At 45.9% G+C, this 132,528-nt stretch overlaps 1 long non-coding RNA gene across 2 annotated transcripts; it reads left to right on the forward strand.

Annotated features, from left to right (window-relative positions):
* Positions 1-25,721: 25,721 nt before the first annotated feature.
* Positions 25,722-116,544, forward strand: LOC142567927 (uncharacterized). 2 transcript variants are annotated; one of them, XR_012825308.1, is made up of 5 exons: positions 25,722-25,969; positions 41,583-41,722; positions 52,602-52,991; positions 64,977-65,096; positions 116,396-116,544. It is a non-coding gene; the product is annotated as an uncharacterized LOC142567927 (long non-coding RNA). The 2 variants fall into 2 exon arrangements; XR_012825309.1 differs by lacking the exon at positions 116,396-116,544 and adding an exon at positions 97,500-97,626.
* The last annotated feature ends 15,984 nt before the right edge of the window (positions 116,545-132,528 follow it).

Consider the following 132,528-nt stretch of genomic DNA (forward strand, 5'->3'; position numbering starts at 1 on the left):
CGAAAATTTTTAATCAGAGTACTGTCATACGAGCAGATATTCGCTTTCAAATATTTTTGCTGCACTAAGGAAATTTTTTTTTTTCTATTTCGAAATTGTTTCTCGGTGATCTCTACCAACCAGCGATTCTGGCGCAAAACGCAAACCAGCTATTATGTCATGTGAAATGGCGTTGCTTGTTTGAACGCGGCGGTTCCATCCGAGTTTTTTTTTTTTTTCCATTTCCTTGCGTGTTTAAAGTGGCGTGGGCTTCACCAATGCCTTGCTTCACCTCAAATTTTGCGTAAATTGGCGCACGGCATTCATTGGCGAAAGGTGCCGTCGGTGCCAGAGCACTCCTCGGTCGCTGATTGGCCACTTCGCCGTACGGCTGCCGCACAAATGGGTCCCGGGCCCATCCTCTCTACGGCAAGGAAATCTCGCCGTTCGCGAGCAAAGCCGCCATCGCATGGTGGCACGCGAACGGCTTGCGGCGAGTTGCCGTGCTGGTACTTTTATCGTGCAATCACGCTGCGGTTGCAACGAGCCGCCATTTCCTTGACGTGGGGGCTTCTATGAAGGCTTCGCTACCAGTTTGTGTCCTTTCTCTTAAATGGACACTAAAGGCTGATGCTAAGTCGACGTGGACTGTCGAAATACCATTCCAGAAACCTCGCAACGCTTGTTTCGTGCCAGAAAAAGACTTAGTAATGATTACGAGAAAATTGCATCTGAAGGGCCCGAATACCTTTTTCGAAATTCAAAACACGTTTTCAAGTCACCAAACACGAAATTCAAGTCACCACTCCCCCTCAAACGGGGGAGTGGTGACGTTGCATACGCCATCACCACACTTTGCTGCCGCCAGTACGGTTACAGTGAACTAGAAAGCCTTCTAGTTCACTATAGTAGGGTTATGGTCCCTAGAATGTTAGCTAGTCTGCCGTCCGCCCGGTGTGGAGCGGGCGGGACGCTTTTTTAATGAAAGCGCAGAGGGCGCAGCGAGCAGTCTCCTTCTCCTACTAATCTCCTACTAGGGTGCCTCGATGTAGCGTTCCGGTGCGCTACATCGAGGCGCACCCTATCTCGTACTGCTACGCTCTTCGTTGTCGTTTGCTTGGTTGCCTGCATCATGGCCTGTATGCACCACGGTGGGTTGGCGCGGGTGGGTTTACAACCTCTTCTGCGCCTCCGGTCTTTCACGAAGTCCTCTCAATAATGAAAGGACAGCAAAGAAAGAAAAGCTAGAACATTTGAAGATGAGAAGCTGAAAATAATTGCATTTCGCCAATTGCGTCACATCGGAGACGCACGCCCAGCGTCGTTGTATTTTGTTTTCACTATAACTTCTCTTATACGCAAACCTCTTGCCGTTTCATCGGATGCTGTGTGCTGTAATATGTTCACACTGTTTTCTAAAGTTTCCTCGTTCTTCCCTTTATAATTTGTTTTGACTGTGTGCTTGATACATATGTGCCTAATTACTTGCGCGGGATTATCGCGGAGTGGAACGTGCTTCCACAGTTTTATCTAAAGTCGAAACACATTCGGATGCTTTCCTGTCGCGTCGTTTTGTTGCATCACATCAGCGGCGCGTGCTTCGCAAATTATGGTATTTTTTGTTTTGTTTACTTTTGCTGTTTGCAATTTGATCTATTATTATGTGTTGATATTTGTTCTCACTGTTCTTGCTCACCCGTACCTAACTGGAAGTCCTTTTTAAAATCTTTTATAGGTTTTGAACGAGCTTGGGTTTTATTTTTACCCTCTACTATGGCACATCGCACACCCGTACCTCATGTTGGTAAATAATGCGGAAGCATTACAGTAAACTCGCAGTTGTGCGAACTTCGGTTTAATGAATATTTAATACTATCGAAATTGTAGAATTTCCCCGGTGGTTTTCCTGCGTATTCTGTGCGAAAATCTTTCACTTAAACGAATTTCTGAATAGCGAATATTTCAGTTGAACGAACCTGATCAGTGGACCCGGGCTCACTTTTGAAATCATACAATAGTAGGGCACCGTTGGTGAGTAAAACGGCTCCCGACAGACGGCGCTACCGAGGCAAGACAGATAATGCCATTAAGTGAAATAAAGGTAAAGCCATCTCCTCTCTCCTCCCCGCGGCAATCGACCAGAGTATTGCCTGATGACAGAAGGAATTCATAAGTTGAGAGAAATGGTCATTGACGAGGATGGGTATATCAGCATAGGGAGTGACCATAAGCGCATCATTTCGAAAATGGGATATGTAGTTGCAAAAGAGCGCAACGAGCACAAAATGGCCAGTCCAAATTTGAGCGCTGAGCAAATAACAAATACAGAGTCGAGAAAGAACTTGGCTAATGGCCAAGCAAAGAGAGGAAATATAGTGAGCTTCTAAGTTTAATAACGACAGAAATATGGAAAGAGAAGCAACATGCTCGATGGAAAGTAAAAAAGAAACCGAAAACCTAGTGGAACAGGGAGATACGAGAAGTGATCGCCCAACGACAGGCCTCCCAAGAGCACAGGCAGGCAAAAAAAAAAAAAAAAGAAAAAAAAACCCGCGCAGTTGTCGCAGGATGAAGTAGCCAGAAAACGGCAAATATACCTGGAAAAAAAATGTATGGTTCAAATACTGTTTCAAGCAAAGACAAACGATAAGAGTGAACGCTGGTTGTCATAAATTGTGAGAAAAAGAAGGCCGCACCTAGAATATTTTGGAACCACATAAACTCATTAGGCAGGAAATCTGGAACAATACAACAACATATCTAGAGGAATATGTAAACAAATTGTAAGCGGACGCGGCATTAAATTACATCCCAAAAATAACAGCCGAATTTTTCCAAGGCAATCACGAGGTTTTACTTGAGGAAAAAAAGAGCATGAAACAGAACCAGATGTAAAATGAGCTGCTGCTTACAAATTTCAACGGAAGAAAGCCCGAACAGAAAATTCCTAAGCGCACAGTCGCAGGGCTAGACGAGGTTCTCGTTAGGTTGATTAATGAACTAGGACTAAAAAGTAACGAAGCTCTGGTGAAAGCAGTGGAAAAAACTTTTAACAGATAGACGAATACCAGGCAGTGGGCGACAAAGCAGAATGAATTTAATTTATAAAAGTAAGGGGGAGAAATATGGAATTCACTCATATAGACAGTTGACCATTACATCGGTAATTTACAGGTTAACAATGCAGGCAATTAAAGCTGCAAGCATGAGCAAACAATAATGACGTTTTCGGAGAACTTCAGAATGCCTTCTGAATAGGTAGGCATCCGGATAACTTATTTGTCCTTACTCAGTGTATTGAAATATCAAGAGTAGAAAGCAGACCGTTATATGTGGCATTCTTAGACATTACAGGAGCGTATGACAACATAGACCGCAGCATTTTGTGGGATATTCTGGAAGGGGAAGGCTTAGGTGACGATTGTCTGCAGCTTTTCAGAGAGATTTGTCTAGAAAATACCTCTTGCGTTGAATGGGAAGGGATGAGGAGCGAGTTGATATCGACAAGGGACTGAGGCAAGGGTGCCCTTTATCCCCACTGCTCTTTATGATGTACGTGGTGAGGATGGAGAGGGCGCTAGAAGGAAGTAATATCTGCTTTCGTCTCTCATACAAACAGGCGGGTACAGTAATAGAGCAACAACTCCCAGGTTTATTTTATGCGGACGACATCGTGTTGCTAACTAACAAGCAAAGTGATTTGCAACGTCTGGCTGACATATGTGGACAGGAAGTCGATAATTTAGGTTTAAAATTTAGCGTTAAAAAATCAGGTGTTATGATATTAAATCAAAACAGTGAACAGACAGTGGCAATACAGGGCCAGGAAATACCTCGGGTAAAAGAATATAAATATCTTGGTATATGGATAAACGAAAGCAATAAATATACGGAAACACAGGAAAAAACAACAATAAAAGGGAAGAGAAACGCAGCCATAATGAAACACAGGGCGCTATGGGGATATAATAGGTACGAGGTGCTCCGTGGTATATGTAAAGGTGTAATGGTTCCAAAACTCACATATGTAAATGCGGTTGTTTGCTTGAAATCAGTGCTACAATCGGGACTCGATGGCAACCAAATGTCAGTGGGACGCCTGGCATTGGGCGCTCACGGGAGGACTACAAATGAAGCTGTGCGGGGTGATATGAGCTGGACAAGTTTTGAAGTGAGGGAAGCTCACAGTAAAATTGATTATGAGGAACGACTGAGGAATATGGAAGAAAGTAAATGGGCTGGGAGAGTGTTCAGGTTCAGGAAAAACATTGATTCACAGTGGAGGAAAAGAACTAGGAAGCTTACCAGCAAGTATGTGGCCTGTAGGGTGAGCAACATGACAACAAAGAACGTCAAGCGGAAAGTCAGAGAGCCTGAGATAATCTCATGGGTGGCGGCAAGGGTAAAAAAACTTGCCATGAGTAACTACTTAAGAGGAAAAACCGAAATCAGGAAAGAAACAATTTATGATAACTCAAAGGGAAGCTCATTGCTTTTCGAAGCGAGATCAGGATGCCTTAGAACACGCACCTATAAAGCGAGATATAAGAAGGAAGTATGTGCTTGCGGCGGTAAAGTTAGGGAAACGATGGAGCATGTTTTATTAGAATGTGAAGATATCTGCCCAGTGGTCGATTTAGGCACCAATGGACTCCTTGAAGCCCTTGAATTCAGCGAGAGCAGGGTGAAAGTGAACATGTGAACAGATTAGTAAGACGCGATTGGAAGATTGGTGGAAGGAAAGTATTAAAATGACAAAAAAAAAAAACGGAGACATACAAAAACAAAGTTCAGAATAGGGGTCAAAAATTTGGTTGTGGGAATTCGTCGTTTTTTTTTCTTTTTTTAAACCTAGGTAGGACATTCATTAGGCAGTAATAATAGCAAGAGCTTGGTGGCGCAACCCACCTTCCCGTTCCAAAGGGGACGCTCATAACATCCATCCATCCAACCGTTGCCTGACTTCTGGGCTTGCGTGCTGCATAATCACCTAAGTCACCTGGTGGATTCGTCTTCATGCCGGGACTTTTACACCTGAATGCGAAGTTGGCATAATTAGTGACAAATTTGATGAAAAAAATAAGAAAAAAACGGTCGTCGACCTATTTTTTGGGTTTCTCACAAAAATGTCTGTACAATCGCGCGGGCTCTCCGAAAAACGTCAACTTTAGCAGTAAAATTAATTTCATTGCTTTTTACAACGCAAGTGGTATGAAAAAAATTACTTAATTTTTAGTAAAGCAATGAAGGGTGCTAGTTGGTGGACGTTCATGATTATAGACAGTTTTAGTATAGCGTAAAATGCTTGCGTTAGCGTTAGCGTGCGACGCAACGCTAACGCAAAGAAAGACTGCACTGCACGGCACAAGGTAGTGCTTTAGAATAGCGGAACGGAGAAAAGCGTTAACGTTAACGCAAATACAGCGCCATCTAGATGTAAAAACACAAAGTACTGGAAAGCCAAATCCACACGAAATGCCGAGCTTATCCAATGCCGAATCCGCAAGTGTGTCCCTAAGTCAAGCTTATCGAAAGCCACAGTCGATGCGTTAATTACGCATGTAGGTGTTTGGTTTGAGTGTTGTTTTGTCGAGAGTCGCAAAACGCACCGATTACTCTTAGCATGCCGCGATCGAGTGTTCTGTGGTACCCATATTACGTGTCCTTTTTAAGTTGGGATGACATCGACGCCCTCATGCTTCGGGAACGAGAGCGACCGCGCAGGTTCTACGTGTCGTCAAGATCCACTCAACATCGAATCTATTCCGGAGGGGACGTTTCGCCGGCAATTTCGCTTCCAGAAATCCGATTTCCCACTTCTTTCCACTTTTTTGCAACGGACGCCATCTTGACGTCCGTCCGAATGAGTTCAAGGCGAAAACCTCCTTCAGGAGGTTCATATCGTCCTCGTCGGTAAAACGCACACGCATTGTGACTACAGCACCGACCACACTAATGTGTTTTGCCGCGGAAAACGTGACAGGCATCGGCTTGACATGCGGCTTTACACCAAGCGAACGAGCGAAATACACTTGGGCGCCATCTCGAGGCGGATACGGCAAACATGAGCAAACATTAGCAACCCCTCTCGTTAAGCCTACTGCGCCGCTAATCGAGAACGCATGTCGTAAACAACGCCCATTTGTCACCTGTGCGTCACTGTCGAAGCATCATCACACAAATCTAAAGCAAACACGAGCATTAGTGGGGAACGAATGAGCCGTACAGTGCAGGCCGACGACTCGATAGATCCGAAGCGGGCTGCTCTCACTTCGACTGGCGCCGCCATCTTGCCGTACGTAAGGCTCCCCTTGCGTGCGTTAGCGTTCAACGCTAAATCCTGAAAATAGCGTACGTACGTAAGAGCTCCAGCAGCGTTTACGTACAGCGCATGCGCAGTGTCGTGCACGCAACGCTAACGCAAACGCTAACTCTTTGCGTTTGCTGCTTTACGCTATACTAAAGCTCTCTATTGCGCTCAGTGTTACACTGACGATTTTAAGTGAAGGACAGGACGTGGACGTACGTAGCGCAACTTAATTTAGCGCAACTTTAAATACTTAATTTTGCCCCTTGCTGTGCGTCACTGATACAGACTGTTCCTTCGGGCGAGGAGGAAAGGGCGCGCGGAGAGCTTTTCCTCCTCTCTGGCGCTGCTTGAAAGTATTGCTGTCGCGTGCTGCGGGACGATTTCTTGATGTTTTAGATCGTACTCTGTGAAATTTACGCAATGTCCGTTCATATAAGATCGTCAGGGAAGCCTTTCTATGCATGTTACCGATGCATAGTACGCGGAAGTATCTCTTTGGGGCGCAAACATGTGACATGGATTTTTGTGAACCACACCGGCCCTATTAGTTTGTTGCCGACGCAACCACTTTTTCCTAGATTTGATGTTTTACCTGCAAATAAAGTCTATTTATGGATACTGGCACAGTGAATTTTTAAACAGAAACTCCACAGTATTTACACACCTGTCTTGGCGCAATATGATATCCGTAACCCCAAACGCAGAAATAAAAAAGTCAGAACAAATTATGGAAAACGAAGGTCTGGAATATCAGGTAATAGACATGTTAAATAACTGTGCTTCTATTTTGGATTTCTGCCTACCAAGAAAAACGTTCAAACGTGAACTGCGGTCAATTTTGTTTTCCGTTGAAATTGTTATGTTACAATGACAAATGTAAACTTCCGTTTCAGTTGTTGACTTCCTTTTAAGTATTTTTGTGATATGAGCGAATCTTCAATGTGATATTTAAAAAAATAAACTGGTCCATAGTGCTTAAGAACATCCACATTGTATAGGATGTATGATGTATGTATGGTGTAGGCTATATGCGTGTACTACTTGTGACGCCGCTCTTTTGTTACCCGCTCTCTGCTGTACTGCTGTAGACTGCTCCTTTTGTTACGGGGCCAGTGACCTCGTCAGGCAATCATGCCTTTAGTCTCTGCCACCCGCAGGATGATGTGTTTTTCCTGCAAATAAAAACTGACTGACTGACTGACTGACATGCATTATCAGCATTATCAGCCAGGCTGTGTGTACGTGTTGTGAACCTTTTTGCCCATATCGGTTATAATTCAACGAAGAAAACCGATGTGTCTGTATTACCAACATGAAATGGTAAATCTGCTCACGATCTGAATTGCTTGGCGTAGGGACTAAAAACATGAAATATAAGAGCGCATGCTCGTGTACGGTCAACCTAAGGCAACTACGAAACATCTAAGCGGCAGGCGCTATCAAATATGTGTTGTACACCGGCATCGTTCTCGCGCATTTCAAATCGAGTAAGCCTGAAATCACTATATGTCTACGCTAGCCTTTCTACATGAGGCCGATGGCGCTGCTCAACACAGCGATCACTGCGGTTGGTGAACCAGCATGATACATATATAAGCTATGTGATTCGGCATTGCCTGTAAAGCCATAACATCGGAGAGGGATCGCATAAAAAGAATGCGACGGCTATTTTGAGGACGAACTTTCCGTAATACGTGTTAGTGCCTAGTAGAGGACGGAACGAACACAACCGAAAAAATAAATTCGGTTATCATCCTCTTTCTCGAAAAAGGAGAAAACGGGCTAACGCCCAATAGGAGCTCGCATAGGCACGCCGCCCAACTTTTATAGATCTATAAACGTTGATGCCGCATGCTTGGACCATGCGCCATATAGAACAAAGATATCTGTAATCCAGAACCTACCACTGCTTAGGACGCTCGCGCAGTTCGTAACCGGTCGATTTCCTACAAGTACAGTTCATACTGTGGGGTACGCCGTTTTTACTAGCCAAAACTATTTTATTCATGGGTGGAAACTTCATCCACCGAACCAAGTAGTAACGCACTGTTATCTGCAGCTAACATTTTGAACGCTTGTCAAAGTATAACAGCACAGCTCCTATGGTAGCAGAACGGTACCCAAGCTGTTACGATCGTCGCGTATGTTTCATTGCTCCTAAACCGCAGCTTATATCTGGAGGATAATACTGCAATAAGGTCACATTAGTAAATGGAACATTGAGAAATGCAGAATTGATCTCCGAGGCTGATTGTAGGCTCAAACATTCGCGCACACATCGCGGTGCGTGCTCCGTCCGCCTCAACGCCAGCAGAAACTTCGTCCATACCGACGTAAACCACTTGAGCACGTCTCACAGAACTGTTTACCGTAAAGGCGCATGTCATACTAAATGAACCGCACGAGCCCGAGAAGAAACGCCAGAAACTACCGCCGAGCGTATACCTGCCACGCAAGACCTGCCATGTTCGCCCAAGCCAGCATGCCGACGGCCCATAGATGGCGCCACTGCGTAGCAATATGGTGGCGCCTATGAAAAAACGGTGTGTATATAGCACATATACCGGGTGTCCCAGCTAACTTGAACCAAGGGTTTAAAAATGAAATATTGGGGTCAGGAGAGTGAAACTACCTGCATATTGGTGACAGGCATTTGGCGCACCACAGGAAATTTTTTGTATTGCAATTACTTAACTAGTAATTAAAATAATTTTTTTAAAATTTTTAATATTGACTTTAGACACTAAGTGTGATTCGCAAAGTTGGAGAGCACTTTCAGAAACCCCCATTCCATTATTCGCCATAAAGAAAACCTTACGTGTACCTCTTTTTTCGAGCTCGAAAGAAAGCCCGCGAAATACAAAAAAAACCACGTGACGAGCGCATTCGCGCGCCGCGATCGTGCTGCTCTCAACCGTGCTTTCAGTGAACGAAATCAGCTCCGGTATTCATTCGGCGGCCCCGTTTCAGAGGCAGGCCGATATCTTGGTGGTGGTTTCTTCGGCCGTGTCAGCCAGTTCGCGCGTGACGGTGTAAATTGCAGCGAGTGCGCTGCGCTTTGCAGTCGCGATAAAGACTGCCAAGCTCGAAGTTTTCAAATGAGAGGAGTTTTATTTGCCAGTTGCAAAGAAAATAAAAGTGGCGGTTTATGGCTTGGCTGTGCGGCGATGACAGCCGTGGCATGCGGTTGTCCTGACTCCATTTCATTTCGGTTTCTTACCAATTATAAAAAGTGCTCGAATAGGTCACCTTGTGCGACGATACAGCTATGGCATCTTGTAACCAAATCAGCCGTTGCATTTCGTATGACAGCCTCAGGCATGTTTAAACAGACTTCCGTTATTTTGTCTTTAAGGTCTTGCGGTGTGGAAGTTGGTGTGCTGTACACCTTGTCCTTGATATGACCCCACAAAAAGTAGTCCAGAGGTGTCATATCAGGAGACCTGGCTGGCCAGTTCACGGGACCTAGTCGTCCTATCCATTTCTGCGGGAACGCTGCGTCGAGCCAGGTCCGAGCCTTGGCGCTGCTGTGCGCGGGGGCGCCATCGTGTTGAAACCACACATTTGTGGCCCTGGCGAGCGGTAGATCCGAAAGGAAGTCGTCAACGGGTCCTCTGAGGATATCATTGGTGTAGCGATCTGCTGTCAGCGTCTGGTCGAAAAACACAGGCCCGATCAAACTACCGTCGAAAAGTCCACACCAAACACTAAATGACCACTGGTACTGGTGCTGCGTCTGTAAAACCCAGTAGGGATTTGAATCGCTCCAGTAATGAGCATTGTGCAGGTTCACCTGTGAATTGCGCGAAAAACTAGCTTCGTCACTCCATATCACTTTGTTCAAAAAATCCGGGTCGTCCTGCATCTTTATCAGAATCCAATTAGCAAAATCGGTCCTGTTTTGGAAGTCCCGTGGCAACAGATTTTGATGAAGCTGTACGTGGTACGGATGCAGGCGGTGTTTGCGCAGTATTCGCCAAACTGATGACCTGGAGACTCCGGTATCCTCGCTCACGCTGCGCACGCTTGCTTGGGGTTCCAGAGCGAACAGCGATAAAATATGCGTCTCGAAGTCCTCGTCAAAAACAGGTGCTCTGTGTCGTGTGGACGTAAAACTGCCCATCCGTCGCAGCGTCTCGAAGGCACGCAGGATCGTTACTGAACTTGGCCGCCTGCCTGGGTGCCATTGTTGCATAAGGTCTGCAGCGCGCCTTCTGTTCCCATGACATGCACCTAGAGCCAGAACCATGTCTGCTTTCTCTTCATTTGTAAACGGCATGTCTGCAGTGCTAGTAATCACTACACCAAAGATTCAGTCTCGCATGAGAGTGGCATAAGAAGAGCACACGACAAACTGTGCTTCACCGCTGCTTCCAGCTTTCAAAATCCTCATTAGGAAACTGCAACACACAGCCGCCAACACCTCGCGGCGAAACATTATTCCCTGTATTTCTCTTTTGCTTCTGAGTGACAAAGCAGACTCGCCATCTCAGTATCTTATCAGATTGGGACTAAGTCGTCGTCGCCGGGTGCCAACTAGCTGACGCGGACGAAAAACCCCCGCCAAGATATCGGCCTGCCGCTGCAACGGGGCCGTCGAATAAATGCCGGAGCTGATTTCGTTCACTGAAAGCACGGTTGAGAGCAGCACGATCGCGACGCGCAAATGTGCTCGTCACGTGATTTTTTTTGTATTTCGCGGGCTTTCTTTCGAGCTCGGAAAAAGAGGTACACGTAAGGTTTTCTTTATGGCGAATAATGGAATGCGGGTTTCTGAAAGTGCTCTCCAACTTTGCGAATCACATTTAGTGTCTAAAGTCAATATTAAAAAATTTAAAAAAATTATCTTAATTACTAGTTAAGTAATTGCGATACAAAAAATTTCCCGTGGTGCGCCAAATGCCTATCACCAATATGCAGTTAGTTTCACTCTCCTGACTCCAATATTTCATTTTTAAACCCTTGGTTCAAGTTAGCTGGGACACCCGGTATACTTGGAAAACCGCGATGGTCGACACCGGGGGGCTGTTCGCTTTCGCTCTTCGCGCAGCTCGGCGTGCGTCGCGCGCGCCGTCGGGAAGTGCAGATATGCGCGTGCAAACTGTACAACGCTATCAGATCTTAGACTGGTTCGTGAATTCAGTTCGGAACTTTCTGCCTGCGCGCGACCTTTGGCGATTCGGTGCACCCAGCAAGCACGAAAGCAAACTTCGCAAAAGCGCTCGCCGAGTTGCCGGCATGTTGGCGACTCGCCACTAAATGCTCACCTTCTCACCGAGAACCAGCCCATCCAGCTTCAAGTTTGAAGCGAAAGTGGGCCTCCTAGTTATCAAATCGTCTTGATGCCGCCGTGCACAAGCCCGAAAATGAAAAAAAAAAAAATGTGGACAGTTTGCACTAGTGGTGCTAGGCTGGGTCGCAGCGGAGCTAGTTCCGGCTTTTGCAAAGGGTTGCTATAGGTTTTCCCAAGTTTTGCGAGGTTATACATGGCTCGGGTAGTTTCATACTAAGTGTTGCTAAATTTTGCGATGTTATGCATGGCTTGGCTAGGCTCATACCAAGCGATGCTAGGTTTTGCTTAGTCTTACGAGGTTATGCATGGCTTAACTATGCTCATACTAGGTGTCGCCAGGATTTGCTAAGTTTCGCCAAGTTTTTGCGATGTCATACACGGCCAGGCCGGTAAGCCACACAAGCCCCAGCAAGTCACACGCGTACAAGCCACAGTACGTGCATCACAATTCATTATGTACAGTGCTTCAGTACCAGTCGTCATCATCGTCGATCCGGTCTTCGTCATCGACGTCCGACCGTCGTCGTGGTCGGTGGCGTCGGGGAAGGCTTCGCGAAGCACTTGCTAGTCAGAGCTGTTCTGTTCAAATTTCCGCACATTGCTCACCGTGGAGAGATTCACGTCGAACTAGAGCCGGTCGCAGACGCGGCAGCTGTGCCCGAACTCTGTGCCGGGGAATTCGCGCTGGAAGCTGCCTCCCACGGATTTGCGGGTTGGGTGTTGGAAGTTCTCGGTGACGCGCAGGCCCGGAACCGATTCCCGGCGGCGCAGAGCATTCAGTCGGCACCGTTCATTGTCTCTGGCCCGAAACTCGGTATCTTCGGCTCGGCGACGGCCTCGGCGCGATGGGCAGGATCGGCTCTCCTTCTTCGATCGTAGTCCCGCTAAGCCGCGCGTCGATATTCCTTGTAGGCGACAGACGCGACAGCTGTGCCCCAATTCGATGCCCTGAAATTCTCGCTGGAATAGGCCGTTCGCCCCCCCCCCCCCCCCCCCCCCGTTTCTCGACGGGCTTGACGCTGGAAGTTTTCGAGCAGTCGCAGGCCGGGATTGCTTTCTCGGCGACGTCGAGCGTTCAGGCGCCCACCCTCGCGTTCCCTGTACTGAAACTCGGGATCCTCGAATCGGCGTCGCCTCTTCTCAGCCGCAGCTTCGGCGCGGTGTTCCGGATCAGCTCGGCGGCGACGCATCGAGTTTCGCTTGGCAGTACGGCGCTCCTCCGAGTAAGCCGCTTCTTCTTCGGGCGTCCGGACTTTCTTCGGTCTTCCCATGGCAGCAGCTTGTACGCACGGAGTTAAGTATAAACCCCATGCAAGCGATCTTGCACGCGACAGTGACAAGCGGCGCGATGGAGATGGCTGTCGCGTTCGCTCGTCGTCTGCAAGTCGTACCCCATGCGTACAGTGTTCTGGAATCTTCTAGTACTGTGTACCCATACGAGCGATGACTTCGAGCGACGTCTCCCCAGTGTTGCCGGTATGAGAACAGCAATATAAGCGCCGAAACTAGCGTGACGCATGCTTAATTAACCTAAGTTGATGCATTTTACTGCAAAAAGCAGCATAAAATATTTCTGAAAGTCTTGCAGTAGGTTCTTATCCTTGCACGTATAAAAATTCAATCGTTTGCTCGTTCCGTGCGACACTCGGAAATACTTGAGTTATGTACATCCAGTTCCGGCTTCGCGCTATTGGCTAGTCGCTCATAGCACTTCCGGGCGACGAGCGACGAATTCTAGATTTGCAGAACCGAGCGATCGCGCTACAAGACCGAGTGATCTGTTCACGCGAAGGCCCGATACATCGCTCGAAGCCGTCACTCGTCGCTGTCGCGCACAAAATCGCGCTCATGGGGTTTAGCCTTAAGGAGGCGAGAAGTATGCCGCCGCGCCGGCCCGAGCTTTTACTCGCCTGTGACGTCATGACTCCACCCTACGCGCGTGTGGTGCGAGCAGGTTACGTGGCTCGGTGCTCTCGCAGGTGGTTGCTAGGTGACGCGAGGCGGCGCGCAGCTGGGCTGAGTTTTCTGGTAACGCTCCACGGCGGAACGAAAGCTTCGCTGGTAAAAATACAGATGTCGAAAGACTTGGCGTGTACCGTTATCCGTGTCGTCGCGGTGGAAAGACGCAAATGTATGATTTCATCTTTTCACGAAAGCAGCACACGACATGCATCGGAGAGCAGCTTGGATAAGAAACTTCGCATTGGGAAAAGGTGGTGACTGAAAAGGTGACTACCGGTTTGTTCGAAACACTTCACTGAAAACTTTTCATCCCGGCGACGAGACCATTGCGTTCAATATCGTGCTGGCGTTTTAAATCGCGGGGTGTTCTTTGTTTAGGCAGGCCCTTGATAAATTATAGGGATGTACATTTAAGCTTCATTTGGTTTTGTTCGTTCATAGCTTTCTGCCCTAGCATTACTGTCCAGCAGCCGGAATATTCTTGCTAATGTACTTTTGTCTGTAGGCACGGTAGCAAGAAGAACGGCCTCGGAATGTCTGAAGTTGATCATGACGCATGTTATGCCGCGAGTTAACATATCGTTTTCATGGCATGGTTCAGTTTAGCGGTGGCTGCAGAAGATGCTGTTTTCTCATTGCGTTGTCAGTTTAGGTGGTCGCAAGAAATTTAGAAGCAACACTGCAGCAAACAGTGCTCGTTCCAGCTTTAGAGCTTTCAACCTGCGCACAGCGCCGCTAGTTTGCTTTCCGACACTGGTTCAGTTAGTTTCCAAGTCATGGATTTACAGTAAGTTACTTCGCCCAAAAGAACACATTCGCTAAATTTTTGAAACACGTTGGAAGAAACTCAACTTGATCCGAATGGTTAAGACCAGGCCACACGTACGCTTGTGGACGCGCGCAAGCTCGCTTCTACGTGTCTTGCGCCTGCCGCGCCACTCTGGTGGTTTGCATCCACAAAGACGCGCAACAGCTCGCGCTCACTCCCCTCACTCATAGACGGCTTGGAGGACGCCACTTCGTACTTTTGTTGACAGTGTTTCAAGATGGAACGACAGAAAGCTGAGCTAGTTGGTAAGGATTCATTATGCAGAAAAGGTGAGGCGTGCAGACAGGACACAAGTGGACCAATATGAACGCCGACTATCAACTGAAGGGAGCACTGAGGCGAAAGAAAGAAGACAAAACTCATCTGCGCAAGTTTTGTGTCTTCTTTCTTTCTTTCGCCTCAGTGCTCCCTTCAGTTGATAGTCGGCGTTCATATTGGTCCACTTCTCTTGTGTCCTGTCTGCGCGCATCACCTTTTTTGCATAATGTTTCAAGATGCTTCGATATCTATAAACGTAATTGTTTTATCTTTATAGCCGTTAGATCAGCCCAAAAATGAAAGAAAAAGCACTTGCGTGATATTAAATCTGTTTCACTGAGAGTTGAATCTAACGCGCCGTAGCTGCGTAGCCAGGCGCGCCGATGCGAGGCAACCCAACAGCACGATTACGTTGATGGTAGAGTGTAGTATACTCGCGCACAACATTTCTTGGCTATGAAGCGAAGGCTACGGAAACTACAGTGTACTAAGCCTTCTTGTACAGTGTACTAAGCCTTCTAGTACATGTAGTGTGCGTAGTGTAAGCCTTCTAGTACACTGTACGGAAACTAAGCGAGCGCCTCTTTCAATGCTGCTGGAAGTAGTCCCGCAGTTTTGTGCACGTTTTCTTGCTTGGAAAGTGGAAAACAATATTTTTTTTTTCATTTTTACAGCACCTAATTTACGTAACACGCACCAGTCACGTATTGGTATTTTTTTTTTTTTGCTCGCGAGTTTTTGCACATCCGAGACCGTCGCACGCTTTGCACATTCACAAACGCACAATGGCGCCCGTGTCTTCTGGTGAGTGTCCGTCGCTCGCTGACCCGTCAATCAACTCCCCTGAGAGGCTGTTCACCGACTTCGGCAACAAGAGACTGTTGAACGCAAAAAAAAAAAAAAAGTCTGCAGCGTCTGCGCGGAAACCAAGCGAACCCATCTGTAGATCGCAACCTTCGGCATGTATAAACGAGTGAGCGAGCTGACTGCGAGGCTCGCTGTTCAGAACTTCGTCTATATCAGATGTGAATAAACATCGATTCATGCCGAGTTGATCGCATCTGCCTTCGCTGAAGTAAAGACGTTGTGCGAGGTTGGCGAAACCGGTGCCGAGTGTGCCCGGACTACATTGCATACGAATGTAGTCGTGCTACTCGCTTCTGCTGAACAACTTCCTGGCTGTCATTCAATATAAAGGCCCCGTTTTGGGGCAGCCTGTAAATCTGCTAACTCGATTCTGGCAGCGAAAACATTTTTTTTAAATTTCACCATGTCTGTCTGCAACGCATTAAAACTGAGTGCCCAATGTGGTACCACACTGAAACTAAACACTGCAGATCTACAAGTATCTCTTAAGTGTATGTGTGGCATGCCGTTCCTTTAACTGCTTCAATAGAGAGGTTTAGCCTATCCGGTATTCGGGTAAACGCAGGGGGACGGGGCGGGGCTTTGGCGCGGAGGCGTAATTAAGCCTGAGCAGTCTGCATGGTGCAGATACCTGGGGGCGCAGAGCTCAAAGAGACAAAAACAGCTAATGTTGCAGTAACCAAGCGTATTTTACTTCGCTGCTGGTGAAAATTTTCGGCACTGGCGTAATCGTGTTGCTGCCAAAAATTTACACACGCAGCAAAGTAAAATACGCTTGGTTACTGCAACATTGGCTGTTTTTGTCTGCTCGAGCTCTATACCTGAAAGCGGCCGTTTATATGTATACAAGCTGCTCACTTGAGCTGACGTGCAGTTGGGAACGGCATTATTACATTTAGGTAGGAAATATAACATAAGCGTAACATGTTTTTCTCAGAAATCAGACTCGAGAGTAATTTCTTTCGTTTCATCATCATCATCAGCCTACTTTATATCCGCTGCAGGACGAAGGCCTCTCCCTGCGATCTCAATTACCCCTGTCCTGCGCCAACCGATTCCAACTAGCACCCGCAAATTTCCTAATTTCGTCACACCACCTAGTCTTCTGCCGTCCTCTACTGCGCTTCCCTTCTCTTGGTACCCATTCTGTCACCCTAATGGTTCAACGGTTATCTAATCTGTGCATTGCATGACCTGCCCAGCGCCATTTCTTTCTCTTAAAGGGCCCCTGAAACGGTTCGGACAAATTTTGTAGACGCGTAGGGTACAGCTTAAGTAGAACATTCGCACCACAATTTAAGTGAAGCGTTACGTATTAATGGAGCTACAAGCGATTAGAAGTTACCCTCCTCCCTAGCCATGCTCTTCCTCCTCAACTCGTTCGCCGAGCGAGCGGGGCTAAGCTCCGCCTTCACTGGTTCAGTGTCACGATGCGACGTCACATCGTCCACTTCCGGTTGTTTTGGAGCCCGCCCCCGCCCGCGCGAGACCGCTCCGCTAGCCGCTTGGCCGTCGACCCCAAGCGAAAGCTATCGAAGCAGCGTGCGTTGCGAGCATTCTGTCGTAGCGCTGAACGTGTCTTGTATTCCGGTAACCACAGGCAAGCTGGTCATTTCGGAAAATGACTGTAGGCATAAACTCAAGCTGGTGAAGGAACTTTAGCGTAGACGTACGTGAGCGGCCTGATCGGTCTGCACGGTCCGTACACTTGTTGGTGCGAGCTTAGCCAGCCAAACAAAGCGCCAATATTCCTCTAAACAAGTGTAAACATTTTAAACATTTATAAAAACAACGTGTTCATGATTACACTCCTGCGAAAAATACCCACCAGCAGCAAAGAATACACTTCGTTGCTGCTACTGCGTATGGTTGAGCTCTGTGCCACCAGATGGCTGCACCGTGCAGACCATTCGCATTTGCCCTTCTGCTCATCTCATGGCTCATCCCGTTACGGCAAAGTCAAGCGGCCAGACTGTCCCCTTGCGCTTGCGTTTTCCCTAATACCGGACTCGGGAAACGCGATTGCGTTAGTAATCTCCCGGTGTAAAGTGACGGCCACAAACGCGCAAATCCTGGCGCCGATCGGATAGCGGCATACCGATGCGCAGCAGCCAGTTCGCTCGTACGCTGCCTTGCAGAGGGACACGATGTCGCAGCTTGACACATTGCCACTCGCTACATTTGCAGTCCACGAGGCAACAAAGTCGAATCATAGTGCTCGCGAAAAGACTGAGACCGACTCTGACCGCGGAGCTCTCTTCAAAATGGAGTACGTTGTAACACAAGCAGACGACACGCTGTGTGCCGGAAGTGCTTAAGTGTACTGAAAAATTATTCTTGTGCATTCTCTTTATGTTACTTTCTTTTCATAAAAACAAATTAACTAACATTGCAACTATTACGAAGATCATTTGTTTACCATAAAATTGGAAAAATTATCGATCACGCGCCCTTGTCAGCCAATCGGATAGCTCGCCCCACTGACGTCGTATGGGTGATTTCGGTCATATGGGTAGGGGCGGCTTAAAATTCCGCCGAGCAGTGTGCTGCGATCGGCAGCGATGTGCATATTTAAAACCTTATAATAAATTACACGCTTTACGCGGAGCACTTAGATGTGTCAATTAATGATCAGAAGGGACTACTCTAACGACTCAATACGTTTGTAGAAAATCGTCAAAAGCGTTTCAGGGTCCCTTTAATGTCAATAGAATATCGTCTATATGCCCAGCGCCATTTCTTTCTCTTAATGTCAATAGAATATCGTCTATACCCGTTTGCTCTCTGGTCAAAACCACTCTTTCTGTCTCTTAAAGTTATGCCAAGCATTCTTCGTTCGATAGCTCTTTGCGCGGTCCTTAACTTGTTCTCAAGCTTCTTTGTCTCTCTCTCCCTCGAACCTTCGCCTTTCCCTCACTTTCCAACTTTCCTGTCTCCTACTCATTTCCTATTTCTTCCGATCTTCCAGGCAGCAAGGGATAACTAATACGCTTATGATCACTTCCGAGGCTGTACTTCCCCTCTTCGTCTATTTCCATTACTGCGAGCTTGCTATACAACCCCTGCGACATTAAACAGTAGTCAATGGTCGTTTGTCTGTTACGGGATTCCCACGAGATTTGTCCATCACACTTAGTTTTCTCTATTTACCATAACTAGGTTGTGTCGCTCACAGAATTCTAGCATCAACTTTCCATTACAATCTGTGTATCCATTTAGATCCTCGATGTGGCCATTCATGTCACCCAGCAGACAAATATCGGCACCTTCTCCAAACTGCTTTATATCGTTATCGAGACACTTCACTAGATCTTTGTTCTCTTGCCTGCATTTGTCCCCTGTCCCTAAATAAGCTACTCCTAGCCATGCCTTTTTACCGGCAATTGTACCCGACACCCAGACATGTTCTTTGCAAGTTAACTTTATTCTTTGTCAATTTGTTCCTTGGTGTATGAGCGTACCTACTCCTCTTCCCTTCCTCTCCGTTGTTCTATTGCTCCCTTCCCAGACGTAGCCTTCAATAAACGGTGGGTCTTCTAGATCCCTGATATGTGTTTCGCATAGCGCGTATACACCTACCACCTCGCTCTCTTTCTACCGCCTTGCATGTTTATGTACCTGATCCTGGTGTTAAATTTCTTTGTAGTTTTCTTCCTGGACCTCCTAGTGGCCATTTTATTGGCGTCAGCCTTTATTGTTGCACTTTCTACACTGTTTCTACCTACCCCTACGCCCTGAGGCGCAGTGGACCCTCTAAAAAAGCTACTGCCCGACCTGCCAGGCGCCAGCCGATCTCGGCTCCTAGCCTTCCATTAAAGTGGATGCCATCTTGTGTAAAGCCTCCGCCAAAGCCTGCCCTATGCACTTCTCTGTTTATGTCTACCACTTCAAATCCTTTCTCCTGGCTTAGCTTTCTTATCTCACGATTAACAGCCACAACGTCCTTGGCAATTGCTCCGTTCCTTCCTTGCACCTCCGGCACTGTGCATACCACGATCTGGACTTGCTGTGCTATCGCCCTTAAATCGTCAACTCCCTCCGCTAATCTTCCCACTACTTTTGCGGCTTCACCATTCAAGACATCATTTAGCCCCGCCGCTACCACTACCAAATTGCGCTCTGCAACATTTTCAGAAAGCTCGCTTTTTGTTTCTCTCAGTACTGCGTCCATTGTCCTGCCTGGGAACGTCCCGACTGCTACCCGCTTATCACCCTTTGCACGCTCCATTATATCTCTTTTGCACCTCCTCATATTTGTATCACCACCGATAAGTACTAGGGCATTCTTTCCCTCCCTCCTAACTTCGAGGTTATGCTTATCATTGGCTATGAGCTCATTCCTTGGGGTTAGCTTGTTCCCCTCCTCTCCTCGCGCTCGCTGGCGCCCCTGTGGCTGCAGCGTCGCCTCACTCGGGACGTGTTGCGCTGCTTCACTATAACTATGCCGATTCACCGGCGGCGAGACGACTCCCGCTTGCTCTGGCTCCCTGCCTCCCACTTCGCCTGTAGGGTCTACCCTACTTTCTGTGCTTTTGCCACCGGCTTGGTGTCCCGACCCATCATTCTCCGCTTCCCGCGTCTCAAGCGCATCGAGCCGCCAATGCAGTTCTGCTCTCCTTTCCCTCTCTTCTCCAAGCTCGGCCACGGTTCTTACTAATTGCGCGACCTGGACCGCTTCCACCTTGACCAACTCGTCGACTTTCGCCTGCAAAGCTACCCGCTTCTCCCGCTCCTCCCTCAGATCTGCTTTCAGCTCTTTGAACTTGGCTGTCCAATTTCCTTCCAGTTTTTGGACTGCTTCCCTGACCCCTTCACACAGCCTGCACGTAAAGCTAGACCCCTCCGCCTCTGCTAAGCTCTGGAAACTGGTCTCGTCGAGGGAGCACCAGCGCAGGCACTCGTCGCACTGCACTTGCTCCGCGTCCCCCGCGGCCTTCCCTTTCTTTGGTTTCATCGCTAGGCCTACGTCCTTAGGCTCAACGAGCGAGTCCGCCAAATCACTTCGAAGAGCTAGCTGAGATAGTTAAATAAGCCTATCAAATAGGTCCCGCCTAGCACCTAGGCCTAACGAGGAAAACCGCCAGACCTAGACAAAGCCGGTTCGTTTACCACGCTTACCACGACTTCAAAATTTGCGCGCCTGCTCCATGCAAAAGAAAACACTTCAAAAACATAGGCTAATAAAAAGAAAAAAAGAGTACTTAGCTACGAACGAAGTCGCTGAAGCCTCGACACAGGAGCGTCCGCGGCATCCACCCAACACTTCCGGATGGATGGATGGATGTTATGAGCGTCCCCTTTGGAACGGGGCGGTGGCTTGCCACCAAGCTCTTGCTACTATGCTGCCTAATATCCTACCTAGATTAACCAATGAAAAAAAAAACACTATGAACTACCACGTCCAAATTTTCTGATACCCTATTGCGAACTGTGCTTTTGTACGTCTCCGTCTTTTGTCGTTCCCTACTTTTCTTCCACCAATCCTCCAATCGCCTCTTACTGATGTCTATTGCGGACCTGTTTGCTTTACCACTGCTCCCGCTGAACCCAAGGGCTTCAAGGAGGCCAGTGGTGCCTAAATCGACCGCTGGATAGACGTCTTCACATTCTAATAAAACATGCTCCATCGTTTCCCTAGCTTTACCGCAGCAAGCACATGCTTCTTCTTCCTTCTTATATCTCGCTTTATAGGTGCGTGTTCTAAGGCATCCCGATCTCGCTTCGAAAAGTAATGAGCTTCCCTTTGAGTTATCATAAATGGTTTATTTCCTAATTTCGTTTTTTCCCCTTAAGTAGTTACTCATGGCAGGTTTCTTTTCCATTGCCGCCACCCATGAGATTAATTCAGCCTCTCTGACTTTCCGCTTGACCTTCTTTGTTGCTGTGTTGCCCACCCCACAGGCCGCATACTTGCTGGTAATATAGAGGCTAGAAGGTTATCCTAGTGTCATGAAGGCGCGTGCCGACGTGAAATACTTTGCTATGCTCCGGCAGATGGCGCCAGCGCTCGCTGGCGGGTTGCTCTTGCGGGCTCCCGCGCGCTTTGCAGCGGGCGCTCGCAAGTGACCGGCGCCTTCCGCCGATTTGCAAGTTCAGAAAACAGGCACGCAATAATCTATGAGGGCTAGTCAACCTTACTATATTGGCCAGTACGCTTATCGTGACGAGCGGTGAAATAAAACTTCGTTTTGGGCTAGTTCGCCCATAGCTGGTTATGATGGCAGCGTAAGAGATGAAGACACACAGAAACTAGACGGTGCACTCGTCATGTGTTTCTATGTGCCTTGTCTACGTCCCTGTTGTGCTGCCATTTTAACCAGAGTGACGAAAGCTACGCAAGCGGCCGTAATAAAATGGGGTTGGTATATTTTTTTTTCTACGGGATAAGCGACACTAATCAGCCCACAAGCGTGGAGAGAAAATGGAATGCATTCCGTTTTTCTCGTGCATATAGTTTATTGCAGCTTTACAAGATTGCACACTATGGTCCGCAAAAACGCTGTATGGGGAGCGCTCTCAAAACCTATGTTACAAGTTCTTTTTTTTTTATTGCACAACGAAGGTATGTACAAAAGCAGGGAGCATTTTCGCGACTGTCATTCTACTGGCATCGCCTCATTTTCAGGAGCTTCTGTTTTTCTCTTTGAGTGCTCCGTTCCATGCTCTTTGCTTTTGCAAAGAAGTGCAGCCTCGTCAGTGCATAGAACTTTATTATGTTTGTTGTCAAACACCGCCCATGCTCACTGCAACCCACTTCTTTAAGCTTCGCTCCCTGAAGGAAATGCAAAAAGCAGACCATGCTTTCAGCATGAAGCTTATTCCTGCTGAAATACACAGTAAATGTGTCCTCAACTTTACAAACAAGCTCCTCAACAGCTTTGGAAGGGAAGATCAAGCCCCCATGATCAAACTGCCTGGTTAGTATAGAATTTACATCAGAATCTGCTTGTAGGGGCAAAATACAAAGGCAAGAGGCACACTCTGGGCATGGAAATTTTTTAAAGACTTTCTGACAACATAGCCGGCTATATAATATACTAACCTACTGTCACTGTGCTTTTCGACACAGTTGTCATGATCAAACTGCTTGCCTTGTGTTTTCAACACAGATTCTGCACACTCCAAATTGCCATCAGCTCATCAATAATTTCTGTTAGGTGGTCAGCCTTTCGTTTTCCAACATCACTCTTTCGTTTTCCAACGTCTCTCTTGATGTTCCTTGCCCATGCCTTCAAGCGAACAGGGTCGGATGGAGCGCGGAACAACGACACCTTTTCTATAGACGACTTGTAACCGCCCTTACAAAGGGGAACAAAACATGTCCTCTCTTTTTTTGAGGGCATTATCACAGAAGTTCAACGTCGCATCGCACCGAGCCGTGGCACTACGTACGGTCTCAACGAAAATAAAGGCTGCAACAAAGTGAACTACGTCGGTACACGTGCTACCCAAAACTGACGACGACTTGTGTCTGCATTCCTTCGGCTGGCGTCGGTAACCCGCCACAGGAGCGCAGCGCCCTCTTCGAACTACCCCACCAAGCATCCAAACTGGTTTCTCCGGCGCTTCGGGAAAGGGCGCCCGCTCCCGACACTAGGATAACCTTCTAGCCTCTATACTGGTAAGCTTCCTAGTTCTTTTCCTCCACTGTGAATCAATGTTTTGCCTGTACAGATACCTGAACACTCTCCCAGACACTCTCCGTTTCCTGTTGTACAGCGCCATCTGTGGTCGCATACTTTAGTTCACGACGCCACCGCTACGCTTAATTCCGTTGCACTGTGGAAGGTACAGTTTCCCTTCTCTAATTTTGTATAGGTGTTCTGTGGTCGCACGACCAATCGCACCCAAAATCGCACCATGTGTCTCGGGCACTCATGTTGGGCCGCCGCCAGCGCGCGGTAAGAGGGCCGTAAAGTCCCTTGATAATTTGAAAGTACCGCCACTCTTTGAGCTCTGCCGCCGCCGCGCGACCTCCTCGCCTCCTCCTTTCCCCTTGCGCCCCCCCCCCGCGGCAGCCAGTTTTGCCCCCGTTTCTGTGCACGTCGATGGGTCTCCCTGCCGTTGCCCGTGGAAACGCGCGGATTTCGCGTTTTCCTTGTGCTTTTCTTTTTCGTTCGCGCCACTTTTCTCAGCTCGGCTGACTCGGCGTTTGAGGTCGGCGTAGCGAACGTTGTACGCTGTGTTTACTGCTCTAGGTGCTAGTGCTATGCCGTGCTGTTGCGCATATCACCGCGGTAATAAACCTGAAGGTGGTTATGCCTTTTTTTTATGATATCAAAAGAAAAGCGTGACGACTTGCGCCGGAAGCCGTCACGCTTTCATGAACGGCATAACCATATTCAGGCTTCTTGCTGCAGCTATATGCGCAACAGCACGGCATAGCGCTAGCGCATAGAGCAGGAAACGCGCAGCGTACAACGTTCGCTACGCCGGCCTAAAGCGCCGAGCCAGCCGAGCTGAGGAGAAAAATGGCGCAGATGAAAAAGAAAAACGCAAGGTCCACACGTTTCCAAGGGCAACGACAGGGAGACCAATCGTCGTACAGAAAAACGGGCGCAAGACCGCTTCCCACGGGGGGGGGGACGCGTAAGGGGCGAGGAGGAGGTGAGGAGGTTGCGCGGCAGCGGCAGAGTTCAAAGAGTGGCGGTACTTTCAAATTATCAAGGAACTTTAGGGGGGCGGAGGGGGCTGCAGAGTGCTGGCGCGCCGGTGTCCGGACATTGCCTGGCCACCGCGCTGAGATAGTGCTTGGCAGCCTCTGTCTTTTAGAGTGAATTTTTTAGAGCGACAAACCGTAAGCCACTGTTTATGTTACGAAATCTTAAAATGTGAGTTATAATTGCTGCGGCGCTTTTCTATCTTTTCTAAACAAAAGTGTACAGTATTTCTCTCAGTGTGGCAGTCACCGTTCGTCTTTTGCTGAATCCACTACTAACCTAATTTACTTTCGTCACTTCTGCTTCAACAAACCGTCGCTACTATTTGTCACGTACAATACAGTTCCCGGTCTCCTTTCATACGAAGCAAGGTTCTGAGGAGTGAAGCATAGGATTAGTAAATGACTAAACAGAAGCGCCTTCACCTAATAAAGTACATTAACATTCATATATTTCACTGTTTATACTCAAAGAAACATGATGCATAGTGTGCTTCACATACAGATTCTATGCAGAAGGTCCAAATTCTAGAAGCCACGAATTGAGAGGCAGGTAATTCCTTAAAAACTACGCTGCCTTACAAGCTATCCGTGGTACATCCGTGGTATCCACGTGCATGCTCTTGAATGAATTATTCTAAACGCTGAAAAGATAAATTCAGAGTTTTCGCTCGGCAACACCACACTCGGGTGAAGATGTACGCCGTAGCGGGTGACTCCGGTATTATTTATGCCAGCCTGGACTTTTTGGACGTGCATCTTAGCTTAGCCATATTTCTCAAATTTGCTCTTCTGGACGTGCTGACGGTTACAAACTTATTGTGCACTGCTTCATTACGGGGTAAACAGCACAAGAAGAGAGAAGTGAGTCCAGAACGACAAACAAGAAAGCACCTGTCCTGCCCTCTTTTTTTGCCTTATTTTTTTTCGTGCTGTTTTGAAGCCTTACCAACAAGCTCAAGTTCAGATCGCAGACCCTTTTTAAATTTTATTCTGTGCTGCTGTCCACGAACTTGTGACATACGCCGGGTCGAAGTGCTTTTCACACCCGTACACTCTTGGTGTCCATGTTCGAGAGCATCCTACAAACCATGCAATCGACTCTTTTCACTGAACATGGTAACTCTGTCTTTGCACATGCAAAACCTGCTGTTGCAGTTTGGTGAGAAGCACTTCTCGCCTACAATCCGTCACAGCTCGAGATGCAGACCTCCCTTCCGTTCTTGCAATCAGACTGTTTGTCTGAATTTTTAAGTGCTTACCAAGAACTAAGATGATAGATTTCTCAATTGTGAAGCAAACCTTGCTAAACTAATAGTTTATCGTCTGCCCACGGCGCTTGTCGGTGACCGCTTCGAAGGATCGACAAACGCCATCTGCTAGAGCACGCGGTGTGTCTGAACTGTTGGAGTCATTGTCATCTGTTGCGGCACCTGCGGGATTTTAATTATTATAGTGAAAGGCAGGAACACTGAAAAAAAAATTGTTTTATTTCTTTCAACGCACTTCGGGTACAGTTACAAGTGCTTACATGTTCAAATTTTCTGCTTTGCTTTTTCAGCCTCCTAACGTGTGCTGCCGTGCAGTGGTGTAGACGTGAAACACCACCAATAGTGAGACGCGTTGCGCTCCAGCGTCCCCCGCGTTGTCGGAGCACCTGTTCTTCTTCCACCGTGGCCGCGACCACTCCTGTCTGAGTGGCCACGTCGCTTTGCCGCAGGGAGATCATCTGTACAGTTCGACAGGCAGATATTGGCATTTGCCAGCAAGACCGCTGTCAGCCGGTGGTCCACGAGCTGCAAACGGGGTGCGGTGAGTTGCGCGTTGCTAATGGGGACGGGCCTACAAAAAAAAAAAGAAATGTCATGTGAATTTCTTTTCGGGAACAGGATGTGGCAGGCCAGTGTTGCCTGCATGTGGTGCGTGGAGGAGAAGGAGAGGGGGAGGACGGTTTCCCGAAACAACGCGGAAATTTGCAGTTAGCAGTGAAGTTGTGTGGGGTGGGGGGGCTCTTGCACGGGTGGGGCTGCTTGTTCGGAATTTTACAGTAGTCTAGTTTAAGGACATCCCAGTGTCAATAACCTCGCACCGCACAATGAACACCACCCGTGGTGTTGTTTCCGGTGATGACCAGATGGAACAAAATTTAATCAATGTTAAGAGAATTTGCGAAGGCCCGACAGAAAAGAAATGAAAACAAAGCATCTAGTACTTACCTTTGGTTCAAGTGTGCTTGCTGAGAATATTGAGGCTGGGTATGCGGAGTTCTGGGTCAGACCAAATGTCCCAAACCCTCTGCGATGTCTCAAATGCCAGTGATTTGGCCGCAGTTTACACAACAGCCGAGGCTGCCAAAGTTGTGCTAAATGCAGTGCTCATGAGCTTCCATGAGCATAATAGCCGTGTCTTACCAGTACTCGCCTACGGGACAGAAACCTGGAGGCTTACGAAAAGGGTTCTACTTAAATTGAGGACGACGCAACGAGCTATGGAAAGAAGAATGATGGGTGTAATGTTAAGGGATAAGAAAAGAGCAGATTGGGTGAGGGAACAGATGCGAGTTAATGACATCTTAGTTGAAATCAAGAAAAAGAAATGGGGGGGGGCATGGGCAGGATATGTAATGAGGAGGGAAGATATCCGATGGTCATTAAGGGTTACGGACTGGATTCCAAGGGAAGCGTAGCAGAGGGCGGCAGAAAGTTGGGTGGGCGGATGAGATTAAGAAGTTTGCAGGGACGACATGGCCACAATTAGTACGTGACCGGGGTTGTTTGAGAAGTATGGGAGAGGCCTTTGCCCTGCAGTGGGCGTAACCAGGCTGATGATTATGATGATGATGAGCATCCATCTGAATCCTGTGAAAATACTCCACACTGTGTCAACTGCAATGGGGAGCATGCCGCCTACTTGTGGTCCTGCCCATCGTTGAAGATAAATGAGGAAATAGTGACACTTAAAGTCAAACAAAACATTTCGTTTAAAGAGGCACGCAGGTGGGTGTCATACCTGCCCAATAACAGCTTTGCCGATGGGGCACGCCAGGGGGCAGTGACACAATGGCTTCTGGACTGTCTGGCCCACACGCAGTGAGCCGCCAGTGACGCCATCCGCCCCCCTGAGCCCTGCAGCTAGCGCTGCTCCAGTAGAAAGGGCCATCGACCTTTGGGCTGGTGGCCTCAAAGGTCTCGTCGCCCGAGACAAGACCTTCACGTCAAACGCAGTGAGTGCATGTCCATTGCCTCACAAAAAAGAAAAATTCCGCATAGCAGGGCCCCGAAGGGGCTGTGTAAGATACTCTTACACAAGACACACAGCCCAAAATTGTCTGCAACATGAATACACAGATACTACAGTGTAACTTCAGAGGACTTCGTGACCTCAATGACTTCACAGAACTTGTACATAAATTTAATCCAAAGGTACTCTGTGTCCAAGAAAATTGCTTAAAGACAACACAGTCGAACTTTCTCAAGCAATATGAGAGTTTCCGTAAAAACCGTGACGACGCTTCTATCTTGTCTGAAGGTGCAGCTATAGCTGTGAATAAGTCTTTTGCTTGCCAACAGTTTGCCCTTCAGATACCCCTCAAGGCTGTATTTGTGCAATTAATATTGTTTAATAAGCTTGTAACCATTTGCTCCATTTACATACCACCAAACTATCACCTCAGTAAAACGGAATTTCACAGCCTCATCGACCAGCTTCCAGAACCATACCTGAGGTACCCCAAACTGCGGTACTTTGGTGTACCCCAAACTGAGATACCCAAACTGGGGTTAGGAAAGGGAGAAGAGGCAGTTCCCGTACAAGAGAGGGGTAGGTGATGCAAGAAGGCAAGGAAACCCCATTACTATATGACAGCGGTTGCGGGGAAACAGGATAAGCTTAAGTTCAAGGTACAGTACAGCATGTTGCTGCTATTTCTGAAAAATAAATGCCATGCAAATATGTCAAGCGGGCAACTTGCGCAGGGCGTGCAGAAGCAGAGCCGCATTAATTAAAGTGCACCACAGGGTCCAGGTGACACTACGGAAGCGGTCAACCGTCAAATCAACACTTCTATGCACGCTGCATTAGCTTTGCGGCTATGGCATTGCTAGAGGTCGTGGATTTGATCCAAATTGCAGCAGCTGCATTTCAACGGGGGCAAAATAGAAAACCCACGTGCACTTAGATTTGGGACCTGTTAAAGAACATCACGGTGTCAAAATTAATCTGGAATCCACCACTACGGCTTGCCTCATAATCCGAGTGTGGTTTTGGCATGTGCAGCCCCATAATCCAATTCAAGTTTATTACTTCTGCCACAATGCGATATGCCATGTGAGGAAATGACAATGCTCAAACCTCTTAGAGGTTATAAAATATACAAACAAATAGGTTTCAAATCCAGGAACCTTGCAGTGTGTGAGAGACAAGTACAACAGAGCTTGAATAAAGTATCTAAGTGGGCAGGTGAAAACGGGTTTAAAGTTAAGCCCCATGAATGTTCACATACTTTTTGCAAGAAAGAGAGGTCTAGTTTTTGATATAGACAGCAAATACCTGTGGACAAAGAACACGGAAGTTTTTGGGCACCATACTTGACTCTAAGCTCACTTTCATTTCACACATAAAATATCTGAAAGCAATATGCCTAAAACCAATGAACCTAATGAAAATTCTATCTCGCACAACATGGGGCAGCGACAGGATGCGTTTAGTGAACCTTTTCAAGAGCTTCGTACAGTAATGTCTGGATTATGGTTCCGCGGTGTATCACTCTGCTGCTCCAAGTGCATTGAAGATTTTAGATCCTGTTCACCATTTAGGTATTTGCCTGGCCACAGGCACCACAGAGTGTACATAGAGTGTACATAGAATCTAATGAGTGGTCACACCACCTGCAAAGAGCTTCTCATCTCGTAAGCTTCTCATATTTCCTGAAAGTGCACTCTAATTCTGAACACCTGTGCTATAAAACTCTTAACGATTTGTCTTGTACCAAACTATTTGAAAACTGCCTTTCAATGAAAATTCCTTTCTCACTACATGTGGGGAAGCTGAGCAAATAAATGAATGTCCCACTACATGTGCATCCAGTTATGGCTCCAACAAGGCTGCTGCCACCATGGCTGTGGCAATTGATAGAATGCAACATGTCATTTGTCAAAGTTACAAAGCATGATCAAGGGGAACACATCCGAATGTACTTCTTAGAATTTCAGTTAAAGTACTCATGCCTGGAATTTTGTACTCGCGCATCAAAGGCCCATGCAAGCGTGTCTTATTCAGTAGTTGGTCCATCTTTATCAGAATCTGATGCTTTGCCCTCGAAAACGGGCATCTTTTCCATGGAGGCATATGCAGTAATGTCTGCTGTTAAACATGCCAGGAAAATCACCCTCTTAAAGGCCATCATATTCACTGACTCTTTGAGTGTAGTAAGGTTTTTAATGTCATTCCGCAAACAAAAATCCCATAGTCAATGAACTTAATTCACTTCTATATACTGTGTATATATATCCAACCAGCTTGTAATCTGCTGGGTGTCTGGCCACAGTGGCATTGAGGGGACATGCTACCAGACCAGATGGCTACATCTATTATGGCGAAGGCGAGCAACACTTTCATATCTGTCCTATGGCAGATTTGAAACCTTTTCTGCACAGGAAAATTAGAACATACTGGCAGTGAATGTGGGACACTTGAGACATCAAATAAGTTAAGCCTCGATTGGGTAATTGGCAACCATAAAAAAAAATTAGGTGAACTGAAGTAATTCAGTGTCGACTTAGAATAGGCTGCACCTAAACCCACACATGCTGTCTAGTGGTGAACTTCCCATCAGCGTTTAATGTGGAGAAATGCTGACCATCCTACAGGTCCTGGTGGAGTGCCACGAATCAGAAGCAGAAAGAAAAAAAGCACTTTTCTCTAGCTTACTTACAAAATATACCTCATCATCCGGCACTGTTCCTTCCTGTGGACTCATTGCGATAGCAATTATATGGAGACTTCAGGCACATTTCTTCCGTATAAAGTCTTAGAGTGATAAAAATCATGGCTGTGCATCGGAGGAAAGCAAGCAGGAAGTGGCGAGGCTTCAGGGGGTAGGGAGGGAGGGATTTTCCACTCTGGGCAGCCCATGCAGCCCCGCGTGCCCCGCCAGGCCGCTGTAGCTTACAAGCCATCTGTAATGGGTACAGAGTCCGTGCTGCGTTTTCGCGCTTTAGTTCATGTCGATGGGAGCGGCAGCAGAAAGGTCAATTTGCTCGCTGCTCCTGCCGTGTTTCCTCACTGCAGCATTTCGACAGTGAGTTTCCACAATCGCCTAGTGAGATGTGTTCATGTTTGCTTGTGTGCGTGTTACACTATGCTTGTTAACCCATGGTGACGCATGGTAAAACGGCCAGTGCAATTTTAAGGCGAAACCCTTAATTGGCTCATGCCCTGATGGTCTGGAAAACACTTCATGTGGCACAGAAAGTCATGTGAGCTTGCTTTGCACAGATACGCGCTCGTGCCACTGCTCGCGTGTTTGTCGTCTTTCTCCACAGCTGGCTCCGATGCCGCTCATCAAGCCAAAAAAAAAGGCAAAGTTAATTAGGATAGAGCTGATTCAGGTACCCAAACCCATGACTTTCGGTAGGAGTTAAACCCTTGAGCTTATGTGTAAGTCGAACCCACATTTGGTGTTAAAAGGACCCCTCACCAGGCCACATCGAAAATTTCAGTTATACGCTGGAAGTTGTGGTATCACAACTCTGCTAAATGAACTACATCAGTCGTGCTACATGCTACATCAGTCAGTGCTACGGGAACAATGAGGCAGGCAAGAAACAGGTGGATCGCAGAGCATGATCGCGTGCGGAAATGCTGTAGAAAATGACATGCTTTCATTGTCTGCGTGCCCGACTGAACGACGTGGGAACAAGCAGATAAACGGAAGTTCATCTTTGGTATGAAGTAGAACAAAAATGTGCAGACATTAGGTTTGTGTGTTTCATTATTTCTCTAAACTTTAATTCATCTATTGAAGCAACAGATTATATAAATAAAAGATGCTGCCTTGAATAATTCATGAAGTCACATTTCGCTATGTGTGACGTCGCAGCGTATACATCTACAGGCGCCGACAAAAGTGGTATACTCCACGCAGATTGCTACTTCAGTGGCGTCGCTCGGCATTTTGGCGAGCTGAAGCACGAAACATTGACACGAGTCAAGCGACATGCTTGCAGATAATAAAGGGCACCCATTGGCTATCTCGATCCCAGATGCTGCCTGTAGATGGCGTTGCGATGCAGTTTGCCGTTGCTTCGACTCCCGCTACGTGGAGTATACCACTTTTTTCGGCGCCTGTACGTAGGTACACTTGCGCATATACGTCCCCTCTCCGGCTGGGAGCGTGGCTCCCACAAGGAGAAAGGCGTGGAAATTATGGCAGGTCAAAAAAAGAGCTGACTGTTTCGTTTGAGGTGAACAAAACAACTAAACTTTATTTCGATAGTGATGCCTATTGCCGAGCGAGTTCAGAGGAGCACAGGGTTGCCCATCGACGAAAAGAATGAGGCTAAAGTTGGCAGTTTCTTCATACTCCCCCGGAATGAGCTTCAGGTCATTCGTCCATGTATTCCGTGGGGTACAACAGTTCAATCGGTCTTTTCAATGTGGTTCCATTACGCATGTGCACCATGCAAGCGCTTGATTCTTCCATCTCATCCGAGAAGAACTTCTGCCACTTGTCCAGTTTTCCAGAGTTGCCTCGGTAGATAGTGTTCATGGACTAAAATGAGCGTTTCTTTCTTCAGTGTGCTTGACGAATTTGGCAGAGCAAAATGTGCTGATTAGAGACTCGTCAAGTACTCCTTTTTCCAGCGACGCCAAAATTGGTTGACCATCCTTTGTTGGTAGCGCCAGCGACGAGCGAGTTGACTGGGGGGCTGAGCTACCTCTGTAGCGGAATCACTGTCGGGAAGAGTGGTCAGTCGCGCTTTACCACTAGAAAGTGCCATGGGGCTAGAGGTTTGGGTTCGTTTGCCTCTGTGTAGACGTTGGTCAAGGGTCTAGAGTTGATGACAACTTCAGTTTCACATAGGATTGTCGTGAGCTGCTCGAAGTTGCAATAGCTGTTTCCCAAGACTTTCTTAAATTATGTTTTCACAGACCGAACCATTATTTCCCAAAATCTTCCCCACTTTCTCAACTATAAATTTCCAGCGCATCTGGTGGCTTGTGACGATGTGAATTTCTTCTCCTCTTATTGTTGTCCATAGTTGCATTAGATCCTTAGAAACAGGCTGGAATGCCCTGGCATTGTCACAACAGATGACTGGAGAAACTCCTCTTAAGATAAATCTTCGGAACGTCATTAGGAAGTTTGATGTGGACATGTCGGTCACCAGTTCAAGGTATATTGCACAAGTCACTGCACATGTGAAAATAATGATGTCATCAAGACTTACAGTTGTTTCCTTGATCCTTTGTGTTCCGTGGTCCGGCAAAGTCCACACCCGTAACCCTCTCATGAAGTGGAGGAGTGACTGGCTCAGTAGCAGCTCAGCTGTTTAAACGGTTGCAAGTTGCACATTTCTTGAGCACCTTTTTCACCATATGCCTTCTCTGCATGATCCAGTACACTTCCCTCAGTTCAGTAAGAGTCTCCAGTGCGCTGGCATGCAGGAGACAGTGGTGGGGTGGTGCTGATCGTTAGCTCTGTGAAGGAATGTCTCGACGGTAGGATAAAGGATGCTTCACATTGTAGGACAACTTGGCTGCAGTGAGCCTTCATCCCACTCTGAGCACCCCATCATCATCGTAGGTGACGCTAGATGAGCAGCGAAGACACTAGAATTCCTCTTCGAAGGCCTCGAATTGTACTTGAAGAATCAAACAAGTATGTGCCTTTTAAACTTCCTCTGTCGTAATAGGTCCCTCGTATTTCTGGCCCGGGTGCCTGGCATTGTGGAAAAATTGTAAAACCCAGGCTGTCACTTGAACCAATCAAGAGAGGGAGCTATATGTTTGCAGAGGCAAGACAGATTCCTTTACAGTCACGTTGTGAACTCTTAAAGGAGTACTGACACAAAAATTTGAAGTCGACATAACTTGTGAGATCGATTTAGTTGGTCACACACACATCGTCTATAAAATATCAGCGGCGAATATCGCTTAGAACATATTTAAAATCAATTTTAAAGTACGTGCGCGCAGCCAACCGCAAAACAGAGCACCTCGCGACATTGACATCACCCGGGATTGTAAATAGCCAAGAAAACGCTACGTCATGTGGCTACGTCACGAATTTTCGTTGGCTGCCATGCGGCTTACGCGTGCTCTTCTCCTCTGTTGTTGCTTGTTCTAGCTGTTGTAGTGGGACGCTCTCCGTGTCGCTGCAACTGCAGTTTTTGTCGTGTCCGTCGGGATATTTCCCACACTATCAGCTTGACTGCGCTGCACTGACCACGCACGAATTGCGAGTGCAGCACCATGCCGCGTACATACTGCTGCGTTGACTTCTGCGGAACATATTCAGGGTTGGGTATAACTATGCATTGTTTTCCCCACGACACCCTTCACTGGCAGAAGTGGACCGAGTTCGCGACTCCCACATGCAGGAAATCGTCGCCGCTGGACGATGAAAACGAGGTGCAGGCGTAGCAGACGACTAGCAAAAGGAAGCTCGCGTGCCGGCGCGCCGCACGCTGGCTGCGCGTCAGAGCATACGTCATGGCTTTTTGCGAACACGTGACCACTTTGTTTACACTCACGTTTGGCCGTCTCGTTGCTCTCTGAAACCGAAACTTGGACTGGTCGCTACAAAAAAGACTGCAAATAATTACCCGTCGCACTCTGAAGTAAATGAGGTCTCGTGCCGTGATTACTGGGTCATTAACTACTTATTAAAGCAGAAAAAACCACGTGGATTTTTTTTGTGTCAGTACTCCTTTAAGTGTTCTTTCCTCCTCTGCGATGGTCATGTCAGCGATGCCTTCATGCCTTAGCCAGCAAGTAGATGCCTGCGAAAGCCAAGCAGGTCCATTCCACTGAAGTGAGCTTGACCTGAGTGCCTGAGGTGTGACTCCTCTTGTCAAAAGGTCAGCGGGATTTTCGACCCCAAAACAGTGATTCCAGATGTCTGGATCTATTTGCTGCTGAATTGACAACTCTGTTGGCGACAAAGGGTTTCCATTGTTGTGCAGGACCTCGCACCCAATGCAGTGCAATAGATGAATCTCTCCACAGATATCATTTGGCTACTGCAAGGCTCAAGGACCACTCCAAATATTACCTCACTCGAGCACCTATCACCATGCCCATCAATTCCAGTTTTGGAAGAGAAATTCTCCTAATTGGTGCTACTCGAGACTAAGAGGACCAGAGTAACCTTTGCTCCCTTGACCCCGGAGATGCGCAAATATACAACTGCGCTGTAAGCTTTGGGGCTGGCATCTGTGAAGATGTGTACTTCCTTCCAGCTATTGTTAGGTAAGCTACCATATCATCTTGGCTCTTTTAATTCCGTTAAATGGTGTAGCTGGGTGTGCCACTGCGTCCAAGCTGCTTTGACTTCTTTAGGCCTAGGGGTGTCCCACACAATACCCAATTCTCGCAGTGTTCGGAACATCAACTTAGTTGTCACTGTGACCGGAGAAAGGGAACCAAGTGGATCATATATACAAGCCGACGCCTGAAGGATGAATCATTTTGTGTTGCTGTTTTGGTCTAGGAAATCTAAAATGGCCTCCATGGAAAATGCCAGATGATCTCTGTTCTTACTCATCCCATACAAGTCCGAGAACCCGTGAGACACTCGTTGGACATTCTACGTAGCAAAAAGCACATCCATTTTTTTCGTTGAACAGCTGTTGCAGCTTCTTGCAATTCCCCTCGGTAGAAATCTGTAGCCTCCTCCACTGTGTCCGCTCCTGTTACGAGGTTGTCCACGTGAAGGCTCTCGCTCATGGTTTTTCTTATTTCTGGATAATATCCTGTCATGGGGGGGGGGGGGACAGATAGTGGCGCATGGTGGCTGCGGGGAGGAATGGACTACTTGTCATGCCAGAAGGGAAACGTGTCATTCTCTAGACCTTAATAGGAGGCTCTAGGTCTTCATTCATTGGAAGATGTCCATACCAGAGAAATCGGGGGGCATCGCGATCCGCCGGTTGTACCGAAATTTCAGAAATGCTTTTTCAGTGTCTGCACTTAATACAATACGATGAATTCTGAAGTTCAGCAACAGCTTAAGCAATTCAGGATTCAAGTTTGGTCCTGGTCTTAGGGCTTCGTTCAGAGATGTACAACCTGCATCATGAGAAGATCTTGGTTGAAAGGCTGTCGACTCTAAAAACTGCACCATGAGGCATATAGTATAATCTGCTTACATTGTTGTTTATTTCTTGTGATGGAAGTCGTTCTGCGAACCCTTGTTGCAGCTACTGATGGATAGCCTCATTATACTTTATCAGTATCGTCTCATCTTTCATTAACTTCTTCGTGACGTTAGTCAAGCGCTTCTTTGCAACAGCTTTGTTGTCGCCGAGTTGCATGTTCAGGGGTTTCCAGGGCAGTGCTACCTCGTAGCGCTTGTCCATTTTCTCTACCGATGCCGAAAATGTGCTCATGACTTCTTTGCTTTCTTTGTTCGTTTGGGCATATGCGTCGATAGTTCTAATGCTTTCAAGTTTCCAAAATGATTTAAGCTCCTTGGACAAGCTGGTTGTGTCGGCGAACATTCCGACATGAAGCACTGCCATGGTTGAGCAGCAGGCAGCTGAGCTACTGTCGGGAATCACTCCTGGCAGAGTCCAGCCAGATTTGATCTTTACCACAATTAGTGCACCTTACAGCTTCTTGACTTACCACACACCGAAGTCCAGTGATAGTCAGCACCAATAAGAATGTCGATCCCGCTTCCCATCAAATGGGCTGGTGCAACAGTCCCATCTGCCAGTTCATCTATGCCCGCTTGCACCTTTTTTTAGGATGTCCTCAGGAATATGAAGCTGATCAGAGCAGATTTCCGGTATTTCCAGAGCTTCGATAGAGTGCTCTTTACGGTTGTATTGACTTCATAGCCTAAATCTTGCTCTTCTGCGCTTCTCTTGTATAATGTTTCCTGCTTCTCTGAATGGGTAGATTGTGATGTCCTCTTCACCTATGACCTCTAGTTGCATTTCACATGAAAGGTTTTTAGCGACAAAGCTTTGTTGGCTACCTTTGACAAGTGAGCACTCTTCTTCGTCCCACTGCCCATACTTAAGTGGTTTGGAGCAGCATATTTGGTACGTTTTCAGATTTCTGTCTATGAGTGCATCTCTGTGGCTTTGTTCTCAGCTGGCTTCCCTGTCAGGTCACACATCTTAGTCGGATGTTTTCTGCCACATTCCTTGAATTTTATTCTTTTGTTGTGGCATTCCCTTGAAGTGGGCCCTTTTATGCAGCATCGGAAGCACCAGCCAGCTGCAGTGAGCTTTTTCTTCTTTTTCATCCGATGAGGTCTGCGCCTGACAATCGTTAGTCTGTGCCATGTGTGCGATGACATGGTCGTTGTATTCTATGGTCCATACATAATTTTGCTCTGAGTCTTGGTCTTGCACTAAAGGCTCAATGGTGGCGTCCACCTCCTTTAGCTGTATTTTGAGGGCGCTAAGCCTCGCAGACAAGACATTAAGAGCTCCTTCGTCTGCATGGCTCTCCAAAAATAAGTCAGCTTCAGAAATCAGTTTAGTCACTTGACTTCTCGAAGTGCTTCTTTTCAGTTTGAGCCGTTCCATCGCAGCATCAGTGTTGAACAGTTCACTTACCGCGATGGGGCTTGAGTCGTGGTGTCGGTTTCCATTGGGTGTGGCATCCCTAGGCCTTGCTCTTAAGGCGCGCCTCATCGGCCATTTGCTGCCCGACGATCGTTGCTGGTTTTTCCTGAGCTCGTTGTGCTGTCAACATCTGTTGACCTCATTGCCTCAATGGCAAGTTCGATCGTTTCTTCCCGGTTTCGGCACTAAACATTGAGGGAATTATGGCAGGTCAAAAAAGAACTGACTGCTTTGTTTGAGGTGAATAAAACAACTAAACTTTATTTCGATAGTGATGCCCGTTGTCGAGCGAATTCCAAGGAGCGCAGGGTTGCCCGTTGACGAAAAGAATGAGGCTAAAGTTGGCAGTTTCTTCAAAGGGCAAACGGCATTTGGTTTGAAATTTCAGCATTTTCCACAGCGCATAGCAATGTAATACATAGCAGACATGATCGTTAATGCGCATTGTTTGCACTGGACTTGTCCGCTCAGTATGGCCAGACTTGAGTGAGGAGCCCTTTAAGGCAAGGTTAGTTAAGGCACAGTTATTTATTATAGAGTCAATTAAGGCACTCGAACCCATGACCTTTGGTGAGATAAAACAAGTAATAAACAATACCGCATTCCACTGAGAATGTCAAGTAATTTATGAATGTCTCTTGACGTGCAGGCTTTTGCCGTCGCCCTTTTTGCTGTAGGCTAAAAAGTGACTGTCAATTTTCTTCAAAGTTCGTGAATAATGAAAGAATTACAGAAATATCACATCTTCAAAAAATTGTCGAGAAATATTGATTGGTTCTCCAGCTACAATGGGGTACTACATCTAGTACACTGGGCACACTGGTTGATGCGGACCTACCTGCTTGTATCAAATTTGTATGAAAACCAGGCACATGATGCTCAGGTGTGACAAAATTGGCATCACAGTTGTTTTCAGATTTTTTTTTTCGGGGTAGTCACCATGACCATCTATCATGAGCGTCCAAACACACACATAGTAACATGCAGCAAACACAGCAATGCCAGCGCCGACATCACCAGCGCAGCTAAGGTGTCCTCAATATTGCTATTTCAGTGAAACCATTTTGGCGGAATATTGTTGCAGGCTTTGCTATCCTACACTAAGCACGGACGTCGTTAACTGTGAAAGTATCGGTGTTGTCATCGCTTCCTCCTCATCCATATCATCAGCTGGTTTTGGCGGCACAATCACAATATCAATGTTCTTTTCTGTATTTGCTGCATTCTCAACTGTGGAACACAACTGCGGGAACACAACTAAAAAAAAGCGCCGATTTGTAACTGCTAATGCCCACTGTACTGTATCAAGTACACCAAACTTTGAATGCGTTCCATTATTTGAAATGAAGCTTTTGAATTGTTGAATATATGAAATGAAATGAAGCCCTTGCACATTAAATGCCACATATCATCATCGACATCTTAATAGATACTGATCAAGTAGTTGGTGAGCCATGATATTGAAGCAGTGCACTTAAATCTGACACATTCACGCACACATGAAAAAGGACGTACACACAGTGCCTGTGTATGTCCTTTTTCATGTGTGTGAATGTGTCAGATTTAAGTGTCTTGCTTAATATCATGATCGTCTAATTAGAGATGCGTCATTGGGTTATGGGGACTAAAGTTACGATTTCATACCGAATCAACGCAGATCTATTCACAGCAGGTGCACGACGCTTAGAAAGCTGACAAACTGCCTCACTAACGAAAGCAGGTGCACAGGATAAACTTTGTTCATGGCTCCCATCTTTGCAAAATATCGTACGGTGACCCTTCATTCCGAACGCCGCTTGTAGGTACAGAACAGTATCTTTTCATAGCTTCAAACAACCCATTGCAAGACTAGCTTTGGATTTACATGGCAGGCTCGAAAATTTTTTGTGACAGTGCACTGACCCCTGCCTGCAAACACATTCACACAGATAGCAGATGGCTGCGTACGAAAAAAAAAAAAGGAAACGGTGATGTCACATGATTTTGCCGTGGGTCTCCTGATTTCAGAACTCTTTAGCTTAGGTGCCGACCACGATCGATCCGTGTGGTGCCGATGAACATGTGGGGAAGTGCCAAGTGGCGTAATGCACATAGCCTGTTGTCTGTCGTGCAAATTGGCCTTAATGAGCTTGCAATAACCCACAGAAATCACCTACCGTAAAGTTGGAAAAACCATCCTGTTTTCTGGAACAAAACTGCAAAGCAAAACTTTCTAAGCGATAGAAGCACAGTGGCCTACTATTAAGCCAAAAACCACATTGGTATTTAGGGCAACTTCGCCATTTCTTCTGCTTCAGAGGAAAATAAGCACTTGATTCTGTTTGACAGATATTCCTCCACCTGGCCCTTGCGCCATTAAATATCATTCATTCATTCAGATATTCCTCCAGCAAAAAATATTTTCCAGACCTGCATATACGAACTGAGTTATCAGTGCTCGCTTACTAATTTTGTGTTCCCTTTCATAAGAGTAGAGCATAATATACATCTGGATTCGTAGGTACCCAAGTTACTGATAGCTAGCAAAATTCTTGTTAAGTAATGTGATCAGCCTCCTGAGCATACGCAACACAGTGTTTTTGCACATAATTTGGAAGCATAAACATTTGTGTTCAATTTTCCGATATCTCATTTGATAGTTGCCTTTTTTTTCTTTATTCGTTATTCAACTTGAAATGCATCATTTATTTGCACACCCCTGTGGTCTTTCGTACATAACATGCCCATTTCACACCACAGTGGTCAGTACTCAAACATGAAAAAAGTGCTTTATAGTGTGGAACGAGGTGCACACACAACTGCGCACTGTGGCTGCTGAGAAATGAGACGATTTGTTGTTGCACTTTGGTTACAAACAAGGATGGAGGCGGCACTGGCATATGCCGGGGATGCATATGACGATGCCACTGGCCACATCTCCCTTTCTTCAGTGAAAGAAAATGACTGTTTCAGAACTAAGGCTTCAGTCACACTCCACGTAGTGTCGTGACTTTTTGCGCTGTCTTGAGCTTCACATTAGTGCCTGGGGTTGGGGTCCTGTAGGCTGTGGCGTCACTGCTGTTGATGTGGGGCCGGTTTTTGGCCTCTCATGCCAAAAATGAAGTTGAGGTATGTGAGGTTATCGACAGGCTTGCAGTGTTCTTCAGATTTGTCAAACAGCTTATCTACGTCATTGCGATCTGCTTCCATTTCAAAGTTAAATGTGTGGTAGATCCTCCATCTCTCTTCGCCGATTACGACCCACAAACATTGCCGCTTGAACTTCTAGGTTTACCTGTGATCCCGGTCGCAGTCTCGTACAGCTTGTACTCGCTCACCCAAAGTTTCCATGCTACCTAAAAATCTTGTGTCGTATCCAGGGGCTTCAAGGCTGGCAGCAGGGATGTCACATTTCTCGCTGTTGCTGTGGTTGCTGTAACCCTTTGCAGCGCCAAGGTTGCACGGGTGCATGGCTGTCCAGCGAAGGCTGATCATTAGGCCTTTACTAGTTAGCCTGCTTCGTCGGGGTCTACATCTTCTGACACCATGTGGACCTAGGTGCCCACACCACTGCACACAGTGGCTGCTGAGAAACAAAGACAATTTGTTGGTACGCTTTGGTTACAACCAAGGAGGGAGGCGGCGTTAGCTATGTCAGTGATGCATATGATGATGCCGCTAGCCACATACAGATGCTGCAGGAAAGTGTTCTAGACTAGGTTAAATGTAGGTCATGCTTGTTTATCGGCTTGAGTGGTTTAAATGACTTGTTCACATCCTAATATATTGTACGTTACAATAAGCTGAAATATTGAGACAAGGACAGGGTCCAGCTTAATTCTACGTACGTGTGTGTGTGTGTAAATGGTGATTCTTTTGTTTGGTCCATGTCCATGAAAAAGCGAGTCTATATCCCTGGCTCATCAAGCCTAGGTTGCCTGAAACAACGGCATAGGTCTTCAGTTGATTAACCATACTTTGTACTGTATAAACCCCAAAGTCCTCTGGGCGTTATGTTTATTTATGAGTGACACTTTAAAACATTCTTCTCTGCAAGTGACAAGATTTCTTGTAGGCCTTTGTTGTACCCCCTTTGCAGCCTGTGTGTGACATTCAGAATAAACTTTTCTGATTGACATAAAAAAATAATGAATAAGCTCTGATAATGTTGACATCATTGTCATTTGACAGAAGAGTGAAACTATTGTTTGAATATGTTAGGAGTTTCAACAGGTGCAACAAAAGGTGTTTTCGGTGGGATGGGTATCGGGATGCAGCTTTACAAACAGTTTCTTTGCCCCCCTGCAGGGGGTAGTGCTTTGCGTGCAGCAAGCAACAGTGCAAGTCAAGCAGTAAGTGAGTGCGAACTTGATTTAGGTCCTGAGGAGAAAGACTTAAATCAATTCGGCGGCTCCACCCAGGTCGGGGCCGCCCAGGCCCTCTGGACAGCCTTGAGCTGAGCGATGAGCTCTGTGCTTCTGAGCACCGAGTCCCAGGAGGACTGGTCAGGAAAATCCGTGCCTGCGTTGGCAGGGCACAGTCAGAGCATGTGTTCGAAGTTGTATTCATTTCATGGCCACAGTGTGGGCAAGCAACAATGTGTCTGTGTCACTATAAATTACTGTTGTCATGGTGCCATGCAGGCTTGTCCTGGGCTTCATGACGCCATCTGTCTCATGCCCAGCACCTCTCTTTGGACGTTTGACATCACCAGGTCTTCCTGTAAAAGATGGTGGACTGGGCATCATCACGCGGCTTTAACAAGTTTCTCTGCTTCATGCAGGTTGGTGGTTACTATATTCTATTAAATGTGGCATCTATTGCCTCTTGGTCCTGCTGTACCTACAGCAGTGCATTTCTATAGTGCAGCAAGTTTTATTTATGTGCATGCTTCTATAAAATTTGTACATTTTATAAAAGGTTCAACTTCTATAAAAGTTAAAACCAATTCAGGCCCCACTTCAAGGTAGGGTGGAAGATATGCTCAAATAAGTTGTGTTAGGGCTTAACACTTTAAGAGCTGAAGTAACTGGACTCGGAGCACAACAAATTAGCTTGGAAAAGATTGTATATGATTTGTATGTACAGTTGGTGGAATTCAGAAATGAGCTGCTTCAACTGAAAATCTAGAACAAACCATTCATTTGCTCCAGCTGAAGGATAATAATTGAGAAACCTGCAGTTGGCAGTACATTGCTGCTGTTGGTGCACCAGATGAGTCAGTCTTGACTAAAGGAAAAGCTTCTTCAGGACCTTTTCTCTGGTAAACCTAACATGAAATGCACTTCGGTTGGACAAACTCACCCTTTCAGAAAGGTGCCAATGAAGGACCATTGATTTTTTTTCCAACATTACAATGAAAAGCAAGTTCTAAAAAACTACCATAAGCTGTAAGCACGAAGCTTTCAGTATAGAACAGTTATTTTTATTGAACTATCAGGAAGAGTAAGCTGTTGTGGGAAACTGCTATAGCCGATTAGCAAAAAATGGAAAAAATATCGCTTTTAAAAACTCTAAAACATGGTTGGCAGTCAGCTACTCATTTGGAATCATGAAAAGCACAAAAGTCAAGCAGCCAGCTTTTGTTCAAAATAACATCAAACTGGACTGACCGAGTACATCTCGCAATAAAAATCTAAGACGATGACCAAAACGAGAACAAGGTGAAAGCGGGAGCCAGCGTTTCGACAAGTGGACTTGTATTTTTTCAAGGCAAGCCCACTTGTCAGAATGTTTGCTCCCGCTTTCGCCTTGTACTCGTTTTGCTAATCGTCTTAAATTTCCATCTCCCACCTTCCCCCTGTTTTCCCATAAAGATTTAAGGCATTTGAACATCAGTGCATGAAACATAGCGAATAAAACTACTGAACTCGGAAACATTTGTTGAGCTACAATGCACATGTCGTCGCTGTTACGGAAACATGGCTGCGTGAGGAAAACGAGGGTGCTGATGTTTTTCCTAGTGCTTGTCCTGTAGTTCACTGTTGTCAATTGTCCAGAGGGGGGCCACAGCTGTCAGAAATATATATATATATATATATATATATATATATATATATATATATATATATGTACACACACACACGCACATTGTACTGGAGTGCGCCGTGCAGAGCTCTGCAGCCGGATCACCAGCGCTACACAAGGGGGCTTGGGCCAGATGTTCCTGGTTTGACTGGCTAAGCCTATGCTGTTGCGTCTTCAAGTCGGCACCATTCGTGTGTCCACAGCTGTGTCGGATTTCTTTGTCCTAATTAGTGGTTTGCTGGGTCTCCTGTAATCCTGGAATTGCACAGCCAGACTCTCACTTCCAGCATGACTACATAAACAAAACCACCACAAGCTCACCACCACCTGCTCCCCAGTCCTGCGTATGCCCTGGCACACCCCGTCAGCGGGACCCTCCCATTTTCAGTGGCACTGACGACCACAATGTTGATGACTGGCTCTCACCTTATGAACGCGTCAGTCTGAACAACAAATTGGATGACGTCATGAAATTAACCACCGTCCCTTTTTACCTCACTGGAATTGCCCACTTGTGGTTTCGATACCATGAAAGCAAAATCCCAAGCTGGATTGTGTTCAAGACAAAATTCAGCGAGCCGTCCTGCTGTTAGAAAGCTTCGTACCGAACAGCATCGGCAGTCATGCTCTCGGCAACCTGATGAGACTTGTTGTCGACCTATATAAACAGGTTGATGTGTCCGTGACTGAGGGCGATAAAATCAAGCATATCTTGTAGGGTATCGAGAAGGACACGTTTCAGATGCTGATTTCGAAGAGCGCCCTATGGTAGCTCAAGCTATTGATTTGTGCCAAAGCTATGATGTGCTCCACTGACAACGCCTTGTCACCTGCCGCCCTGTTCCACATCGGGAATTGTCCGGCTTAACCCCACCTTTTCAAGGTCCCACCCTCCTCTCACAGATCAAGGCTTTCGTGCGGGAAGAAGTTGCTCGTCAGATCTTCATCTCCAATCCGCTGGAGTCAAGTTCGACCCTTAGCCTGACCCTACGACACGTTATACAAGAACAAGTGTCCGAGGTCCTTCCACGGGAGCGGGCGCCTCAGGTTACTGCCGCATTGACTTACGCCGACACCGTTGCATAACCACCGACGTTCCAGGCCTCGCCTCTGATGTCTAGCCCTGTTTTTACCTCCACGCCGCCATGACCTCCAGTCCATCAAGTAATTAATCCTTGGCGCATAGCAGACACTCGGTACATCACATATTTCTGTGGTCTTTCTGGACACATTGCATGCCTGTGTCACCGCTGTCAACTTCATCCATGTGACGATCCACACGCAGCTGCGTACGACCATTCATTGTCTTGCGCTCCAGACCACGAATTAGCTTCCCTGCCCAAGCCTTCGACCAGTTACCTACCACCACTCTCTTTCTCGTCGTCATCTCGCTCTCTCCGATGCGTCGACATCCCTCTACCGCTGACACAGAAAACTAACCAGCGCAGTTCCTGAGGCAAGAACTGCGTCATTGTCGCCAAGCTCAAGCCCCCTTCTTTCGCCGCCAAACATTATTGATGTTGCTGTTAAAGCTGTCTGTGTGCTTGCCCTTATGGACACAGCTGCCACCATATCTGTAATTGCCGAAAAACTATGCCGCTCACTACTAAAAGTCGCAACACCTTCCTTCGGTCCATTACTCCGCATGACCACAGTACAGCACGTCCAGCCAGTGGCTGCGTGTACTGCTAGACTTAAAGTTCAAGGAGTGCTCTACGTAGCCGAGTTGTCATTCTTCCCCACTGCTTCCAGGATATTACTTTAAGTTGGGATTTTCTGTCTTGTCACCAAGCTGTCATTGATTACTCCCGTGCAGGAATTGCCTTTTCTTCGCTTGGCAATGCCATATCTGACGACGTTTCGTTTTCCTGCGCCAAGTTGCCCCTCACTGACGACATCCAGATACCTCCATGTACATTTGTTCTAGCACCTGTATCCTGTTCTGTTGCCTTCGACTCTACCATACTCTTCACACCTTCCACTGCTTTTGTTCATTGCCATCTCTTACCACTCCCAACTGCGCTGCTTGGCCTTCAAGCTGGTGCGGCACACCTTCCTGTATACAACCATTTCCGATTCTCGATTACGTTGCTTCATGGCAAATCTCGGCACTGTGGAGCCTTACAACACCCTTACCACGTTGGAAACTTATGTTGGATCGTCAGAGGTCAACAACCTCTACTGTAGTCCCATAACGGCCACATCGCCTGAAGACGTTTTCAGCCACGTTGTCAACAACACCTTAAACCCCAAACAATGCCATGACTTTCTCCGTCTCCTCGACAAATTTTGCCCTGCTTTTGACAGCCATAGCACTTTTCTGGGCCGAACTATGACTGTATGTTACCGGATTGACACGGGTGCTACGACAATGACCATACCGTGTATCGTCAACAGAACACTGCATCATTGACGAACGAGTAGGTGAAATGCTAAAGCATAGCGTCATTGAACCATCCGACAGTCCATGGGCACTGTCAGTTGTTTTAGTTAAAAAGAGGGATGGCTCGATCCGCTTTTGCCTGGATTACCCTTGCCTAAACAAAAGAACCCGAAGAGATGTTTATTCATTGCTGCGGATCGATGACACCCTAGACTGCTTACAAGGTGCAGAGTTCTTTTCCTCCCTCGATCTATGCTCTGGTTTTTGACAAGTCTATGGCTGCAGATGTTAAGCCAAAAACTGCTTTCATCAGACCAGATGGCTTATATGAATTTCGTGTGATGCCATTCAGCCTTCCCAATGCACCCGCGACATTTGAGCACATGATGGATACCATTCTTGGAGGCCTCAAAATGGAACATGCGCTTGTGTTATTTGGATGATGTATTAGTGTTTGCACCAGACTTTCCTACTCACCTTCATTGCTTGGAGCAGGTTTTAAGCTGTCTCAGTGATGCTGGCCTCCAACTAAACTTTGGGGCTTGCTAGCTGACCATTCTCGGACATGTCCTGTTGAAGGAAGGCATTCTCCCTGATGCCACTAAGCTAGGTGCTGTTAAAAAATTTCCAAGGCCCATGTCTCTCAAAGACTTGCGCAGTTTCATTGGCCTCTGTTCGTACTTCTGCCACTTCATTTGAAATTTTGCTTTGATTATGGCACCGCTGACAGAGTTTCCTCGGGGAGATGCCAATCTTTCCGCGTGGTCCCCGGCTTGTGATGATGCCTTTGCGACATTACATCGCCTGCTCACAACACCACTGATACTGTGCCATATCGATCCAACTGCTCCCATGGAAATGTTGGCCTTGGCGCTGTGCTTGCCCAGCGAAAGGCCGGCTACCAAGAATATGTTGTTGCTTATGTGAGCCACACACTCACAAAAGCTGAAGCGAAATATTTAGTCACGGAAAAAGAATGTCCAGCGATCATCTGGGCCATAAAATTTTGTTCATACCTGTACGGCTGATCCTTTGATGTTGTTACTGATCTCCACACACTTTGCTGGTTGTCATCCCTCGAAAATCCCTGTGGCTGCCTGGCCTGGTGGGCACCGAGGCTCCAAGAGTATGACACCTGGGTTGTCTACCGCTCGGGCAAGAAGCACGCCGGTGCCGATTCTCTTCCGCGCTCGCATATCACGGCGTCATTGCCAGCGTCTCCATCCTAGACGACCCACTTCCTCCATTAGCTTCTGTCAACATGGCTTTAAAGCAGCGCAAGGACTCCTGGATTTCATTTTTGATAGATTACTGCTCTGATACACCCGCACGCCCACCATCCTGAGCACTACGCAGAGAAGCTTCGTATTTCGCCATCCATGATGGATCGTCTATTGCCATAACTACCATTCCGACAGCTGCAAATGGCTGCTAGTAATACCCCAGCATCTCCGTGCTGATGTATGCGCCACTTTCCATGCCGATCCTCAGTGCACACACGCTGGTATCTTCAAGACCTGCACCAGACTACGCCATAAGTTTTATTCACATGGTAGTACACCTTTGTGCAAAAGTACATTCGCTCTTGCACAGAATGTCAACCCCGCAAGCCTGATCCTTGCCGCTCTTTTGGACCATTGCAACTTTTACCATGCCCTTCATGACCCGTTGACCGGGTTGGGATAGACCAGGTGTCATTCCTTCATCTCTACCATACACGGCTGCTGGCGATCGCTGGGTCATTGTGGCTATAGACCACTTCACGAGTTATGCAGAAACGGCTGCTCTGCCAGCCTCGACGACTCGTGACGTTGCCTCCTTCCTGCTTCAATGCTTCGTTCTACGTCACGGCGCGCTCCTCGTGAACTTCTGAGCAACCGAGGCCGTGCCTTTCGCTCCAATGTCATTCAAGAACTTCTCAGTGAATACCACATTATTCATCACTGTACCACCGCACATCGCCCGCAAACAAACGGCTTGACAGAGTGCTTTAACCAAACTCTTGGCAATATGCTCTCGATATGCGTCTCCTCCAACCACACCAACTGGGACTTTGTCCTTCTCTATGTCACGTATGCCTACAATACGGCACCCCAGGCAACGACAGGCTTTTCTCGCTCCTTTCTACTATGTGGTCGAGAATCGTCATCTCCCATTGACACTATTCTTCCTTACCTGTCCTGACTTATCAGAGGGTAAATCAGTTTACAAAGCCGCCCGGTATGCAGAAGAATGTCGACAACTCGTACACTCACTTACAATGCAAGAACAAGTGCTACAGAAATTTCATCGTGACAATAGGCGCCCCCACCACCAGTTTTCGCCTGACGCTCTCGTTTGGTTGTGGGTGCCTCCTACTTCGACACCAGATGTCTCCTCCAAGTTCGTCTCCAGATACCATGGACCCTACCGGGTCATACAGCAAACTTCTCCAGTAAACTAGGTCATCGAACCTCTGATGCCCCCTACGGACCTGCGTCGCCGAGGCCACAAAACTGTGCATGTAGATTGCCTCAAGCCATATCATGAGCCCTTTGTCCTCACAACACCTTAGACTACCTGTGTGGCTCCCTCTTCATCGAGGGGGGAAGATTTAATGAAGAAGTGCGCTGTGCAGAGCTCCGCAGCTGGATCACCAGCACAATGCAAGTGGGGCTCAGGCTGAACGGTCCTGGTGTGACTGCCTAAGCCTACCCGTTGCATCTGAATCCACAGCCATCTTGGACTTGTGATAATAATGTGTGTGTGTGTGTGTGTGTGTGTGTGTGTGCGTGTGTGTGTTATGTTCTACAGCCATGGTTGGCTGCCAACGATTTACTAACTCAAGGAAACGGGTACATAGTAGTTCACGCATAGGAGCCAGCACTGGCGCGACGTTCATTCCGTGATGTGTGCTTGTGCCAAAACCGCCAGTGCCTTCGCACACACACTTCACCGTTGACGTCTTCTGTTGACATATCAGTTCTTCCTCAGACGAAATCGGCATAGCGGTCTGGAGGCTGCCTAACCTCTGGTGGCTGCACTTGCTGCATTGTTCCTGCTCGTGACATCGAGGTCAATGGTTGAGAGGAAGTGTTGTCTTTCGTATCGAGTGAGTCCGGTACCAGAGGAGCAGCAGAACTTGTTTCTTTTGGCATTGCATTCGATAATTTGTCTGCTATGCTCCAATCCGTCAACGTTTGGGTTGCTTGCCTAGTCTGACTCTTCTTTTTGTTGTGGTTGAGGTGATGCCGAACCTTTCCGAGGATGCTTTCTATAAGCCAAGATCGGGGTCCGATGCGATGCAGTATTTCACCTTCAATCTAGTATGGCTTTTTTAAAAACTGACGGATAAGCACTTTTTCCCCTACTGAGAAGTGACGTTATTGCTTCAGTGTCTCCTGGCGCTCGTGGATCTGTGTTTTCGTCTCTGGCTTGAGTAGGTTGAGGGACACAAAAGTTCTCATCCAAACATCGCTTTTGCAGGTGTCATTCCTGTAACTGTGTGAACTGTCATGTGTTGCCGATACAGGAACCTCGCAAATTGACACTGTAAGGACCACTTTGTATCCATCAGGAGCGCTCTCTTCGGTTCTGCCACATAGCATTCTGCCTGGCTGTTTGTCGCAGGGTGATACGCTGATGATGTGCTGACCTGTATGCCATTTGATGCATAGAACTGCTTTATCTCGCTAGAAATAAAAACTCTTCCGTTGGTGGAGACGACTTTTCGGGGAATGCCAAAAGTAGCAGACTTCGGAGTACTTGATGACAAATGCAGATGTTGAAATTACAATCAGCTGCTAGTTTCTTGAGCGCTGGCGCGTAATCACTCACTGTCACGTCGTTGGAAGCATGTCCTGCTGAAGACTGCAGAAGGTTGTGGATCAAAAGGCGCCATGAGAATCTTGACTATGTCCTCGTAATTCACTTGGCTGGGCTGCTTGGGTTGTACGAGAGTGCACACGTGTCGCAAGTCTGTTGCCCACACAATGTTAGCAGATGAGCACATTTCTTGGAAGCACCCGTAATGTTGTTAGCTTTGAAAAAGAATTGAAGCCTCCCATCCCAGGATCTCCAGAAGCCGGAGCTGCCCCTGAACTCTGGTAGCCGACCAAAGTCGGCCATCGCCATGTTGATCCTTGACGTCGGTGAAGTGCTGGCGAGTTCAGAGTCTACCTCATCGCCAATTGTTTGGTTTCTACAGCCGTGGTTGGCTGCTGATGGTTTACTAACTCGAGGAAATGGGTAAATGGTAGTTGAGGTGTAGGAGCCAGCAATGGTGAGGCGTTCATTCTGTGAGGCACACTTGTGCCAAAACCGCCAGTGCTTTCGCACACGTGCTTCATTGTTATCATCTCCTGGCGACATAATATATATATGAAACTTTATCTGCATTTCATTTATCCCAAATCAGTAATCTTGAAAGCATTGCTTCTAAAGTTGTGTTTTTTAGGGTTATTCTTTCTTGCTCATTGCTGTGTACAGGCCACTAAATTTTCTCTCCGCTTCTCCCATCTTGAATTTTTTGTGCTATTTCTGGGATCACACTAGTACCTTAAAATGCAAAAAATGATAACAGGTGATGCTGGCCAAGTTACCAATGTCAATTTGCCGATGATACCTAGCATAATTTCATTTTGAAATACACATGCTTGGCACCTCTTTAAGATTGTGTTATGCCATGACCTATTGCAGTGTCGAAAAGCCAGCATTTTGTCTCATTTCGTCCAGCTTCCATTCTAGATCTAGGTTTCAAAAATTGTTTATTTCATATAACTATGTCCTAACAATTGAACATCTCTCCGATTAGGGTAGGGTTTTTCTCTCCTGTCCCATTCTGACTATGCACTGTACCTCATCTTCTAAATGTATTATTGTAAAAGATTTCTTGTACGCCAGGGATGAGGTTGTAATAGACTATCGTGATCCTTGCCATAGCCGCTTTGACCCATGGAAATGATGATAAGCTGGAAGAGATTTGTAGTAGTAGTAGAAGTATTTCATGTGCAATACACAGAACATGAGGAGTGAGAAAAAGCTGCTTTTAGGCTGCTTGACGAAGCTCTCTCCCCCTGTATCTTGGACATTGATCAGCATTGGATCACAGACCTATTGAATGAGTCATCACATGGTTAACTACATACAATTGATTGAAATGGACAAATGTGCGAGCTGTAGTCACATTCAAGAGAAGCACAAAAACAGTTGCACTAAATATCTGGAATAAATGATTCATTTCATGGTAAACAAATAAAAAAAAATGACATCTCAGCATGAACTAAACACACAAACAGCAAAAAAAAGAATACAATATAATATCAGCGCTACATGTAATACTGCCCGAGTTGGTCGAGTGTGAAATGCTCTGCATTTAAATTTTGCTCATAAAAATCATTTATTATTTTAGGGATGATACAGCGTAACCTGCTTTCATCATAATTAGTTCTGTTGGGATGCATTTCCCAATATTAAAAATGTCTAGTGTTATATGTATGTGTGGTACGTTTAGGTTACCCACAGAGCATAAATAACATTTTCCTTCATTTCATTTCGTAGAGCATAGTATAGCCTAAAATTATAGGAATGTTCCAAAGTAATTAAGCCACACTTCTTGAGTAATGGCCGAGCCTGATGATTGGGAGTGGTGTTAGCAATTACCTTTATTATTTTGTTGCAAAGCCTTCCGACTTTCAAAATGTTTGTAGAAGTGGTGGTTCTGCACACGAGGAAACAGTATTCAATGCAAGACACAAATAAAGAGTGATAAACCAGAAGCCTAGTCGTCGTTGGTAATAAGTCATGGTGACTGTAGATAAGTCCTAATGCACGAGCTGCCTTGTTAGCTACATAATCAGTATGCAGGTCCCATGACATATGTTCAGTAAATACAACACCAAAAGTTTTGAAGTTATTAACAACTTCGATAGAGCTTACGTCCAGTAGGGGTAGGCTACGTGGCAAAAAGTGCTTGCTTTTTGCCTGAAATACAACCGCACGCGTTTTGTAAACATTAATCACTAACCCATTACACGATGCCCATTCGGTCAGCTTAAGCAGAACCTGGTTTATGTGCTGGGATAACCTGTCACACTCGTCGTCGGCTATGAATAGGCTCGTGTCGTTGGCATAGATAATATATTTAACATTTGGGTCCATATTAACTATACAATTTATGCATATATTGAAAAGGTATGGTCCTAGGATACCACTCCAGACGAAGTGTATTTAATTTAAAATGTGGTGTTATCAATAGAAACATATTGCTGGTGGTGGCTACGATTCAAATGGAGAATTTCACGAGCTGCATCACAAATGCCATAGAATTCTAATTTCTGAATGAGCAGAGTCCTGTTAAGAGAATCAAATGCCTTCATGAAGTCTGTAGAGATACCTAATATATGCACTCTGTCTTCAGTCTTCTGCAGTATAAATTCTTTTTGATTAAGGAATGCCAGTTCCATGGAATCATTTTTACGAAAGCCAGATTGAGATTCTATGATTATGTCTATTATGTCATGCTTATCGGTAAAAGAGACCAGTCGAGAATGAAGAGCTTTTTTAAAAAAATTTGGGAAATATACGCAGAATTGAAATTGGTCGATAATTTACTCACTCATTTCTGTTCCCCTTTTTAAACAAGAATGCTGTTCCTGATCTCGATTGGCATAATAGCAGCTGTAAATCAGAGTACCAAGAATAAGACATATCCCATATACTAGACTATCTAGACTAGACTGGGGTTATACTAGACTATATTGATCTTTCCCATAGCCGCTTCAACCCATCAAAATGATGATGAGCGAAGAGATCTGTAGTCATTACCTGAAAAACATTATTCCTAACCAAACTAAAATAGTTTCTAAGCAAAATCCCTAAATTGTGCAAGGCATCTTACAATTAAAAAGGATAATTAAGCACCTAAAACAGGCATGTGTCTGTCAAAGCATTGTCTGTGGCACACAAAGCTTCCTTAGGGATGTAGTGAAATGCACTTTGCAGAGGTACAACTTTGTTTACCTTCATGTGGAATTCGCCAGAAAAAGTATCGGAGCTTTCTTAAAAAGAAAAAGCCAGTAAGCCAGATAATGCATGAAGGGGCGGTCCCTATTACAAGCAGTGTGTGTTGATAAGGATAGTATGGCCACAAAAAGATAGTGGTGCATTGCATGGCCACGACAGAGCTTCGTGCCATGAGAGAGAGAGCGAGCATCTGGGCTTTCAAAGCGAATTTTCTCACCAGCAGTCGTCTAATTCATGGCATCGACTACAGGGCGTCCTGTCTGCTGTGTGGACCTGGTGGCCAATGTACCAGTGGCCTGCTGGCTTATCTGCCTGGTACAGCTCTTTGACCACAGACCTGATCGCCTGCTGTTCAGATGTGGTCGTCCGATGTCCTGCCAACCTGCTATACTTGACACACGCATGGCTGGCTAACCACTTGCCAGTCGACAGCTGCATCCTGGTGTTCTGCTGGCCTGCTGTCCGCCTGTTGCTGTCTCACCTCGGTTGAGTACTGGGGCAGTGCTATCAGCCACAAGAGAGTAGATCAATGCACAAGCCCACTTCAAGAGAGGGACTTGAAACCTTTAGAAAACAACCAGCTGCACATCCACAATGGCGACCTCGACGACGACCCTCCAGCCGAGTAGCACAGTTACAGGTACTTCAGCATGCCTGGATTTTTTGTTTTGTACTTGGAACTGTATACGGGTATAGTATCCTTTTCTAGTGTGCCAGCTCGACGAATAGTGTAGGTGTACAAGCCCTTGACAGCTGTGTCATTTGGTAAAGCGATCCTGGGCCGAACATTCCATCACGCAGAGCATTGCTGCCCATTTCAATACCTATATTCATGGCATTTTCTCAAGTGAAGATCATAGCGTGCCACTGTGTTCACTGCATTTCCTTGAATCGAACAGTTTCCTTGTCAGGAGTTTTTTTTTTAGTGCTGCTGAATCTCAAGACAAATGTGTCTTTGGCCCACTTAATATTCTCGAGATTTTTCTGCATCGCCATGCAGGGCTGCTTTCAAAATTCTTTGTCATTTTCTACGTACTGCTTAAATGTGCTACCATTTCCTTGGACTGGTTAACAGTGCGCAATTTACCACTACCAAGAGGGGTTATCCAATACTTATTTCTAACTACCATCTCATATTATTTCCTGTCATGTTGGAAACTTTGAGAGCATATAATAGCTTGATTACTAATTTTTTTTTACAAGAATAGCATGCCCACTACCTTCCAACATGCTTCAGGAATGTCTGTTCTACCATTATGCAATTAATCTCAGTTCATAGTTTTGATAACATTCTAGACAAGCAAGATTAGATTGATGTTATTTTCTTAGATGTTATCAAAGCGTTCTATCTCATTTCATGTGCTAAGCTTTTCCTCAAGCTCCAGTGTATTGGTCTACCGACTTTCATAATTGAATGGAATTCTGCTTACCACACTAATTGAAGCTAACTTGTATCTCCCAAAAATTTTTCTTCAAATTTGCTGCCTGTTATTTTTACTATTCCCCAGGGTGGGTGCTGTAGGACCACTACTATATCCTATGTCTATATAAATGAGTTTGTTAACCCAAATAACCATTTATGTCCCATAGATGTTCAAAGAACATGTTTTAGACATTGCACACAACTTATCCCAGCAAACTACAAATATTCATTGGATGTGCCACAAAAGACCAAATATCCAAGACATTTACCGATGTAAAGTTCACATCTATAATATGTTCCACTAGTTAAGGCAGTCAAGGGTCATCCAAAGGATGTCGAATGCCTGTGATTTGGACATCTCTTCCACATCCAAAGCTTCCCCGCATTAATCATACATTGTGCAATGTGACTAGATGAACACACCATGCCGCAGAAATACAAGCAAATTGTCTCTGCCTAACAATGAGATTTTGGGAAAGGAAAAATCACGCTATTGTCTGTTCCACCTTTGTGGCTGGGCATTTACCGTATCTACTCGCATAATGATCGCACTCGCGTAATGATCGCACCCTTGAATTTTGTCAAAATCCAATTTTTTTTATTTCCCGTGTAATGATCACACCCCAAACTTACCGAAGTGATATGTCGTGTGCCAAGTCTAGCTAATAATGATCGCGCTTACCATCTGTCGAATACTACGCGAACGACTCTGCAAGAAAAACCAAGCGGTCTGCACACCCCAAATATTCTTAAGCAGATGCCCCATTTCATTCCTTTCATCACTTTCGGCACTTCCATGACAAAAAAAAAAGATACAACCAAACTTGCCTTAATTATGTGTAGGCTTTATAATGGTTGTGGTCAACAGCAATCAGCGGTCAACAGCAACAGCAACGCAATCAACAGCCTGTTGATTGCGTTCAGCTTTTGCCGTTTTGCAGCGGGTCCACGCTCCTCGCATATATTTCTCTCTTTCCTTTTTATCGGAGCTTTCTTCGTGCAATCTTAGGTGCCTCAGGGAACACAGTGGGCATGGCGTCTTCTTTCAGACGCGGATGATCGCGCGGCAATTCCACTACCTCACCGTTGATTGTGTGCCGGTCGGTCCTTTCAACGAATCTTTCATCGAAGTGCCGTTCACAAACCACACTGTCGTTGGTAAGCTCTTTGTCAGCCCGTTTAATATTTCGGGCCCATTGCTCCCTTTGCAAGACATAAGTTGGGGCTTTAAACACATACAGAAAGCTTTTGCGAGCAAGATCGATACCCGCCTTTGCATCCAGGTACAAACACGTACTTCAGCGGCTTGACGGCATGGTTCATTACATCCAAGAGTCTGAATCTGAAAAGGCCATTCCTCGTGTGGCAACGCGACGACCCAACACGGCAGACAAATTTCACAGACAACGGCAGAGGCGACAGCGAAGCGCCAACGCAGCCAGTGAAGCCTAGTCGATGCCCGGCCGTCGCAAGCGTGGCACCTTTGAACACAGCAGTGCCCCTAGCGGTGGCTAAATTTTCACTGCGTTCCGCGCGCTCCTCCTCCATGGCGCGGATAAGGCGTCTGGCACACTACCCCCCTCTAGTCACCATAGCGTGTGTTAGCCGCGCGCCTTTGTGCGGGAAGCTCGTAGGCTAGGTTGTTCCACGAGTGATTCGGAATTGACTGTACATAGTCGCGCAGTTTATAGCCATGGCAAACGGTGGCTCTTATCGCACGCTTGACCTAGCAACGAAAGTCGAGGTTTTGAAGGAAGTTGAGAAGGGAGGTGCCGCCAAACAAGACATAGCGCGGAAGTACGGGATCAAGCCGAACACGCTGTCTAACTACATCAAGAACAAGCGCACAATAATGGATGCATTTGAGAACGACAAGTTCAAGACTTCTCAGAAGCGAATGCGCACCGGCGCTTAACCAGAGCTGGAGAAGGCTCTGCTGGTTTGGATTAGGGAGGCCAGGAGCAACAAACTTCCTCTCAGCGGAGACATCGTTACGATGAAAGCCCGAACACTTGCAGCAATGTTGGGGATCAATGACTTAGTTTCGTCAGATGGATGGCTGACGCGCTTTAAAGATCGCCATGACCTGGTTTTCAAGAGCGTGTGTGGTGAAAAGGCGTCCGTTAACCAGGAAACGTGCGCCACGTGGAAGGACGGAAAGCTGTGTGAATATCTCGCCGAATACAGACCGGAAGACATCTTCAATGCAGATGAGACTGCACTCTTCTATCGGCTTCTACCAGAGAAGACTCTGACATTCAAGGACGACGACTGCGCTGGGGGCAAACGCAGCAAGGAGAGAGTGTCGGTGCTGATCGCGGCAAACATGACTGGCATGGAACGATGTCGGTTGTGATCGGGAAAGCCGCGAAGCCGAGATGTTTTAAAGGCGTGAAGACGCTGCCTGTGGACTATGAGGCGAACAAAAAAGCGTGGATGACGGCCGAGATCTTCAAGAGCTGGATAAGCAAATTGGACTGCAAGTTTGCTGCTTCGAACCGCAAGGTGTTGTTCCTTGTCGATGACTGCAGTGCTCACGTGGATGTGCCAGCCTTGAGTGCAATACGCCTCGCATTTTTGCCTGCAAACACAATGGCTGTTTTGCAGATAATGGACCAAGGCATCATCAAGAATGTTAAAGTCCTGTACAGGCAGCACCTCCTCGCGCGCATGATTTTGTGTATGGATAGCTCCACAAAGTACGAGGTGAGCCTGCTTAGTGCCATCCACATGTTGGCGCGAGCATGGGATCGTGTGAAGCAAGAAACAATCGCAAACTGCTTCAAGGCTTGCGGTTTTGTGGCAGCTTCTTCGGAGGATGCCTCTGAAATTTCAGCGGAGGAAGCGTCAACAAGCGAGCTTGACGGCACTGATTTTGGTGATGCTCTCGGGGACGTCAATTTTGAAGATTAGGTCGCCGTAGACAAGGCGGTCAAAACGTGCGGTGCGCTGACGGATAGCGAAATTGTAGAGATTATTTGGCCCCAGGAAGCGACCCAGGAAAGCGACGTTGAAGGCGAACCGCAACCTAAGGCTGCCGATGTAGCTGCGGGCCTTGCTGTTGCGGAGCGCTTCTTTGCTGCTGAAGGTAATGCGGAAGAAGCGTTCCGCCACATCTACAGCCTGCAGAACTTGCTTTCAGCAGCGCGATTCGGCAAGGAGAAGCAAAGCAAGATGACCGACTATTTTTCTTAGAGAAAATACTCGATTTCGCCATAAATAAAGTGCTGTTTTTTGTGTTTTGTGCTTAATTGGAAGTTCGTTTAATTCGAAGCTTTTTGCGGTCCCCGTGAACTTCGTATTAACGGGAGTCGACTGTATTCATTATTGATATGGAGGAAGCTTTCAATGCACATAATGTACTCGCGAGAAGAAAAAAGAAATCGCGTTCGGCGCGTTCTGCTTGCTCCGTTGGCCACCATTTTTGTTTTGGTGTCCCGCACTATATACAGCAGCAGCCGCCTATTTTTTTGCGTTGTCATCCTGCAGCAAATGCAGAATGAAAAAAAAAATTTTTTAGTGGGAAATTCAACCAGTGTAATGATCGCACTCCTGAATTTGCGTCAATTTTTTTGACAAAAAAGTGCAATCATTATGCGAGTAAATACAGTATGGTCCTCGAGGCTACTAATGAACTTGAAAAGTTCCACTGAGGGATAGAGCAAGCCACCGAAGTCGCAGGCTCTTGTGAACACTACTGCATTGAACTTCTTCCTTTTCGAGGCAAGTAGTAATAGCTCATTTGGGCAGTCTTTTAAAACGCACTTTCTTGCCACGTAACCAGCTGCGTAATATGTCCTTGTTCAGGCATATCGTTGGCTGCATCTTTCACTGCTACAAGGTCTACATTGCTCAGCAGCATATCAATCAACTGCTGTTTATGTGAACCGGCCGGTTGGTCATTTTCAGTCACAAGTGAAATTTTGACGTCACTACCTACATTTGCACCAGGAATGCTCTTGGCCAGATTGTAATAGCTCAAGCAGTTGAATGGGGTCAAGCATTGCTGTGGGGTGGGATGCGCATTACAACCTGAGGATTAGAGTGTTTTAGTTGAGCGTCTTTATGCTCCGCTAAGCAGCTAAGTGGAGTGGAAGCGCGAATGCGCATGCACCGTCTGTTTAGGCGTATGCGGGCTAGCGGAGCGAGGAACACGGTCTGCTTAGAAGCTGCCCGAGCAGAGCGTGCTGCGCAGAGGTTTGGCTGGCGTTGGCATCAGAAAGGATTGGATTCGATGCTGAAAGCAAGCGCGCTGGCTATCACGTGGCGTTCCCCAAGACTGCGCTTTATTTTCCATTGGATAAAATGGACCGGTAACGCATTACAAATGCACGTCTAGATACTTCATGGAGAAATAAGTTTATATATATATATATGTTACTGTATAAGGGTGATCAATAGGTGTTTTTATTTTCTTTCATTACCCTGAATTTGGCCAGGGGCAACTGCAACTACGGAAGGTACGCTCCGCTACGCTAAACATATAACTAAAACGTGAAAATCGCCCGCCACTCTGCTGAGGCTTAGCGGGGCAGGTCGGAGCAGAGCGGACCTTAAAGACGCTCAACTAAAACACTCTATTATCTTGCAATACCAAACAAGTTTTCAATTTTGTCTTGACTAAGACGTGATGTTATGACATACGAGTACCCCACTTCAGGAGTAACATAGTTCAATAGCTCTAAAGTGCTGGTCATAGAGACTCTGAGGCCTTCTGCTGTTTAGTCACTTTAAAAATGTGTTTCATCAGCATGCTTTCCCACTGCATCATAAAGTCCAAGAAATCTTAAAGCTATTGTACTTTTGGTGAATTTGGCTTCAAAGCTTCGGCAGGAAAGCGCAATGTCATAATTTCAACCGGAGACTGCAGTTTCCTGCACAAAAAAAAAACCAACAGGAAAGTGATCCAAATAAAAATAGGAATTTACTGAGTTTCTAATGAAAGCACCAATATATGCCCGAGTTAAAAGTTTAAGAAGTCGAGTAAATTTAAGTCAGAAGTACACTTTCAAAGTTGTAATTAAAGAGATGTTTGATATAAACTTAAAGTACAAACCTGAAAAATTTCTGGGTTACATCAATTTTTCCACATTGCAATTCAACTTGTGCCTTGAAGAGCTGAAGGCCTCTCAACGACTCTGAGCTGAACAACTGGAAAGCGTAGGGAACTCTCATCTTTTCAAAGTTTAGATCGAGACGTGTCCTTGTTAGCCGAGGCATATCCTTCATGGTGAAATTATTTTTTTTTACTAAATTAGTCCTGCTTCTGCTAGCCTGAGAGCCTCAAGAATAATTTTTGACAATAGATATCCTTTCCCATTAGTGTTTGTTGCAAATGTGCCCAAGATCTGAGTCCAGCGTTTTGTCAGAGGTACATACTTCACCACAAAACCATGGTTGGAGAAGACGTGTTTTTTCTTTTGGTGTGTATGGCATCATGTCAACAAATTCAGCAACTTTACCAGCTGTGTCGGAAGTTAAGGGGTCCATCACAGATGCCTTTTCTTTCAACATTTTGAATATCTTTTCGTTGAAGCCAAAGCTACCCATGTAGTTCGACATGGGCTTCCGTAAAGTCTCCTTTCCTGGAAGTACTCAGATCCTTTGCCACTGAATGTATTGGCAAAGCATGGGACTACCCATTTTTAGCAAGATGCATTCAAGCATCCATTCCTTGTTATAGTTCATCCCTCGTGGGCTCTCGTTTTGCAGCTTGAAATCTTGCAGCTAGTTGCTGCTTCGTAGACAAGTGTTCTAATCTGTCTTGCAAGATCTTGGTTGTGGCTGCAGTGGCTTTCTTTTATCCTTCAAATGCTTTCACTCAAGGTCTCTACTTTTGATGCCAGCCTCTTATAAGTTTGCGATTTGCAGCTCGGAGTCGGTGGGATGTTTGAGCTTGGCTTCGGAAGTTTTTTTTGCAAGTGACGTTTTCTTGTTTGAAGAGGTTATGATGTATTATTATGTGCAAATCAAATTATTCTAGATTTAAATGCTACATTTCAAGAGTTTAATGAAACACTGCATTTTGGATCACAAACACAAATTTTTTCTAAAGCAGAATAAAATACTTGCTGATTCTTTAAAACTATTCCAGAGAAGACAAATTATTACAAGTACCTTGCACTAAGTGCAAAGTGGCTTTAAACTTTCAGTAAATCTGTTCAAGTCATGCTAAAACTAAACTTAGCAGAACAGCTGTGTGGAGATTTGACTCGCCTTCTTTTGATGGTTCCCAAATGCAGTTTGTGCTGAAGAAAGTGCCTCCATTTATTTCTGATTGTTTTAGAAGACCTCTCGTCAGTTCAACAGCACCAAGGCCACTTCTACCCCACAAGATATTGGAATGGTAGCTGCTCTTCATAGCACATTTTCAGCTTGTTGAATCGACACAATATGTGTTTCTTCTAGTAGCTTGCCCAATAGATGTACCTTGCACTCCACAATGCCTTCGATTCTAGTGTTGAAAAAAATTGTTCTCGCCACTCTGATTTCACTCGTGACCGCATTCAGTGCGCATCACACGTAGCATACGCCAGTAAAATCCAGGAACTCGTGCAGTGCCTACGATTTCGTAGGAAGTGAGAGTCCACAGGTCAGCGATGCTAACATCAATGTCTGGTTCGGCAACATCTGCACACTGTTCGCTGCCCACTGTAGCCTCCACAGCATGATCACCCTTTTGATGACACTGGACTGTGTGGCGGGCTTTACTGCTGGTATCGCCTGGCATCTCTAGCTGCCATCTTTTGCTCTGAGGCTTTGGAATCGGAGTGGACTTGCTCAAGTAGGCGGGCAAGTTGGATAGAAGGGTTGGAACTGTGTCAGGAGTAAGTGTTGGGGTTCCCCTCGGAATCCCAACTTCAGTTACATTTATCATGTGTACATACTGCCTCAAAATGCAGCTTGAAGTGCAGTTCACAAACAGCACAATCGGGGTCCAGTGGCTTGTCAAGCCTCTGGAAATTTCGCTGCCAAACAAGCCTTTATTGTTCATCTTTCGAAGCCTTAAAAAAAGTGATAACTTACGCTCCTGGCCTGTTCTTGTGTAGCCAGTTGCACAGCCTGGCATGTAACAGTGGTTTAACTGGCGCTTGGGTGGCATCATAAACACTGGCGCCTGAAAAGGCACGAAAAAAGCAGTGTTCCGTGACAACTGCAAACCATGTGCAGAAGCCAGGGTGTCTACCAACCAGGAAAACCTGCAATTCTCAGGGATTTTCAATAGTATGGAAATACTCAGGGAAAACTCGGGGAATTTGTGCTTCTATCAGGGAAAATTAGCTGTCATTTTATTGAAAAGGGACGAAAGTCACCCTAGTGCTGGCTCGAGTAAAAGAGAGGAATCGTAACGAATTGTCTTTGAAGCCCTGTCGCCGGTTGGAGGAGTTGCCAGTGCACAGTCAACGACTGGTTTTTGGGACATGCCCAATAATGTAGATGACTTCGCACCACCACCACATACCCCATAGAGTCAATGTACAAGGACGTCTGAAATTTCGGACAGAAGAGCCCTTTGCCTTTGATTTTCTGGATTTTTTGCCACGACCGCAGGTCTGAAATGGCAACAATCAGTCAACACCTCGTTTTTATTATCTTGCCGCCTCGAACCGGCACGCTCGCACGTATATCCGCTGGTAGCCGTAGCCACCACCACGGTCTAGCTGCTTCGACGTTCCGTATTAAGGTTCTTGCTGTTAGGTACCGTGTTTTTCATTGAAAGTATTCGTCACTGTCAGCAATGGCACCGCACCGACTCTGCCTTTGTAATCCTCGCGATTTGCTTCGAAGCTTGGAAAGCACGGTGCGCTGCATAATGCCGGTTCCCGAAAGGCGGCTTTGCCTCAATACTGGAACGTTACACTGTGAAGCATATGCAAAAGTATTGTGGTGGAGCATAACAAGCATGGGAAGAGGGCAATTTTCACGGGACACAGTACGTATTCTATAATTACACAAGCGTACACCCGCTGTCTTCTGTCACAGTACAATCACCTATATGCCTATTAAGTGTACTGGCAGGCCTTCAGAGCTTTTTCGGGCATGCCTGTGACGATTTGAGCCCTTAAAGGCAGTAAAAGGCAGGCATTCATTTTTCAGACTGCACAATTTTTCGGAAGCTTTAGCGGCCCCTAGGCAGTCCAAAAGATCGGACGTTGACTGTAAAACTAAGATGATGTTTTAAACAGTCTATGGGGCGAACGCACAGCAGAACGAAGATGAGAACAGGAACGACCGTCGCATTGAGAAATGATCAGAAAATGAACTGTGCCGCCTCTTTTTTGAAGGAACTTGAGCTCAGAAAGGAAAGTGTTGGCTGACACCAAGATGCAGGTGACCCTCATCCAAACCAAAAGGAACCGTTTAAAGCAGTGAAACGCAAAACATGCATTGTGTGTGGGCTGAGAGTATATGTCAGAACAGTTGAGATTAATCACGACTTTTCCAACTGCTGAGAGAATATCGCTTGCGAAAAAGTTCGGGCCTTTTATCAATTAGCTTGCTTTCAGTTGATAGAAATATCTCATTTTCGAAAATAATTGTATTTGTATACATCTCTTTTTAGCGAAAAAGTTCGGGCCTTGTATCAATTAGCTTGCTTTCAGTTGATAGAAATATCTCATTTTCGAAAATAATTGCTTTTGTGTACATCTCTTTTTATTCGTATTTGAAAATGTTTGACTCGATTTGCAATGGGCTTTAAATTTTTTTTAAATATACTTTATTCACTGCATTTTACTAACCCCTCCGTTCAGTTTTCTATTTTGAGTAAAATAAACATTACTTCGTAGTGTTGAAACTGGATTAACTCATTTCTTTATTCTTTAAAAACATGCTTACTAGAGAGTGACAGCATCGGGCAACATGGTGTCAGCGTGTCTTAACATAAAATAAAGTTTTGTGTCACTTGGGGAATTTTGCAAAGGCACTCAGGGAAAACTTGAAAAACTCAGGGAATTTGAAAATGTCAATTTGTTAGACACCCTGAAAAGCAGAAGTGGCGCACACTCGCTTCAGGTGCAGACGACAGCACCACCGCTACTGTCTTCCAAAGCAGGTACACAAAGGCCAATATGACGCGCCTCTGCTTGAGCCACTGTAAAACATTCTAATTCTAGTACAGTGTCATCATCATCATCATCAGCCTGGTTACGCCCACTGCAGGGCAAAGGCCTCTCCCATACTTCTCCAACAACCCCGGTCATGTACTAATTGTGGCCATGTCGTCCTTGAAAACTTCTTAATCTCATCCGCCCACCTAACTTTCTGCCGCCCCCTGCTATGCTTCCCTTCCCTTAGAATCCAGTCCGTAACCCTTAATGACCATCGTTTATCTTCCCTCCTCATTACATGTCCTGCCCATGCCCATTTCTTTTTCTTGATTTCAACTAAGATGTTCTTAACTCGCGTTTGTTCCCTCACCCAATCTGCTCTTTTCTTATCCGTTAACGTTACACCCATCATTCTTCTTTCCATAGCTTGTTGCATCTTCCTCAATTTAAGTAGAACCCTTTTCGTAAGCCTCCAGGTTTCTGCCCCGTAGGTGAGTACTGGTAAGAGGCAGCTATTGTACACTTTTCTCTTGAGGGATAATGGCAACCTGCTGTTCATGATCTGAGAATGCCTGCCAAATGCACCCCAGATCATTCTTATTCTTCTGATTATTTCCGTCTCATGATCCGGATCCTCCGTCACTACCTGCCCTAAGTAGATGTATTCCCTTACCACTTCCACTGCCTCGCTACCTATTGTAAATTGCTGTTCTCTTCCGAGTCTGTTAAACATTAGTTTTCTGCAGATTAATTTTTAGACCTACTCTTCTGTTTTGCCTCTCCAGGAGAGGTCAGTGAGCATGCATTGCAATTGGTCCCCTGAGTTACTAAGCAAGGCAATATTATCAGCGAATCGCAAGTTACTAAAGTATTCTCCATTAACTTTTATCCCCAATTCTTCCCAATCCAGGTCTCTGTGAATACCTCCTGTAAACACGCTGTGAATAGCATGGGAGAGATCATATCTCCCTGCCTGTTGCCTTTCTTTAGTACACTGTGGTAGTGTCTTATGACAGACCCTTTAAGGCCATAAAGCACTGCCCAAAGCACTTTGTCCTCCTACTCAACTGACGCAAGGACAGCGTCGCCACTGACAGCATCAAGCCGGCCTTCCTCGATACTGATACCATCCTCGCAGACAACCAGATTTTGATATGTTACAGAAAAAAAGTAACTGATTACAATTCATTCAAAAATGTAATTAATTACAGTTGGTAGTTACTGACCCACAAAATTAATTGAGGAATTGCATAATAGGAATTGATTGCTTATTACCTTCTTGCAAACATTTATTAACACTGCATAGATACAGTAAACAGAACAAGCTGGCCTGGCACTTTCAGCACATCCTCTGCAGCTCTTCATACATAGCCTATCCGCTTCTAAAAAATTTCGGCAGTTGTCGACCCTTCTTTTCATTATAGTGACATTAGCAGCAGTACTGAAAACTTGCTCGAGGAGGAGAAAGAGGAAAAAACAGGGAGCTTAGCCAGTTCACTTAATATGTGTGCTCTGGGGGTAAGACGGTGTTGTAACATGTACGGATCTTGCACACAAGATTGGGGTTGCCCAGTATCTGGGTCCTCTATAATGAGTTGTGCTTCAATGTTGCTGGGCCTTGGAGAAGACATGATTGTGTGTCCACAAATGTATGTGTGTGTAACATTTTAGTTCTAATGTGTTGGTGTTCTTCGTGTCAATTTTGTTAAGTAGCCTGAAAATGGTACCATTGCCTCGTGTATCTGCCATTTCCTGGTTTGTTTTCTACATCATTATATATCGCCAGTCTGATCGGGCAATTGAAACACTTGTGTATGCATTAAGACTTTGTTCTTTGAAATAGACTGTGGGGAAATGTGAAATAGACTGTGTGATACATAAGGAATTTACAGCATTTAGCATCGCTGAGTGAAGCTCTATTAAATCGCCAGATTAGAGGGTCGTCCTAATTAAATTTCACACACAAAGTGAGAAGGCTGATATAGAAAATTCAGCCTTCTGAATTTTCTGAAATAGAATTGTGAAATAGAAAATAGTAACATTTACAAATTTGCCTGCTAATATTTCCCTTGCCTATGCTGCTGGAAAAATATCTAAGTCAATATCTCTTCTTTCTGTTTTATAAAAATAGATTATTTTTTTTAAATTTCAGGACGCTCCATGCACCATACATATGGCATTTTAGCTTGGATGCTTCAAGAGGAATTCCAGGCCCCTAAAGCAAAACTTCAAAGTTTGAAGAGGATGTGAAAGAAGAACGGCTATATTGCAGGTGAGAGCCTTTCAACATGCTTCAACAAAACTATATTTACTCCCTAAGCATGCAAATTGTGAAAGGTGTTACAAGCACAGACAATTTGTAGGGCTTTTTTATTGAAGCATATACATATTTTTATGCATGGACTTGAACGTTGTCAAACTGGAAATGCGGGAGACAAAACAGTACAACCAGAGCCACAGTGTACACAGGGAAGACTTCCTTTATTGTGCATGCCATGGGTATTTACATCGATGAGCGATCGCAGATGGTTGTTTATAAGGTAGGTATACAAGGGTTAGTTGCAATCACATCACCTCCTCCTTGAAAAAAAAAAATGCGCAACTGAAAAAAAAAACCATGTAAACAATGAAAACGCTGCATGCAAAAAGAAAGTCTTAAAACAAACACATAGTGCCTTGACCAGACCGGTTGTCATTTTGCGTGCACTGGCCTCTGTGCTAGCGGTTTTTGTTCATCACCATTGACAGAAAAATCTAGATTTTCAAGGCTATTCATAGTTTGCACTCCTGGCCCAGAAGTTGTGTCCCCTTGGAATATCCACCTGAGACGCTACTTCATCTGGATGGTTTCCTGGTTCAGCCGTGGTTGGACAACCCTATGTCTGTTGGTTACACATGTTCTTACCACCTGCCATGATGTTGCTTGTGGGGCAGTTGGATCAGTGTTGCTCCTTGTGGCTTGCGAGGTTGTAGAGGATCCAGATGTTTGCTGCTTTCTCTTCATGTTAGGGTTGCCATGCAGGTTGAGTAAGGGTGTACACATCCCCCCCCCGCAGGGGCGCCTGCGTGAGCAGGTGTTGGGTGTGTTGTGACGCCATTTACCCATGCAATTGAGGGTTAGGCCCTCCTGCGTGTAGCCCTGTGTGGCCTAGCCCTGTCCGAGGAAAAGCGAATCCTGGGGGTTCAGCTGATACCAGGTGTTTAAACCTTTATGGCCCCTCAGCAGAAGCAACACACATCTTTGTTCTCTGCTTCATGTAGACTGCACCCCCGGACTGAGCCATCCGGGGGAAATTGGTAGTAGCCTTTTCCTAATCTCCTCTACAATCACGTCATTTCATTTTCACGTCTCTCACTTTCAATCTTTCCTGTCTTCTTAATTCTGATTTTCTGATCCTCCAGGCAGTAAGGGTAAACCTTGTGTAAGATAACCAACCGTGGTTATATGATATTTAGTTATAGTGGCTATGTACAGCTAGCGTTGGCAGGTCCTGTTTTTATGCAAATCCTGTTGCGTCCCCTTGTTGGGCTTTCGCGGTGGGCGGCGGGCACTGCTGCTGAGATCAGTCCAATTCGTATGGCTTGCTCACTCCCCAAACTCCCCGATGGCCCTCTCACAAAAAAGAGGGGGCATCAATGATTCTTTTAAAGGGCCCCTCACCAGGTCTGGGCATTCTGAGCTGACAAGTGCAGTGCATACAATCTGTACTCATGGTCGTGTCATCTAAGAATTACATCGCTACATGCCGTGGAAAGAGCTGAAATTTCAAACTAAATGCCGTTTGCCATTCTCCTCGTGGATGCCGCACTCCAAGACAAGGGGATGACATACATCAGCAAGTGCGCCTATGTACATGTAGGTATATGCTGCAACGTCACTCATGGTGACCCGTGACACTTAGAGAATTATTCAAGGCAATATCCGTTATTTGTGTAATCTGTTGCTTCAATAGACTTTTCAATAGACAAAACGCTTGTGTGTTTTTCGTGTAGCACTGACTTATACTGCTAGTCAGGTGTTCTAGTGCACAGCGTGCAAAATCATGCACTCTGCGAAACAAGACAAACGCAACAGTTCATGTGTGCAACCGTTAGCGAAAGTGTTGCAGCAAAGAAGCGAGAGAGAAAGAAATGGGGCCCATGACATATGCTTCATGCGATCCTCCAGGTTTGGTATAGAGAAACGCAGGGAAGGAATTTTGCTTGTGGAGGTTTGACGGGGGTAAATGGAGAGAGTGTCTTTGTTGGCGGTGCACGTTCGCCTCCTGAAATCATGGTTTCGCAGCTCTGAAATATTTCTCTCGGCTATTAATGAATCAATTTGAAAAATTCTTATGTTGGAACACTTCCAAGAAGGCATGTAACAACTTCCAATGTATAACCAAAATTTGCTACGTGGCCTGGTGACGGGCCCTTTAACTTTTTCACAGAGTCCGCTGACATTTTCTCATGTTTCCACCTGATTCACAGTGAATCCTCCGAAACGACCGTAACAGTATCCCCCTTTGTTGTTGCAAAGTGTCTGACTGATACTCTGAGCCTTGGATACAAAGTCACACAAATGGCCAGTGGTGACATTCTCCTCAATGTCCGTGATAAAGCTCAGCATGAAAATCTGTCAAAACTCGTCTTGTTTGCCAACACCCAAATTCCGAAAAGTACAGGCCTGCTAAACAAAGGTCCATGGCTTGAAATGGTAGCTATAGCTTTGTGCCTATAAACAGATAGATAGATAAATAGAAGAAAGGGAAGGAAAGTGCTACTGACTGCAGTAACTGTCTAGTGCAGTCTGCTGACACCTGAACAGCGGTGAGCAGTGGAGAGGGGTGGTGGTAAAAGAGTAGGGGTAAAGACTAGTGTAAAGTAAAAAGGGAAAAATACAGTTAGTTAATGGAGTGACTTCATCGAGAAAGTTTGTTACCAGCACTGTTAGGGTCGCATAGAACAGTGGGGGTGGCAAGGCCCTACTGCTCGAAGTTGCAGTGCTTTCGTAAGTTACCCTGGACCACATGCATGTCCATAGAAATTAGAGTTGTGTCCACCGCTGACACCAGTTGCGTTTCGACCGCATGTGCCACGTGACCTGATGGCTACTTCCCTACTTTCAGAGGCCCCCCCCAGCAAGCTTGTTTCCATCACTTTGGTGCTAACAATACCCAGAGCCCCTTTTGCGTACCTTACAGTGCACCAACAAAGGGTGCCTTTTATATACATGCACGATAGGAAGGCTTTGCATGTAGCCAACTAAAGCACTATTATCCTCATGCATCCCAAAACAGATATTTGCCTAAGGAGTGCCGCTTTTTTTCATGCTTTTTTGCAAATTGCATGAACATGAATGGGGATGGTGGTGAGCAGATGTTCGTAGGCCAGCAGCCAAGGTTTGGTACAAGTGCGGTGGCTACTGCAATCGCCAAACCTAAGCAGCATTGATCTGAGCTAGTACATGAGAGGGAGACAACTTCCAGGAACGCCGACTGATGATAGCTCCACCTGCCGTGGAATAGTTCATATGATTGCCTTGTGCTATAGTTATGGTAATGGAGGCGAGGGATGCCTCCTTCTCCCACACTAACAATTCTTATTCACCAAAAATGTATCAAAAGCTGAAGGAAGATGAGCTGACGCTATCCACACAAATGTCGGGGTAAGCGCATGCAGCCGGAAATTGCCTCTACTTTCTGCTGATGGCGTGGGGGGTATTCTGTAAGAGTCCACCTAGCGGACTGTTCATTTCGGCCGCTGTTGATTGGATGCAGCTGTACGATCGAAGAGTATACGAGCGGCCCTAGCCAATCAGGAAGAGCCGAAATGGACAGTCCACTAGGTTTACTCATACAGAATGCTTCCCCTGCTTCCCCTCATGTGCGCGGGGCTTTGCCTTGTACCCCTTTCAAAAGTTTACTATTGTTCCATGAGCCGGTGGATTGGTTTTGTTACTCATCAGCGTGTCGAAGCATCTGGAGCCTTTGCAATGCTTGTCATCAGTATTGGCAGTGCTCGGGCGCAAGAATACAAGTGTCATAAATAGCAGAGATTTTTTATCTGTATGGCCCACGGACAAAGCGCACACAGTAGTACTCCCGGGGCATGAAGTTGCATGATAAAAACTGGGATTGCCCCATACCTGATTACCTTATGCAGCAATGGTTTTGCAGCAATTTCTTTGTCCATGTGCATGTAGGCATTTAGCTCACTATTGGTGTGGGATGGTGGGCTGTGAGAGAAACTTGAGAAGGCTACTATCTACATCATCCACAGGGTGTCTACCAACTGGGAAAACCGGGAATTCTCAGGGATTTTGACTAGTCTGGAAAAACTTAGGAAAAACTCAGGGAATTTGTGCCTCTATCAGGGAAAATTAGCTGTAATATTATTGAAAGGGTTGAAAGCCGTGTTAATGCTGGCTTTAGTAACAGACAGGAATCGTAATAAACCGTCTTTGACTCCCTGTCGCTGGAGGAGTTGCCAGTGTACAGTGAACGACCGACTTTCCAGATGCCCGATAATTTGGACAGTTTCGCGCCACCACCGTGTACCCCATAGAGTTAACGTATTGGAACGTCTGAAATTTTGGACGCAAGAACCCTTTGCCGTCCGATTTTCTGGACTTTTTGCTGTGACCGCAGGTCCAAAACGGCATTAATCAAAACAACCACTGCTGCCGTTTTGATTACCTCGCCGCCTCGAACCGGCGCTCTCGCCCGCATATCTGCTGGCAGCCGTAGCCACCACTGCGGCAACGCTACACCTTGCTCCTTTGACGTTCGCTATTAAGCTTCTTGCCGTTGGGTGCCATGTTTTTCAGTGAAATAATTCGCTGCTGTCAGCAATGGCACCGACTCCGCCTTTGTGGTCCTCGCGATTGGCTTAGAAGCTTGGAAAGCACGGTGCGTTGCTATGCCAGTTTCTGAAAGTCAGCTTCGCCTCATTACAGAAATATTACTTGGTGAAGCATACGAAAAAGTATTGCAGTGTAGCATAACAAGTGTGGGAACGGGCTATTGCCATGGGACACAGTATGTATTCCTTAATTATGCACACGTGCACCCGTTATCTCCTGTCACAGAATGAGCACCAATATGCCTAATACATGTGCCGACAGGCCTTCAGTGTGTTTTCGAATGCGCCTGTGGTGGTTTGAGCCTTTAAGGGCAGTAGATAACATGCATTTATTTTTTCCAACTGGGCGATATTTCTGACGTTTTCGCAGCCCTTAGGGAGTTCGAAAAATCAGATGCGGACTGTGCAACTGACGACAAAGATGCTTCAAATGGTCCGTGGGGCGAACGAGTGGCGGAAGGAGGACAAGAACAGAAAGGACCTACGCATTGAGGAATGAACGGGAAAGGAAGCGTGCTGCTGCCATATTGAAGGAGCTTTAGCTCAAGAAACAAAGTGTTGGCTGACGCCGAGATGCAGGTGGCCCTTATCCAAACCAAAATCGACTCTTCAAAGCAGTGAGGCGTCATGTGCGGGCTGAGAGTATTCAGGACAGTTGAGGTTGACTTACGAGCTGTTGAGAGAATCTCAATTGTGACAGAGTTCGGGCCTCATACCACTGAGCTTGCAATCAGTTGAGAAAAATAGCTCATATTCGAAAATAATTGCTTCTTTATGCATCTCCCTTATATTTGTATTTGAGAATGACCGACTCGATTTGCAATTTTATTTGGAGATATTTTATCTGCTGTGCATTTTACTAACCCCTCCCTTCTATTCTCTTCTTGAATAACATAAACACAACTCTGTAGTATTAAAACTGGATTAAGTAGTTTTCTTTAACTTTTTCATATGCTTACTGGAGAGTGACAGCATCGGGCGACATGGTTTCAGCCCGTCTTGACATAAAACATAGTTCTGCGTCACTCAGGGAATTTTGCAAAGGTACTCGGGGAATACCTGGAAAACTCGGGGAATTTGGTAATGTCAACTTGGTAGACACCCTGCATCCAGTACAGATAAAAGACGCAACTCGTAGTTGCATTCTTTCATGCGAGTCTTCACATCGATGCCCATATGATGCACCTGCTTGTGTACCACTTAGCACAAATATGCATCCCACAATTACACAGACATATATCGGCGTTTCGTGTGCACCCACTGCCTAAGTAACTTGCCATATTTATTCGAATCTAGGCTGGCCCCAATTCTAAGCAGACCCCTGAACATCCGAAGCGAGAAAAACTTCTTTAAAAAACTTGCCTCAAATGTAAGCCAAACAAAAAAGTGAGGACAGGGTTCACAAAATGAAAACAGTATTTATTTAATATGAACATGCCGAGCTCACTACATAATCATCGCTGCTAGCCTCGTACGCTCGCAGATGCACACTAGCTCGCATCCGTGCACCCATGCATGCACAGACAGTGTGGCACGGCTCGTATGAGTCGAATGTATGAGTCGATTGTAAATGTACACAGAACGAGACATGTAACCATCCTTTCAATATTTCTCAGGGCCTCTTGGAAGTGCGTGAAAGCTCTGCATAGGGGGCTGGCCGAATAATGTACAGGCGCGGCCACTGAAAGCGGTAACACGAGAGCCTGGGGCAGCGCTCTGCAGAGCGCCACCACCGGCGCCTCGTGAAGTCTTGGCAGATGACTCCCCAGGCTTTTTGCCAATCACTTTGATTGAGCCTGCGACGCAAGACTTCATTAGACGCCGGTGGTGGGGCTCTCTGCAGAGCGTTCCATGGGCTTCGTGTTCCTACTAGCAGTGGCCGTGACTGTACGTGATCAAGAATCTCCGCACAAACACACATATGACATTGTTCGCACTCTTCAATACAATATGGGCTGCCAAGTGCCTCGTGACTGTGGAAACAGGAAATTATCCCAGTTTTAAAGCAGGGTCAAGACCCATCGTCAGTGACGCGTTACTGCCCAATAGCGCTGACAAGCTGTCTATGTAAGTTGTTTGAGAAAATGATAAATTGTCTGTTATATTTTCTTGAATCAAAAAAGTTGCTGGGTCCTTTCCAATGTGGTTTTAAAAAGGCTGCTCAACCACTGACCATCTCATGCGCATTGAGGCTAATATACAGGGTCCATTATGAAAGTAATGCGCATTTTCTGGGAAAAATAGATTAATTGACCGGACCTGTAGAAATGGTTAAAATTCTTCAAAATACTCTCCCCCTGCATCGATACACTTGCGGAGACGTGTCTGCCATGCCTGGAAGGCACCCTGAAAGTCCTCGACTGGAATGTCTCAGGAACGCTGTAACATGCTTTTGGATGTTTTCCGCGGTCTCCCAGTGCTTTCCTTTCAGTGATCTCTTCAGTCGGGGAAACAAAAAAAAAAAAAAAGTTGCACGGAGCCAAGTTGGGACTGTAAGGGGGTGTTGCTCCACAGGGGTGTTGCTCCGTGTCCGGAAGTTCGTAACGATGAAGGACGTGTGGTTGGGGGGCTTGATCATGTCTTCAATGTCAGCCCTTATGCACGCGACCTGGCGTTTCAATCTCTTGAGCACCTCCAGGTAAAAGGCTGACTTGACAGTTTTTCCCTGCGGTACAAACTCAACATGGACGATTCCTCGGGCGTCAAAGAAGACAATGAGCAATGTTTTGATGCGAGACTTGCTCATTCTCACTTTCTTGGGGCAGGGGGATGATCTTGTGTGCCACTCGCTACTCTGCCTTTTCGATTCTGGGTCGTACTTGAACATCCAGGATTCGTCTCCAGTTACGACAGAGTTAGGAAAGTCCGGCTCATTCTGCATCAAATCCAACAATCCTTGAAAGTGCTCTTTCTGATGTTCCGTCAACACTTTCGGCACAAGCTTCGTGCAGACCTTGCGCGTTTGCAGATCCTCGGTCACTATCCCATGTACTGCAAATGTACCGACCGCCTGCGTTGGCAGGGCAGAACCCTTGCCACATTTCCCGACCGGTTTTACCACGCTGCCATGGATAGTCGCGTCATAATAAAATCATGCTCATTACTTTCATAATGGGCCCTGTATGTGAGGCATTTACACATAAACAGTACTTTTTGTCTGCTTTACTTAAAATGAAAGGGGCATATGATACCATGTGGCATTATGAGATCTTGTGAGAGCTGTTGGGACCAGGTATCTGGGGCAACATGTAAAAAAATGATTGAAAGCTACATGTCTAGTACTTTTTGCAGCAAAATTGGCAACACACTATCACATTCGTTTATGCAGGAAACTGGCATTCCTCAAGGAAGTGTGCTTAGCTGTGCAATATTAATAGTAAAAATTAACTAGCTTTGTGCATCACTATCATAATCAGTTTTCTAGTCTGTCTATGCAGCTGATGTACTTATAGGTTTCAAATCCTGTAACCTTGCAGTTTGCGAGCGACAGATTCAGCTTGGCCTAAATAAAATGTAAATGGGCAGACGAAAATGGCTTTAAGCTCAATCGCCAGAAAAGCTCCTCTGTTCTTTTTACCACAAGGAGAGGGCTTGTTCCAAATATCACTATTGAATTGCATGGGCAGTACTTACTGCTGAGAACCGAAGTTTTTTTGGGTGTCATGCTTGTTTCAAAACTAACCGTTATGCCACATATAAAGTATCTCAAGGCCAAATGCTTAAAGACACTGAACCTAATGAAAATACTGTCCCACACGACATGGACAGTGGCAGTAAGTGAACAATGAATGTGTACAAGACCCTCGCTTGGTCACATTTGGATTACGGTGCCATGGTGTATCACTGCGCTGCACCAAGCACATTAAAGATGCTGGACCCTGTTCATCACTTAAACATCCGGCTAGCCACAGGAGCTTTCCAAACAACCCCTGTACAAAGTTTGTACGTCGAATCGAATGAGTGGTCACTTCATTTGCAAAGGTCATGGTGTTTTACATGTTTTCTGAAAGAGCACTCGAACCCTGTACATCCTTGTGACTCAACTGTAAACAATGCAGCGTGTGCCACAGTTTCACAATTGTCCCATTGTAAGACAGCTTTTTTCACGGCATGTAAGAAAACTTAGAGGAAATGCATGCCTCACTCCTTGAACATAGTCTGATGACCCCAGCGATGCCATTGGTGCCGTGGCAGTGGCAACTAAAAAATGATACATAATTTGTAGAGAAAACACCCTCCAGACGCATATATTAAATGCATTTCCTAGAACTCCAGGCCAAGTACTCGTTCACAGAGTGTTACACTGACGCTTCAAAGTCGCATGCCGGGGTATCTTATGCAGTAGTTGGTCCATCCTTCTCAGAATCTAATCTACTGCAACGAGAAACAAGTATCTTTACGGCTGAGGCCTATGCACTTGTGTCGGCTGTGAAGCAATAACAAAATGAAAACTTCAACGTTGATATTTACAAACACCCTAAGCGTCATAAAAGCCATATCATTGTAAAACAGCAGGTGGGACCCTACTACAGTGAAATTATATTACAAATCACGCGGGACTGCCGAAAATTATTCATTATTCTGAGAGATAAAGATAGTGAAAGCCACAAAATTAACCATTCCACCCATTAATCCATTAGTTCATAAATTGTCGCCATTTGAGCTATCCACAAGAACGTCGCTGTTAGCTCTTGTCTCGTGCTGTTGCTATTTTCCGTAGATTCTGCAGCCATGCACCACTGTATAAGAGCGACATGCACAAAGCGTATGCTGACACTGAGGAAATGACAGATGGGAAGCTTTGTGTCGCCTCCAAAGTGCAGTGTTTCTTGTTGTTCTTCACATTCCTTGCCGTGAACACCACAACTGTCTCCCTCAAGGCAGATACCTGAACTATTCCAAAGTGCAGAGTGCAACCATGTGGCATCCCCGAGAATTTGGAGGTTACATTTCTCTGTGTGTGTAGCTAGTACAGATGCAGAATAAAGTGTGCACAGAAAGGGGCGAAATAAGGAAGAGATTGACCTCTGTTGCTAGGCGACACTTGCCTCGGCGGAACATGCGCTCGCAAAACCCGATGCGTCATCGCCTCTGCGATGGATAAAAAAACTTCTCTCTCGCGTTTTTCTTTGAGCGCCATCTCGGGTTTCCAGAACCTGTGCCGTGGCGTCCACTCTCTGCACCTTGTCGTCTGCTGGCCTATTGTTTCGCCTGCCATAAAGGATACGCGGAAGCCTAAGAATCCCCAGATTTCGTAATATTAGTTTATAGTACTGAGGCGTTGTTAACATGACAGAAACTGAATAATGTTCATTCTGAAAAGTTTGGTATTCTGAAGTTTGTAGTGCTGAAATATTTTTACATTGAGGATATAAGAAGTCAGCAGGGGATTTCTGAAAGGTTTGTTCATCTGAAAAGTGGGTAATGTACATGGTTAATGTACAAATAATAAGGTTCACGTGATTAAGCCGCAGTTAAGTTCCTGGCCCTCCACAACGAAAACGCAATAAACTGATGTATTCTGCTGACTTGGGATAGGACACACCTATGTTACCCACAATTTTCTGCTGACTGGAAATGAACCTCTGACCTGTCGTAGATGTGGTGAGAGGCTGACCGTCCTTCACGTCCTCCTGGAGTGCCAGAAAGCCGAAGCTGAGAGAAACATTTTCATCTTGCATAACGATATTATATCCCTCTCCATCGTTATGTTTCTTAGTGCATCGCATGCGTAATGCAATCACATGGGATCATTCCCCAGCTGCGGCAAGTTTTTTCATCCACTTTCATTGCCATTCATTCATCATTTTCTTTAATTCAATTACAGTCACCGACCGTTTATTCGGACTTCACAGGGACTGCGGAAATGTCTGAATAAACAGGTGTCCGAAAAAGGAGATTAAGAGATAAAAATGAAATCCATTATTTCCACGCACTCATTCGGGCTCGGCAGTAGGCTTGAAGAAATCGTCAATGCGTCGATGCACGCTGTTCTGTTTACGTGCAATCAGATAAGCCTGAATCTCGGAGAGGGTCATACGGTCACTATAGGCGGCTGAAAGCACAGTCGCTGCTTGTACACGCTCCGCATGTGACGGCAGCGTAGCACATGGTGCTTCATATTCCGACTCGGAGTCATCGTCCGGCGGTGCAGCAGAAACCTGACGAATGATCTCGCCGTCGTCGAATTCTGCGCATGTCAGTACAGCAGTGTACCTGTGAAACTCAAATGAGACGGTGTCCGGAATTGCAATGCAACCACTGCGCAGGTCTCGGCAGAACGTTTTCGGGGTCAGTAGGGAGCACATCGGAAGGCGACAAATCTTGGGCCTCCCAGCACCCACTTGCCGGCATTCCCCAGCGCATTCTGTGTGGGCACTATCGGCGCCATTAGACACCTGACACCATGTTTCCGTATGCTGCGTTGCATCGCCGGAACCTCGACACAGCACACAAAGCAAACACCATCATGCCAACACCAGTCGCACAAACGAAAAACGTGGCCTACTCGCAGCGTTGTGCACGAAGAAACAAATCGGCTGCTGGATTATCTTGACATGGCTTACTAAGCTGAAACCGGAACTACTGTAGAGCCACTCTATCGAACTAGGCGGAAACGATGATGATGAGCGAGGATTTGCAGTAGCGCCACTTCATGGGGCAGCAAGGAGGCTCCGTTCAAAAGTAAAATTTAATAAAGGGAAAAATCAGACATCCACCCGTTCGTAGCATTTGGTACAAAGGAAACCCATATGGGTTCCTCGAAAGAAAAGCCTCATAGTTGAAGAAAAATTCGTCCTGGTCCGGGACTCGAACCCAGGGCCACCGCCTTCCGGGGCAGCCGCTCTACCTTCTGAGCTAACCAGGCGGCTAGCAGTTGGCAGGGCGAAGTCGAATTTGTCGACAACACGAAGCAAAGGCAAGTGTTTGCCGTAGTAGTCTGCGGAGACTGACTACAAAGGAAACCCATCAGTTTCCTTTGTAGCAAATGCTACGAACGGGTGGATGTCCGATTTTTCCCTTTATTCAAAACTTCTCTCCACCTTGTTGGTTTCCGCACAACTACTATGTCAAAAGTAAAATTGCCTTCAGCAAGTCGAACCATGCACCGGTCAGAGTCGGTGCACGGTGCTCTCGATCGAGTTGGCTCAAGGAGTGTCATTCATATTTAAAACAGCGCAAATAACACGGACAAGGGAGGACACAGGACGAGCGCTGTCCTGTGTCCTCCCTTGTCCGTGTTATTTGCACTGTTTTAAATATGAATGATCCATACCAACTAGCTCACACCCAAACCCTTCAGCGCTCGTCCTGTGTCCTCCCTTGTCCGTGTTATTTGCGCTGTTTTAAATGTGAATGATCCGTACCAACTAGCTCGCACCCAAACCCTTCTGAGTCATCAAGGAGTGTTCGAAAAATCAGACGAGATGTTGCAAGGTGTCCTAACTTTCGGCAGTTGTTATACATTATGGCCTATGGGGAAAAGGGCGCTGCCGCTAAGCAGACCGAATAATCGAGCATGTCCGAATTTTTGGAGTCCGAAAAATCAGTAGGCGACTGTACAACTAAATTTTAATGTTTCCTACATAACTTACGGAATCCATTACCATATGTCATGGTGCTCTTTGGCCATAGCTGGCCCTTGTGCCATTAAGCACCATAAATCATCATCACCGTGTTGTGAGGCGGAGACAAGCACAAATGTTGTCTATGCAAGGCGAATGCTGAAGTCACCAGCTGACACTAGAACATGGCGGCCGAAGCGCCCCAGCAACAACACTTCTTCGTCATCGTCTCTTGCTTGCATGTCCTGTTATGCATCGCGAAACTATGCCACCGGTGTTGGAGCGCCGACCTGGTGCAAGAAATTGTGGCCCGGCAAAGGCATGCCCTTGGGGCTTTATATGGGTGACATGAACAACATCGGTTCTTAGCTGTACAGACGACGGGCCTGGCTCCTTGGGAGATATCTCGTCTGTCACATCTGAAAGCTGTCGCAGGATTTTGTAAGGGCCTAAATATTGCGACGCGAATATCTTGAATGGACCTGAATATTTAGGACCAGACTTTCTCAAGTTACGCACTTGGACAAGATATTCTGGTTGAAACTGGGGGTATTGTGTTGCGCGACGATGGTCTACATACGTTTTGACATTTTTCTGTTTTTGTAGCGCTCGTCTTTGCACTTGGCACAACTTAGAAGAGGCAATTTCTGGGTGTATTAGTAGCATGTTTAGGATATCGAGTCGTTGGTTGACGACTATGGAGCAGCATAGCCGGAGAAACACCTGTAGCCACATGTGTAGTAAACCTGTAAATTGCTAGGTACTCTAGGACTGCTGGTTAAGCTCGCGTCTTTCAAGAAGGGCTGCTTGGACGTATTCCTCAAGCACACAATTGAATCTTTCTACCTGGCCTTTTGCCTGAGGCGAGTACAGTGAAGACGGGAAATGCTTGATGCCTCTTTCTTTCAGGACGTTTTGAAACTCTGCAGAAACAAACTGTGGTTATTGCTGGACACAATGACATCCGGAAACCATTCACAACTCAAAACTGAGATGGGGAAATGCATACCAGATTCAGAAGTGACTGAAGAGACCAATTTCAGGCCACTCGGAGTCATAATTTACCAAGACTACAGCAAAGCGGCCATTCTGAGGAGCCTGATCGACTGGACCGATAATGTGTGTGGCCACTTTTCGCCCCATCCTGAGAGGCCATTTGACAGGCTGGAATAGAGCAGCAGTTGGCTTGGCAGATTTGTCTGCTTTTTGACGCACAAAGCAGCTGCGAATGAATTCCTCTACTTGCCTGTCTATCTGAGGCCACCAGTAAACGCCTCGAAGTCTGAGCTTTGTCTTAGTGATGCTTTCATGAGCGAATGGGAGAAGTTTCTCTTACAGTAAAGCTGGAGCAATGATGCATCCTCCTTGAAGCAGATTGTCTACGTAGGATAATTCGGACTGCAGTGGTGCATATGGTTGTAGGTCTGGCAGAAGTTCAGCAGCATTGCTCCAGCCATTGTTTATTCTGCTTTTTAAGGCCTGACAAACCGATAAGCCTGCATAGCTGTTCCGGATCAGCCTGCATAGCTGTTTGAAACTCCTCTTTAGGGATGCTTGCAGTGATGAACGACACTATTTTTCCTCTCGAACTGGCTCAGTCTCAGGAGGAACAGGAAGGCACGACAGTGCATTAGCTATAATATGGTCGCCCTTGCAGTACTCTATATCTAAGTTGCAGCAAAGGAGTCGAGCACTCCATCAAGAAATCTTGAGGACAATGACCAGAACCTTTGGAAGACAACAATGCAACAAAAGCTTAGTGATCAGTTCGAAGTGTGAACTGTCTACCCCACAAGTAAACATGCGAATGTACACAAGCAAAAAGACATGTCAGGGTTTCTCGTTTGCCTATGGAGCACCGTTGTTCTGTGGGAGTTAAGTGCGTAATGCAAAAGCCACTGTTAATATAGTTGATGTCCACATTTTTGTTGGAAGGGCAGCTCTCAAGCCAACATCTGAAGCATCGGCCATTACAATTATGGGTAGGTGTAGTTGAAATGTGCACTACAGGACGCAAAGCAAGTACTCCCTTAAGTGATTGGAATCTAAATTCAGTGTCTTGGTTTCAGACAAATTCTTTCCCTTGTCTTAGTTTTGTAAGAGGCTCTACCAACTCAGGGTAATGGGGGACAGCTTTAGTGTAGTGTCCCGCAAAACCGAGAAACGAATTCAACAACTTTTTTAGGGGGCGGGGGGGGGGTCAGTTGGCTGCTGTGCATCGGCAATTGACTTTATTTTATGGTGGAGAAAGGCTGTTTGCACTGATCCTGTGTCCAAGAAAAGTCAGCTTTGGGACACTGAATACAGTTTGCATTTCATGCCAGCAGCTGAGATTTTGGAAAACGAATTTTGCAGATTTTTATCATGCTCATCTTGTGTGCAGCCCCAAATCAAAACAGCATCTTGGTAGCACAAGCTACCTGGAGACTTTTTTAAACATGACATGATATGCTGGAAAGCGGATGGCACAGATGCCAAACCGAAGCACGCTTAAAGCGGAAAAGACTGTCATGAGTAATGAAAGTAGTAGGCTCACGGCTTTTTTCAGATACCAGGACCTGATGATAAGCAGATTAATTTGCTGAAAATATTATCGGCAATTTGATGCAAATGGTCATAATTTCTTGGTAGCAGGAAGGCGTTGATTACGATGGCCTAGTTAGGTTCTCAAAAATCGACGCAAAGTCTAATGGAATTTACCTTTTTCCAAACCATGACGAGTGTGGAAAGCCACTCAGATGCTGAGACACGTTCAATGATGTCGGCTGTGTTACGTCGCTGAGCACGCCGGGAAGGCGGTCGAAGACGGCTGCACATGTGTCGGTCATCAGGGGGAGAGTTACGTTAACTTATACGGGAATGCGCATAAGTGACAGGGAGCCAACAGCGTCTTCAATGTGTAGAATGGTTGCTGTCTTTGTAGTAGTATTGTCTTGCATATCCAGCTCGTTGACAGTTCTCGCCGCAACTTCTGACGAACAACACAATTGGAAAAAGTGTCCTTTCTTTCCACATGTCTGACAGAACTTGTGGCGAGCAGGACAATCCGGAAAATTCGCCCACTGCTGCCGTAAACCGCAGCGGAAGCAGCCGCTAGGCCGAGCCAGTGGTGCTTCCATTCCTGACGAGGAGGCCAACCTCCTTGCTCTCGGCGGCCGCCATCTCGGACTAGAACGGGGCAGGGAAGACCACCATCTTGAAAAGCAGTCGGGCGGGGAAGGTAACCGCCATCTTGAAGGTCCAGAGGAAGATGAGACTGGTCGCAGCCGCCGTCTTGTGGCTGACGACGCTGTGAAACGGCATCTACTTGTAGAATGCCGAGATTCTCCATTATTTTGTCAGTGCGTTCCTCTTGCGCAATTCCAATGCTTTTCCGATGGTGGCGCCGAGTTAAATGAACCAGCAGCGAAGTGTTGCGATTGCAAGATGCAAAGGATCTGATCTTGGACCATGATATCGGTAGCGGTTCCAAACTTGCAGGATTTGGCGAGCCATTGCACGTCCTGGATGAACTCCGTAGTCGGCTCCACCAGACTTCGGAATTTGTGCTTGAACTGTGCGCAGCTGCAGAATTCATTTTCTGTAGAAAAGTGCTTGTCGATCACTTGAAGTGCCACTTCATAGACATCAACTGCCCATGCGTCCCCTGTCCTTTCGTCAGCCTCTGTCTTCGTCTCGGTGATGTAGTAGATACTGACGCCTTCTACCCCCGGTGCGTTGAGGAGGAGCGGTTTTTTGTGTTCCGGCGAAGCAGTCCTGGTGGCTGCATCGACGTCAGCCTGCAACACGCGTCGCCATTTTAGCCAAGGGATGGCCGATACGCTGGGGCATGACAAGAAAGGTAAGGGGTGGATTGCCACATTCATGCTAAGCAGTAACAGGCAGGGCTGAGGGGTAGGGACAGATGCAGACGACACAGTAGCGTGGGGGGTGGGACAAACAACGTCGAAGGCGCCGACGTCGAATGCACAGTGCTAAAGTGCTGCTGGCCAGGAGGGCAGCAAAACTGGATGATGGGGTTGCAGAAGCAGCAAGCAGGGATCAGGCGGTCGCAGCAAGCAGAAATGCTGCTTGAAATAAGAGCAGGCGAAAGGAAAGATGCCGTAAGAATGCAGTCGGCAAGCGCAACTTACTGGTAGGTGCGATGTGCTTCGATTATCGTCGTTGCCAAAACGTTACATCGGCGTGGCCGCCATGAACGCCATGCCGGTCACGTTGGGCATGCCGGGATGGCGGCCTGAAGAAAGGCATGGAGACGCAGATGGGCACCGAAGAAGAGTGCATTGATTGTCATTGTGGCACCTTAAATAGGCTCCGCGTTGATATGTCAGCGCCCCCTGAGGGCGAGCCAGTTATGGTTTGAAACTGAAACCGCCGATATAACAGGCTGTTGTAAGGACGACTCCAACCAAGGGGCAGTTCAGCTGAAACTTGCTAGTGGAGCACCAGGAGCAGAGGACAAAGTTTTGCTGTGACAGGCTACACTGAAGGTCACTGACAAGTCTCAGTTGTCCTGAAAACGAATGAGAAAATTCCGCTGGAGCATTGTGCGGTAGAGACGACTTGACAGTGGGATCAGCTGAAGTTTGGCCTTCTGTAGCGTCAATGAAGGTCCTTCGTACAGCAGCCTTTCGCGTATTTAGACATTGCACGAGGCCTTGCAGGGTGTGGTCTTGCAGGGACTCATCATGCCAAGCACCAAACACGCAAGCAGGTGCCAACCGATGTAGCATCGTGACAAACTCCTGGAAAATATCGCCTGGCTGCTGTTTGCGGTCCCGGAAGATGATTCGGTGTACCAAACGCTTGATACTGTCTTCATAGTGCTTGTCAGAGACACTTAAGACGTCTTGACAAGTTGTAGTAGCCGGTCCCCTTGCAACGTGAGGTCGTAAAACAACAGCTGCCTCTCGAAGCCTAAGCTAGCAGCACAGCCTTATTTCTATGCGGTAATGCCTCGTCTCCCGCCACCAGCAAAACATCTCAAATGAGCACTTCCGCATTTGCCAAGGTATTGCAGGTGTACCGGGCAAAGCAAGGAAAGGTGGGGGTGTGAACGCCTTAGCAGGAGCAGTGGCAGGAAGGCCGGTGTCGACGCAGTCATTGTTGGCGAAGGAGACAAAAGAAGTGGCAGGCAGAGTATCGTCCATGGTGTATGTAGTAGCTGAAAGGTTTTGCCTCATCGCCAATGTAGTGATGGGGTGTAGTGGCGTCAGGATGACGCTGACCCAGGGGCAGGCTTGCACAGCAGGCATAATGGCAGGGGTGTGGAGTGCCGCAGAAGGAACGAGAGTTTTCCATTAGCAAGGACCAAACAAAGATTGCATTTCAACAGAGGGAAAGAAAATATGGCGAGTAATAATGTTGGGTGTAGCATGGCACTGGTGATCAGAGGACTTCGAAACTGAAAGCAAGGATATAACAGCGCCTTTGCTTGTATATAAAATTAATTGCTCTCAAAATGAGCGCCAAACATGCCTACAAAGTTGGAATGCACTAGCTTCCGCACTCTCAAGCAGTGCACACGTAAGTTTGAGCCAATGTTGATCCTGTTCAGCAGAGGTTAGGCCTGGCGCCGTCGAGTTCGTGCACCCGTTACTAGTGGACCTGAACTGAAATGTAAGCAGTTAGCACAAAGGAAACCTCTTTTATAGCTCAGTTCTGGCTTTAGCGATTTGACATCGACTTCATCTGTACGTCATTGTACCCGCAGGCATTCGCTACCTAGATAGGTGGGTCTGTATGTGTTGTTACACTGACACATTTCTTAATTCTAGAGATACTGTTTATCTCTGCATCAAATGGGAAACAAAGAGACCGTGCGTTCGGTACAGCAGCGTAAACAACCATCTCGCCCAGTTATACCAAGAGTGTCAGCGATGGCATTCACATTTCGCAAGGGAACAACAACGGCCTGTAAATGGGTGCTTATGTAAGCAGTTTTCTCTAATAATGCTTTATGGCACACGCACACTGTTTGTATGAAGTTATAGAAAAACGAGATTTGGTAATAAATTAACAGCCTGTAATACAGGGTGTGTCAGCGAACACTTTCAAAAATTTTGAAAGGTTGCCTGTAGCAAATAGCACAATTCTAGTTCATGAGCTAGTGTGCTTGAAGAGGCAGACATTACTTGCACAAAAAATTTAAATGTATAATCAAGTAATTGAAAAATATAACTAATTAAGTTTTAACTAATCACCTCATGGCCCATATTGCAATTTACAAATTGTAGCCGTGGAGTTTGCAAGGTGAATCCACTTGGAACAAATTCTCCGGATTACACGTGTTTCGAGATATTAATTCCTGAACTTTGCAAAGAAATCCATTGACATTCTAGTTACTTTCTTAACAAAACGTCATTTTGTGCACTGGCGCACAAAAGTTTCCGCAGTCATTGAGTGAGACGTGTTCACGTTTGCTTGTGCACGTCACACCATGCTTGTTAATTTAGTTAGCGAATGTTTACAAGTCTATATGGCCAATAAAACTATTCTTACTTCGTATAGCTGTCTACTAATTTGCTACGATGCTTCAGTAGAAACACTGGGGACAAAGAAAGGAAGTGCAAAACACGAGCGCTGTCTCAACTGATTTTATTGGAATCTACCCAGAATATGTACACATACAAAAGGAACAAAGAAAACGAAGCAAAGACCGCAGAGTAAACCAGAATAAAATCACTATGCAGCATCCTAAAAGGTACAAAAAACATGTGACGTCTCAGTATCGATGCGGGCAGTCTAAAATGACATCATTGAAGAAGTATTCTGTGTCATGCAAGGTTAGTGATTCCTGGCTGGCGCATGTATCTGCATTTCCCTAATGAAAAACGTCTCTTTTGGTCTGGGGTTTTGGTCCTGGCTTCTATGCAAAATCAAGCACCTGCCAAATTTTGCTTTGCAGCCGCGTTTGTTGCAATGTAAAACCACAGGTAAAGAAAGCATAAAAGTATGGCAGTACGTTGAGCTGTGGCCATAACTGGAAACTTCCGCTTCCCATGTTAAATGTGTTTTAAGACTCGCTGTTCTCTCAAGCTTATCCTAAATTACTTCAAAAGCATGTTTGGCTTAAATGATGAGGGCTAGTGCTGAAATGCAAAATCAAACAATATCTGGCAGGTTTTGCTGTGTTGCTGGCGATGGCAGCCTCAAGACAAACAAGCCGCTCTGGTGGCTTAGAAGCTATGGTGTTGCACTTCTAAGTACGAGGTAGCGGGTACGAATCCCAGCCGTGATGGCTGCATTTCGATGGGGGAAAAATGCAAAAAGCCATGTGGTCTCGTGCATTTGGGGCACTTTAAAAATCCCCTGGTGGTCAATATAATGCGGAGTTTCCCACTCGGCGTGCCTCATAATGAAATCGTGTTTTTGGCACGTAAAACCGAACAATCCAGTTAATTTCACAAGGCAAACAAACCCTAGCCACAGCGCTAATCTCTGTTGGCTTTTACCACTGCATTCATGTCTGGTTGCTATTAGCATGAGCACAAACATTTAATTGGGAATAAAGGCAATACGCATTGTCTGCACATTGCATGGCTTGCAAGTGTAAACTTTAACTTCACGAGATTAACCCCCATGTCTACAACATTTCTCCACTTGTCCGTCCGCCTTGAGTCAAGAATGTAGATAGCAATGCAACCCCTTGACTGAATTGTTGCACTTCATAATCTTTCATGGCAGTTCAGAAGTGTAGCGTTCATCAGTCGAGTTGTGGTGCTGTGCTCAACTCGGGTGGAGTGGGGGAAGAGCTTCGAGTCGAGTTTGAAAATATAGGGGTAAGAACTTTGGCACACGCTCAGAAAATACTGCATGCAAACTTTTTGATGCCTTTCGTATCAGTAAAAGGGCCACAGGTTGCATCAGTGATACTTTGTACTTCTGTGTGCCTATTTGGGAGCAAGATGTTTTCTATTATTATTGCGATAGCAATTATATGGACACTCCAGGCGCATTTATACAGTCGGTGTCGCCTCACTCTGTATAAAGTCCAAGGGCGATAAAACGGTCGCCACATGCCGTATGCTGTATGTGCAACTGAAAGCATGTGCGGCGGAGCCGGCGAATGCTGTTCTATCTCGCATGTGCGAATGAGGAACGCAGCCCGGATGCATGCCCCCTGCTGTCGCGCGCGAAAGAGGGAGGGGCGTTCTCTGGCAGCTGCAGTTGGCCGATGTCTTCCTCGCCCGCCGCTCTGTACAGAGCGCAGAGAACCACGGCGTCTACCATGGTGCTGGCCATGCGAATCGCAGATGCTGTAGGGACACGTTCCCGGCGCTCGTGTTCCTTGAAAGTGATCTGCGATGTTTGCAGAGTGCGTATAGTGCCGGTAGCAATATTCGTATGCGCTGTTTTCGACGTTTCATTCGCATTGAAGTGAGAGATGCGTAAAGGTCAATTCGCTTGCTGCTGCCGCGAGAATTTTGACAGTGAGTTTCTGCGCTCTTCGAGCGAGATGTTAATGTTTACCTGTGCGCGCCTGACACTGTGCTGGTCAATTTAGTTAAAACACGTTGGCGGTTTAGTTCGTTTGAATCCATGATAGAATGTGTAAGCAGGACTGAACAAGGGCATAGAAAGCAGTGCTGTCTGTGTTTCTTCCTACGTCATCGTTCAGTCATGCTTACACATTCTATGATTGTTAATTTAGTTAGTAAGCGAATGTTTACAAATTCATACAGCCGCTAAAACTACTATCGGCTAATTTGCTATCGCAATTGATGCTTCGCCTTTCTGGCGAAACTGAATTTTTTTCCTTGGTGGGGATAAGCTGTGCCCATGCACACTTTATTGAATAAGCACGCAGCCTTGTTGGTTGGTGCCCCGCAGGGGCGTCTGCGCAAGCAGGCGTTTGGTGTGTTGCGACACCACGTATCCAAGCACACGAGGGTTGGACTCTCCCGCGTGTAGCCGTGCGCGGCTTAGCCGTGTCCGGGGAAAAGGGGATCCTGGGGGTTGAGCCAATGCCGGGTGTTTGGACCTTTACGGCCCCTCGGCGGCGGCAACACACCCCTTTGGCCTCGGCTTCACGTAGACGGCACCCCCGGACTGACCCACCCGGGGGAAACCGGCAGTCGCTTTTTCCTGTCCTCCTCTCCAATCTTCGTCTTTCTCTCTCCCCCTTTTTCATCTTTCCTGTCTTCTCATCACTTCTCCTCACTTCCTAATTTCCCGGCGGCAAGGGTTAACCTTGTGTAGCTAGCCAGCCTTGGTTATGCTGTATTTGGTTATAGCAGCGATGTACGGCTGGCGTTGGCAGGGTTTCCCTTGCAGGAACTTCTGTCACGTCCCCCTGTAGGGCTCCATGGTGGGTGGTCGGCATCGCGGCCGAAAACCTAACTGTACCTATGGAAAACGCGTTTCCTAAGCTACCTGATCGCCCTCAGAAACGAGGGCGCACCGAAGAAGTATTTCAGTTTTTCGGACGCCAAGTCCACAATTTTCCTCGTTTTCATGTGATCCACACAGAAAAACCAGCTAAACAAGTCCGAACAATCTCCCCCTTCCTTGTATCTAAGACCCTTACCGAAGTTTTTGGCCCAGGTTATAAGGCGTCGAGGATGGCCAGCGGTGACCTCCTCTTGGAGCTCCGCGATCAGAAACAATTTGAGAAACTGCCTAAACTAATATCATTTGGAGAGACCCAAGTAGTAGTAACCCCGCACCGCACGATGAATACCACCCGAGGCGTTGTCTCGGACGATGATTTGCTGGAGCTCACTGAGGCTGAACTCTTGGAGGGCTTCAGTGAACAAAATGTCATAAATGTCAAAAGAATCAAGATTAGGCGAGATGGAAAAGAAATCCAAACAAAACACCTGATACTCACTTTCAGCTCAAGTGTCCTCCCCGAGTCCATCGAGGCCGGTTACATCAAACTTCGTGTTAGGCCATACGTGCCCAATCCTCTCAGATGCTTTAAGTGCCAAAGGTTCGGCCACAGTTCACAGAACTGTCGAGGCCGGCTGACATGTGCCAAGTGTAGTGACACTGAACGTTCCTCCGAAACATGCCAGAAGACTCCACATTGTGTCAACTGTGATGGGGAGCACGCCGCGTACTCGCGGGCGTGCCCATCCTGGAAAAAAGAAAAGGAAATTGTAACAGTTAAAGTAAAGGAAAATATAAGTTTTAAGGAGGCACGCAGGCGGGTATCGTACCTGCCCAAGAAAACCTTTGCCGATGTGGCGCGTCAGGGGGCAGCGTCACAACGGCCTCCGGCGGCTGTCCGACCCACATGCAGTGAGTCGGCAGTTACGCCATCTGCCCCCGCGGCGGTTGCAGCTAGCGCTGCTCCGTCGACCCAGAATGAGGGACCATCGACGCCGAAGGTGGCCGCCGCCAAGGCTGTCTCAACCTCCCCGGCCCCTTCCAGCGCTGGCAACAGCCGGCGCAGCCAAATCCCGCAGGGTGCCCCATCGACCTCTGGGATGGTGGGCGCAGGGGTCTTGCCCTCCAAGGCAGGACTCCCTCTTGTAACTTCTCGCTCGCAAGAGCACGTGTCCGGAGCCTCACTAGAGGCAATGGACACAACACCTATCCTCAAGGGGCACCAAGCGCCTAAGGAGCGGCGAGGCTCCCTCGAACGCTCCAAAAAGGGCAGAACTCCCGTTACAGGGCCTCGAAAGAGCTCTGTAACCTAAGACATAACCACCGTTTCCGTACACACAGCACTTATTTACTTCCAATATGGACACACAAATAATCCAATGGAACGTCACAGGTCTTCTTAGGAATCTCGATGATCTACAAGAACTCATCTACCAACACAATCCAAAAGTGCTGTGTTTACAGGAAACACACTTAAAATCCAAACACACAAACTTTCTCCGACAGTACATAACTTTTCGTAAAGATCGCGATGATGCTCTCGCATCATTGGGTGGCGTTGCCATTGTAATTCAAAAAAGCATAGCGTGTCAACGTTTGCAGCTACGAACGGCCCTCGAAGCAGTGGCGGTTCGAGTTGTCCTGCTAAACAAACTCATCACTATTTGTTCACTTTACATACCCCCACATTACAAACTAAACAAACCTGAATTTCAGTCCTTCATAGATGAATTGCCAGAACCTTATGTTGTTCTTGGCGATTTCAATGCGCACAGCTCCCTGTGGGGCGACTCTCGTACAGACGCGCGAGGTCGTCTCGTTGAACAGTTCCTTTTTTCTTCAGGTGCGTGTCTTCTAAGTAAGAAAGAACCCACATATTACTCTCTTGCAAACAGAACCTTTTCGTCAATAGATCTTAGTATAGTTTCCGCGTCTATACTGCCCGAACTCGAATGGGAAGTTACGAGCAATCCTTACGGGAGCGATCACTTCCCCGTACTGCTAAGAACATCCAAAGGAAATGAATCTCCTCCACAAGCTCCTAGGTGGAAGATAGATACAGCCGACTGGGAGAAATTTCGAAATCTATCTAGCATCTCATGGGCTGATATGTCTTCTCTAGAAATTGATGCCGCTGTGGAGTATTTTACAGCGTTCATAATAGATGCCGCATCTAAATGCATATCCGAAGTAAGTGGTTTGGAATGCAAACCATGTGTACCGTGGTGGAACAGCGAATGTCGGACCGCCCGTAAGAATCAGAACAAGGCGTGGGGGTTGCTACGCGCTTCCCCCACTGCAGAAAATCTTATTAACTTTAAGAAAGTAAAATCTCAAGGCAGGAGAACCCGCAGGCAGGCCAGAAGAGAAAGCTGGCAGAAGTATTTATCGAGTATTAACTCTTTTAGAGATGAGGCTGAAGCCTGGAACAGGGTGAATAGGATTAGAGGGCGCCAAACATATTCACTCCCTCTGGTAAACACACAGGGTGATACACTGAAAGACCAGGCGGACTCACTTGGGGAGTATTTTGAGAGCGTGTCAAGTCTAACAAATTATTCGCAATCTTTTCTAAAATACAAACAAATAGAAGAATGTAAGCCACTCACAGGAAAATGTCGAAAGAATGAACCATACAACTGTCGATTTAGTATTGCCGAGTTCAGAGCTGCCTTGAGATCATGCAAGAGCTCTGCACCGGGTTCTGACAGAATTATGTATGAAATGATCAAAAACCTACACAATGACACCGAAGTTACACTACTCACAATTTTAAACACTATTTGGGCTGCGGGATACTTTCCAACTGCATGGAAAGAAGCAATTGTCGTCCCTGTTTTGAAGCAGGGGAAAGACCCATCCATGGCGGCAAGCTATCACCCAATAGCCCTTACAAGCTGCCTGTGTAAGGTTTTTGAAAAAATGATTAATCGTAGACTCATACACTTCCTTGAACTCAATAATATACTTGATCCCTATCAGTGTGGCTTCAGAGAAGGCCGGTCGACAACAGATCACCTTGTACGCATTGAAGGATATATTCGGGACGCATTTGTACATAAGCAGTTTTTCATGTCAATATTCCTTGACATGGAGAAGTCATATGACACAACATGGCGCTACGGCATCTTGCGAGACCTGTCGGAAATGGGCATCTGTGGCAATATGCTGAAAATAATTGAAAGCTATTTGTTGAATCGAATCTTCCGAGTGAAAATCGGCAACGTATTGTCGCGACCTTTCACACAAGAAACAGGTGTACCACAGGGAGGCGTGCTGAGTTGTACGCTCTTCATCGTGAAGATGAACTCGCTTCGTGCTTCGCTACCACCTGCCATGCTTTATTCTGTCTACGTTGACGACATTCAAATCGGCTTCAAATCCTGTAACCTCTCAGTATGCGAGAGACAGGTGCAACAGGGCTTGAACAAGATTTCCAAGTGGGCAGACAGAAACTGATTTAAAATCAACCCCCACAAAAGCACTTGCGTTCTTTTTACAAGAAAGAGAGGCCTGTTTCCGGATCCTTCCTTAGAACTGTGTGGACACCAAATACCTGTCAACAAAGAGCACAAATTTCTGGGTATTATACTTTATTACAGACTCACTTTCATTCCACACATTAAATATCTGAAAGAAAAATGTCTAAAAACAATGAACCTAATGAAACTTCTATCTAAGACTACGTGGGGTAGTGACAGAAAGTGTCTAATGAATATCTACAAGAGCCTAATTTGGTCACGATTGGATTATGGTGCCGTAGTGTACAACTCTGCCGCCCCGAGCGCGCTAAGGATGCTGGATCCTGTCCACCATTTGGGCATCCGCTTAGCTACTGGCGCTTTCAGAACAAGCCCGATTCAAAGCTTATATGCCGAATCGAATGAATGGTCTCTCCACCTACAGAGATCATACATTAGCTTTACATATTTCCTTAAAGTACGCTCCAATCCTGAACATCCATGTTTTCATACCGTTACCGATATGACGTGCGCTACACTTTTCAGCAATCGCCCCTCCATAAGACAGCCTTTCTCGCTGCGTGTGAAGGAGATTAGCGATGAAATGCGTGTCCCACTCCTCGAGCATCGCTTAATGCACCTAACCAAGCTCTTACCTCCTTGGGAGTGGCAGGTGATACAATGTGACATATCCTTTATAAATATTACAAAGCACGCTCCTGAGGCCGAAATTAGAATGCATTTCCTAGAACTCCAGCACAAGCACTCCTGCGCAGAGTTCTACACAGACGCTTCGAAGTCAAATGCCGGGGTATCCTATGCAGCCGTCGGCCCATCGTTTTCGGAATCCGATGTACTGCATCCGGAAACAAGTATCTTTACGGCCGAGGCCTACGCATTACTCTCTGCTGTAAAGCACATAAGAAAATCGAAACTTCCAAAAGCAGCGATCTATACAGACTCTCTCAGCGTCGTGAAGGCCTTAATGTCACTCTACAAACAAAAATCCCGTATTCAATGAACTGTATTCGGTATTGTGTAAAGTGTACTCATCTAACCAGAACATCATAATATGCTGGGTCCCTGGCCATAGGGGAATCGAAGGTAACGTTCTCGCGGACGAGATGGCCACGTCAATCACATCGGAAGCTGTTAACCCTACCGCTGATGTGCCTGTCACAGATCTGAGGCCTTTCTTACGAAATAAACTGCGACATCACTGGCAGTGCACGTGGGACGCGCAAACAAATAACAAACTGCACGTTATAAAGCCCCAGCTAGGCTTTTGGCCCTCCCCTACAAAATATCGGCGAACAGATGTCCTATTCTGTCGCCTCAGAATAGGACACACATTTCGCACCCATAGTTACCTGCTTACTGAAAGTGAACCTCCAACCTGTGGCAGATGCGGTGACAGGCTTACCGTCCTCCACGTGCTCCTGGAGTGTCGGGAAGCCGAAACGGAGAGAATGAAACATTTTCCGCTTGCTTACCATTATAACATCCCTCTACACCCGGCTATGTTTCTCGGCAAGGAACCGCTTTTTGACACCAAGGTAATCCTCAACTTTTTAAATGAAGTCGTACTACACGTTATATGCCCATTAAATTCGTAGAGCATCCTCGCTCCAGAGGATGCCACTGCGATAACAGTTTTGCATAGCACATGCCTCCAGGCCCTTGTTCTTCAAGGGCTCTAAGGAGGCAACAGTGCTCTCGCATATCTTATAACCATATATATTTTTACACATCGTATCATTCTTTTTAAATGCACCTTAAATGTTCACAGTACACGTCATAAGACATCGCCATAATCTTATTGTACAGATTTTGCGCACTTTAGCGCGAGCATTTTTAAGGCCCCTCTACAGCCACGTCACACCAACTTCATCGAACTCATGATTTCATTGCAAACTCATTAACATGGACATGGCGCTCTTTGGCCATAACTGGCCCTTGCGCCATTAAAAACCACATATCATCATCATCATTGTTGGTTGGTGGCGAAAAAGTGTCATTTAGATTTCAGTACTTTGATGATCACCGGTGTAGAATGCACTGAACGTTTTTCTTTGCCTTTTTATAGCTTTTACGACTCAGTATTCGGTTATGGAAGAACTTGAGGTTGCAGGTTGGATCCTGGCCACAGCAGACACATTTCAATGTGGGCGAAATGCAAAAATGCTTCTGTACTTAGATTGAGGTGCACTGTTGCAGTGCTAGGTTATCTCGAACCCGGCTCCATATGGTAGCATGACGGAGGCTTCGGATTAAAGAAATCAGAAGCTTGGGAAGTTGGGAAATCACACACAATCACTCAGGTTTACTGACACTCTATTTATTTACAAGAATACCTCCGTCGCCTCGAAGGCATTATCGCTGGGGGGGGGGGACAGTTAGAGAAAGATGTATAAGGTGGGAGCACACAATAAGTGAACATCTTCAAGTGCCACAGAAAATTCAAACAAGACAGACGAAAACAAAAATGGTGATTATCAGATATTGAAACATTCCTCTGGTTGTTAACAAATTCCAGTCTGTCACAGTTTGTGGAAAAAGGATTTGACAAAACGGTGCATATTACAGCTGTATTCTCACACCTTTGTGTTGTTGAATCGAGGTGGAAGTTGGCTCTGACAGGTAGTTGCGGCCGTCAATGCCTGTTTGAACGAAACTTATTTACATCCTTGAATAGGAAAAACAGAAAAAAAGTGTTTAGCAACGCGCGTTTGGATGAGCCTCGTTTCCATGGCCCAGAGCAGCTTCTTTTCTCCCTGTACCGTCAGTATAGCACCTCTGTTCAAACACTCCCTCCTGGCAGTAGCCAGTCACACAGGTCGCAACACTAGGATAACAGCCAATGAAGCACATACCAGCGGGCGCAAAGGGGGCGAGAGGGTCTGACCGTGGGAATGGGAGATCTGTTACTCCAAACTTTAAATGCCATGCATTGCATCTATATCACTACATGCATGGCATGCAATGTCTGCCGTGTGCAGAAGAGCAGATACATCGTATGCGCACTTCTGTGGACTATCGCATGGAAATGCAGTGGGCAGTTCCCTTTTTTACGACCTTCTGCATGGCACAGGTGGGTTATTCCACTAACTAAAGTTTTCAGTCATTGTCATTGGAAAATATGGAAACTAGTGAATGCTTTAGCTCGAGCTGTAATGGCTTCTTTTATGTCCATGATGGCACGTTTTTTGCCTCTTGCTGATTAATATATGCTTGGAAGTCCACCGGACATCTCTATTGGAATGTGGGGTGTGTGGACCTTTTTGAGACGTCAGTGGGACTTTTTGTGTGACTCGGGTACACAGAACTTAAGCGAGCGACACATTGTCTTTTTTGTTGTCCGATGCGGCATCTGCCGCGCCGGAACGGCAGCCGGAATCGAGGTGTTTTGCTGTGCCGAACTGACGCCCAGCGTGCAACAAACCGGGCAGGTTTTTGTCGTCGGACGCTTTTAACCGCATCATCATTTTACGACGAAGCTGTATATCTCTACTGTCTAAGGAAATTTTCGTGTTGGCATGGTAAGCACAAAAACTCCCTATATGTGGGCCACGGAGCAAGAAACATTTAGGAGTGGAAACTCCGCTGTTTGCGGCGACCAGAAAAGGTCACAAGCCCGCGGAACCGTTATCGTGCTGGCGGCGCCTGGCGGCCTGGAAAGAAATTACCGCCTTTGAGAGCGCGCCGGTGTCGCCTGCCCGGGCGCTGCATTTTTTTTTCGCTGCGGCTTCTACGACGCGCCGCATGGCGCCGCCACTGTATACGGCCCCCGTCGGCGCATACAACAATCCGCCTCTTTCACGGCGCGATGGCGCATGCGCCCTGCCCTAGCGGATTAGTCGCGAAACGTTTTGGAAGGGACACGCGCGCGGCCGCGCGGCCAGATATCGGGGAAAAGTACCCCGAAAAAAACGCTTGGAGGCGCGCTGTTGCAAACGCTTGTGCCATGTACCGCGTTGAAACTCTACTGGTAGCTCGACGTCGGTGCGGTGCCGAAAACGTGCGTAAAACTGCAACTCCACTTTGAAACAGAAATGGGCCAGGGCTTGGTCCGAACTGCACCGTGAACCACGTAGTTGCCACCTTGCATACGGCTGTCAAATTTATTGATAAACCACTGCGTTACACTTGGGCGACACTTCAAAAACATGTTGCTGACGCAGTCTTCTTGCAGCATCGGCCCACTGTTGCAGGTGGTGGCAGCGCGTGTCTGACTTCATGTACTGTTTTAAGGCGTGGTAACATTGGGTCTATACGAGACCGACAAGACGCTGACACCGACGACTGGCCGACTATTCAACACTGTGTCACTGAGACCATTTGATCGTAATAGGCCGACAACGACGCAACCGATGGGTGCGAGTTGTCATATAGCGCGACGGGCTTTCGTTTCTAAAGCACCGACAAAATCAGCGTGCCGACCGTGATAGCGCTTGATTGAACCCTACGCGATCAGCCGTCGAACCGACAACGCGATAGCTGCAGCTGATTCACTTGTACATATAATTATTCGCGCTCGAAATGCGTCGACATGCCTTCAAAGTAGAAATGCACGAGCTTCAGTCCTCTCAAGCCGTGCGCGTGAAGTTTGAGTCAATGTTGATCCTGTTTAGCGAAGTTTAGGTTAGGCCTGACCCCGTCGAGTTCGTGCACCCGCTACCGATGGAGCTGGACTTAAAAAAGTAAGCAGTACCTTTCATAAGGAAACTGCTCTTATAGTTAGGTTGCGGCCCTATAGCGATTTGATATGTACTCTTCATTTCGCACGCCACGTACACAGTAAGCGGCAAGCGGCGACACAGCGCTGTGCCAACATGTTGTACTTTGGTCACCGTTCCCGAACGCTGCCGGTTACATTCCCGTAAATGGTGGGTCTGTGTGTGTTGTTATTCTCACATTTCTTCATTCCAAAGAAGCATTGTTTGCCTCTACGTCAAACAGGAAAGAAGAGACAGTGCATACGATACAGCAGCATAAACTCGCTCAGTTGCCAACGGTGCCAGCGATGGCATCCGCCTTTTCGCGAGAGAACTGCACGGCATATAAGTGGACACTTATGCCGAGCACAGTTGTCTCTAAGAATACCTTATAGCACGCGCAAACTAAGTTTGGTGAAGTTAAACAAAACCGAGGATCAGTAGTAACAGCCCGTAATATATATACATATATATATATATATGCGTATTGATCGAAGTTGCATTTGTTTAAGGGACTCGGCCGCTCATACTGACTCGTCTGCATGTTTTGCTACGTTTTGAGATTATTTCACATCAGCGATGCGCCTTTTCTACAATAACCGAAGCTAACAGCGATATGAAGCTGTAGATCAAATTCACCGCTTTGGCAAATCCCACGTGTAAGGCTGTGCTCGAAGGCTTCTTGAATATATGTTTCTTGAATATATATGTTCTGAATATATGTTCTTGAATATGTTTGGTTAATGTGTAAAAGGAATACAAAAAGCGATGTGCAATCGCAGACATCAGCTACAACGAACTAAAGGCAGCCGTGTCGGCAGACGGAACTCGGCGCGCCTTTATCGGCAGCGCTCTTACAACAGCGCACTTGGGCATGTTCACCCACTATACTCGATGGGTGAACGATATGCTGCCCCGGAGAAACCATTAATAATTAATCGCGATTTACGAACCGCACAACCGACGCACACTCAACATGGGCCCAGGTACACAAAAATCAACAGGCGAAATCTCCGACACCCTTCCAAAACGTTTCCAGCGGCGTGCGTCAGAGGGCAGCACAGGAACATGAAAGAGGCGGATTGTGACATCTGGTCGCCCGCGCTCGCTCGCGCTGACGGGAGTTTCACCTCCTAAATGTCTTACTCCGTGATGTGGGCCGATCCCGGAAATAGTGCAATGCCGGGCCGACTCGCGGCGGAGGTGAAGCAGGCGTTAAGCACTCCCTTTACTTGGGCTGATCGCAAATATAGTGCAATGCCGGGCCGACTCGCGGCGGAGGTGAAGCAGGCATTGTATTTAAGCACTCCCCATAAGTGGGCCGATCCCAAGTATAGTGCAATGCCGACCCGATCCACGGCGGAGGTGCTGTTCACCGTTAAAGGGCCCACATACACAGCTTCGGTGGTCATCCTTCACAAAGTGTAAAGGCATGGAGTTTATTTTTTCTGCAGCCAATGACAGCGTGACTGGCATGTGACATTCTCCGGCATTCCCTCCATGACGGTTTCTCTCCCTCCCTTCTTATTTTGCCGGCACAATTTGTTTCCCACACGAAATAACAGTTCAGTAAAATTATCTCGAAAATGTGCCTCTTCTGCAAAGCTGTGCTTAGTACACTAGTACTAATTAAGCTACTGCGAGATCAGGAGCTGCGATACGAGGGCATATTGCAGGCAGACAGCACACAGTCGACTGAGCGAGGCTGCTGGCATGGCCTGCACGTTTGCCTTCTGCATCGACGATGTCGAGTAAACCAATAGTATTTAATTACAAGCGACCTAAGTATACAGTGTTAACCGTGTTGGCAAAATAAGAGTTCTTTGACGAGCTAGGCCTACCAGCTTTATCGCTGGCTGTCAACGGAGTTGGTAGACAACACGCTGTTGTGAAGTGTTTTGTCACTCGCAGATGCATAATTTTATTGGTAGTGTTCACAAAAGCAAAGCAGCGTTGTGCAAAGCTGTTCATAGTGCATTTCTCAAGCCTACACGCTGGGGCGCTGGATCTGCCCGGAGCATACGCACGCTCGCTCGTTCGGATGTACGCCCATGTGCCCTGAATCTTGGCTATGCATGCTGGAACATGCAGCGCCACACGTCGTATCAGATGCCAAATTGTACCGTGTCTCCTACTTCGCGTCTTCGTGTAGTGTCCTACTTGTGACTCCTTTCTTCATGGAAATCTTCAGCATTAGCATGTAGAAAAAAGTTTTGTTAAAGAAAAGGCATGAATAAAAACTGAAATGGGCTGCCAGTGATGCAAGCACAGTGCACGTCGCATGTGTTACTTGTAGCAACACAATTCAGTTGCGGTGGTCACCTCGAACTTGATGACAAAGCTTTCAGTTTGTCTAGTTGTTTGACTTGTCCACACTGGTAGAACACCTAATTGAAATACCGCAGCATACAAAAGTATGTAAATTAGCCTTAATGAATGCTCTACAACAGACCATAAAAGGGTTTCTCATATACGGAAAAGCATGATTGATTGGTAGCTTATGGTGGTTCAATTAACACTTTTAAGAGTAGTAGTAATACAAGTAACCACAGACAATCACAAGCACAAATAATTTTAAAATTTGCACAGTACAGTAACATGCATTGAAACCTTTTGTGCATTCAGAAAACAAAAAGCTCGTATATTTTGAAACACTGTTGCAATAGCTATGCAAGAAATTGAAACTTTCGTGGGCTGTAGGTAATTGAAAACAATTTGCATATTACTGAATGTTTTCTTTCTTTCCTATACCTTGCAGGGGCGTCTACATCATCAAGTGTTTGGTGTGTTGCAACAGGGACCCGATCGCATGGGTGTTAATATGACCCTCCTGTGCCCGGAAAAAGGGATTTTGGCGGTTGTGCTTTCACATAGTGCTCTAAAGGCATACTAACATGATACAATTGGCTCTTCATTTCTTGCACAAAATGGTCTGAGACCTCTAAACTATGGAAAAAATGATTGCGAGTATCGGAGCACCCCAAATAATTTCAAGCTGCATTTCTAAAGCCAGTGGCGGTGTTGTTTCTACTGTCATGACACCATGCAAGACGCACAAGCAATTATGTGGGAGGTGAACATTGCAACAATTTGACACTCCCAATTATTTGGTTGTCTGCTGTGCAGACCTCCCGAGTAGTAGCGTGGAGGCGACCGAGCAAGCCGGATATCAAGTGTCAAAAGATCGCAATAACCTGCTACCACATTGACCCGCTTTCATGTCCTGATGTTGCGACACAGTAACTTCTTTCTAAACGAAATGAAAATTGGCTGTAGAAAAACAATTATAATAAGTTACGTAGGATGTTCCGAGGCTAATTATTACTTTTTCTAGAGTTTAGAGGTCTAGGATTTTCATCTAACAAAAAATTAATATTCAACATGTCGGCCTTTGGCCGTGGTGGCACCTCACTTTGGCCCCTGCTTCACCTACATAGCGCCCCCTGGAGTAACCCGATCTAACTGAACTTTCTAAACGAAATGAAAATTGGCTGTAGAAAAACAATTATAATAAGTTACGTAGGATGTTCCGAGGCTAATTATTACTTTTTCTAGAGTTTAGAGGTCTAGGATTTTCATCTAAAAAAATATTCAACATGTCGGCCTTTGGCCATGGTGGCACCTCACTTTGGCCCCTGCTTCACCTACATGGCGCCCCCTGGAGTAACCCGATCTAACTGAACTTTCTAAACGAAATGAAAATTGGCTGTAGAAAAGCAATTATAATAAGTTACGTAGGATGTTCCGAGGCTAATTATTACTTTTTCTAGAGTTTAGCGGTCTAAGATTTTCATCTAACAAAAAAATTAATATTCAACATGTCGGCCTTTGGCCGTGGTGGCACCTCACTTTGGCCCCTGCTTCACCTACATGGCGCTTCCTGAAGTAACCCGATCTGGGAAATGATGTCCTTGAAGTAATTGGCCCACTCAGGTAGATTGGCCAAGAGTCGGGCAGATTTTAGGCATTTGTTCAATGAAAGTGAAAATAATTCTGATAATTAAATTCAAGCTAGTAAAATACAAGCCGATTCAGTAAACAGTCAATGTAGTAAAGCAGAAAAGGAAAGAAAATATCTATATATATTTATAAACGAGTCAATAAATAATACAATTAAAAATGAAATTTGTTAGATTCAACAGAACTTAATCTGTGATGATGCATAGATAGATCCCTGTAGGTGAGTGTCCAAGAACAGAAGCTCAAAGGCAGCAGCACTGGTGGGTTCAGTGGTAGACCGAGCTGTTGCATTCTAATTTGCTGTGACCTCAGGGAGAAACGCTGGCATTCCAGTAATGTTGTTTCTAATGTGTTGCAGACATTGCACAAAGGGCAAATTGTCGGACCATATCAGTGCACGTATAAATTGAGAGTTGGGACTCAACATTGCCCTCTTACTGTGACTTCTGTCTTGTTTTACAAAATGTCCTGTTCCAAGAAACTTGTAAGCACTGGAGTTCTGTGGAGGTCGTTAGATTTGATTGTGACGTCAAAAGGGTGTATCTTCGAAAACTGACAAGTGATGGAAACCTGTTGTTGAAAGGAGAGTAAACACTAAGCCAGCAAGAGTAGCCTTGGCCAAACTGTCTACCACTTCAGTCAATGATATACCTGTGTGTCCAGGTGGCCATACTGATTGTAAACTGCAAATGACTTGGGGTCAGTGAGTCTAAAGTTATTAATGTATGCTACTACTCTCTGGGAGCAGTAATAAATGAGGTGCACGACGATAGTCTGCAATTATTAGCACAGTTGCTGGGAAGGGTGTAGCTCACACAATGTTAGAATAGCTAGGAATTCCGTCAGAAGTGTTGAAGTCTGGGAGCCTAACAAAAAAAGGAATCTGCAGTTGCCTTGTCCTAATCTTACTCCAATTTTCACTTTACACTTCCTCCTATTATGCTCTATTCCAATTTTCCTGGTTGCTAGGGCTAACCTATGGGTCACCAACGTTGGGTATACTATATTCAGTTATTGGCCTCGAGCTCCACCACTGGAAAAGCTGGCGCCACCATCGGCGTGACGTCCTAGGAGGGATCACGTGGACATAGCGGTCGCGTCGGCTGCTTCGATCGGGAGCGCCGAAGCGAGCTGAAAACGAGTTTTTATTCCCTCCTACGCTGCGGTCCTCATTTAGTGGCGAAATTTTCCCGCTTCGAGTGTCTCCTTTAAAACGCTTGAAAGCACTACAATAGGTAGTGGCTGCCTTTGAAGGCGCGCAACATGGTAGGCTACTGCTCGGTGCCGCAGGGACGGACGGACGTAACGGAGGCCGGTGTCAGCCTTATTCACACGTAGCCGCAGGACAAGAAGCTGCGTGAAGCTTGGCTCGCGAAACATAAAACCGGCAAACAGTCGGCTACAACTCGGGTATGCAGCAAGCACAGACGCGAGGAAGATTTCTGCTACGGCGCCCGGTCTGCGATGTTCTGAAAACGCGCAGAGACGCTCGCCCGAGTCTGCTGCACGACTATTGTTATGACGGTTTGGTCTATCAACTTGTCGATGCTATAGATACTAGCAAGTTCATTGGAGTGGAAAGGCAGCGGTAAGAAGCACATTAAAAAAAAGCATGGCATATGGTCATGTTTGTGTTATGAATTAATGCACTGGATTACAAAAAAGGAGCAGCGGGAAATCGCACGCTGACAACACCGATAAACATGTGACGCAACTCGAAAAAGAATAATGAAAAGTCAAAGAATTTAGAAGAAAAAAAAAGATTGAATAGTCGCGATGGCACATCATAGTCCCTGTAGGCGTCGAAGTCTCTACAATGAAGTTATTTTTGAACAGCTCCGATAGCTTCCACGCAACAACGGTTGCTTGTATACTATCAAATGCTCATATTCTGCGGCCTAAAGCTCATGGCACGGTGCGAGAACGTGCGCGCGGAGAAAGCGAAACATTGCGCGGACAAGCATGCAGACGCGCAGTCGGTCGCTGCAAATCTGCGCGATCGCTGCATTGAGGCTTCATTCTATTACGCTCCATTTAGTTATACAAACACTATAAGAACATATTTCACATAGTCTGCTCTCAGCGTTTACCTGCCTTTCACGCAAGAAGCCGGTTCGGGAGACTCCATCGCGGCGACCGCGCGCAGTGGCGTTCGCTCTACGTATTCGGTAAAGAGATAGCGTCTGTAAACGATTGTGTGCTTTCAGTTTGCCCAAGATTATTATTTGGGCAGTAAACAACTTCTCTCGTTTCGAAAGTACTTACAGAAATGTCCGGGAGAGCTCGCGCGTGGTGTTTTCAGTGAGCGCTGACAGCAAAACCTATGAGGAGCGCGCCGCGTGATCCCTCATACTACGTCAGCGAGGCGCTTCCGATAGATGGCGACTCCGTAACTCCTCGCCGCCAATAGTGGCAGTGTACGACTGACGTAGGCTGGCCTTTTTTTGCAAGACTTGCTCTGTCCCAGTGTTCGCGCTGCTGCGAAACAATCGTGCTATGGGTTCCCATGTCCCCCTTTATTGGCCTTCGAAAAAGACGTTGCACCAATGCTACCTCCCAGTTCTACTTTCAAAGCAACATAAAAACATTTTGAAGATATGTCGTGCACAGTGATGATAGTACGTACGCCACTGAGAAAGCTCTTTTGGTAGTGAAATGCCTCACTAATGCAATAGGACAAGGATGCAAAGCCTTGATGTTGAGCACCTCCTCACTGAACTTGGGAAGATAAAAGAGCAAGTCAAACAGCTGTCTAACCTTGCCAGTATCTATGATGTCACAATTTCAACACATTGCTGAACCACAAATAGGGGCAGATCTGAAGAGGACTTCCTACAATCAAGGGATGAACTCAAAGGGGTTCCAGCAGCAAAATCTCAAGGTCCAAAGTATGACAATATAAATTCTCACTAAGCATGTAATACTTACCTTTTGCACTAAACGAAAAGGAAGGGGGTTAACCGAGGTGCCCGATTTTTATAATCCACGTTATCGTTTATTTCATTTATTAAGCACAAGTAATTTCCTCTATTTTGTCCTCAGTGTATGTTTGTTGGCTTCTCATATTATCGTTGTCACTAATTGCATTTTCTGCGAAAGCAAGACTCTTAGCGTCCTTTCAGTATACCATAAGAGTGCCTAACAAAGGTGAAACCTGAAGCAAAGAGCTATTTGCACAAATCTGAACATTGCACAACTCGGTACATCCCTTGAAAAGCAACCTCAACCTGTACATGTTCATATTGGTGAGTACACATAAAGCAAAAGAATGCCAGCTACGCTAGTTTTTTCGTGACATGATGAACTTGTAAATGGCAATAGTGCAAGGGAGAGACGAACAGAAGGGAAAAAATGGACGAAGTGCCAACTACATCTAATTATTGCGCACACTGTAGATAGATGTGCATTAGATAAAATAAGAGGAGCAGACAACAAAGTACAAGGCATGGTATCTAAAATGAACATCACAATAATCGTAGAATGGATGCCGTCACCCACGGAAAGAAATGCAATTTCCTTGGAGAGTAACTACCGACAGTGCAGTCGCATGTCACCTTTTCCATGGATGCAGAAAGCCTCTTATATCTAGCATACTGGTTTCATGTGGATGATGGTGCCCATTTTGTGATTTTTATTTTAGATATCGTGCCTTGTTCCTTGCCATAATTGTTTACTTTGTTCACTGCTCCTCCCTTCGATTTCATACAAATGTATACTATCACTGTGCGCAGTAAAAATGGGTTGATAGTGCTTTGTCTGCTTTTTTGTGTCGTCTCGCGCTGTTACAGTTTCTAAATAACATATAACATTGATTGCCCACTATGGATAATTGTCAGAGAGCAAAGCATGTAGTCTATCTTCAAAGCAGGCTAAGTCAGTGCTGTTACAACTTCGTAAACATATGCTATATTTTTCAGTAATTTTTGTATTTCAGAAATGATATATTACACCTTAAGATGTGTTTTTGAAATTTAGTTTTGAAGTACATTTATTTAGCTGTCTTTTATATATATATATATTGTCACGTCGTCGTGACGTCAAAGAACACAGTAGCAATACTTTCAAAGGTTTCGAGCCAGGTTTCAGCATCATCGGACGTAGCTCCACGGAAGGTAGGGGGCTCTCTGGGTTGTTGAAGTACGATGGGTGAGACTGGGGCAGCCATTGTGGTTGTCTTGGCCGCAATCTTGGTCTTCTCAGGTAGAAGTCCGTGCTCTGGGGGCAGGTGTTGTAGACGGCGGCTTGCTCGATGGTCCGTGACTACGTTGGTGCTCTCTTTACGGTCTGGGCTTGGATCACGGCTTGTCGGGGGTGTCCGGTACATGGACGAAAAGCACCTCCACCAGATGTCACGTGGTCGTGACGTCAAAGAACACCGTAGCAATACTGTGAAAAGCAAAACTAGCTTTTATTGGGCGAACCTGTGCCCATAAAACAGGCTACACTCAAAGCACAACTAGAGCGGCGAACACAGTCGGCGATCGTCGAAAATCTGCTCAGCGGGTCAAGCGCGCCCGCTTTTATACAGCAGTCGTCGAATGTTCAGACTAGTCGTTCGGACCCGCAAGCCTTCCACAAAGTTCTACACCATTCGCGTCACGCGATGAAATCAGATAACACAACGTTCGGCGACAACAGACAGCCGAATATAAGCACCGATAACTTTCCAGAAACTTCGGATACATGCAGGTGCGTCCCGCGCTGTGCGATTACATTTGTTAGGCGGCGAAACGTGGTCGCCCGATAAATATAAGTATACGTGTCAATATATAGCATGCTGTTATAACTTGCTATAGCCTTAAAAGAAAGGTTTCTTTTTATGGCAAGGAAAGATCAAACTACAAGCCACACATCCTGTGTTATTTTGCCATGTTCGTAAATTCCGACCTTCCGTATTCACTTTCACGCTGACCTGCCACAGAAAGAAGCCTTGGACCCAATTTGTGCTTAAGCTGTGATTGGTATGTATGTCAGTTCTGCAGTGGTATAACAGTGTTGAAGAGTGGTTTAAAATGGTGGTTCCTTCTGCTAAACATGCATGAGCTAAAGAGGTATGCAAAAGGCATTGGCTGTCTCTCTTTTAATGTCACGATGTCCAACTTGCTTGTTTTTAAAATCTTTTTGGCCTTGTCATTGTTATTTATACTTGTTTCATTCTAGAGTTATATTAGTGGCCACCGACTATAGTACATGCCATTTGCTCAGGTGCCACATTTTTACACCGTGTACACACAAGCATCTTGTCAACTATATTGCTAAATGTTGTATTTACTGCACTAATGGCGTTTTTCACTGGTCGATCTGGAGCAGCCGCCTGAATCCTCGAGCGAGCGCTCGGCTTTCACCAATCCGAGTCTGCCAGTGGAGCGCACGAACGCTCCGCGGGAGATCACACAGGAAGTCTGCGTGCACGTGACACAAACCGGTTCCGCAAACTATGCCCAACACAATGTTGTGCGTACCGACCGGGCATGGACCGGGTACCGATTTCGATTGAAGACGGAAGTGACGCCATGTGACGCGTTCTATTTCCGCCCGAATCCGCGTCTCGGCGGCGGAGCAAGTGAGAGCGATCCGGCGCGGAGCGAGTTGATCCGAAACGACCAGTGGAACGCGCGAACCCGCTCCAGATCGACCAGTGAAATGCGGATTCGTTGCCGCGGAGCAAAAAATCCTGCTCCGAATCGACCAGTGAAAAACGCCATAAGACTGTGCTTGTCCCTCAGCATTCATTTTGTTGCTGTCCGGGCTTTGCCGCTCTCAATGCTTCCAATCAGCGCATCACTGAGGTGCTACAGGAACATGGCAACTCTGCTGTGCTATGGCATTGTGGTACCCACCCGGGTTAAATCGGTAGTTGCATTTTCCTGTCCTCGGCAATCCTTCTCTCACTTCCAATCTTTCCTGTCCTCTCCATAATTTTCTTTTACTTCCGACTTTGCGGACAGCAAGGGTTAACCTTGTGTAGAGCAACGAACCTTGGTTGCACATTTTTGCTTACAGCAATAATGTACAGTTGGCATCCGCAGCAAATGTTCCATACAAGTCCTGCAGCTTCCCCTTGTTGGGCTCCATGGTGGGTGGCTGGTGTTGCTGCTGAAATCTCTACATATCCTTATGACTAGTTCCTTCGCATCACTCCCTGATCGCTTTTCTAAATGTGTGGCACGTTATCAACCCAAGAGATTCGTAGCAAGCCCTCTCTAGAAGGTGCTGCTGCTATAGTAGTGCTGTAAGGCTCATGCCTCGGACCCTTGGGCTCAAGAGCCCTGGTGAGGTGGCTGTTCCATTAGCAATGACATTTTATTGCATGATCCACTTATTAAAATATGTTTTATGATGATCACAGCCCATATAACTTGACATTCTCATTGTTTTAGTGTATATCTTTTATACCACTTACAGCCATAATACAATTGCCATCTGCAATTTACCACTCGGTGGTGGAACAGGTGCGCTAAATTGTGCTGAGAGTAATCCTTTGCGCCATCCTGCGCCGAAACGGCATTTTAGCGGAAAATTGCACTGAGCCTAGGCCAAAGCATGCATAAAAGCGAAACGCTCCTTCGATTTTCGCAGCTAGCAAAAGAAATAAAAACCAAACGCACACTATCATCATCATCAAATGAAGCAGAGGCTTGTCCATAGAACTGTGCGCAAGTCCAGTTCGTCATTCATGCATTTTTTCTCTGACAGACATTATAGTGCCACTGTACCATCATGCTGGCACTATATTTTGGTATGCCAACGAACCCACGCAATCCCGTGGAGTTTCCCAAGGAAGGATGTCGCATTCTAGGATTGAAGTAAACTTTTTCTATGTTAATGGGTGATGGCAGGGCTTTGCAATAGAGCCATTGTGATCAGATTCGCACATGGTGCATAGTTATGCATGGTAGTGGACGTGGTACATGGCGGGTCACTGTAGAGGTCGGGCGCGTACATGCCGACTCAAGTTCAAATTATCCAGCAAAGGTAAATTTCTTTTATTGAAATAGCGCAGGTTTTGGCTCGTAGATGCGTTAGTACCAGCCGGAACCTTCAATGGGATCAAATTAACCGGAGACGAAATAACGTAATTCTACTGTACATTGCCAAGGTCCTGCTCCCTTTATATATATAATGCTATTGCATTTACAAATTCATGCAAATCCCATGTACTATGAGAATTGGGGTTGTGCAAAACATTTTCTAGGTAGCTGGGTATGCGGTTTCGTTTGGGATTCTGCGAGGTGTTACAAGGTGCGCCTGTGTGTTTGTATAACATCTGTTCTGTGTGCGATCACAGCAGCAAGATGGATAGTGACAATGGTCGATGGCTACAGCATGCGCAGCAATTAATGGAGGTGGCAGGGTGCAGCATTTCTGGAAGAGTGCAATGGTGCGCCCCATTGCAGGTCCAACCTTAGCACCATGGCGACCCTCAAGCTCAGCAGCGCAACGCCATAGCACTGGACAGAGTCAGCTGGTGTGCTCAGAACAGAATGCCAGTGGCGACAAGACTGATCGAAGGACATCACTGGCATAGAGCACAAACAGTACATTGTCTGCAGTACGACAGACTAAACCATTGACCACAAATTGCCATCGAGTGCAGAAATAATATATAACGTACCCAAGGACGAGCTCGCTGCAGACCGCACTAAGTTTTGTTGATGGCAGTCTTGCTTGTGAACAACCACTGTTGCAGCAAGGAGCATTCTCAATGCACTGATGGCAGCAACTGGCAAGAGGAGTGTACATGGGCAGAAATGAGGATATTGGATACCACAAAACACCGATTTGAATACTTGAATACTGTGGTGGCGTTGTCATAGCGGTGTTCTTGGACATTTATGTGGTTTTAACACAATAGCTTTCTTTTGGCTCTTCCCTCCTTAACTACTGTTTGTATGCATGTATAATTTGTTACGCCATTAGCTTGCTTTCAGTATTGTATGAAATATTCAAATGAATACAATCAGGGCAACACTTCAATCAACCAAGAAAACAGGCTAGCTTTGGGAAGGGATATTCTAGTGGATCACAGCCAAGTCAATCATTCGAAAAATGTGGAGTACAATCAGCTTGCCTATATGGCTTTCGGAGGCGTTACAGAAGCAGTACAGAAGACATACTTGAATGTCTTGTGAAAATATTCAATAATTCCACAGCTACCTTGATTCTTAGCAAGAAAAGTAGAAAGTTGCCTATCAAGAAAGGGGCCAGGCAAGGAGACAATGCAGACTGGGAAGGCTTTGGAGTGAGAATCAACGGCGAATATTGGGAACTTTCGGTTTGCAGATGGCATTGTCCTGTTCAGCAACACTGGGGACAAAGTACAATTGGCCTTAACCCACAAAGTGCAAGAGGGGGGTCGAAGATCAACATGGAGAAGACAAGCAACCGTGGATATCCGTCGCACGTCCTATGGATATTCATTTGTTATAGTGGACATTCGATAGACGTCCGCTGTGGATGTTTATCAGACATCTGAAATGGGATCCTGTGACGAACGTATTTCAGATGGTACTTATGTTTATGTATGCATGCGCACACGTACGCTCGCACTATGAAGCAGCAATAGTGGAATGCATTCAAGCTCCTAACCAATGTTATATATAGGGTGCTTGAATGCAGTTCACTGTCGCCGCTTTGCTGTAAATAAATTAAATAGTGGACCCACACCAGCTTCAAGATACAATAAATCTTTTGCTGCCATCTTGTGTTAGAAAGTCCACAAAGCACACATGAATACTGCTCACTGCAACAAATATACATGCTGATAGAAAGAGAATTTGCAGATCCAGATATGACTGTAGTCCGAACAGCGCGGAGACATAAAAAAAGGAAACTTCTGGAGTCTAACAGATGTCGGAAAGACAAGCTAAACAAGGTTTCATGAGATTGCCACTCTTGTAACTTTTTTCGTTCTGTCAAATCCGAGATTCATTATAGACGTGCTTTAGAATAAAAAAAATTCTCAAGCAAGAATAAATGTGGCAAAGACCACAAAAAGGCAGCAGAATGTGTAGAGAAAGTGTAAGCACCAAAGCTTGCCTAATATAGTATGGTATGAGAATGGACTTGATAAAGGATGGCAAAAAAGGTAGGATGAAGAAAAGCACAGTCTTCGTCCTACCTTATTTGCCATTCTTTGTCTCGTTTTGCACCGATTAAAGGTTACTGAATACAGGCATAAAGAACAGCCTACACAGAATAATGCGATAACATTGAAACACATTATGTATATGTCGGAAATAGAAAGCATTGAAAATATGCAATATATAAAATGTGGCGCATGTGCAAGATAATTGGGGTGGAAAGATTTAACACAAAGACCTGCCACTTGTGCTATACTCGCGTACAACTTCCTGTGGCTATAAAGGGAAACCTACGGGCGTATGGCTGCAGCACGTGCTACCGTGCCAAGCAGTCCGGCTGCGTTTGACGGTGCTTTTGGTTGCTTGGAACAAGCTGAATCGATGCAGCTTCCATGTGCAACGGTTTCGAGTTTGCCCAGGCAAAGGAAAATCCGCAAAGTAAATTTTTACACTGAGCCATGTGTTCTGTCTTATTTATTTGTTGTTAATAAGGTGTTTTTCTTTTCGTGAGCCTAATGTGGATTAAAACTCCGGACTTTTCAGAAGCGCTTTCACCTGTAGGCGCTTTACCTCCATAGCTTTCCCTTCAAGGCCACACAAAGTTGTCCGCAAGTATAGTATTTGCATTTAGTGACCACAGAATGTTGAATTCTCTTTAAAACGAATACATTCATATTAATGCTGTAAGGCTCTTGAAATACGCGCAACGCTTTTCGCAACTTTCACGGCCTATAGGGGCACCACCTTAAATCCAACATGGCTCTCCGAGAGGTTAAGAACTAGAGCAGTCGGTGCAGTGCTGTGGTCGTCTTGCTCAGTGACATGTTTCGCGTCGTCATGTTGAAATGTCTCCAATTTACACGCCCGCTGTCGTTAGCCTGCGTAATGGCTCACATTGGGCGAGCAGAACGCAGGATTCGAAGCATGCTTGAAGGCGAGGAAGTCCTAGACGCTGGTCGTTTTGTGCTGCGGCATAAAAGCGTGCACGTCGACGTCCGTGACTGTTGAAGGCCCTTGCATGCAAACTTCGTGGCTTCGAAGCAAACAACACGAGCTGTGGTTTCAGTTTCACCGCGGCGGTGTTATAAAGAGAAGTGACCGTGCTTTCTCTGTGCTATTCTATTCGACCGCTATGAACGGGTACCATGAGCTTTTATACGGTGTGGTTCTCTCTGGAAGTTGTTACTTAGACCGCTTGAATAAGCCGCCGTGTCGAGAAAAAAAAAACCTTCCTGGTGTTGCGCGACCGAAGTCCTTTGCATCGACGGCGTGAGAAGTAGCCCTAAAGCAGCGTTTTGTGTGCGAAAATTTCTTGTCTAGTTATCCCTGTGTGTGTTCGCAAAGCTGGATGTTGAACACGAGAAGTACACAAAAAACCAAATCTGACCGCTTTTGCGAGCTAATACGATAACCGTTCACCCTTGTAATTAGTTATTGCGCTTTATGCGTGTTGTGCAAGCTACAGTCTTGCGGTAGTTTTACAGCCTGCGTGAGTCTTACCGCGTCTTGCCTATAGACGATCAAGCGATACATAGCCGATATTTACCGGTCCGCGGCAATGCTCGCTTCATTCTCCCAGTTATCTTTATAAAATAATATACACGCAGATCAGCTGAGGGTTCGCTACGCGAACACTGCACAGTAGTTTAACGTTTGTTGGACTAGGATTTGTTACCCTATGAGTGCGGTCATGCGCGCCTGTGCACACGTTGCAGCCGCGCATCGAAGTGGCAGACGTACGAATTCCAGGTCCCTCTACGCCTGCGTCACTTTGCTTCGATGCACAAATCAGAAACTCATCTCCCCAAGCAACAAAAAGTCTGCCCGACGTCTCCCGCCGACTGCAAAACGGTTGGCCCGACTTCGGCAACCAAGGGCGGCCCAGCTTTGGGGATTGACATTGGCCTAACATCGGCCGATCGTCGGCAATCGATGTAGGCCCGACCACTGTGGCCGACTTGGCCGTCGGCGTCCCATACGAGGGCCTACCTAGGTTTTAGGTATGTAGTCAGTCGGCCAGCCGTAAGGCCATTCTATTTGGCCAACGCAGCCGAGCGCATGCCACACGCGGGCAAGCCATGGCCCTGACGACAATAATGGTCGGCATTGCATCGGCCTGGTGCTGATAGCCGACGTTGCTTTTGACGCTCCGAATAATCGTAGCATTTGCATCATGCACTTACAACAGCATGCGCATCATGCTTGTCTGGTGGCCGGCATAGAAGTACCACACGACAGCGAACGCTTTTTGTATTTTTCATGCCACATAAATACCAGGCAAATATTATTATACAGGTCTTTATTTCTTGTATTTGTCTTGGATATATACACCCACACGTTCACAAAAGTTTCAAACGCTAGTTCATGGTGGGCTTGAAGCGGGGTCATGGCGCCTTCTCTCGTTCCGGCTTTCATCCCTGTCCTGTCAGCTGCTCCGACTAACCAGCGTTTCGTGACTCCAGCCACTGATGCCAGTGAAGCGTCTGGGAAGGTGCTCCTCACAGATGCTGCAATAAAGCGGCACATATAAGAAAGCTGCTCCCGCTTTATAGTTCAGTTGGTTAGTCGCATTCCATTTGAAGAAGTGAAACAATCAAAAAGATCATAAGCCAGATATTCACTAAACGTTAAAGAAACGATAACAAAGCAATATTAGGGACGTGCAAATCAGTATCGAAGCTGTCAGGAAGAGTGGCTGGACGACACAAATCGTGTAAGTACCGGATAGTTGGTAATTTATATGTCGTTCGCAATAGGGGGAACTCAACACGGAACCATAACAAAACACGCATACACAGCGGCTACTGTATCTATAGGTAGCGCGGCTATTTACACCACGATCGGTCTTGTTGCTTCCCGTGAGCACTGCATGAAACGGCCAAGTTGAAACGCTGAGACAAAGAACGCGCCGGAGCCCGGAGCGCCAAGCGGCACAAGGAGGTAGATAGTTAAATGTTTGGAGAGGCAAGAGGGGAAGTTTATGGCATGATACATATGCTTGCTGGCATGATGGCAACGATGATAGGTCTATGTTTTGCAGAAAACAGTTTGCATACATGGGTTAAAGCAGAAACAGCATATATTATATGGTGAAGCGAAACAAACTCCGCAAAAGCAGTGACAAAATATGAACGCCGCAAGTAGAACACACTTATTACGGAATTATTTTATTAAGGAAAGTGCTAATACTGGACGCAGCAAGATGCAATAAGCAGCAGCTTGTTTGAATGAAGAAAAAAAAACGAGGCATGCAGTTGGTACCGATGTTCGCAACGTGCACAAGAAAGCTGATTGTTATGCCATATTTCTTACTTAGAATGATATTCGTGATGGGGCCGTGAGCTTCACGAAGGCGTGCTTCCCCATTACCTCCTAGACAAGAAGGCCTGAGTGCTTGGCGAGTGACGTCATGGAGAAGAGGCCATCGGCACGCTCGGGGATATGGGTTGAATGAAGGGGTCGCGGCTTGGTTCACCTAGCAGCCGTATGCTTTTGCTGACCACTCCACACTTTTTCTTCAGTCTAAACTGCGGAATGAGCAGCAGGCACCTTACAAAGCATTTATTTAGAGGCACAGATACAAAACAGCTTTGTAAAACGTGCAGGTATTGATTCCAGCAGCTTTTTATAGCGTCGCGCTTTGTGGTCTTTGTATTGTGCGTTGTTTGTGGATTATAATAATTATTATTATTTATTATACCCCACACATATCTATTACTTCAAAAAAATTGAATCCATAAAAAATTTTCCTTCCGTATTTCTGTATCTATGGTTTTTATGGCGCGGCAATTATGAACGTAACGCACTCTATTAGCTTCACAATTGCGTACGAACAATTTAATTGTGGACGCATGTACTTATTGCAATCTAGATTATGCTTAAATGAATAATTTCGCTGTCGACGCACTAATTACCACAGTGCGCTAATTTACAACAACTCAAATAAGTATAGAAACGGAATATAAAACATTCGTGCAGCTATTTACAAGGAAACAGCTGCCTTATTGCGCAGAGTTTCAGCTTTTCCTTGCATTAGCATTGGCATTCAATATTTTTTCATTCATCTTGCAGCAGTAGTTCTTCAATAAAATATTCGTGCTACACCGCAAAAGTTTCCTTAACACAAATTGACATTTATGTCCATCCTCGCAAGCGTCGAACTCTCAGGAATCATCACTGACGAGCAGTTGAAGCGTGAGGTCAGTGACTAAACGACGTTGGTTTGGCAGATTAGTAAATTTCTCTTCCTGAATGTAGACTTTGTGCTTGTTATAAATTGCATCAGGTCTTCTAGGTTTAGAATCTTATTTGCTTCCTTCTCCTTGCTGAAGGCTTCAGCAGACGCTTCACACGCTTTCTTCAAAGAAGCAGCTTCAAGACGCCTGCGCTTGGAATTAGAATCATCCCTCGAGGTGCTTGGCTTCGAAAGATAAGGTGGACATTGAGGAAACTTTGATGGGACTGCGCCTGGACGAAGACGCAAGCGTGAGAGTGGTGCAGTGACGGTGTGCCTTGTAAGGTCGTCGAGGTGAGAGAACTCCCGCACGATGTCGGCCTCAATGAAGTTCAGAAACCTAGAAGGAAGTTAAAAGTTGGTTCTAAATTTTATTCTAACATTCCTGATTTAAAGGAACCTTCTGTAATCACTGACAGAAGCAATTAGCCTTCCGTATTTTTCAAAAGTAACTATTTAAAGAAGTGCTGAACTTCTTACGCTGGAGTGCAGCGATACAATGAAATCTGCACGTGGTATCGCCCTAATCCAGGCACTCTGGGCTTTTTCATCTTGCGGAAACTTAAAGACGTCATTTTTCTCCCCCGATTTGTAATTGCTCCGGCAATTGGGCACGCCGCACTTATTAGGCATATCTTGGTATGGCACTCCACATTCCGGGGCAATGAAGACTCGCGGTACACACAGTCGCAAGCACAGCATAAGTGTTGAGACTGCATGCACTGGTCACGTCTAAAAAAAATGTGCGTTCGGGAGCATGCGGCAGCATGGCTGAGCATGCCGGGACTTGTTTATCCCCGAAGCTATTCAAGGAGCGGCAGGGCTCCTGGAACTAATCGAATTGTTGTCGCCGCCGTCGTCGCCTCGGTCTTCTTCGAATAGCTGGGTTAACAATTGTATATCTTCCGCGCTTCTTTTTAACACGTGCGCGCCGCTAGTAGCTTTGCAGCGCGCTGCACGGAACTTCTATGTTGGCCTCTTCTGCGTGACGTAGCTCAAGGGGAGAGGGTCAGCCAGGAGGCCTTAAGTTCTCTAGAGGGTGTCGGCACGGCATGACTGGTGTCCGTTCCTCCGTATCTGGAAAAAAAGTTCACCTGCACGAACCAGCGCTTGTAGAGTTAAACCAGACATCCAAATACGTGGTTATCGTGGTCTGTAAAAAATAATGGTCAGGATAAGAAATGTGATCGCTCTCGTTTTAAATGGTTTAACCACATAAAACAAATATATCTAGAAACAACGTTCTACGACAGAACGGCATTATGGCTGCGGTATTGTATGAATGACAAAATGAAAATCAACCAAATATTAAACATGAATACATAGTTTCTCTAAAAGGAAAACAGCATGTCGCTCACCATCTGTTCCATGCGGGAGTCTGAAGCTAAATATTCCTCTAAGATACGCTTTAGAGCCGCCCTAGGAAACATGAGGATAGGAAGGATAGATTTACTGACTTCGCTCAGAATATCATTGAAAAAAAAAAGAAATAACATCCAGGGAGCGCGATAAATGAATAGAACACATAGTTGCACAAACAAAATAGCACGCAGACTGCCACGAGACAAATGTATATGTATACATAACGTAGAGACCGCGGTGACAAAGTATTACACGTAAACTACGAAAATACAACAACAGAAGAATTGAGGAACAACTTACATATGGGCTATCCGCAGGGTTTCACATACGTGGCTTCTTGTCTGATGTTCCTAGATCTACTCTAGTCCACATGCAGAGATATGCCACACACAATCCATTCTTACCTGCAATGCACCAGTCGTATATCGTACAGGCATTTACAGTTTTGTTTTTTCATCTGTGGGAAGGAGCGACAGCAACTTCTAATTAATTATGACTTTTCCTCAATGACACCAGACAAGCGTCTTACCTGATTGCTTCCCGAATGGTGACAACAGTTCCGAGCGTAGCAGGTCATTCGCACACTGTGCTTCAATTTAAGCAGTGTCGTTCCACTGTTTCCTAGAGAAAATTAAGGAAAATACAAGACGAAAAAATAATATTAGAAATATATACATGAAGGTACGTCTCAGATTTCTCTGTCCCAACTCTCAAACGCTTGATCCGTTCTCATATAAAGCTTCTTTTTTTTTCTTCCTGTCAGAAAAAAATAAGCACAAAAAACAAGGAGTTTATCATACGTTGCAAAACCATTTACGCAATACAAAGCGAGTTTTGTTCACTGGAAAAAGACAGTCATGCATTACACAACGTGAAATTAAAATGCCGCTTACGAGTACGCATATCTTGAACGGCGAGATACGGCGACTCCACTGCATGTAAAGGGCTTGCGCTGTAATTGTCCATGTCACTTCTGTGTAGTTTGCGTTTATATGCGCAGTCCATGATAACAGAAATGCACCAACTAGTCTACCAAGAGACGCGGAACGAGCTGGCATCCAGAGCTAGCATTTGGCGGAAACTCATGCCCCCGTGCCATTTGGCGGGAACTCGCCTGCGCCCCTGCGAGCAGGTGGCGTTGGCCTGACGAAGAAAAAATAGACACGAAGGAAAGTCCCGTTTCGCTTTCTCGCCCCGTCCTCGCTGGTGGGAGCTGATGCTGACAGAGAGAATCGCCCGTCCCTGCTTTCCAAGAACCTCTTCATTCCTTCACGAGACGGTCATTGTAGGAATCGCCAGTCGTTTGTCGGGTGCGAGAGGGAAAATCTGGGGGCGTTTGCGCCTTGAATTTCCCCCTTTGCCTAGGTACCACGGAGGAGAAGCCGATTTGCTTGTTCCGTATGCGTTTGTCCCTAGGCGCGCATTTTGCCGTGTGTCGGCTGGCGATCCTTCAAATGAATGGCTCCTTTCTTGACGAAGCTGTGCGTGCCGTGCGTCGTGCACAAGTTTTCCTCCTGCGTCTCCTTGGATGTTGCTGGTAGGTTTGTTGCGCTTTTTGGTAACATACGAAACGTGCGACGGGATCAGTGAACATGTGATACCGAGGACCAATCGGATAACTTTAAGGCCAAAGCATTACGCCGTGTCCATCGTGTGTTGATTATCGGTGCATACTGCACCATTCAAAAGATTCGCGTGAACATGCATGTCTGCATGTTGAAACACATTTACCACCCTGTAGCTGGGAAAAGCGAAAGTCCTTATACAATTTGTGGCCGTAGACCACTAAAAGGTGATGGCAGCCGCAGTGTTCCGACTGGTGTTATAGAAGTGGCGGGGTGCTTCTTTCGTCCCGACGATATAATGGATTTTTACCAGTACTGCGACAGGACGGCATACGTCACCGGCAAACGGAGCCCTCACGAAAGCACCTGAGCTCATAATAACGATCTGTCTAAATGTACGTCCGATCCTGGCCACGGCGGCCGCATTTCGATGGGGGCGAAATGCGAAAGCACCCGTGTGCTTAGATTTAGGTGCACGTTAAAGAACCCCAGGTGGTCGAAATTTCCGGAGTCCTCTACTACGGCGTGCCTCGTAATCAGAAAGTGGTTTTGGCACGTAAAACCCCATAGTTTAATTTAAATGTACGTCCGACGTGCCTGCTTTGCTTTGTTTCGCTAGCTCTGCGGCTCCCGCTTACCGATTTATTGCACATAGATTTGCTGAAGAACCTTTATTTATATCGAAGGGGACCACTCAAATATTCCATTTAAAAGTCACGGAGAGCAGCGTACAAAAAGCCTTGCACGAGCGAAGGTACTGCTCCAGGAGAGCATGCCTGGTCTACACTATGGCCCCTACTCCTCGCCCGGGAAGAGACACAAAACATCTTTAATGAGACGAAAGATGGCTCATTAAATCAATTATCCGCCATCACCAACTCGGCACGAGCACCGCACGGGCGAGAAAGTCTTCCCGACGTACACCCACTTTAGCAGTACATTTCAACTCGACATAGGTGACAGATTTCCAGAAGCACAGGCATGTACACTTGGCTCACTGTAGCCCAGTACTGCCCGGTACTGCCATTTTTATGAGACACCTGCTGCTGCTATCCCTTGCCACAACTGCGCCTTCACTTCCTTAACTGCGCCAGGACTGATGCTTGGCATCAGTAGCATTTGTTAGAGAAAATGCTTGCTCTTTGGCAACTCATGATCCAATTAATTTGCTACTTCTTAAATTTTGTGCTCATAAGTGCTGCTCTTGTCATCACTGTCAAACTGATCTCCTTTGTGTGATCCCTTGTACTTTTTCTGTACCCTTCTCCCTGCCCATGCTTGATCACTTTTTGTTGCTCTTCCCTGTCGCCGTTCCTCTACACTGGCGCTGTCTTTTGCTATATGTGCTATATGTGCCTGGCTGTCTATTGCTTATGTCGCATGTTCATTGTAATGATTTCCTTCGCCAGATATGTGAATTATTTATTGCTAAAAAAACTTGTATATGCAGGGTCTCCTGGAAATTCATCCACAGCTGGAAACCAAAATTGTGCTTCATCCCAGACCACAGCTTATCTCCGCATCAAAGCCTCGTATCACCATTACATGTCCAGTCTCACTCACGTTCGCTCTGAACAGAAAAAAAAATAAAAGAACAGTTGCTGCACTTCACAAGGCAAGAATCCATTATATCATTTTCTCCTGGGGGGGGGGGGGTATTCTGTAAGAGTACACCTAGTGGACTGTCCATTTCGGCCACTGCTGATTGGATGCAGCTGTGTGAGAGAGGAGACGAGCAGCCCTAGCCAATCAGTAGCAGTCGAAATCGACAGTCCACTGGGTGGGCTCTTACAGAATACTCCTCCCCCCCTCCCCCCTGCTCACCACATCTCCTTGCCTGCTGCTTTCTCTTGTCATGTATGACTTTGCACATACTTTTCGTTCATGTTTTCCTTTCTGCTTTGTCACTACACCTAAGCTTTTTTTTGTTGTTCAAGCAATAGCTCTTCATTGCTATTGCTATTTTCTCGGCCTTCACGTATTCTATTGCGGTCACTAGCATCATACTTACTAATCAGTGCGGAAACAACGGAAGACACACAGAAGGGCACAGGACGAGCGCTTTCTAATAAATGAAATTTATTGAACACTGAAATTTATTGAACACTAGCATCAAATGTCTCTTACCTTTGGTTGGTCCATATGACTTGCTAGAAATGCAATAGAAATTTTTATCATAGGGCATTCAATCTTGGAGCATACTGAAATTATAGCTATTTGCTTTGTGATGAAATATTGCTTTGGTAAAAAACAACTAATTAACTTGGCAAGTTGTTTCCAAAGACTGCATCCTTTGCATGTCCAAATGTCCACACCTTCCAAGTTCCTAAAGAACTTCACAGCTTCAAACGCTTTTGCTTCATAATTTTGCATCTTAACTTGGCATTTTACCCCCATTGTTCATCTCGTTAATGTGGCTGTTGTGTGACAGTACCGAGCTTATGACTTAGACCTGAGCATGAAGCAATGCTTAAAGACTGTTCTGCTCTTACACGCTATATCAAATCACTGCTTTGTATTAATGTTACTGGTGCTGTGGCTTCGGTGTTGGCTGCGAAGCCCAAGGCTGTGGGTTCAAATCCAAGCCCCTGCGGCCACATTTCGATCGGGGCAAAATGCAAAAAATGCTGTGCGCCATTCATTAGGTGCACATTAAACCCAGGTGCTCAGAATTAATCCAGAGTTTCTCACTATTGCATCCCTCATCATCATTTAGTGATTTTGGCATGTAAAACCACTGAGCTTAATTTTTAAGTATTGTCTTTGCCCAGTACAAATCTAGATTTTGGACGTCACTGGAAATGTAACCAATACACAAATTTAAATACTTTGTCATCTAAAGAAACATGGGACACTATAAAATGCAGTAATCGCCATTATGTGCCTTGCAGCCAGAACAATATCGGCACGCTAGGAAGCACCATCGCCATTGCCTGTTGCTTGATGACTCCAATACACCTCGTCACAGTCAAACAACAGCTTTCACCTCCCCAACTTTTGTCCACTCTCCTTTGCCTGTTGTCTAATCATCTCGCCAAAAGCCAAATTCTATGGTTGCTATCCTGTTCTCCCGCTGTGAATTGTGGTTGAACCACTTCAGACGTCTGTTGACTTGTTTTTCTGACACAGTGAAGTAAAAGTGTACTCACTGTGAAGCAAAAGTGTACTGCAGTGATGTTGCAGTGATACTCTTGCCAGAATAACCTACTTTTCATGAAACCAGAGTAGTAGTTAGAAGACTGGCATTTATGCCAGCTGCATTGCCAAGCTCCTGCACAAGAGCAGAGCTTAGCATTTGAGCATTCGCATCATTCTGAGCATTCTTGCATATCATCTGTGCTCGTTAAACCTTGCTACAAGACATTAATTTTCAGCAGCCAAGCCTGACAGTTTTGGTCAATCTTTCGTGCCCTGAGCTGGTTTGATGCAATACTTTTAATGGAATTTCTTTATTGCTGTTTATTATGTGGTCAGTGACAGGATTCTTTTTTTTATGCAAGAGCATTAAATGGTTCCTTCAGTGAAAAAGCCGGCAGCATCTGTAGCAGCAAAACGGTGCCTAATTTCCCGTTGACTGTGACGCCATGTGAGCACACGAGGCGCGCTCATGACACTAGCTTGCACTTGCTGGCTCGTGTCTCAGCAGAGGAAAGCAAGCGAAGGGGAACATCTGCTACTGTGCTACTTCGCGAGGGTAGAGTGCATTGCTACGACAACACATCACCTTCCCTCTCGCAAGCCTGTGTTACCACCTGTTCCTTGTCTGCTCAAGCTCTTGCGTGCATTCTAACTGCGCCTCGGTAAGGCTAAATCAATATGTGCCAAGCGTCTTAACGTGCCCGCTTCCCCGTGAGGAGTTCATAACTCGGACTACTCAGTGGCATTCAGTTGGACATTAAAGTATTCACAACTCGTAAGAAGTCCTTAGGTGTCCTCAGATTTTCTTCGTACTTAATGCACAAACTTCGAAGTCATTTTTCCTGGTGAAATTAGTTAAATATCATCGTCGCTTGTCTGCTGTCCGGCCTTTGTGTGAGCCTTATACATCTTCGCAGCCACTCCTGTCATGCACAGTACTAATTTGTGTACTTGTGCTTGTATCTTCCATGGCATATGATTAATTAATGCATTTTATTTGCATGATCCAGCTAAGCATAATCTCAAAAAGCTTCACTTGACTGCTCACTTGTCCCTGTGGCTACATTGTGTGGATGTACTATCAGCGCCAAATGAAATGCAAACAGCAGAGTGCGTGCCTGTAGCATCACTGAATGTATAGTGCACACACTTGTCCAATCATCACCCTCACAGGCGTGCACATCTGGTTTCACAACACTGTGTAATGATGCTTGCCCTATACTGAGATATTTTTCTTTGTTTTGCTTCTTGTTTTCTTAGATTTTTTTTGCTTTCAAATAAAAGGAAAGCATAGCAGAAAGAAAATTTCACTGCATTCAATGTGTTAGAAAATGTTCACTTTTATTTTTTTTCTCACACTTGAATCAAAAGCAGTGTGGCAACACTGAGTCTTGATGAAATGAATTGGCACCCTCGGAAGCTGTTCCTACTGGTAATCTGATTTTGAAGGCCATGCTTTTGTCTACTGCAAACACTGGAACTGATTTCAGGAGCTGGGAAATACGTTATGGCCCTCATGCATTGTTTTGCTTTTGCATGTGCGTCTCTCGGCATTTTGCTGCTGCTATTTATAGCACAAGTGAAGGAATTGTAGCACGAGTAACACTGACACCTGTGCTGCCCTTTTTAGTGCCAGAGTGTGTGAAGGAAGGCTGCTATCTGGTCTTGAAATCCATCGAAGCAGCCTTATTCCCCGACATCACACAGCCTTGCCAAAATGGCGGTTGGCATGAAGGGTCTAGAGGCAGCGACTTGGAATAGCTGCCTCTAGCTGGTGAAAAGCTGCAACATACTGCTTTAATGTGTCTGAAGGCCCTTGCATGGAAGCAGTAAGTCTCCTATCGGCAAACGTATAACATATCAAACACTAATCTATTAGGATATACATTTACAATGTAGCAAAAGAAATGTGTGAAATCTAAAGAAACATTCATCTTTTCAGATAATTATATAGTACTTATAAAATAAATTCCTCTTAATGCGCAACAAAGCTAAGATGCATATTATATGTATTATACATCCCAAAAGATCACATTTCAAAAATAAGCACTACAGACATGTCTAGTATGTACACTCGCCCACAAGATATTACAGGGTGCGCGAGCGTGTGGCAAAACGACCCTTCTCCCCTTCTAGCTGTGCACCCATGGTATCGAGCCTGCACGCATGCGCGCCCCTCCGAGACTGCAAGCATGCATGTTTCTGCACTTCCTCCTTGTGCGCCGGCGATATCCGAATGTAGTCGTGAGGTGCCCCTCTTGCGATTGGCGCAAAACTATATGAAGCCTGAGCTTGTGCATGCCGCTGCGGCTGCTTTTTGTTGAGTCACGAGCACCGACGCATACGGCCTGGTGGCGAACCCAACAAGTAATTTTTTTTTCTGAGCTGCACCATTTCGTGTCCAATCTTTGTTGTTTCTTTTTATGAACGGAGCATTCTCCCACAGAAGAGCATGTCAGAAAACACCCCCTATAGAAGGAGACAGGCGAGAAGAAAATGAACTCTCAATTTCCGTTGTATAAACAAAGTTTTGCCTGTCGAAGCCGTCACAGTGCCAATCACAAGAGGGGCACCTCACGGCTACATTCGCATATCGCTGGCGCAAGGAGTAAGCGTGGAAACGTGCACACTTGCAGCCTCGGAAGGATGCGCATGTGCGCAGGTGTCAGTCTCGACACCAGGGGTGCCCCACTAGAAGCGGAGAAGGGCCGTTTCGCCACGTTCTCGCGCACCCCATAATATTTTGTGGGTCAGTGCACATTGTATTATGAAAATACTGATTGTCAATGGATATTACATAAAATAAAGAATATGAAATGTCAATTAGTTTTCTTTTTATTGTGTATTCAATCAAGTTTATAAAGATACGCTCTACTTTCACAACTCGTATAATATGTGCCGAGAGCCGTTATTTTTGTCTTTATGACCATGTTGCGCCTTCTACTCTTGCAATAATAAACTTGGGCCAGTCACACAACCAATCATAAATCCAGTGTACATACAGCGTAAAAAAAAAGATGTAAGCAACAAACAGCACTGATAACCCTGACTTCTATTTGAATTTATCCGCCATGGTTGCTTAGTGGCTATGGTGTTAAGCACGAGGTCGCGGGATCGAATCCTGGCCACGGCGGCCACATTTCAATGGGGGCAAAATGCGAAAACACCTGTGTACTTAGATTTAGGTGCATCTTAAGGAATCCCAGGTGCCCCAAATTTCCAGAGTTGCCCACTACAACATGCCTCATAATCACATCGCGATTTTGGCACGTAAAACAGCGCAATTGAATTTTTTTCTAATTTTATGTATAATTTGCAGAAGGCACAGTTATATAGCTACTGTGCAGCGTACCACTAAAATGTACAGAAGCAACTTCGTCCCTAAGTCATGCTACATGGAACCACTGATTCTTTGTTCTATTAAAGGCCGATGTCCTATTCACATTTCTTTTATAGTGAGAACAATTGATTGCATACTTACACATTGTCTTATTGCGCCATCTGGGCTACCTGAATCATTTCCTTTGTTGTCCTCTTGCCATTACTGCTTAAATTACTGAGATCAAATGCTCTTCTATCATGCACCTTGCATTTTTATGTTCAGACAGCCAGCTGTTTCCAGCTTTGCCCAACAGTATTTGCTGCACAAAAGCAGGATCTTGTACATCATGGCTTGCCTTCCATGTAATGTGCGACATATTACTTTTAATTTTGGCAGCTGCATAGATATTATGGCTTTCTGTTCTTCTTTTTTTTTTGTGCTGTCTTAGCATTAGAGCGCTCATGAGAAGGAAAACCCATCTGTCACCTTGTGTACAGCAAGAAAGGGGAAAAACTGGAGAGGAGGACAATGCAGTTGCGAACTGAGGAGGCATCTGATGGGACAGGAGAAAGTGTGTAATGGGGATGGGAGCACAGATTCAGCATGGCTGGAGGGGAAAAAAAGGAAGCGTGCATCATACATCATTTGCTCCTGATCCAGGAGAGCCCTCCGCCACCAATGAAAGAAAATGTGGGGTGCTGATGCAGCATGCTGACGTGCCGCACTTTCAGATAGTCATCCTAGTGGCTCCGTTTGTGTTCTATGTACTCTAGCATTAAAGCTAATGTTGGATGCAGCATCTACTATGAATGATCCTGTACAAGAGTGTTGACGGCTATGCAATGAAGAGGCTATCATGTCTCATCATTCCCCGTAAAACTGGAACCTTCAACATTTTAAACTTTTGCGTGAATGTTCAAAACAAATGTAAAAAAATATACTGCGCCTTTCCGGAAGTGACCGGGCATTCAGTCTCCTCCACCCCTAGTTTGAATCATTTGTTAATGCCACTTGGCGACATTGTTGCTTTGGCACAACTGCACAATCTTTTCATTAATCAATTTGCAGTGGGCTGAATAGTAGGGCACAATTTGTTTCTTTTTTCCCCATGTGATTCATATTTCTAACTCAGGTGATTTCTGGTGATTTGAAGCTTCAGATGTAAATACTTAATTGCATTTTCAACATGCTCATCATGCATTAACTGAGACTGAAACAAGACATTGTTAGAATGTGCTTAATAGTTCTAACACACATTTTTCTGCCAGCTTAGTATGAGTCTCTGGCAACCTTGTATTTATCTACATGTATAGATATATTAATTCCAAAAAAATTTTTCACCTGTGAGATTAGCTTTCCAAATTTCAAGTTCCATTTACAGGCAAATGAGAAAATTGACTTTATTGCACGATCCCTGGTCCATATACTTCTTGCTCATGGGCATAGGTCAAGGTATACATTTTGGGACCCGTTCTAGTGGCTTAGTGGATGTCCAATGGTCCTGCTGGCTACGAGGTTGCAGCTTCGATTATGGCCATGGTAGCTGCAGGGGATGGAATGCAAAAATGCTTGAATAACATGCTTTGGCTGCATGTTAAACCTCAGATTGGCAAAATTAATCAGTAGTCACCTATTATAGCATTCCACTGGGCATTTGCAGGATTTCAAATCCCCTAATTTAATTTTGAAATGATTGAAGAAGAGATGGAGCTATTTTGCATTATGTGCCATGGATTGTTATGATTGTCCCCACTTTTTATATAAAGAGATGAAAATCATGTTTTTTTTTTCTGTGAAATAAGGGAATCACTGTTTTTCTGTCCTCTGATCAGGCCAAAAATTTCCTCTGTACATCTTAATTATAGTCTTTCATTGCACACTAAGTACAATAGTGAACGAAAAGGTATATTTTGCATTTTGGTTCCAGTGCACTGAATTCCTAAGAATCTTGGTGCTGCCTTATGCCATACCACTAGCCTAGGGCAATTCTCTCTTAACATGCACTGCACATTGCACTATTCACAATCCACAGCTCACCCACTGTGCTCAGAACTTGCATGTTCTGAGAATGTAGTTAATTCCATGTTTATTTTCCTTATATTGCCCATACGTGCACTTTAACTAATGTGAAGCAAATAACATGGTATTGAAAACAAAAGAATGGAAGAAAACAAGAGGCTTAATTTATGTATAAGTGTTGTAACAGGCTATTCTAATATTATTACTAATGAGTGAAATGCGACAAAAAATTCAGCAAAAAGAAAAGGTCATAAAAAATACAACACACTGTTTTGCAACATACCACATTTTGGCAAAATCAAGAGCCCTTACAGCTTCATTAAAATCCTCGACCATTGTGTTGGGCAGCTTGTTCCAGAGCCTTACTGACTATTGCAAAGGTGCAAATTTTAAAAATTTATCACATGCAAACCATACACATCAACCAGTATGTTAGTATATGTCTGCACTCGCGAGAAATTGTAATGGTAGGTGGAGAAGTTAGCCGAGCAGACTTGGCATGCTATTGCCAAGTTGTTGGCAATAGCCAAGTAGTTGGCATGTTTATATACCAAGAGATCAAAAGACGAGAGAAAGGGAAAACATGCACATGCATCCACTCACACACAAACGAAGAAAGGGCAAGTAGTGAGTACTGCGAAATGAACAAATTTGAAATTGAATCTGTACGCCACTGTCAATAAACAAAATCTTACCCATCTCTGCACAGGGCTGAAGGAACAGAGTGCTGAAGGCAAGCTCCTGATCTATCCACACACCCGCATTCCCTAGTACTCCGCAACCCGTACTGCAGGTAATCGTAGCTACGTTGGGTTTTGACAAATCGGGTAACCAGCGGTGCCAGCTACAACATTATTTATTCTGGAGAGCAATAAGTAGCACTTACACAGAGAAGGTTCACTTTCTAAAAACATAGTAAATAGCCTTGCCTTGTTTGTGATAGTCGGGCAATGAGGTCACTCATAAGTTGTGGCAAGTATTCATTGAATCCAGTCATGGCCAAAGTCAGGGAGCCAGTGTCTCTTCCGCAGAGAGAGATACTTTCCTTCACTCTAAAGTCTGGGGAAGGGCAGTACGCATTGCGAGAGTGACAGGGAAACCAAAAGACGGGTGTATTACGCAATTGTCATGCTGCCTGCTGGATCTCGACTCGGGAGGAAATGGGTAGAGAGGCACCACTTCTTGCCCAAAGCTATGGCATGGCCTAGTGTATGGCATCAAGGCAGAAGCCTTATTGCAAAAACACTTGTTTTTTTACCCTGCTGCACCTGTTCAATGGTTGCGCACATTGTCCTGGTCTCTGTCTCCCGTTACTTTTCTGATTGCTCCTGAAAAGTGCACCTGTATTCAAAGGATATTAAGAATTAAAAGGTGTAGTCTAATCTGAGGCTACTATTTTACTGTTGCAACACAGCATTAAAAATGTCTATCTGTGTGACTTATTTATGTATTGCATAAATGTGTGTTCAGATAACTTAAGCCAGCCATGAATGGGGACAATGTTAAATTTTGATTTGAAAAAGTGTATTTTACCACCCTAGTGTTCAGGACAACGAAAATAATCTTAGTTCTGCAAGAAAAAAAATTTCACAAACAAATAGATGAACTTCTGGTGGAGAATGGCCAAGTCTTTATAACAGGCACTGGAAGGATGAAATCTCATTTCCATTAGTGTCATTTTAGTTCACTTCGGGGGGGGGGGGTGCTGCAAGTTCCACTGCACACTCTCTCATTCATAAAGTGATAGCTCTCCATTCAGTAGAGTAAACTGTTCTTGGATGCTCTCCACGTGCAAGAGATGCACTTTATTGCTTGATATCAGGAGCAGGCCCTCTAAAACCATGTGACAATGCCCCACCATTCTTCTCTCACTGCACCCATGCACTGTTTTGCGACCCCTGCCCAGGAATGTTCCAAAAGCTCTCAATCGTAAATTTTCTGTTTAGGCAATCTTCGAGCCATCGTGGAGTGTTCTGGTGTCTTAAAGGAAAAGAACCTGCATCAAGCACCTACAAACACTATATGTAACAGCAGTGGTGGCATTTATTCAGTCACACTACTTGCTTTGTAAATGCACTAGCAAACAAATATAGGAACATGTTTTTCCAGATTGCATAATTATGTCAATACACGTAATTTTGAAAAATTAAAGAAAGCTTTCCTTTAAAAAAAAAAGATATTTAACATAGCACTAGTTCAAACATGCTGAACATGGAGCACTTGTGAATTTTTAGCTCCGACAAAGGCAAATGTATTTTGCTCAAGCTTGATGGCTCTTATCGCAACAGGTGTGAAAAAATTTTAATGCATCTTCTTTCTACATGTGGAAGAAAAAATCTGAACTTTCGCCAATCTTTTTCAATGTTTCCTTTTTTGTCATTATTTTATTCTTCATATGGTAATTAGTTAATATTCTTAAAACTCTAGCGACAGCACTTCTTTCTTTAGGGGCTAACCAAAATGCAGGTTCAGCAAAAATTTGCAAAAAAACACTTGTGACTGACTGGGCTCTCCTTTCTTTTTTACTTTTTTTTGTGAAGACATTATTATTTTTCATGAAACTATTATTATGTAAGTTTTCTCAGCCATGAGGCATACAAAAAATGCATTTTTATCATCAAAATTAATAATGCTCATAGGACAAGTCCGGCCAAACTTGTCAACACATCCATAATCATTCTCAAGGCAAAAAACAAGTCACTGTCAGGCCAATGTTCAGTTGTTTGCCTTGCCCAGCAGATATATGTGGCAGTCTGTGTGTATGTTCCTGTACACTGTCCATTTGACAAACCTGTAAAAAAGATAATGTGCAGTTCGCACAAACGCCCATTCTGGTGTAATTCCACTGAATGAAGTGCATAGCATGGTTAGAAAGAACTGTGCTACCCGGTACTGTTTCATATTTGAGTTTTGCAGTTTTTCTCTACCAGATGACAGTGAGCCCTAGACGTGATCCATGCACCTACTCAACAAGGCAGGTATGACGTAGTTGCATGACTTGCATGACTCTCCTTTAAAATGTGTAATACACTGTGCAACCTGTATGTGGCCATACTTTTTATGCTTGGTTTGAAAAACACTGAGCAGACACAGACACATCAGAGTGGCGAGTTTAGGTCATGCGATTGAACTCCAGTGAACAATTACGGTGGCTCATACATACAGCCATTCTTACAAAGGAAGCTTTTGCCTGTGGCAAGCAGTCACCTTTGGCTCCTGTGCTCATGTCCATATAGCTTTCAAGATGTCCCTTTTGCCACACTACCTGCTGTCTAATGCACATCTTGTCAACTACAAGGCTCCACATATTTTGATGGTCTCACTTGCTATGCTTTGAGCAACTTAAGGGCACTTACACCCTCCTTGGAAAATCCTGCTTTTCCATTAACGCTATTGTCCAATTGCCTAAAGTTCAAGGACGTGGCAAACATGCATCAAACACTTCCCTCGTGTACCTGTATGCCTGTTCAAAGTAAAGTTTAAAGTAAGAGCAAAATATCTCGGCTCAAGCAAGCACTTTGTTGGTGTTTGTTCTCTTGTCTGTTTACCTGTTCATTGTTGCAAAAACAACTGATTTGCAGCACCAAGACTATCAACCACAGAAACCTGCTCTCTGAATAAAATATATTGTGTGCGTTTTGTCTTTTCAGAACAGATTTCAGTTTAGCGCTCCCTTTTTGAAAATGCCATCTCGACTGCTGCAGGCTTTTCATCTCCTTTCTTCACTTTTGTTGCTTAGAGGCAAGTCTTGCTGCACGAGCTTGCAAGGACGCCTTCTCAGGGGTGTCAACTTAAAAACCAAGTGACATCCATGTTAACCCTTTGAGGGTCGGATTATTTTGAAAAAACATTCCCAGGTGGTCAAATTACTTTATTGCGGATCTTTAATGTACAAAATGTATAAAGTCGGGAATAAATAGTAAAAAAAAAATTAGGAACCGTATTTTGGTGTCGGCACCACTCAGAACTGCAAAATGTTCAATAGTATTTCAGAGTGTGGTACTCCTTGAAACACGGGTCTATGCACAGCGCCTTATCGCAGTCTGCACACCTAAAATGCGTGTCTGTTCTCCTCTTGGAGCGACGAGCTCTGTTGGCGCACACATGACATCTCTGCGTGCGGCTGCCTTGGGCAGAGGTCTGAGGCACCCTCTCGCGTAAGCGCGTTGCCGCAGAGAGCGAGAATACCTCGTGAGTGGTTGTGATAAACAAGCTAAGCGCAAATCAAGATAGAAATCAACTTCCGCCGCCTCTGCGAGAGCGTGCCGACAAAGAGAAAAATCACGTTTCGCGCGCCTCCATTGCGATCACGCAGCGGAACCGAAACCGCAAAAGGGGTGTTGATGCAGTCTGCGCGACGCGCTGAAGCTAGAAATCAGTTCTGTTTATCTCCCCAAGAAGGTAGCGCAAACTTCAAACGCATCTTCCGGTGAGGACCTCCCAGTGAGCACGCATCGTCATTATGGCTCGAAATTTCAAACGGAGGGTCGAAACCGTATCCGTACGGCAAAAACCTTCAGAGGGTTTTAAGAGAACGAGTTTAAGGGCCTGTTTATGCCTGTGCGCGGGAACAAATGTATGGATAACCGTAGCTGGAGTTACTAATGCGCTGTTCTCTCTCTCTCTCTCTCCATATACATATATATATATATATATATATATATATATATGTATATATATATATATATATATGTATATATATATATATGCGCGCGCGCCGATGGACGCACCACTGCTGGCGGCCTTGTGCAGAACACACGGGAGAGGAGCCAGGCTCGCGCCGTAGTTTTTTGTGTTGTTGATAGTGCTTCTCTGTCTTATTCATGTTTTCAGAGCAAAATAGGCAACACCCTTCGCATATGTGGGGTGGCCAAAGCGTCAAGGAATGCCGAATAAGAATTTTGGCACGGTGGGTGGCTCAAATACCGGCGAAAACGTGCCGGCGATACGGTTCTAATCAATCCCCGCAAAGCCTCATCAGCGGAAGCAACGGTAGCAAAAATGGATCGTCGCTTCGGCGGGAAATTTTTTGTTCTCATTCTTTCCTTTGTCTCGGATTAGGACTTGAGACTGACTCCAACCAAATAACTGAATTTTATTAGCCCTACGTTTCGGAGCCCATTCGGCTCCTTCTTACGGGGGTTGTTCTTCGGAGGGTGACGGTGTGCCGCTTTTAAAGCGTCTTAAAGAAAGAAAGGGGGAGCACGGGAAGTGGGGAGACACTTCACAGACGGAAAGGTGGGGGAAACAAAAGGAAAGGGGGGGGGGGCGTTGTTGACGGCTTCCGTGGTGCTGGGATGACCGGTGCTGGGGAGAGTGCTCGCGAGGGTGCCCTTGATGGGAGGCGGGGGGGGGGGAGGTTACAGGGTCGCGCCGACGTTTTTGTGTTGGTGAAACCCCATCGCTTTTCATCAATTGAATCGTTTGCAAAGGCCGTAGCGTCCTCAGAGGAAATGAAACAGTCAAACGCAGAAGAAGAAATTCTCTTTCCTAATCAACGAAAACGAGAAAACAGGAGTGTTAAACAAGCACACAGTAACTAATTTATCATCGAGGAAGCTCACAAGCGAAGAAACTTCAATCCTGGCAAAAGGTCGCAAATTCAATGTTGCCACAGATAACCCACCCCTCCCCAAGATGATCGTCGCCCTTGAGAGCGGCATCCAGCAACTAGACCCCAAAGTGCGGAAACAGGTCAGACTGAAAGCAATCGGCATAATAAGGTCCAATAACAACCGCAGAAGAGAACGCAACTTAACTTTCGACGAAATAAGAGCAGTGAGAACACTGCAAGAAGATACAAGCATTGTGATCCTACCGGCGGACAAGGGGAACTCAACCGTTGTTTTGAACATAAAGGACTACGAGGATAAGGCGTCCACCCTACTTGACAGCCAAGATTACGAGAGACTAAGAAGGACCCCACTACGAGAACCCAGTCTGTGCTGAACAAGACGCTGATTGAAATATTCCGCAGCCATCCAAATTCTCGATATCTTTACCTAAAATTAATGTGTAGGAACGGATCCGCCCCAGCTTTCTATGGCTTGCCAAAACTCCATAAACCCGGAATCCCCTTACGACCAATCGTAGACTTTTCGTGTTCCCCACTATGATCACTATCCACTTGCATCAGATCATATCACCACTCACCGGTAGGACAGCATCGCACGTGCGCGACTCCGAGAATTTCATCAAACTCACATCAAAAGTACGTATCGAAGATGATGAATGTCTGGTCTCTTTTGATGTAATCTCTCTGTTCACAAGAGTACCCATTAAGTTGGCTGCTTCCGCAACTAGGGATGCCCTGGAACGCGACGATATGCTCAGCGAGAGAACCCCTTTGAGTGTAGACGAGATCTGCCGCCTTCTCGAACTGTGCCTGTCCAATACCTATTTCACCTTCCGAGGCAGCTACTACAAACAGGTTAAAGGAACTCCTATTGGGGCCTCAATTTCCGTTGCCATGGCTAACTAGACTATGGAGAGCATCGAGAAGAGAGCTTTAAATACTTTTTCCCCGAAACCAAAAGTTTTCCTCAGGTACGTGGATGATTGTTTTTGCATCGTGAAGACGAGCCAAGTCGAAAACTTGCAGAAACACTAAACTCCATAGACCCGGATATACAGTTCACATATGAGCGCGAACAGAACGGATCACTCCCATTCTTAGATGTACAAGTTACACGAAAAGACGGCATTCTAAAATTTTCAGTCTACCGAAAACCAACCCACACAGGCCGCTATCTTCATTTCGAATCCGACCATCCGGCAAACCACAGGGCGTCTGTTGTAAATTCTTTATTCAAACGAGCCGAAACTCATTCCTCATCGGAATCGGATCAAAAGAAAGAAAACAGAACGGTTCTCCACGAACTTAAGAGGAATGGCTACACAGATGACTTCATTCGAAAAACAACCAGACAACAAAAAAGAAGCAAAATGCGGGACCTTCAGCCGTTGACTTCTCCCCAACCCCAGAAGCGAATGTCCATCCCGTACGTCAGACGTACCAGCGAAGCGCTCAGCCGAATATTAAAAAAAGAAGGCTTCAAAGTGGCGCACAAACCAATAACACTTTCAGTGTCCTCCTCCCTAAACCGAAAGATCGTCCGTCTAAAGAAAAAGCTCAAGGCGTCGTCTACAAAATCAGTTGTGCCGACTGTCCGGCGTCGTACATCGGGGAAACCAAAAATCTAAAAGAAAGGATCAGACAACACGAGAACGACGTCAGAACATTCAACCGAACCGTATTCGCAGCGCCGTCGCTGAACACTCTGAAGACGCCGACCACAAAATTGCTTTATCGGGGAAACCAAAAATCTAAAAGAAAGGACCAGACAACACGAGAACGACGTCAGAACATTCAACCGAACCGTATTCGCAGCGCCGTCGCTGAACACTCTGAAGACGCCGACCACAAAATTGCTTTCCAGGAAACTGAAATCCTTCAAACAGAGACGAACTGGCGAAAGAGACTACTACTGTAGTCTCTTTCTACTGTAGAATACGGGGAATAACAAACCGCGTGAAGGGCAACCTACCCTTGGTGCATGTGTATGTCCATGGCACAGCCAGGTAGACTCCCGCTTGTTTCACCAACACAAAAACGTCGGCGCGACCCTGTAACCTCCCCGCCTCCCATCAAGGGCACCCTCGCGAGCGCTCTCCCCAGCACCGGTCATCCCAGCGCCACGGAAGCCTTCAACAACCCCCCCCCCCCGCCTTTTCCTTTTGTTTCCCCCCACCTTTCCGTCTGTGAAGTGTCTCGCCACCTCCCGTGCTCCCCCTTCCTTTCTTTAAAAAAAGACGCTTTAAAAGCGGCTTTTAAATGTGTTAAGAAAATAAGTAGTTCAGGGCGAGAATTGCTAATAGTTGCTGCATATGGTATTTCTGTTCCATATTTCGCTGAAAAGTTCGCGTCACGTTTGGGAAGTCATCGCACCTCGATGCTGCCTGAGCAGACTTAACACGCCGAGTGATTTGTTTGTTTCAGAACGTAGTCCCTTCTTGCATGTGAATTTTGTACTCAACTTAATTCTTTCTTAATATGCTTACGCTGCAGAGGACTAAACCCAGCCTTGTCGACAGCGCTCATCTACTTTGGCGCTGCTCCGCCTTTAAGTATATCACGTAGCAGCTCTCTCTAGCAGTGTAAAATATGTACTGCAAAGTTAGTCAGGCTTTAGCCTTGTACGTTTCCAAGCAGCTCCCTTGGGGAACTTAAAATTGAAAAAACTGTAGCGGGAACGGGAGTTCATAAGCGTATGTAGCAGAATTGCATCGGCGGTACAGCACTAACACGCGCTTTTATTAACCCGCGCGTTTGGTGACTTCGTTGACTAGTGTATGCGTTTCCATAAATATTAATTCCCTATTACTCTTCTCGAGTCGACTTCGACTGCACTTATTCGGCGATGTCACATGTATTCATCGGCATAAAAATCACAACGGCATATGCAAACATCGCACCGTGCGCATTTGTTTGATATAAGTCTGCAGTAAGGACGGGTGCTGATTATTGAGGTACAGAAGCAGCATTACGGCAAGGGTAGAATTAAAAGCAAACAATCGAGAGATCGCATTACTCAACAAACTTTATCGGCTAGTTAATGTGCGCTCCACTTCATGTACCGGGTTCGTGGCGTTTGGCTGCGGGACGCACCTAGCACGTATGTCGACCATTTTGTCCCAAACACCGGTAACATCGAGTTTATACCCGCTCCCACAGAGGTCAGCGTCTTCCCTACAGCTGTCACCACAGAAGCAGCAGCCTGGCACCCGAAAAAAGGAGAAATCGTAGCCGTGAACTTCAGCCACCCTTGCTGCAAAGGATTGTCGTCTGCTATTGCTCCCGCGCGTACTGTTGGAAGCGCCCGCTAGGTGGCTATCAGTGGCGCCTCTATAGGCGGTGCACGAGGCGTATAGTGTTCATGTTAGTTTCGGTTGAGACAGAGTTGCACTGTCCACCCCTCTCTACTGTTTTATAATTGTGCAATTACCACTGTTAAGCACGATCTAATATAGTATGTAGTATATCACTATATATAATATGATTATCATCATCAGCAGCAGCATGGTTACGCCCACTGCAGGGCAAA

Source organism: Dermacentor variabilis, unplaced genomic scaffold (genome assembly GCF_050947875.1).
Source record: "Dermacentor variabilis isolate Ectoservices unplaced genomic scaffold, ASM5094787v1 scaffold_15, whole genome shotgun sequence".
NCBI lineage: Eukaryota > Metazoa > Arthropoda > Arachnida > Ixodida > Ixodidae > Dermacentor > Dermacentor variabilis.